This window comes from Gopherus evgoodei, chromosome 9, assembly GCF_007399415.2.
Source record: "Gopherus evgoodei ecotype Sinaloan lineage chromosome 9, rGopEvg1_v1.p, whole genome shotgun sequence".
NCBI lineage: Eukaryota > Metazoa > Chordata > Testudines > Testudinidae > Gopherus > Gopherus evgoodei.
The window spans coordinates 85,215,893-85,360,071 of NC_044330.1; the positions used below are offsets into that span (position 1 = coordinate 85,215,893).

At 43.8% G+C, this 144,179-nt stretch overlaps 1 protein-coding gene across 4 annotated transcripts; it reads right to left on the minus strand.

The window, feature by feature from the left end:
- Nucleotides 1-34,006: 34,006 nt before the first annotated feature.
- Nucleotides 34,007-79,671, minus strand: LOC115657182 (probable G-protein coupled receptor 83). 4 transcript variants are annotated; one of them, XM_030574613.1, is made up of 7 exons: nucleotides 79,588-79,671; nucleotides 72,153-72,310; nucleotides 70,254-71,262; nucleotides 68,874-68,999; nucleotides 67,995-68,191; nucleotides 60,046-60,654; nucleotides 34,007-34,253 (listed from the first exon to the last, which is right to left on the minus strand). In XM_030574613.1, the coding sequence occupies exons 3-6, from the start codon at nucleotides 70,641-70,643 to the stop codon at nucleotides 60,060-60,062; spliced, it is 1,308 nt and encodes a 435-aa protein (XP_030430473.1). In that variant the 5' UTR covers nucleotides 70,644-71,262; nucleotides 72,153-72,310; nucleotides 79,588-79,671; the 3' UTR covers nucleotides 34,007-34,253; nucleotides 60,046-60,059. The 4 variants fall into 4 exon arrangements, with proteins under 4 accessions (XP_030430473.1, XP_030430474.1, XP_030430471.1 ...); XM_030574614.1 differs by lacking the exon at nucleotides 34,007-34,253 and adding an exon at nucleotides 34,571-34,646 and having other exon boundaries at nucleotides 67,995-68,128; XM_030574611.1 differs by lacking the exon at nucleotides 34,007-34,253 and adding an exon at nucleotides 34,571-34,646.
- Between the last annotated feature and the right edge of the window lie 64,508 nt (nucleotides 79,672-144,179).

Genomic DNA, 144,179 nt, shown 5'->3' on the forward strand with positions numbered 1-144,179 from the left:
GGTTGGGGTGCAGGAGGGAGTCAGGGGTGCAGGCTCTGGGTTATCTCAAGCAACTCCCAGAAGCAATGGCATGTCCCATCCAGCTCCTACGCAGTTGCACGGCCAGGCACAGTTGGCTCTCAACCTGGTTGCTAGGAAACCCAGCAAGCTCAGCTGGGCCCAATGAGGCTTCTCCAAATGGTCATGATCATGACTTGGCAGGGGAACCAGCAGCCTGCTACTTGAGCCTTGTAGTGGCAGCTGCATAGTGACTTTTCAACGTGTACCACATCTGTAACTGTGCTTGTTCTGATGCTGTTTCTAGTCCTTGCTCTGGACTGCCTCTGGCCCTTCCTTTAGTCGTCATTCTAGCCTTGACTTCTGTCAAGTCCTTGCCCTTCTGCCCTACTCCTGATTCTAACTCCAGTTCTGACCTTTGGCTTGGCTCCTCAACCCTGACCCCAGCTTTACCTTAGGCTGGTACCTGACTCATGGATCTATGCTCCCTATTACTTCAAACTGCCTCTGCAACCTGGCCTACCCTCTATGTAGGCTGATGCCCACATCCCAGCAGCTTACAGTTTGAGCAGCCCTAGAGACCAGACATAGGGAGGGCGTGGGCCTAACAACATCGAGGTCCCTCCTGGGACGACCCCAGCGGGAGCCCAACTCATCCTTGCAATCTTAGTTGGGGCCTAACAGGAACAGGTTCAGGTTGCTGCACTATGAGTAAAATCCAACCCTTCTAGCTCAGATGGTGTCAATATGCCCCCATCATCTCCCACCAACTCTCACACCTGCTGTCTGTGAGCCCAAAGTCCCCTGACCAGACAAGTTCAATGGGGACCATGCCAAGTTCCAGGACTTCTTGAATCAATGTGGCCCACTGTTTGTTCCGTGACACCTATCGTACCCTATGGACCAGCGCTGAGTAGAGTTTGTGATTAGCCTGCTAACTGGAGAGGCACTGGTATGGGCTTCCCCTCTATTGGAGGGGTCTAGATCTCTTCTCAAATGTTAGACGAGTGTGACGTGGCATTGGCAGGCATTTTTGGTGACCCTAACACAGAGCACACTGCAGAAGCTGTGCTCCAAGTCCTCCAACAAGGGTCCTGATCCATTGCCAGATAGGCAGCTGTGTTTTGATGCCAGGCAGCCGATACCCACTGGAAAGAAGCTATGCAAGGACATCACTTCTGGCAAGGACTCCATGATCTTATTAAGGATAAGTTAGCTCGAGTAGAATCCTCGCCTATCCAAGAGGCTCTGATCAATCTGTGTATAACGATGGATGACCAGCTAATGAAACGAGGCTAGAAAGGAAGTGCATCACCTGAACCTTGTCAAACCACTTCCGTTCTCTGCAACTCCAGACAATCCATTGGACACTGAGCCAATGCAGATAGGCCAAGTTTGACTCCACTTCTCTGCCAAGGAAAAAAGCCAGAGCCAAGCTGTAGGAGTCTGCATGTACTGTGGGGAATCTGGGCATTTAGCAGTGGGTTGTCCAGCCAAGAAAAAACACCAGGACCCAGCCCCAGTAGCGGCGCCAGAGCTGGGTCAGTACTTCACACTGCCTTGCAGTGAGCTACTCTGCTGGAATCCTGACAGTCCCAACACACTAATCCACTAAATCTTTCCCTCTACCTCTGGGACAGAGTAGTGCCCCACCTCTGTGTGGAGGCATTGGTGGACTCACTGACCAGTGCCTCTGGAGGTCATCACCAGCAGCAACCACTGGAAAATCATGCAATTCAGGGTATGCTCCACATTCGCTGGTCATCCTTGGCACTCCTTGCTTGTCTCCCACGATCCCCGAATCAGCAGGTGTTCAAGGACAGTGCTGCCTTCTCCCTAGCATATCAATGAGATTGGCTTCCTAGCCCCTGTCCGCAGCCGACTATACTCTGTGAGGTGCTCCCCCCACACACGCCAGTATCCCAACTAGCAGGCCCAGCCACACTTATGATTACTGTCAAATACTTAGAGTTCACCAGAGTGTTCAATGAACAGGAGTGGACACTCTACCACACCACTGCAGTTATAACTCCCTTGTTGAACCCACCAGAGATGGAAGTTTTCTTCAGATGCATTTATGCTGTCTCTGAGCCACAGCTGCAGGCCTTCCAGGAGTTCCTAGAGGAAAACCTGCAGAAGGGATTTATTCATTCCTCTGTCTCCCCAGCTGGTGACCCTATATTCTTCGTAGCTAAGAAGGATGGCTCTTTTTGACATTGTGTTGATTACTAGGCACTACATCAAATCACGGTGCATAATTCATATCCCCTTCCTCTTATTAATAAGTTCCTGGAAAGACTCCAGTCATCCTGGATCTTCACAAAATTGTACATGCATGGAGTATATAACTTGGCCAGATGAGTAGAAGATGGCATTCCAATCCAGGTGTGGCCATTTTTAATGTTTGGTTATGTCTTTTGGCCTGTGTAATGCTCCTGCCGCTCCAGGAAAAGTTAGTTGTGGATCACAAGCAGAGATAGATGCTAAAGTCTGTGAGAGGGGTAGGGCTTAAGAAACACTCTTCTCTTCAGCATGTCCAATTGGCTAATTTAGGTGGCTCCCTGCCAAGTATGCTGGCTCTTGTGGATTGCATTTTTAGATGCCTATTTCTCCTCATTCACTATCTAGGGAACCTGGGCATCTAACTCAAGCTTTGTGCATTCCAGGGTTGTTTCATTGATGCCTAAAAGTTAAGCATTGCAACAGTAAGTATTGCAACACCTAAGTCCCTTTGTGGATCTGGGTCACTGCTTATGCCTCTTTTTCCCAAGAAACACCCCTGTACTGAAGGACAAGGAGATGCTGTTGCTGGTTATTCCCTGTATGTTAAGGGAATACCAGCTACCCACTTTAACCAGCTTTGCAGCTGCTTTGCAACTCTGGAGTTGCACAAAGCAGAAGGACTTGGAATCAGAATCTGCCTGTTTCTCATCTTGTCCATTGTTTATTCTGGGGAAAGAAGAATAGTAGGGAAAGTAGAGACGACAAGAGGGGGAATTCAAGGAAAGTCAATGCTTGACCTTAATGTTTTTTACTTGCCTTTGAAGATGAGGCCTGTATTGTTTGTTCTCCATTTCTGTTCATTATCTGGTAACCTGCAAAGACTCTCTGGTAGGAAGCAGTGTCAATAGTGTAATAAACCATTCTCTCAGCCTTCTTTGTTTCTGTTGCAGCTGCATGTGTTCAGAGTGGTCAAAGTAGCTAGCTGTGGTGCTAAAGCCCAAACTCTTACAAACCTGTACTCTCTACACACTGGAGACAGAATGTTTCTCCACTAAAACATGGCTGATGCAAGCAAAGACTCTGAATACACTAGACAGACTGTATTTAATTTGTCATTGAATTTTTCCCTCTTCCCTCTGTTGAATTTCCTCAGTCTGTTTTTTCATTCTGTCTGTCCTCTGCTCCATTTTCTACTTTATATTTTCCATGGATTCTTTCCTTCTGCTTGCTTCTTTCACAGTCTACACAGGGCACATATACAGTGCTTGAGTGAAAATCTAAATTTCAGATCCATACTATAGAGTGGGTTTGATGGGAGGTAAGATTTGTTCTCCTGGTAAATTCTCACTATATACTCTGAGGCAGAGTCGCAGGTGTCCTCCAGCTGCTTTGCATCACTCAAGTATTATAAAATAGCTGTAAATCTGGGCAGTTTATGAGTTAACTGGCTGGTTAGGCTGAGTTTTCAACTGTTTTATATCTCCGGAATGCTATAAAGCCACAAAAATTGAGATAGCCCCATAGTCACACTGTTCAAATGAATTTCTGCTCCCCCCAGCTCTGAGTATTATTCCCCTTGCTTAATTCCCTCCAAAACTGAAAATAAAAGGGGGAGACAAACACCTTCCTTTAGACAGTACTCTCTGTTGCTGTGGAAACAGCTTTAAAACCCCAAAGGGAAGAATATTTGCACAGGAAATTTTTGCAGGTGAAATTAATGAGAGGGAAATGTTCCCTAGCAGAACTAGACTCATGGCAAAAAGGAGATTAAATTCAGGGAGGTAGCTGTGTTTAACAGAGGCAGAAATTCATTTTTAAAAATTGCAGGCTTAATCATAAAACCTCACTCATTAAAAAGAAAACCCTTTTTTCCTGAGAGAGAACCAAATGCTGGCCATTATCACTATCCATCAAAAACATGCTGTTCTTGTCTCAGTGAAACTCCTGTGCTCCTTCCCCATCTCATTGTGGTCTTTCCCACTTGTGGTGCAACAACCCGTGTGTTAACAGGGTTAAGAAAATTGTATAATAAGGGTGGCACTGTATTCAATTATAGCTCTCCTGAGGAAGGCATTTTGTGAGGTGAATAATGCGCCATTGTGGCCCCTGTGATAAAGTGTCAAACACCAGGTGAAGCAGTCCAAAAGGAATTAACAGATTGCAAACAAACAAATGCCCAAACTGAACAGACTAACAGGCTTGATTTTTCAGAACTGCTGAGCACCCACAATCCCATATGAAGTCAATGGGAACATGAGGCTTTCAGAACCTTTGCAAATCAGGAGATATTACAAGAGAGAGACTTTCATGGCGACAAACATTCTTCTTCCTTTCCACCCAATCTTCCACCTCTACCGATCTAAAGGAAAACGTTGACCATTTCTTTTCTGAGAAAGATCGGCAGATCGGCTGAGGCTTGTCAGTTGTGGCAGGGGTGGCTGCTAACTGCTTTTACACAAACCAAGATCGGCCCCTGAAGACAGCTGGAGGAAAGTGGATAAATGGGTGGCTGAAGCTCGCAGAGCGGGGCAAGTGGAGGACCAAGGACACTCAGGGGAAGACATGATGAGAGATGTAAGCAGAGTCAGAATGAGCACTACCCTGACATCTGGTGGTGAGCTGTGGAAAAGGACTTCAGGGGCCGATCTCGTTTACATGGGCACACCCACCCTGCCTAACACGAGGGACTGCCTTCCCAAATGGTCACTTTGGCTGCTCTGGGATCCTCAGTCTCTTTGTTATTTTGGCAGGAGTAATAAAGAGTTGTTATCCTGGTTATGCGAATCAAGGACTGTAGAACTGTACTTGGCATTTTATGATGGAGGGATTTGCCCTCAACTAAGCAGCACTCACTAGGCAAGGGACATGGGTTCCAAAGCCCAGTGAACTGGGGGGTGGGGAAGAGACAGATATGTATACTGTGGGCCCCTGACACCACTCTTATGTAGCATCTCTCCAATGTGTAATAATGGAGTAAATTTTGACTCCATTAGGAGTCTTGTTGCATGCTGCAGAGCTGAAATCACTGATTCCTAGGTCTAAGCATTAGATCTACTTTGGGCTGTTAGTGCACCAGCACTGAGGCTCCCCTACTACCAGCTAAACTCACTGAGAGCTGATGTCACTAAAGAGCTGAAGTTACTAAGAACTGAGATCACTGAGAGCTGTGTTGAGTACGGGCTGGAGACTGAAGACAAGTTGGCAGAGTGGACAGCAAGACAGTGAGTGGAGCAGGTAGCTGGGTGGCTGGCGGAGAGAGGAGCGGAGGGGATAGCTGGGCAGCTGACGGAGAGAGGAGCGGAGCAGGTAGCCGTGCGGCTGGTGGAGAGAGGAGCGGAGTGGGTAGCCGGGTGGCTGGCGGAGAGTGGAGCACATAGCTGGGCGGCTGGTGGAGAGCAGAGCGGAGCGGCCAGCAGGACGGCTGGCGGAGATGTGCAGCTGGCGGTGAAGATTGCAGCAGAACCCCATGGAGAGGCGTGGCACTCAGCCATCAACCTGAGCAGCGGAGCATGTAAGATGCCCCCCCGTACCTCCCCTGCTTCCACCCAGGCTGGGAGGTAGAGTCTGCAGATGAACTTCTGAATTCTGGGGGCTGCAATGACCAAAGTCAGAAACTGTGGGTGGAGTGACTGTTGGGTTACTAGTCTTAAGACCCTGCCAAACTAACTTGGGGTGGGTCTTTTGCTCATGGTTTGTGTTATGAATGCTGTTTGTGGTGTTTCCCCAAGATAATGCTGCTTTGTTTCCCTCCTTTATTAAAAGGCTTTTGCTACACTCAGATTCTGTGCTTGTGAGAGGGGAAGTATTGCTTCTTAGAGGTGCCCGGGGGGTGGTATGTAATTGTCCCAGGTCACTGGATGGGGGCTCGAGCCAGTTTTGCATTGTGTTATTGAAATGGAACTCCTAGATACTGAACCCGACCCTTGTTGCTGCCAGCTCTGATGGGCAGAAGGGTTACAGAGACAAGAGGGCAAATGGAGAAGGGCAGCCAGATGTGTGAAGGGCTTGAAGGTGACAAAGACAAAAAGGTTGAACTTGAGATGATGGAAAAGTAGGAAGGTCTTCATAGAGGAGGGCTGTGGTCACAGGCCTGTACATAACATGATGGGTGTGTGAAGAGCTAAACTACTATTGAAATGCCATCTCCAGGCCATAGAGGATACAGGAACGAAAGGAATAATGGCATGTTTCTCGAACAAGCCTAACTCCGAGGAATCCAGGTCTGTAGCAGAGCCAGTCTCCGGGCAACTTAGTGAGCGAAGCTTCCTGATTGGTGGGAAGAGTCAGCAGAGCAGCTATTAAGCCCAGCAGCAGTAGCAGTTCAGTGGCTGCTCCAAGCATTTGCCCACGGCTGTGATAGCTTCTGTGCCTGCTTGGTCCCTACCTTGGATCCAGCCCTGCTCCTGCTTTGCCTCACTCCAGGCAACCCAGCTCTGATGCTTAGCTCTGGCATCTGGCCCCTGTCTCCCGCTCTGACCCTGGGGTCCTATTCCTGGCTACTGACCCTTGCCCCAACCACAATCACACACACAATCACCCGCTTTCCAGTTTCTGACACAAAGACTTAAGAGCTCTGAAATGAGATTTCATGAAGCAGGACTTTGTGCTTCCAAAGCCTACAGTGAGTGTCACACATTCATCCCCATGCTAATACATTTCCTCACTGGCAGAGATAGAGAGACTTCTTTTTCTTTGTTTCTGTTTTCTGTTTGTAATGTGTAATTGTTAAAGGATAATTCTAACACAACAATTAATTTAACAACTTCAGCACCCCTGGCATCTGAGCACCTGCTCTGTTAATGTGAAATCTTCTTGCATGCTGAAAACAATAAGAGAGAGCAGGATAATACCTGTGGGAGGGTTGTGTGCTGTATGCATTCGTGGTGATGCTTCATTGCTAGGGCCCTTCTAAATTCATGGGCCATTTTGGTCAATTTCACAGTTGAAGGATTTTTTTAAATTGCAAATTTCATGATTTCAGCTATTTAAATCTGAAATTTCACAATGTTGTAATTGTAGGGGTCCTGATAAAAAAAGGAGTTGTGGGGGGAAGGGTCAGATGGTTATTGTAGGGGGTGTGCTGTTGCTGGCGGGGTGCACTGCCCGCAGAGCTGGACAGATGGAGAGCAGCGGCTGCTGGCTGGGAGCCCAGCTCTGAAGGCAGAGCTGCCACCAGCAGCAGTGCAAAAGTAAAGATGGCAGGTATGGTATTGCCACCCTTACTTCTGCACTGCTGCCTGCAGGGCTGGGCCCTCAGTCAGCAGCCTCCACTGTCTGGCCACCCAGCTCTGAAGGCAGCGCAGAAGTAAGGGTGGCAGTACCTTAACCCCCCCTAAAATGACCTTGTAACCCCCCTGCAACTCCCTTTTGGGTCAGGACCCCCAATTTGAGAAACACTGGTCTTCTCCATGAAATCTGTATAGTGTAAGGTAAAAGCACACAAGACTAGGTTTCACAGTGGGAGGCCAGATTTCACTGTTCGTGATGCGTTTTTCCATGGCCGCGAATTTGGTAGGACCCTATTCACTGCATGCCATTGTTATAGGGAGTGAGGCCTGTAGTTAAGGTTGTCCACCACTTTCCTTTATAAGATCCTGTTTTCAGCTGCCTATAACTGTGCCAAACATAAACCATCCGGGCTGAAATTTTCCAGGCTGACTGTTTGCCCTGGGTTTTTTGTTTGTTTTGTTTTGTTTTAAGTTTTAGCTAAAGCAGTTCAGCTGTTTGAGAACAAGGCTAGGGAAAAATACATTGTTTTGCCCACATTACAAAATTCTTACAACCATTCAGCAGAGACGTGGTAATGCTTCAATGCTTTAAAGAAGGATGGTATCATAATGCATAGGTACAAGGGGAATGAGTTTAAGGTGACACAGGCAGCCTTAATTCTGATATTTCCTGACTTTTGAGGGCTTGACTTTTATAACCTTTGAACATAGTTATTTGGATGTAGTAAAACCACCGATTACAAAAACTTCTCTTCAAGCACTTTGCTTTTGCTTGGGCAGGTTTAAGATTCTTATATTCTTCACTGTTACTCCCACTGAATGAACTGACATGCAGGGGTGTGTGTGTGTGCAGGGGGGGAACCATTATACAGCTTGGTGGCACTGTTCCTATTTTTCCCCAACCCACCTCATTCTGTGGTGCTCTGTTTCCTCTAATGCATGGAAAGAGGACAATTTGAGAGATGAAATCTTTACAAGAGTCTGTCTCTCCACTCAGAGGAAGAGCTCCTAGAATGCCTTGCTGTCTTTCCAGTAGTAGGTGCTAGGCTGTGGCAGAGTGGTCAATAAAGTCCTCAACTTTCTCAGTTTCCTCTCACCAGAGATGAGGTTTGGCCTTCACCACTTTATATCCACCAAAGAGAAATGGTGAACAGAAGCTGATAATGTGCAACAGAGCCTTTCACTTCTGGATTCAAATCCAGTCAGAGAATTCTGGCTGTTCACATGAGAAATGAGTTCCTATTGAGTCTCCATCTGGGTCCGGTTGTAACTGGCATTTTGCTATGGGTCCATCTGTTCTCTCCTCCACTTTGTGCCTCTTCTCAGAGCTTCTACTGCAATCCTCTGGTTTTGTCCACAAGCCACATTTGACTCTTTTGTTGAGAATGTTGCACTGATTTGCTCTTATACTATTCTTCTTCCCTGTGCTTCTCTTGTACTCTTTCTGTCTTTGCTATTAGCAAGATAATAATAACCTGATCCCTGTACTTTTGCTGATCAAGAATTCCAGACATAAGGACATTTCTGGTAAATATTTCCATAGCTGCTTAAGTGGCTGCTATTCAAGGCATTGTCCATTGAGGATTAAAATCCTGCCCAACACCAGCTCAAATATCTAGTCTTAAAATATTCTGGGAGGCTGAAAGCACCACATGGAGTGGAATGAATAGAGGAATTAAAGATAAACTCCTCTGGAGACAGAGGGGAAAACAGCTTAAAAGTAAGGGAATTGATCCACTATTAACTGAAGCCTGAGCTGGAACAATCAACCCTGGAATGATAAGAATACAGTTTCCGTGTTCCATTCCAATACTTGGCCTTGCTAGTAAGACTGCTCACAAGGGAAGGCAGTTAGACTAAACTGTGGTGGTGGTTTTTTTGTTTGTTTGTTTTTGTTTTATCCCTGTGATGTGAGCACCTGTCCAGTGGGAACTGCATTGAGATCTGCCAAACTCAAATCACAATATTGTTTTTGCCAAGCAGTGGCTTACATTCTGGTTTCCAGTTGCAGCACACAGACAGAAGTGGTACAGCCATCCAGCAGGATATCTGCTCTTTACCTCTGAAGTACTTGGTTTCAGTATTTGAAGCTGAGGCATAAAGAGGGCACGTGACTCTCAATCATAGACTCAGACTTTAAGGCTAGAAGGGACTGTCATGATCATCTAGTCTGACCTCCTGCATATCACAGGCCACAGAACCTCACTCATCCACCTAATCTAATTTTCATTAGTGGTTCTCCACATCTGCCAAACTGATCTGATTGGCATCCTTTGCTCAGGAATGAATCATGGATTGGGATTCACCCAGGGTATGTGCTGGAGGTCAAGATCCCAGAGTATTGGCAGAACTGTTTGTGGGCCCAAGACTGGTCTAGCAAGAAGTGCTTCAAATCAGGAGCGAAATGCTAGGCAGGGATATAGAGGGACAGCCCATCAAAATGGAACATCAGATTGTGTGTCAGCCTGTCCAGATCCATGTACGGTGGCAGAATTTACCTGGGATATGCTCACTTCTCCCAGGTTTTAGCCAATTCCCTTTAGTCTTTCATGGCCATGAACATTCTTCTTCTATCCCCTACCCCCACTTACAAATGTAAAGACATATTTTATGAGTTTGGCTTCTGAGAAAAATAGGCAGATCAGATTGGTCTTGTCCACCCAAATGTGGGAGGTTACTAATAAGCTTTAACAAACAGAGACCAGCCCTAAAAGGAGTGCTGTGACCAGTCAGACCCTCATGTCTGGCCTTGGCAACAAGGCTATGACTCGGAGGCCACCCGAGCTGCTTAAAGGCAGAAGAGTAAATAAAATGGGAGATCTCTAACTTGGAGACTATTATTTAAAAAAAAACAACAACCCTCCTGAGGTTTAATTTCTCTGTCTTGGTGGGAACAAAAACAAACAGAAGGAAATGCAGTTTGTCTGAGCTTGAGGCCATTCCATTCACCCCTGGCTGTAATATAAACTATCTACTGGCAGTGAGACCAAGCAAAGCGCTGAAGTTGCCATGGTCTCCTACACCACACTATTGTTTAAGGTTTGCGTCCTTCATGTAATGCATTTTCTGGATAATTTCTGATTTGGAAGTGAATGCAAGTGCTTTTAGAACTAAACAGCCCAGGCTGTTTGTGCTAGAGCATTCGTATTCTCCAAATCAAAGATCGTAGCTGCTTTCCTATCACACTTTTTATCCACAGAGCTCAGAGTGCTTTGCAAAGGTTGTTTAGTGTCATTGCCCTCATTATGCAAGTGGAGAACCTCAGGCACAGGGAGGAAGTGACTTGCTCAAAGTCAAACAGCAGGTCAGAGAACCCAGACGAACTGATTTCCCTCCCCCCCTCCATCATAAATCCTGTCCCCTAAAAGGGAAAGTGACTATAGGAAGAAAACACTTTTCTTCAGGTTCATATGCTAAGTACATGAGTACAAACTCATAAAACACTAATAATTTCCAGGTATATTGAACCTTTAAGCTGATGAAGTTTATATGCTTTAAAATAGCTTTAAAAGTCCCTATAACATGGGGAGGAATTCATCACTATACGGAAACGCTAGCGCAAAGATGGTAGGTCAACATTTCATGAAGTGGCCACTGGTTTTGAGTACCCAGCTTGAGACATTTAGGGATGGATTTTTCAGAAGTGCTGAATAGCCACAACCCCAATTAAAGTTAACAGGAGCAGCTTTAACCTCAGTACCAACATTACCCTTATGCTATAGGCCTGTGCAGCTTAATACACTGAGCAGTGAATACAGCACACAGGAGCTCCTTCACCAGGAGGTATCTGCCACTTGCTGGGGAGGGGATTCCCCCTCCTTCTCATCCCCTGTCTTCTGACGGGGGGAGGAGTAGCTTGTGGAAGATTGTACTTGTAGCTTATTAGTGTCTTAAGTAGCAAATTTGAGAGACCTGATAGCCTACAAGACAATAGAACTTGTGACAGATGAAAGCAAAGTTAGTTCATTGACCGAACACCAACTGGAGCTTTCAAGCAAAGGTTTTGGTTCCACTCTGCTTTTTAAAACAATCTAACTTAGTGTGGAGTGTGACAGGGCCTCTCGTGAATGCCTTCTGTCAACCAGATGTGTCTGCACCTATACTCTCTCTGCGTTGCTTGCGGTGACCCCTGCTGGCAAATAATTTCTCAAGTGAACCTTCTGTGACTCAGTCCTTCAGCCAAGTCACAGACAGCCTGTAGATATACAACAATACACAACAGACCTCTTCTGGGATAGGCCCTGTTGGAGCACATATCTCAGGCCTGGTTTACACTACTATTTTAGGTTGAATTTGGCAGTGTTACCTCAATTTAAGCCTGGACCCATCCACACGACAAAGCCCTTTTTTTCAACTTAAAGGGCTCTTTAAATCGATTTCTTTACTCCCCTTCTGACGAGGGGATTAGCACTGAAATCGGCCTTGCTGACTTGAATTTGGGGTAGTGTGGATGCAATTCAACAGTATTGGCCTTCGGGAGCTATCCCAGAGTGCTCTGTTGTGACCGCTCTGGATAGCACTCTCAACTCAGATGCACTGGCCAGGTAGACAGGAAAAGGTCCATGAACTTTTGAATCTTATTTCCTGTTGGCCAGCATGGCAAGGTGCAGGTGAGTGCAGATCTCATCAGCAGAGGTGACCATGATGGAGTCCCTGGATCGCAAAAGAGCTCCAACATGGACCGAACGGGAGGTACGGGATCTGCTCGCCATATGGGGAGACAAATCCGTGCTAGCTGAACTCCGTTTCAGTAAACGAAATGCCAAAACATTAGAAAAAGTCTCAAAGGGCATGAAGGACAGAGGCCATAACAGGGATGTAAAGCAGTGCTGCGTGAAAATTAAGGAACAAGCCTAACAAAAAAACAGAGAGGCAAACGGCTGCTCCGGATCAGAGCCCCGAACATGCCGCTTCTGTGATGAGCTGCATGCCATGCTAGAGGGTGCAGTCACCACTACCCCAACCCTGTGTTTTGACTCCATCAATGGAGAATCACGCAATGTGGAAGCAGGTTTTGGGCATGAGGAAGATGATAGCTCGCAGCAAGGAAGCGGAGAAACCGGTTTCCCCAACAGCCAAGATATGTTTCTCACCCTGGACCCAGAACCAGTAACCCCTGAAACCACCCAAGGCGTGCTCCCAAACCCTGAAGGCAGAGAAGGGACCTCTGGTGAGTGTACCTTTGTAAATATTACACATTGTTTAAAAGCAAGCATGTTTAATGATTAATATGCCCTGGCATTCGCAGCCAGTACAGCTACTGGAAAAGTGTTAACGTATATGGGGATGGAGCGAAAATCATCCAGGGACATCTTCATAAATCTCTCCTGGATGTACTCCCAAAGCCTTTGCAAAAGGTTTCTGGTGCGGGGCGGCCTTATTTCATCCGCCATGGTAGGATACTTTACCACGCCAGGCCCGTAGCACGTAATCAGGAATCATTGCACAACAAAGCATGGCAGCATATGATCCCGGTGTTTGCTGGCATTCAAACAACGTCCATTCTTTATCTCGCTGTGTTATCCTCAGGAGAGTGATATCATTCATGGTCACCTGGTTGAAATAGGGTGCTTTTATTAAGAGGACATTCAGAGGTCCCCGTTCCTGCTCCTCTGTTTGACTGTGGCTGAATAGAAGTATTCCCCGCGGTTAGCCACGTGGTGAGGGGAGGGGTGAAGAGTGAGTGATCTCTCACACCAAACCAGCAGGCCCTCAATATAAGAGGCAAAATGCGACCTTGTAACTGTGAAAGTAGAATGAATTATATAGTAAGAATAGAAAGGATTAAAGAAATGCTGTCTGTACCTTTAAGCAAAACTGTTGGAATGCTGCAATCCAGGTGTCAGGAATACAGACATTAACATAGAACAATTGCACCATTTAAGGGCAATTGGTGAAGTATTAGCCTTAGATCGATAACAGTTAGTAAGAAAATAGGATATGCATGCTGTGCCCCAGGTGAATTTTCCTGTTTTGCTTTCTTTGTCCCTTTGTCTAATTCCCGCTCTTTTATCTGTATAAATAAGACTGTTTGGGCCTTGCATGGCCACTCACATATTCTGAATGTTATTGGCGGAGCGCTGCGCTAATAAACAGAGTGGTCTGACAAATTGTGAGTCCTGATTCTAACTTTGAGAATTTGGAGGTCCCACTGAGATGGCAACCGTCTTCACTGGGGCTGTGTGATTCCTGACTGTTTTTGTAGGATGACCGTGGCAGCCGGCACCTGGGCATTTGTCCCAAGCGGTCCTCCACTAGAGCGGAAAGGCGCACAGCCACAGTGAGGTCTACGCCATCGAACCTGTTGGTTCCCACTCTGTTCTGGTAGGGGTCCCGGGATCTGACATCAGGAATCTGGTCAGGTAATTATTTCTGTGTTTTGTCCGGACTGAGGACTGTCCTGTCTCTGTGTCTATCTGTCCTCTTGTGGAGTGTTTGAGTCTGGGTGCCATCTCTGTCTGGGGATTGGCTGACCAAGGGGTTCCTGTCCCCGCGGTCTGAGTGAGTGGAATCTGCACAATCGCAGCCGCACCGCACTTTGGGTAAAACCCCTGGTGTGAAAGCGAGGGCGATTGAGGCAGTAGTCTGTGGGCTCCTTTTGTGTGTTGCAGCGGGCATCGCTCTGATGAACCCGAATTTCCTTCTTGTGTGATTGGTGTGTGAAAGTCCTCCTGTACTGGTAACCAGACGTCTAAGTCGGGACAGTTCTCTAAATGAACGCCGGCTCATTTTGTGTATTTAGGATGGGTCCAGACTCCTGTAAAAAGGGTCCAGACTCCTGTAAATTTCTGGGAAAATGGTCTAGGCTAACTCAGGGGGATCCCAAAACTCAGTGGCCACTGTTAAAATCTTGGAACAAAGACTGAGTGGACGTCTTAAAGGACAAACTCGGCCAACCTAAAACTAAATTGGCTAAAGGAGAGGTTAATTGTTTCATGCAGTGGTGGGAAGAGGCAAATCATAGGTGGACAAAATCAAAACTGGCCTCTCTCAATTATTCAAATAATAAGTTAAAAGCTTTATTAAAAGCCTCCTCTCCCACCACTAGACCGAGCGCTCCTCTTTACCCCACTCTCCAAACCCCGGACTGATCCAACCCCCTTCATACTCCCATCTCATTGTAAAAATGACCAAAAAGCCCCTTGTTCTGTTCCCCTTTGTTGTCTGCCTCAAAAACTGATTCTTTAGTGTTCCACTACCAATTCAGCAAGGAGGGTGGGCTCCTCAACTAGCCCCCACCCTTCCTGGTCCCTTTCCTTGAACACTTCTTTCAAAATTGTGAAGTGACCACAATAGCACTCACAAACGGTTCATTGGAGGAAGAAAAAAAAAAAAAAAGCAGGATCGGGCCCAGAAAAACAGGCAAGCAACAGATAAAGAAACTGAAAAACAGGTTAAAAGCCCTAAGGGAATAGTGTTAAAAGTAAGAAAAGCAGTAAGTGCAGGCATGAACCCCTGGAACAATACCTAAAATGGTAAAATCGAAGGTGATAAAGGTGTCATTTTGGAACATAAACAAGTGATTTAAGTAAAGAGAGTGAAAAGTTAACTCTACAGAGGCTGAAGAGAATTAAGCAGTTAAACTTTGTAAAAATGTTAAAAAAGGACCATGTTAAAGAGAGAAAATTCTTGGTTTCTTTGCAGCCATTCTGAAGGGAAATGGGCCCTTTTCCAGAAAAGTGCCTGTAAATAATCCATATATATATACAGCTATGTAAAAACAAAACAGTGTAAAGAAATGTTAAGAAAAAGAAAATGTGTATGTATCTATGTCTGTGAAAATATGTAAAGTTCTAAGAATCTAAACCAGCACATCTGGTTTGTAAAACTCCTGTTTTGTAAATATGATAAATTGATTTTGTTTTTTTTGTTTTTAATGCCACTACAAATTCATTTGACTCTAATTCAAAGTTGCAAAACTGACAGACCTTTTTGCAAGACACAGGCAATTAGTGTTGTTTGGCTTTGGGATTTAGCATTTAAACCTTAAGGGGTAACTTCATTCTTTACAAAAATTAAAATGTTTTAAATAAAGACCAAGTCATGGCTGCAATAGGGCAGTCAAAATCAGGAGAATAGGTAGAGATTCTGGAGTCTTTTTGTTTGTTTGGTTTGTTTTTTTTGTAACAATAGCAGATAAGACCTGTAATAAAAGAATAAGAAATTAACAGTGACCCTCTGAAGCAACAGCAGAGGTGAGGTGCACCAAAAAAAAAAAAAAAAAAGAAGCAATGTTAAAAACACTGAGCTTTAAAATGGCTCTGTGTAATCAGACTGTCACTTTGATAAGGATACATGAAAACTCTGTAAAAACAAAAGAAACAGTTACACCTTATGTAAAAATTGATATGGCTAATGTTTTTGAAAAGTTATAGTATAAAAAGAATGTGCATTTTCCCTGGCACATCAAAAAAAAAATGACCCTCTGGGACTATAAGATTCTGTTTTCCCATATGCATTACAAATTGGGCCCTCTCTAACTCTTTGTTTTAAGATTTAGGTAGTAAGAGACAGGATTCCCTATTGTGTCTATGTTAAATAAATTAGAGAAACATTGAAGGCCTGGGTCTCAATGTAAATTTTCTTAGTTATCAATTGTAAAACTTAGCAAGGTTTAATTTGCAATGCTTTTTTTGTTCTATATAAAATACTACTGTTTGTATTCTCAATCTATTTGTGTAAATAAGAAATGTATGCATCAGAAAAAGATAAGGTGTAAAGGCCATTGTTACAGCCAGAGTCAAGGGACGGCTGTTAAACTGTCTGGCATCTCAGAGTGGATACATGCTTCGCAGTGTAAAAATGCACAAACCCCAGTGAACCAATCATCACCTCAGGACCACGCAGAGTCAATTTTTTGACTCCAGAAGAAGATGTACAGGAACAGCCTGCAATACCTTACAATCTACGCTCTCGTAAGGGTTGCCAGAAGCAGATGACTACATAAAGCAAGGCCCAAGAAGAAGCAGTAGTAAGCCTAGAGCCTGCTGCCTGGTGGACATAAAACTGTGACTGCAGTTCCCTCAGTTGAGGTTGTCAGAACCAGAAGGGCCCTGCCTCCAACATGCACCTCTGGTGGTGCCTGTTCTTCGGCTGCTGTGTCTTAAAGTCTGGGAAGTCCACAATGACAATTCTTTTATCCAGCAGCAAGTGTGGATAGCTCAGACCCTTATTATTTCTAAATGCTGGGTCTGCAGCCACATCCCAAACACTCTCAAACTGGTGTTCCTGTCCTGGCTATCCCACTCAATTCCCCAGACCTCACTGGAGGACCTTGTCTGTTTAACACAATATGGAACAGTAATAACACCTGGGAAGAGGCTATTGGCAGTTCCTTTACCCCACTTGGGGGAGCAATACACCAGGCAAAAAGGCTCCTAAGTAGTTAAATAATGGCAAATAAAACCAGAAAAAGTTTAAAAGCCCTGGCCAAAGAAACAGGGGCGATCGGACAGGTGGCCCTCCAGAACCGTCAGGCATTGGACATAGTGCTCGCGGCCAAAGGAGGGACCTGTGCTCTCACTGGAAAACAATGTTGTGTGTTTATACAATACCAATGAGGTAATAAATCGCTATAGCCACTTAGAACAAATCACATATCTTCCCCATGAAGAGTCGAGTTCTTTATGGAAGTGGCTAAGTAACCTGTTCAATTTCTCTGGCATAGGAAACTGGTTGTTTCAGGGAGCCCTAACTATCCTGTTTGGAATCTTAGTAATTTTTGTATGCTTTCAGTTAATCTCCTGTTGTATACAGAATTGTGTCACCCAGATGACTGCCCCAAAACAGAGTGCTAATATGATGATTTTAAATATCGCTAATGAACTAAAAGATAAGGAACGGTTAATTTGTGGAACTCAGTAAGGGTTGGTCATGGCGTACGCCTGACCAAAAGGAGGGATTGTGAAAGTAGAATGAATTATATAGTAAGAATAGAAAGGATTAAAGAAATGCTGTCTGTACCTTTAAGCAAAACTGTTGGAATGCTGCAATCCAGGTGTCAGGAATACAGATATTAACATAGAACAATTGCACCATTTAAGGGCAATTGGTGAAGTATTAGCCTTAGGTCGATAACAGTTAGTAAGAAAATAGGATATGCATGCTGTGCCCCAGGTGAATTTTCCTGTTTTGCTTTCTTTGTCCCTTTGTCTAATTCCCGCTCTTTTATCTGTATAAATAAGACTGTTTGGGCCTTGCATGGCCACTCACATATTCTGAATGTTATTGGCGGAGCGCTGCGCTAATAAACAGAGTGGTCTGACAAATTGTGAGTCCTGATTCTAACTTTGACATAACGAAAGAACATGCACTGTGTAATGTGAACAGCAAAGTTTAATGTGAAAGAGTGTACCCTTTGTTCTCTAAAATGTGTCTTTTTAACTACCACTCTCCCTTTTCCTCCACTAGCTACAAATGTTTCTCCTTCGCAGAGGCTAGCGAAGATTAGAAGGTGAAAAAAACACACCTGGGATTAAATGTTCTCTGAGCTCCTGCTGTCCTCCCCCACTGACAGAGCCCAGCAAAATGTGTGGAGGCAGACAATGTCAGAGTGCAGGAAAGCACAATATGAATGCAAGGAGAGGTGGCAGGCTGAAGAGAGTAAGTGGCAGGCTGAAGATGATAGGTGGCGTCAGCTTGCTGACAGAAGTTAGGAGTCAATGCTCAGGCTGCTGGAAGATCAAACTCATATGCTCCAGGGTATGGTCGAGCTGCAGGAAAGGCAGCAGGAACACAAACTGCCGCTGCAGCCCCAAGTTCCATAGCCTCCTCACCCAGACACCTAAGAATGCGGTGCGGGGGCCTCTGGCCACCCAGCCACTCCACCTCAGAGGACTGCCCAAGCAACAGAAGGCTGGCCTTCAATAAGTTTTAAAGTGCAGTGTCACCTTGTCCTTCCCTCTTCCCCCACCCCTCCTGTGCTACCTTGGCAGTTATCCCCCTATTTGTGTGATGAATTAATAAAGAATGCATGAATGTGAAGCAACAATGACTTTATTGTCTCTGCAAGCAGTGATCAAAGCGGGGAGGGGAGGGTGGCTAACTTACAGGGGAGTAGAGTGAACCAAGCAGGGAGGGTTCATCAAGGAGAAACAAACAGAACTTTCACACTGTAGCCTGGCCAGTCATGAAACTGGTTTTCAAAGCTTCTCTGATGCACACCACACCCTCCTGTACTCTTCTAACTTCCCTGGTATCTGGCTGCACATAATCAGCAGCCAGGCGATTTGCCTCAACCTTCCACCTTGCCATTAACATCTCCCCCTTACTTCCATAGATATTGTGGAGCGCACAGCACGCAGTAATAACAATGGGAATATTGGTTTCACTGAGGTCTGTCTTAGTCAGTAAACTGCACCAGTGCACTTTTAAACATCCAAACGCACATTCTACCACCGTTCTGCATTTCCTCAGCCTATAGTTGAACAGCTCCTGACTACTGTCCAGGCTGCCTGTGTATGGCTTCATGAGCCATGGCATTAAGGGGTAGGCTGGGCCCCCAAGGATAGCTATAGGCATTTCAACATCCCCAACAGTTGTTTTCTGGTCTGGGAAGAAAGTCCCTTCCTGCAGCTTTTGAACCAGATCAGAGTTCCTGAAGACATGAGCATCATGTACCTTTCCTGGCCATCCCACACTGATGTTGGTGAAATGTCCCTTGTGATCCACCAGTGCTTGCAGCACCATTGAAAAGTACCCCTTTTGGTTTATGTACTCGCTGGCTTGGTGCTCCAGTTCCAGATGGGATATGAGTTTGTTCTATCGCCCCACCGCAGTTAGGGAATCCCATTGCAGCAAAGCCATCCACTATGACTTGCACATTTCCCAGAGTCATTACCCTTGATATCAGTAGCTCTTTGATTGTGTTGGCTACTTGGATCATAGTAGATTTGCCCACTCCAAACTGATGCCCGACTGACGTTGCAAGCTTCTACAGGGCTATCACCACTCGCTTCTCAACTGTGAGGGCTGTTCTCATCTTGGTATTCTGGCATTTCAGGGCAGGGGAAAGCAAGTCACAAAGTTCCATGAAAGTGCCCTTACGCCTGCAGAACTTTCGCAGCCACAGGGGATCGTCCCAGACCTGGAACACTATGCAGTCCCACCAGTCTGTGTTTGTTTCCTGGGCCCAGAATTGGTGTTCCACGGCATGAATCTGCCCCATTAACACCAAGATGTGAACACTACTGGGGCCCTTACTTTGTGAGAAGTCTATGTCCATGTCTTTGTCCTCATCAGTCTCGTCACCGCGCTGCTGTTGCCTCCTCACCTCGTTTTGCTTTGGCAGGTTCTGGTTCTGCATCTGCACCAGGATTATGCGCGAGGTGTTTACAGTGCTCATAATTGCCACAGTGATCTGAGCGGGCTCCATGATCTCAGTGCTATGACATCTGAACTGAAAAGCGTGAAACAATTGTCTGCTCTGATGGACAGAGGAGCGACTGACGACATGGCTTACAGGGAATTAAAGTCCACAAAGGGGGTGGCTTTGCATCAAGGAGAAACACAAACAACTGTCACACAGAATGGCCCCCTCAAGGATTGAACTCAAAACCCTGGGTTTAGCAGGCTGTTGATTTCACGGAGAGATGAAGCAAATGAATACAAACCAAATCAGGTCTATTTCTTGTTTTGATCCACTCCATCTAACTTTTACACCTTTAGGCTAGCAGCAGATGGTGCAGTTTGACTGCTAGCCATCATCATCTCCTGGGTGCTCAGCAGAAGATGCTGCATTATGATTGCTAGCAATCATCATCGCCTGGCTGCTTACCAGAAGATGGTGAGGAAGGACTGCTAGCCATCATCATCTCCTGGCTGCTCGAAAGAAGATGGGAATCACCTGCCTAGATCACTCCCATGTCTGCCCACGCGCCATAACTGACCTCACCAAGGTCAGTTAAAAGAGCACCCAGGAGTATGAAGATGATGGCTATCAGTCATAACATACCATCCGCTGCCAAAAGGCAATGAGCTGTTGCTGTGTAGCAATGCAGTCCCACATCTGCCAGCTCCCAGGATACTTACTTATGGTGACAGACAGCTGTGCAGGCTCCATGCTTGCTGTGGTATGGCATCTGCTCAGGTAACCCAGGAAAAAAGGCGCGAAATGATTGTCTGCCCTTGCTTTCATGGGGGGCGGGGGGTGACGACATGTACACAGAATCATCCGCGACACTGTTTTTGCCCCATCAGGCATTGGGATCTCAAACCAGAATTCCAGTGGGTGGCGGAGACTGCAGGAACTGTGGGATAGCTACTCAGAGCTACCCACAGTGCAATGCTCTGGAAGTCGATGCTAGCCTCGGTACTGTGGACGCAGTCTGCCGACTTAATGTGCTTAGAGCATTTTTTGTAGGGACACAAACAATCGACTGTATAAAAATTTCTGAAAAATGGACTTCTATAAATTCAACCTAATTTCGTAGTGTAGACATGCCCTCAGAGCCCTCTGTAACGTCTCTTTATCTGCCCTATCTCTGGGCTCTATTCTCACTCAGTCCAACAGGGCCCCTACCACAATACCCTGGTTTGAACTGCCTCTCAGCCCATTCTGGGTTCTCTCTCATTGTCCTTGCTTTGGTATGAAGCAGGGCTCCCCAGGCTTCCTGCATGGAGACTGTTTGCCTATAGCGGCTTTGCTGATCCTAGCTTTCCAGGTGAGTTACTCTTCACAATTCAGTCCCTTTCTGCAGTGGTATCAAAAGTCGCACAAATACTGACCCTCTCACTGGGTCTTCAGCCCCTTCCCTGGACTACGCCTTTGCTCAGGACTTAAGCCACTTCCCTAGTGGCTGGCAGTGTTCCCTCTAATTTTTCCCACGCATGTGCAGAATGAATTTTGTTATGTGCACCAATATGGAGGTGATGTGTGAACAAAATTTGTGTGGCAGAGGTGGGTATGAGGGGTTCGGAGTGTGAGGGGGGGCTCAGGGCTGGGGCAGAGAGTTAGGGTGCAGGGGTTTTATAACCACTACTGATCTGTAGAAGAGGTTGCTATGACATCTATAGAAAATATATACTGAAATAAACATTATCTGCCATGGTATCTTCATGACAAAGGGGGATTTCCTCACTGCTGTAGATCAGAGAAGCTTGTTTGAGGCAACAATATAATCATGTTAAAATACAGACTTTTAAAAGGTCCTGAAGGGGTAGTCAGCTGGTGTAAATTATGGATAAAGGCAGAATGGCTTTCATTTAGCTTTTATGGGCTCCACACAGGTCTCAGCCTCAGAATCACTGAAGTCATTTTCAATTTTCTCTTTCTTAACTCCTACAAATCAAAGTATTTTATCTACTGCTCTGTGTCTCTGCAGGCGGTAGTGGTGGGGAACACCTTTAAAATGCCTGTTCTCCTTTCTCAGTGCAGCTATTAGCCATATACGTGAGATTCCCATCTTCAGAGCCTCCCAGCCACTTCATCTGTGTTCCATCAATAACAATCACTCCTTTGCTTCCATCCACTCAGGGGACCCCTTTCCTTCCCTTCATTAAATGGTAGTATGTGCTGCTCGCTAGGTCTGGCTGCCTGACCACACCTGTGGTGCTCTGCCTTTTTAAAAGACAAGCACCGAGGGGTGAGGGGAGGCTTTTGGAAGTAATGCTTTATGAAGAGTGAGGAGCTATGGGGGAAAGGTGTGTGTGTGTGTGTGTGTGTGTGTGTGTGTGTGTGTGTGTGTGTGGCTTTATTTAGGCATAAAAACAGAGGGCTCAGTAGCCTTCATGGAACTGCAAAAGCTAGCTAGGACACCTGAAAGGGGGGAGGGAAAGAGACAGACAGTGACAGGCTCTGTTCTTCTAAAAGTGAGACATTGATTTATTCATGATGTTGCTTGTTGGGGCAGCCTCATGTGACCTGCCTTGTGTTTTCAGGTATTCGCAGAGGGGCAGTAGTCACAAATACATTTCCATAAGGCAAGGTGCTTTAGTCAGCTCATCTTGATGTTGTTGCTTTCCTCTTGGGGGTGGGAAAGAGTGGATGCTTTCTTTTTTCTGAAGTTACCAGCCTCTGCTTCACTCAGCTGATGGAGCAAGCATGTTCCCAAGTCATGTGGTCTGATGAAAGTGTATTTATTTTACATCAGCATGAACATCCCTTCAGGGGTGTATATGTGTGTATGCACGCTCTGGCCAAGGATAATATCTTAGCTACTGAGTCCCTAGGTGGTGTCACTCAAGTCCTTTGACTGTCAGATACCTTGGACTATCCATCTGTGAAATTAAGCAAAGAGCAGACAGCTGCCTGATCAGCAGACTGTTTCTAAACTGCATCTCTTATTATTCATGTCAGCACTTCTAGTTTATACACAACCAAGCCCATGCCATACTTGTCAATGTACCCAGTGCTCTCAGGTCATATGTCTCTGCTTGCCCTGATTGAGAGAGGGTATAGCCTTTGATACTTCTTGGCGTTTCTCTGCTCTGTTAGAGAAATGCCACAAAGCTTGATCTGATTCATGAGCAGATCCCCAACCACCTTATGCACACAAGAGTTCTGCTCCACGGTGTGCAGTAAATCCTGAAGAGGGTTTAATTTGAATAGATGTGACCCTAAATACAGCAGAATATAAACCCACTGAAGCTAGCAATAGGCCAGACCTGCACAATGTGAGTCTGGATTTATGTTCCTCATAATACAGATACCAAACTGGGAGGGGTTGCAAGTGCTTTGGGGCATAGGATTATAATTCAAAATGATGTGGACAAACTGGAGAAATGGTCTGAAGTAAATAGGATGAAGTTCAATAAAGGACAAATGCAAAGTACTCCACTTAGGAAGGAACAATCAGTTGCACACATAAAATGGAAAATGACTGCCTAGGACGGAGCACTGCAGAAAGGGCTCTGGGGTCATAGTGGACCACAAGCAGAATATGAGCCAACGGTGTAACGCTATTGCAAAAAAAAAAAAAAAAAAAGGAGAACATCATTCTGGGATGTATTAGCAGTAGTGTTGTAAGCAAGATAAGAGAAGTAATTCTTCTGCTCTACTCTGTGCTGATTAGGCCTCAACTGGAGCATTGTGTCCAGTTCTGGGTGCCACATTTCAGGAAAGAAGTGGACAAATTGGAAAAAATCCAGAGAAGAGCAGCAAAAATGATTAAAGGTCTAGAAAATATGACCTCTGAGGGAAGATTGAAAAAACAGGGTTTGTTTAGTCTGGAAAAAAGAAGACTAAGAGGGGATGTGATACCAGTTTTTCAAGTACATAAAAGGTTGTTACAAAGAGGAGGATAAAAGTTGTTCTTAACCTCTGAGGATAGGATGAAAAGCAATGGCCTTAAATTGCAACAAGGGAGGTTTAGGTTGGACATTAGGAAAAACTTCCTAACTGTCAGTGTGGTTAATAGGGTGACCAGACAGTGAGTGTGAAAAATCTGGACAGGGCGGGGGGTAATAGGAGTCTATATAAAAAAAAGACCCCAAAATCAGGACTGTCCCTATGAAATTGGGACATCTGATCACCCTAGTGGTTAAGCACTAGAATAAATTGCCTAGGGAGGTTGTGGAATCTCCACCATTGGAGATTAAGAGCAGGTTAGACAAACACCTGCCAGGGATGGTCTATATACTACTGCCATGAGTGCAGGGGACTGGACTAGATGACCTCTCAAGGTCCCTTCCAGTCCTATGATTCTATGATCCCCTAAGCGTATGAGTGTTCAGATCTGGGATTTTGATTTGTCCTGGTCTTTAGATAGAGGCCAGATGTTAAATTCAGTATATGTTCAGATTCCAGCCTTCTCCCCCCTACCCACACACATTTGGAGATGTTGGGAGACTGCATTTGAACTGGCATCACAAGATCCTGAATTCTAATCCTGGCCTTGCCACTGACTTAATGGGTGGCCTTGGGTAAGTTACATGGTTTCTCTGTGCCTCAGTTTCCACATCTGTGAACTGAAGAATTGCACCATGTAAGTGAGATCAGAATCAGGCCCACAGAATACAATTTTAAATCTCAAAGATAACAGAAGAGGTGTCTGATACTGAGCCTTGTACCTCTCTGTTTATTCCCTACATCAATGCTGGGGATAGGTAATAGTCACAGAACCTTATCATTTCAGCTGCAGCCACATAAAGTGTTAATCTTAAACATATAATCCTCTGTCTTCACACACAAAATATTTTACAAGGGCATCAATTAGTTTCTAAATAACATAAACTGCTTGTGACAGGGATTGATGGATGAGGAACATGGTGACGTCTGGGGAATTCTAATGCATTGAGCCAAACAATTTGAATGTTTGTTTCAAGCCTGCTTCAGCTGAAAACTAAGGATTCAAAGCGCATTGCTAAATATTCATGGTCATTATTAACTGTGTTAATCATTGTGCTGTGCCCCTGGAGTATGAGAATAACATTTTTTGCATTATATGCTGCAAACTGTAGGGCACAGCATAGGTCTCCAGAGAATGCCAGTGTTTTCCATTAAATACAATGCATGAGCAATTAATATGTAGGGAAAAAATGAGGCATCATTGTAATCAGTTACTTTAACTGATAGAGCAGTTTAACTGTGCAGTGATATTCTGACACATACGGGAACTTGACTTCAGTGATCTTTTGTGCCCCATCTGTAAAATGGGCTGAATAATCCTTCCTTTATCTGTCATGTCTAGATTGTGAGCTCCTCGATGGAGGGATTGTTTCTGATTTGAGTCTTTGTGTATTGCCCAGCATAATGGGGCTCAGATCTCACTGGGGTACCTAGGTTTTAGCTGTGATATAAATATTGAAAGGGGTAAAGAATTCAGAGTCTTTTCGTTCACACTGTCTTTAGTGGCTCATAGACATAGGTGGTCTATTTAGGGGGAGTCATTCCTACCCACCTCTTAGATGGTCCATGTTTTTGTTTTTGTTTGTTTGTTTTTTCTGTATTTCTTCTCCCTTATTCTTCTGTAGCTAAGAGTATTTGCATGAAAAAAGGATCTGTTCTGTGAGAATTCTCCTGATCTGGATGCTTATTACTCCCCACCCACCGCCAGACAATCATAATATTCTTTTTAGGAAAATATGAATTAATTTACTTTATTTTTTTTTTTACTTGAAATAGCCTTCTGAGATCTGCACCTTGTTTTCATTAGCTACCCAAGAAGGAAGCAATTTTGCTTGATACTCAAGCATCTTCCAGTACAGCACAAGCAATATAAATGAAGATACTTCATCTAAGAGAGCAGACAACAGGACTGAAACAATTACAATTTCCATTTATTTTACACTGACAAGACTTCTCCGTAATAAAAGACATGCATTTCTTTTTCTTTTCTTTTTTCTTTTCTTTTCAAACCAGATGATGCAGGTGCCTGTTTCAATGAGACAGATACTTTATTCCAGTCATCTGGGGTTGTTAACCCCAAAGCCCCTCACATAGCCAGCCTCAGCTCTAGGCACCTTAAAATGAATAAGTAAATTGATTGAAGGGCATAGCTGCAGCCTGCTTTGGAGACATTTTGGATGTAAATAACATTTGTTCTGAGCAGTAACTAGTGCTGCCTTTGCTCAGAGAGACTAGCATTATTTACTGTTGTTCTTTACTGAAGCGCTAACAATGGTTTGGTGCAATACAGTTTACAAAATGAAGATAGTCTGCCCCCGAAAGACCTTACAAACCAAAAGACAGATATGGAGAAGAGGGGATGCACTGTTAAGGGAAACTTGGAAAAGGAATAGGTTGGAATTGGATCACTTCTTGTGAACATTTAGGAAGAAGTGAGTCCAAGGAGGCACTTTAGCTTATTAACTTGAATGCAAAAGGTCATAATCCCAAATCGGTGTTCATAAGAAAGCGCAGACTTCCAGAATAAGTTCATTCTCTCTACTATGCCTTCTGAGACACTTAAATGTACAGTTAGCCCATCATTCACTACGGGTAATACTGTAACTAGTGGTATTCCTCCACTCTGCTTTCTTGGGAGTTTATCATTACTGACATCCAAAAGAGGGCTAGGTGTGTCCCAAGACTGCTGAGAGACATAATCACTGCCCAGAGAGCTTATAAACTCAGGCCTGGATGCTGCAAAGTACTTACCTTTTATGTACACGAGTTATCCCAATTGAAATTTGCTGTGATTACCCATGTTTAAAGTTACACTCATGCTTAAGTGCTTTGCAGGCTCAGGGCCTTAATCATTATTGAGGAAGTTCTATAACCTGAGAAGTGAATCAAAGTCAATGATCTTCCTTTTTTTTTCCTTTAATTTTAAAAAGTACCCCATTGGAGAGAGCCATGCCCCCAGTTTGTTAAAATCTGACTGCTGGTGATAGCTCAGGGCAAGGATGAGGCACTGTAGTACTTTATGTCAATGTGTGTGTGTGTTATTTGTAAGATTCTTGGTTGTGTGTACGTGAGAGAGATCAAATTTCCTCCAGTGGCCAGGCCCACAGAGAGAATAGAGAATTTTATTACCACTATCAACCACTTTAAGGAAGACATTCTTCTTGTAGAGCAGGGGTTCTCAACCTATTTCTTTCTGTGGCCCACTCCAACATGCTATAAAAATGCCATTGTCCACCTGTGCCACAACAATTGTTTTTCTGTACATCCAGTAGCTTAAAAGCCAGAGCCAGCATTAGGGAGTAATAAGCAGGGCCCCCCTGCAGCTAAGTTGCTCAAACTTTGGCTTCAGCCCTGGTCAGTGGGACTCAGGCTTTGGCTTCAGCCCCAGGCAGCATGGCTCGGGCTTTGGCTATAGCAAGTCTAACACCATCCCTACTCTCTGGTTTATTTTGGCGGACCCCCTGAAACCTGCTTGCAGCACCTCTCCCCACCCATGCCCCTGCCCAGACACCTGGTTGAGAACCACTGTTGTAAAGGATCTAGGTTTTCCTTCTGATGGAACAGTGTTCTGTGGTTATAGTTGTGAATGTTTAGAGCTACTATTCATGATGGCCACTAGGGGCCATATAACAAGGAGGTAAGGATCTGCGTAGACCTTACCCAGCTCAGTGGAAATGTCTGTCTGTAGAGAGTGACATGTAGTCCTGTCGACTGAATGCATCCTTGGACAACTTAATGAAGCAAAAGTCTTCTCATAAGAACGGCCATACTGTGTCAGATCAAAGGTCCATCTAGCCCAGTATCCTATCGTCCGACAGTGGCCAATGCCAGTTGCCTGAGAGGGAATGAACAAAACAGGTAATTGTCAAGTGATCCACCCCCTGTTGCCCATTCCTAACTTCTGGTAAACAGAGACTAGGGACACCATCGCTGCCCATCCTGGCTGATAGCCATTGATGAACTTGTCCTCCATGAATTTATCTAGTTCTTTTTTGAGTCCTGTTATAGTCTTGGCCTTCACAACACCCTCTGGCAAGGAGTTCCACAGGTTGTCTGTGCAATGTTTGAATAAACACTTCCTTTTGTTTGTTTTAAATCTGCTGCCTATTAATTTCATTTGATGACCCCTAGTTCTTGTGTTTTATGAGGAGTAAAGAACACTTCCTTTTTACTTTCTCCCCACCAGTCATGATTTTATAGACCTCTATCACATCCTCCCTTAGTCATCTCTTTTCCAAACTGAAAAGTCCCAATCATATTAATCTCTCCTCAGACGAAAGCCATTCCATCTCCCTAATAATTTTTGTTGCCCTTTTCTCAATCTTTTCCAATTCCAATACATTTTTTTTTGAGATGGGGTAACCACATCTGCACACAATATTCAAGATGTGAGTGTACCATTGATTTGCATATAAGCAATATGACATTTTCTGTCTTATTATCGATCCTTTTCTTAATGATTCCCAACCTTCTGTAGGCTTTTTTGACTGCTGCTGCACATTGAGTAGATGTTTTCAGAAAACTATCCACAATGATGCCAAAATCTCTCTCTTGAGTGGTAACAGCTAATTTAGACCCCATCTTTTTATATGTATAGTTGGGATCTTTGCATTTATCAGCATAGAATTTCATCTGCCATTTTTTTGCCTAGTCCCCCAGTTTTGTGAGATCCCTTTGTAGCTCTTCGCAGTCTGCTTTGGACTTAACTATCTTGAGTAGTTTTGTAGCAGGGATCGGCAACCTTTGGCATGTGGCCCATCGGGGAAATCTGCTGGTAGGCCGCGACGGTTTGTTTACCTGCAGTGTCCACAAGTTTGGCCAATTGCAGCTCCCACTGGTTGTGGTTTGCTGTTCCAGGCCAATGGGGGTTGCAGGAGGCGGCGCGGGCTGAGGGATGTGCTGGCTGCTGCTTCCCTCAGCCCCCATTGGCCTGGAATGGCAAACCGTGGCTAGTGGGAGCTGCGATTGGCTGAACCTGTGGATACTGCAAGTAAGCAAACCTTCCCATCCCGCCAGTGGATTTCCCTGATGGGCCGTGTGCCAAAGGTTGCCAATCCCTGTTTTGTATCATCTGCAATTTTTGCCACTTCACTGTTTACCCCTTTTTCCACATCATTTCTGAATATGTTGACTAGTAAGCAGCTATTTACCTCTCTCCATTCTGAAAACTGACCATTTATTCCTACCCTTTGTTTCCTATCTTTTAACCAGTTACTGATCCATGAAAGGACCTTCCCTCTTATCCTATGAGAGCTTACTATGCTTAAGAGCCTTTGGTGAGGGACCTTGTCAAAGGCTTTCTGAAAATCTAAGTACACTATATCCACTGGATCCCCCATGTCCACGTTCTCAAAATTGGATGCCTAGCCTCAGTTTTGGAAGATAACACTTGCTTCAAAATTTGCACTACTAACGGACTTCATTGCACAGTTTAGAAAGTTCTTTTTCTATCGACTACCAATTTGTTCTATTCCTAGCTTCTACATATATAGATAGATATAGTTTATCTAGCAATTGTACCAGCTGTTTACTGTATATGACATAGACTCTGGGTCCTACAGAATTATTCAGAGACCAGAAATTCATCACAAACTTGTCTAGACTTGGTAGCTGTTAAACTTTATCTCTTTCTTTGAGAAGAAAGCTGGTCAGACCTTCCTTCATGAAAATAACTGTGGACTTGGGCATGGGAAAAAATATTGATTCTTTGCAGAGCAGAAACATGAATTGCCGAGTCAATGCTGTCTTATATTTGTAAAATAGCTTTCAACCAGAAAAATCTCAACCAAACTGATATATAGTGTTATAAAAAAACCATGGATAAGCACATGGAAATTACTTCGCTCACCATTTTAGTGTAACCATCCACCACTGAGGTGAAACACAAGTTTGCCAGCATGCAGCCACACAAGTTTAGAAGAGAGGAAAAATACTGTATCTGACTGAAACTACAGGGAACATTTCAGTAAGGTGGAATAAAATAGCCCATGTAAGAATTTGGGCACATGCTGGAATTTTTACTCCAATTCTTGTGGAAAGTGCTTAGGTAGTTTAATAACTGCAAATAGTTAACTGAAATATGGCAACCAGTTCTGATGTCAACATTTTAAAAAAGGATGTGAAATATTAGAGAAAAAGAGTGCAAGAAGAGCTACAAAAATGATCTGAGGGCCAGAAAAAATGCTTTTCTGTACAATTCCAGGAGTTCAATCTCTTTTGCTTAACAAAAAGAAGAAGAGATGAGCTGATCAGTGTATTTGTACCTTCAGGGGAAGAAACGTAGTAGGTATTAAGGCTCTCTAAAGAGAGGCAAAATAAGGCCAGTGTGTGTAAATTAAAGACAGCTGTACCCAAATTAAAAATAAGGCACAAAATATTTAACAGAGAGGGTGATTAATCATTGGAACAAACTACCAAGGGATGTGGAGATTCTCCATCTCTTGAGGTCTTCACATCAAGACTGGATGCCTTTCAGGAGCTCTGCTTCAGTCAAACTCAAGTTATTGATCTCAATAATGGATGAATTTCTATGGCCTGTGTTATGCAGAAGGTCACGCTATATGATCTAATGTTCCTTTTTGGCCTTCACGTCTATGAATCTATAATCAGCACCTGCAGTAGCATAGCACCCATTAATAATGTGCTGGAACACCCTTTCACTATTGACTTGGAGAGAAGAGTGCCACCTGTTAGAACAGCATGTCCTGCTGCATTTGGATTTTTTTGGGAGATCTCTTGTCCATATACTATCACGGTCCAGCCCCGCTTAGTGGAACTCGTCAGAAATGGGGGTGGGGGATGAGGAGGGAGCTTTTTTTGTGAAAATGTTTGCAACCAAAAAAAGAGTTTAAAAAAATTTCAGCCAGCTCTAGTGCTTTACAAAGTGACAAGGCCTCAACCCAAGGTGATATTGCTACAGGCATAGCTCTGCTAACAAGCCATGTAATTTAAATCAAGGTGCTAGCCAACAATCAGCATAATGATGGGCTGTGCATGCTTTAAACTGGATGAAACATTTGCTATTTTACCATTTTAGTCCTGCTTCCTGGAGCCAATCTGTCAGTGTGAATTCAAAAAAATGAATGATCAGTTTCCTTATGGAAATGTGCCATATACTCACAAGCAATGTCACTTAGCAGTCTAGCCTTCAGTATGTCTCTCCCTCCCACTTCTCCTACCCCCAAAACAGTTGGATGCATTTGCAGAGTGACGATCCATTAGTGACTTTTGTATTGAGGGGGAAATGATGCATATGTAATATGACAGCACCAAACACATAGTGCTACATTATTAGTTAATATATGGAGTTTTAGGACTGGAAAATGTACTAGTCAGGATGAACAAAAGCTATAGAAAAGCTGTTTAATTTGCATAAATTAAGCTGACTGGGTAGGTAAAAGCAGAAAAAGATATTTTAACAAGCAATCTATGCAATGGCATAATTCATAGCAGCTTCTCAATTCTGATCATCACCTTCAGGCTGCTATTGGATAATTTAGCTCATGAATCCTTAGAAATTCGAGGAGCCAGATGATAGTGACAGGGATCAGTTCAGTAGCATTTCTCCTATGGAGATGTTAGTTACCATATAAGAGCCTAATTCATTGTGGCCCTGTGACTTGTGACGTCATTTAAGCTAATATAAAAGGGGTGGGGGTTAAGCCTTGTGAAAACAGAATGGTAGCATTTTATATCCACTTCACATTCATTTTGCTGTGGTGCAAATGAGCAAACACTAGTGCAAGGCAATGGAGAATCAGGCCCTAAATGTGGTGAGCAAAACTACGTGAGGTGGGCCAAATTCAGAGCAGGTGAAAGTGTGTTCAACTCTGTTGACATCAGTGGTTTTGCATCTACTTATATTTATGATTTGTTGGCTATTATAGCAACAACTCCATGTACACACTTTACAGACATGTAGAAGAAAAAGTGCCTAGCCCCCAAAAGCTCATGATCTAAATAATATACCCATACTGAATCTGGTGCATTGTGCATCTAGATTTCAATAAGGAAGAGCACATTTACATTTTTCAGTTAGAATCAATTAGAATCTGACAGTTCACCACCTCCCCAATTGTGTTACCATTGACGGCTGTAAAATATAAAGACAGTGACTTCCAGGTGAGATTACAGCATAGCTCCTACCATCTCAGCCAATGGGAGAGCAGATCTTTTTAGACCAAGAGGGTCCCATATGGATTCTCTGCTAGGTTAAAGTACAAATAGTAGCTCCTGCCTTTGGGTGGGGACTGCGCTAAGTATGTCCAAGTGCCTGGTCAACAGATGTGTAGATGTAACAAACTCCAAAAAGAACTTAAGTTCAAGAACCTGCCCCTATTCTACAGTGATCTGTGGAGTTGCTCGAACTGGAGCTCCCTCAAAGCTGTGGAACTGTTATTTAAAATCCCAAACTATGGTATTTGTTTCTCTGCCACACTTGATCAGATTGATTCACTCACCTCCCAGTAAATACAAGTAAATGTTTGGGATTTTCCATCACATTTTATCCAACCCCTGGTGTTCTGATGGACATCTGAATCTGGATCAGATTGAAGATCTTTCCTCCTCCTGCTACTTTAGTCACTCAGTTTGTCATTTAACAAGGCAGTTGATAGAGACCGATTGCTCATCTTAACAGGAACCAAAGGTAACTCTCATTACCTAGAAACAAATGCTTTCACACTGTGACAGAATATACCCCTGGCTTCATACCCTATAGGCTATTGTATTAACATCTGTATAAAGTATGCCTTGTGAGGAATCATTTAAAAACCTCATAATTTGATGATCAGTAATAGCATGGCAAAATGCACATTGGTGTGTTACATGTGAAGTTATACACATGAGCTGAGATCATGACTAAACATATCTTTTTCCAGATAAATGTGGGCAGTGACCAAACACATTTCTCAGAGACAGAGGCTGATGGACCATTACCTGGCCACTGTTGGAAGTCAGGATACGGGACTAGATTGGACCTTTGGTCTGACCCAGTATGACTGTTCTTATAAAAAGAAGTGGTAGACACCCCAAGAAACCCCCCTCTCTCTCCCTGCCCATCACATTCTCTGCACCTGAAAAGACAAAGGAAGCAGCTGTTGGACTCTGGGTGAAGGGTCCTGACCAAAGAGTTTGGTCAGTAAGACAGCCGAAAGCATGTGGTGACAAAACTTTGCTTTGAAGGCTAGGAAGCTTTGAATCTAATAACTTAAAAATTACAAGTACCAAGAAGAGTTTTATCTTGTAACCATTTCTGACTTTTATGACTCATTACTTGTACTCACTTAAAATCTGTCTTTGTAGTTAATAAACTTGTTTCATTGTTTTAATCTAATTCAATGTGTTTAAATTGAAGTGTCTGGATAACTATTTAAAATAATAAACTGGCATGTTATTCCCTTAAAGGAATAACAGGCTTATTATATTTGTGCTGTCCAGGAGAGGGCTGGACAGTACAGGACAAACATTTCTGGAGGAAGATCCAGGACTGGGGGTGTATTGAGGTTGCCCTGCAGCATAACCAAAGCTGGTGAGAGCCAAGGTGTGGCTGGCTGGCTGTAGTACACACAGACATAGCTGGGAGTGACTTACATGCTGGAGGTTGTTTGTGAGCAGCCCAAGTTGGAGGCTACAACAGCAGAGCATTATGAAGGGCACCCCAGGTTACAGGGCGTGGGCGACACAGTCCCCCCCACCCACTAGTTTGGATTGTGCCCCAGAATGTCTCTCACACATAAAAGGAGATTGTAGAGTACTTTCAATCCAACATTTCACCTACCCTCCAACTGTTCTAATTGGAAAGGGTAATTTTACTTTAGATTCTAAGGCTGGGCTTTTCAAAGCAGAGAGCCACTCCACTTCCACTGAAAATCAATTAGGTATCTACTCCAATAGGATCCTTTAAAAACTTCTCATGACAGACATCATTAAAATGTATTGGAAAATGCCAGTGAAAATAAACATCCATATTAATTTCAGTCCCATTTTCAGAACACAAAACTGGGGAAAATGTTGGATTTTTAATGTCATACACTGGATATAAATTTATTCATTTGAAATCACCCATAATGCGCCATAATTTTGCTAGAAAATGTCCTGGATGGGGCAATCCAGACTTGCGCCTTGGAGCTGAACTGGGTGATCCCACAGTTGTTTTTTTTCCCTCTTCTCTCTGTAACTTTTAACATTCATAGACAGACTTAGGGATGTGACATCTTTTTATTCATTTCACATAATACACACAAACTTTCTATTTGTTGTAAGGCCCATTTTCTTTGCACAATTTGACCAATGAGGAACACAGTTTATTTATTTATTAACTAAAAATCCCAGACTAATGATGAGGAAAAATTTCCAGGAACTTTGAACATCAGCTGGGTTCTTCCTGTGCCAGAAGCTCCATGCCATTATGCCCCAGTGACTGAGAGGTAACTAGGAAACATCGCACAGTCATGACAGCAAGGAGATGCAGTAAATCCACAGAACAGATGAGATCCTGATGCTTTAATCTCCACCGCTGGCTTTTGAAAAAATAAAAAGTTACATCTAGACAGATCAATAACTCAGAGAAGCACAAGACCCTTACTGGAAATGTGAAGGTTGAAAGTCATAATAAAAGGGAGAAACATCTGCTTCCTGTCAAACATTTTTATAAAGTTCTAAACAGTTTCATTGTGATTTGTGAAAAGGTCCAAAAAATCAGGGGACAAAGTGAGGAGAACTTTTGAAGGGAATTCCTTGCTCTTTTTATTCCATTTATTTCTCCTCCTAATGGGTGTATCTTTTTAGATTCTCTTCCCTCCTCTCCAAACCCCATGATCAAAAATGTAATTCTGCTCTTTGATCTCTCCTGTGCTTCCATTGAGTGTTGCTTGACATGGCACTTCCCGCCAGAGTTGCAAAATTCATTCATCCTGAGTGAGCAGAAAATAAAAGCTGCAATTGTTAGTGACAAATATTTGTGGTTCCCTCCCTCTTCTTCCTCCTTTTCATAACAAGAAGACTATATACATAGATTCCAGAACAATACAGGCAGGTGAGTTGACAAGTGTTTAGGCTATTGATTAGTTATTGAAATTCTCTTGGAGGTGGAGGCCAAAGACCTGGAGGGTAGATATACTCTTCTCCCAGCCATCGCTTCTCAATGAAGCTGTGAGCCATTGCTGTGAACTGGAATAGCAGTCATATTGTGCCCACAGCTATCACTGAAGCCCAGAGGTTTATAGGACTATACATTTTATACATATAACAAGAGCCTCCAGAGATACACTAGATGGGATATAAAATTTAGAAGGGATATAAACCTTCAAGTTTCAGGGCATAAACCAATCACTAACTTAGAAAACTTAAGACAAAACTTCATTTATGGGCAGGTTATTCCATAATTGGCAATTATAGGGTTTTATGCACCTTCCCCTGAAGCATCTCATACTAGCCACAGGAAACCAGATTAGATAGACCACTGGTACAATGTCGTATGACAATACTGATGTTCCTATCTGCTATAGAGACTCAATGAAGCCTGTCCTAGAGATCAAGCAGTCTTTAAAAGAAACCAACAGTCTCTTAAATAGACAGATTTCCCTATCACAAAGCCAGACCCACATTTCCTAGCAGGTTCAACAAGAGGAACTTATTTGTGTGCACATATAATATTGGAAAGCTGCACTTGAGGGTCAGTTCTGTGTTCTATGATGACACCATGTTGTGCAAGTAGTTTGGTTCAGGTGAAATGGGAAGTAGAGGTCAGGCTTGGATAGTGGGAGGGCAAACTGCAAATATTTAGGTCAAATATTGTTTAAATGTATTAAACGCATCTTTTCTATATAAGAAAGTGCAAGGGGTGGTGAGGTAGATTTGTCTTTTTGTTTTAATTTGCAGAAAAATTGTGGTGTCAATTTAAAAAGGGGCTAACAGCAATGACTTGAGCCAGAAATAGATGCTATCCAAGCTTTAGACAGACAGATGATATGCAAATTTCCCTCACTCAGACCTCCCAGTAAGCCTCAGTTCTACTTAATCAAATTTAGCCCATGGCATTTCTATTGTGACAGTCAGCATGGTTTAGATGCCAGTTCTGGACCCCTTGTTATTCCAGTCCTGGTCACACACCATTAGCACTGTCTGTGAATCTCACTACAGTTAAGTTCTATTCCAATCTTCAGACCCCCTACACAGCTTTGCCAATGCATCTCAGTCATAAAATATCTCTGAAACAACTAAGCACAGGCTGCTAATCATGACAATCTGTGGTGGTTTTGTTATAGGGAAAGATGTCCACTGAGACTAGATTGATAACCAAACTTTCTGAAGTGCCCTAATAAATGTGTGCTGATGTCTGCTTCAATCAGAACTGGGGGTTTGGGTACGAGTTATTACTGAAAATGAACTAAACCCTCTTACAAGTTTCATAAGAATGGCCATACTGGGTCAGACCAAAGGTCCATCTAGCCCAGTATCCTGTCTTCCGACAGTGGCCAATGCCAGCTGCCCCAGAGGGAATCAACAGAACAGGTAATCATCAAGTGATCCATTCCCTCTCACCCATTCCCAGCTTCTGGCAAACAGAGAATAGGGTCACCATCCCTGCCCATCCTAGCTAATAGCCATTCATGGACCTATCCTCCATGAATTTATCTAGTTCTTTTTTGAATCCTGTTACAATCTTGGCCTTCACAACATCCTCTAGCAAAGACTTCCACAGACTGACTGTGTGTTGTGTGAAGAAGGAAAAAAAAAAAGCTCCGCTTATTACAACTTTGATAGCTAAGTGCTGAGCATGAGCACTGCAAGGTCAGATCAGGGTGGCACTGCTAAGCTCATGAGAACAAACAGTGTTCTGCTACAGGGCTGGGGACTGGGGCTGTCCAGCCATCCGTTATCTAGGTGGGAAAATAGAGTCTTGAACCATGGCAGAGGGACCTCCCAGTAGCTGGTACTAGTCAGCTGAGAGTGTAGTGTTGAATTCTCTCTCTCTGTCTTCCCCACAGCTTTCAGTGAGAGCAGGACTGCACCCAGATACTGCAGTCAATCCATCCATCCCTGTGTCATCAGATAGATTTTATTTTTCTCAAAGCCTTTTTTAGTTTATTTTAGTATCTCAGTGAGCCTGAAGGCCATGAGCCCTTTTCAGGGAATAGATGCTAAAGAATACAGCATCTACTGAGTGTGTAACAAAACACCACTTCATAAACAACCTGGACCGAATGTTCTGACCTGTAGCTGGGCAAGCTGTCAGAAGTGGGTCCAAGAAAACTCCCTCCCCTCCCCCAACAGACTCTATCTAAGTCCTTCACACACTAGTAGGAGATTAGGCACTGAGGCAACAATCAAGAAGACAGAAATATGCTTTATCTTCTGTCACAGCCCTGGACCGGGTGATGAAAGGTAAAATACTGGATTAATAAGCAAACCACTGGCAAAAATATCTGCTGTCAAAAGAAAAAGGAGAATGCCAAGGCCTGGAATGATGTGCAGCAGATTCAGGCAGGCAATGTGAGAGAAGAATGAAAAGGATGGAAGGATTTCAATGCGACAAATTCAGAAAGAAAATAACGACACTTTATTCAGAAAGCTGGGACTATATGCCATAGCAGTGAATGAGGGAACAGGCTTTGTATGGGTTCAGCTCATCTGACTTTCTGCTATATCTGAGCCTTCAAAGCTAGCAGACCATCCCTTAGAGCTTAACTTCTTTAAAGAGTGTCTGAAATAAATTACATTTGGTTTAATAAATCTGCCTTTGTGTCCTTCAGAGGTTTCCAACTGGGGTTTCATCTGAAGTGTAGGAAGTTCAGAAATGTAGCTTACCTGCTGAAATTACGCCTGTGTCGTTAAATATATGATGTGAGGGCAGGGCTGGCCCACAACATTTTGGCACCTGAGGCAGGGAGCTTAAATGATGTCCCCATGCCCCCTCGCTTGGGCCAAAACTTTGGCCATGGCTACACTTACAGTTCTGCAGCGCTGGTAGTTACAGCTGTGTTCGTACAGCTGTGTAGGGCCAGCGCTGCAGTGTGGCCACACTGACAGCTACCAGCGCTGCAGTGTGGCCACATTCGCAGCATTTGCAGCGCTGTTGGGAGTGGTGCATTGTGGGCAGCTATCCCAGCATTCAAGTGGCTGCAACGTGCTTTTCAAAAGAGGGGGGTGGGGTGGAATGTGACAGGGAGCATGGAGGAGACAGAGAGAGGGGATTTTTGGAGCTGACACTGTTCTCAGCTCCCTGCCTTGCAAGTTGTAAGGACTGGAAGATACACAGTGCCTACCTTCAATCATTGTAAAAGTTTTGACCTTTCCCCCACCTGTCTCTTATTCACTAAATGCTAATTATGCACTCTTAAATAGCCGTCAGACCACATAAACAGTTGCTCAACATTACCCCTCCCCCCTCTCTCCTCAAGCAAACAGCTTTGAACATTCCAAAGCAATTCTCCCGCCTTCGCTGGCTCGCTCGCTCGCTTGAGCACAGAGCAGCTGTGTTTGTTTTTTAGCAAGTAGCTACGGGGAGATCGGAGTTCAGCCATTCTTCTGGTTTGTTGTGGACAGGAATTCTGGGATACCTCCTTATACCCCGGAGGCCAATAAAAGCACTGATGGTGTCCACACTTGCTGACCAGCGCTGCATCACCAGCGCTGGAATCGCTACACCCGAGGCAGACCAGGTGTACAGCCAGCGCTGCAACCAGGGAGTTGCAGCACTGGCCGTGCTTTGCAAGTGTAGCCACATCCTGAGTTGCAGCGCTGTAACCCCCTCACCAGCGCTGCAACTCTCCAGTGTAGCCAAGCCCTTTGAAATGTTTCAATTCTGCCTTCTTCCTGTAATATTCCTCTCATGGTACTGCTCTGCTACCTACTCCAATAAAGGAGAACTAACAACTTAAAATGCCTTGTTCAAAAATTTTAAGTAACATTTAACTTTCAAATGCCTGAACAGCAAATGTAACTTTTCTTGTCTGCATAGTAAACACTGGCATTTTTATCTGTTTGAATAATCAAAGTGGTGCTTTCCGTGCCTTCTTGGTTGCAAAGATTTGAATTGCTTCCTGCTGAAGGTCCAGTCTTGTTGGTGTCACTAAGCATAACCGTACGTAACTCGGGAGGGTGGAAGGCCACAAGAGTATGGAGCCTTCCTGGTTTTAGGCCTCAGCAGACAAGAGTCCCTCCATGTTTGAACTTTAATCGACCTAAAAGGCCAGGTGTAACAGCCGTTATCAGTTGCAACAGTTCTAACTGGTCTAAAGCAGAAATAATGAAGCTTGTGCACCTTTAGCAGAAGGACAAGATAACTTGCAGAAGGAAAACTTACTAACGAGCTGCTGCGGCCAAGATTACTTAATGCACCTGCGCTTACGGAATTGCTACAGGGGGAGGAAGGAGGAGGAGGGGGGGAAACAGGGGATTGCTAGTCAGTGAGAAAAGTTCTCATGGATATAAAGGAACAGACTGCTTGTTTTAGGTGTGCTTGATTTGAGTCAATCTCCCTGCACCGCTTTGAGATCTCAAATAAACTTGGTTTGCTTCTCCACCCTGGTGTATTTTATTGGCGCGGCACACCAGGCGACGGACCCCCCCGCTGTTGCTTGGCCTCAGGCAGTTATCTGCCGGCAACAGTTCTTGGCGCCCAACGTGGGGCATTGAGGCTAAAATTAGCCTTGCCTGGATCCCTTCTGGTGGTCGACGGATTGCGGCAATGACCGACGCCCAGCGCGCACCGGTGACTTCACCGGGGGCCTCGGCGGAGACGCAGTTCGACTGACCCCAGAGGGCACAACGGTGCAACGCGCTCGAGTAGTGGAGAAGCAGTTGAGGGCGACGGTGAGGAACCGGTCCCTTGGATAAGGTAGGAACAGTCCAGTGGTCTGGATTTTTGCCTGTTATGACCTGGGGACGCCCAGTGTCACCCTAGGATATGGGGCAGGGACAGAGTACAGGCAGGGCATGGTGTACACCCTTAAAATGCATTCTAGCGAATTGGGAAGTGCTTGGATCAGATCCACTAACTAAAAGCAAACTAAAAAGTTCTGTATAGTAGACTGGCCTCAATATCAACTAGAGGACCAGAAAGGTGGCCACCGGAAGGATCACTTAATTATAACACGATACTCCAATTACTCCTGTTTTGTCAGCAAATGGGTAGCTTCTGAAGCTGTTTGTATGGAGAGCTCTTGTAAAAATACCCCACTGTAGCTCCAGTTCCTCCCTCTGTCTGGTAGAGTGCAAGGATCCAAAAGCAGGTTAGGGATAGTGCAGGGACAAAGGAGGGACCTGTCTAGAAAGGGGAGACCCTGTGTCCTAGTGCACTCTCTCCCTGTTGTAGCTAAAATCAAGATCAGATGCAGAATGGTACTGGGGGCCAGTGTGAATGACTGTTACCGGAAGACGCCCAGAGTACCCTGTGAAGCAAAAGCTCGTGACCAGGACTACTCTAACGCAAGCCCGGTAACTAGTGGATCTTTAGCAGGTCCGACCCATGGTGGGCTGACTTGGCCTGGCATCGTCCAGTGAGGAAGCTGCCTGGGTCTAGGAGTGTGTGTACCCATCTTCCCTTCCCCTTTCCTTTCCGTGTGGGCTACTGACAGTCTGATCATCTCACTGGATGCAATCAGAGTAAGCGGCGCCGTCTCCGAGAGACTAGCCGACGCTCTTTGCTGAAGGGAGGTGTAGGAGGGTCGTGGCCATCCTCGTTAGCCTCTCCTGTGTGAGTACCCTGTAGGGAAAAATCCTTAGTTTATGAGCCGCTAGCGCGGACAGGGCACCCTCCCTGTGTGTGTAAGTGGAAAATGGGTGGGGGGCAGTCTAAACATTCCATCTCACCCCCTAAGGGTACCCCAGCATATTACATGTACGTACATTATGGTTCAACAACCTGCAGGTATTTAGAGAAATGGAATATTTACACGCGTGAAAATCCATCCATCCATCTAAACAATGCCCAGTAGAAGGTACTTCAATCTAGATAAGATCATACATCTAAGAGGAGCGTTTAATCACCAAAAAGCCCTGACACAGGGTGAGCAAATTTGTCTATTGAGGAAAGGAACGGGTTAATTTAAAAATCATCTTGGCCTAGGGATGGAAGTGGGGGGGGTTGCTCTGCGTTCAGGGTCAGGAATCGGCGCGGACTGTGCTTGGTGCAGGGAGGGACTGCTTTCGGCCCCAGCTGGCTGTGAAGGAAAAAAATATAGACAGAGGCAAACCAAAGGCAATACAAGTTACAGAACTAAGATTACATTTGCAAAGCTTAACTGTCCAGTAAGATCCAACAGTGTGCCTTTGTGACCCCGGAGCCAGTGTGGCTTGGTGACACTGAAGAAGCCACAGGCAGCCGACCTGGACTGGAATCTCTGAAAGAGACGCTGCAGAAGATTCCAGGGTGCAAGAGAACAGCCCTCCAAAGAGCGGAAGCATGTTAGAAATTCTGGACAAGCTGTATACAGGATAATCTCCAGTCCACCTCTCCCCCCTTCTCTGAACATTATACACAGAAGTGGCCAGTCTGGATGTACGTGTGTGGGTATGAAAGGGGCTTGGGGCATTAATGTTTTCCTGAGTGATGAGGGAGCGTTCCCAACACTCTCCGTTGTTTTATTATTTTATTAATGGAGCTTTAAAATACAGTTATATGGTGTGTTTTCTTTATCTTCCCCCAACGATCCTGTAGTGTCAGCCTGATCACCTGACACGAGGGATAGATTGGTAACAGAAATTTGTCACAGTTTGGTGAGCAATTAAGAAGGGGGGGGAGCCCTGCAGAATTTACACCATCTATTTGTTTTACCCTTGTTATTTTGTGTTTGCTTTGCTTGGTACTGTTGGTGTTATATGTTGAGAACTGCATGAGTAAAAGTGAGTCCTAATAGGATAAGAAAACGCTATCTGGTTCTGGTTCTGTTCTGTTTAACCGGTTACTGTTGTTTTCCTGCTCTGTTCATTTGGGCGTTAGGAGTGTGGGCAGAACTGAACCTCTTGTTCGTAATTCCTCGGAGTGGAAGCCATGTGTGCAAGAAAGTTCTGAGGTTGAATGGAGATCCTTCTGTCCCGTCCCCTGTAGCGGTCAGTGTATAGAAGTGGGAAAGTCTGGCTTAGACTGTAATTCCCTCTGCGTAATTCTCTTTTCTGTTTAAGTGTCAAACAGATGAATGAGTCTCTGGGTAAACCCTCTAAGAATAGTCCTTTAAATTATATGTTAAGTAAATGGCCTTTGCCCAATGGGCCATGTGTTTTTGTCCAGGTGGCAAGCCTCATGAAGGAGGACTCGGGTAGTCTTGTGAGTAAGAATGTTTAAGGGAAGAGACCAGGAGGGGTGGGGGCTAGATGAGAAGCCCACCCTCCTAACTAAACTGGTAGTGGAACAAGTTGGTGCCCATGGAGGGGATGGTTCAGCAAGAAAAGCAGGATCGGGCCCAGGCAGGCAGGCAACAGAGAGAGAGAGAGAGAGAGAGAGAGAGAGAGAGAGAGATTGGAAAGCAGGTTGGAAAACTTTAAGGGTGTAGTGGAAGGAAGGAGTCAGTAAGTGTAAGCATGGAGATTTCAAATACCCAGGACTTACTTGGAATGATGATTTAAGTTGATAAAAGTGGCTGTTGGGAGACAAGCAAGTGATTTAAGGGAGAGTGAGAAGTTAACTCTAGTTGCTGAACGAAACAGCAGTTGAACTTTGTAAAAATGCTAAAGAAAAAAGTTTTTGGTGTCTGTGAAATGTTTGTAAATAAATTCAGGCAAAGAAGTTATTGGATTGCAATCATTTGGTTTGGCTATGAACAATTTAGTTGAATTAGCTGAAGAATGTATACAGTGTTATGTAATTGAAAACCTGGGCTGCCTATGAAACAAGTACAAGAAACTATGGGGTAATTCCTCTGTTTTGCCTGAAGCCAACAAGAGTATTTGTATATTTCAAGCGATGATTGTCTGCCTAGAAGGGTAGACCTCTGTTTTTTTTTTGTCTTTCAGATAATCAGAGAAAACTGATGCCAGCTGAACAGCATTCAATGTATCATGCATTTACTGGCACAACAGGAATTATGTTTTGTGTTCTATGTCCTGTCTTGTGGTGTTTGTCTCATGGCCAAAATTGTTGTGTTTAATATTTTCATAGGATAGTCTAGTTAAAATCAAATAGAAGGGTTAAATTAAAATGCAGATATTTGTTTTGTTCAACTTGGAATACAAAGTGTTTAGATAAATCAGGAGAATGTAATATACTAAAGTCTAATGCATTTCCTTAAGTAAGGAAAAGAAACTTTATTGGTCAAACTGTTAATTGCAAAATTGTTGTTAAAATTTGCATACCAACAGTCTTTGAAAGCAAAGACATGAAAAGTTAACCCACTCCCCATATTGTACATGGGATCTTTCTGGCTACCTCAGATTTCTAGCCAGAGGGCTGGGGATGGTGGAAGGCTATTGGACTAGAGGTTGTATTGAGTGAACTCCTCAAAGTGGGTGTGCTTGTCCTGGCTTGTTGCTCCAAAGCTCTGTAATAAGGTTATTTTAGTAAAAGGGTGTGTGTGGCATATATTAAATAATAAGACTAATGTACTGTATAATGACAATGTTTATGTCTTCATTGTTGGGAAGAAGGTGTATAAGTAAAAAGTGGAAGTTTCCTTTGCAGGTTAAAAGAAGACAAGAAAGGAAGAAGAACAAAGCACAGAATGAGTTAACGGGAAAAAAAAAATTAGCTAGCAAGCTCAGGCTATAGATAAGACACTGACTCCATTCAAGGACACTGCTCACAGTTAAGACTTGGCTAACAACTAGGAAAAGGAGGGCTTGAATTTGCCCACACAGCTATGAGATTTGCAAAACATTGCCAGGCACTAATAAAATGTGTTAAGTTTCTTTTCTCACAGGTAAAGAGGGGCTACCCAAAGACCCTAGCAGCCCTGCCACTCCTTGGAACCAGGAGACAGGATTGGTGTAAAGGTCCACCAATGAAAGACTGCTCTGGCTACACCCTGGAAAGGCCCTTATTAAGTCCTGCTACCTACCAACACCACTGTGAAGTGCCAAAGACTGACTGCTTGGACCCAAGATTCTCACTGCAAAAAGACCCCTCCACATCGGGAGAATTCTCCTACTGATGATTAGCCTATTTCACCTTCTAGCTCCACTGTGCCTTCTGGACAGTAGGGAAAAAGTACAAGGATGCTGCACCACGACTGTTTCGGGAAAGAAGAAGGAACACTCAGAAATTGGCAAAGTCCAGGAATTCCTGACTAGAAAGGACATTAAGAACTGACCCTGGTGAAGAAACAAAGAATTATACACTGGTGGGAGGACATTTGTGGGACCCATGTTTGGGAATGTGGTATTAATTGGATTTTGGGGTTTATTCTACAGGCTGCGCCCTGTGTTTTGGATAAATCCTTCAGCATATATATCTCTCTCTAATTGGATTTTAAATAACAAGTACCCAAAGAGTTTGTTCTGCTACTAGAAATTTTACCCGTATTGAAACCATTCCAGTGACTAATAATGTATGCTATTAATGGAAATGCCTTTTGACAGTACCTGAGAATAGTTAAATAACAGGTGTATTATAGTACTACACCAAGAAAAGATGGTATTAAATATAACTGAGGCTGGGAAGGCATTGCAGTGGGATCTAGTATGTTTAGGAATCCGCGATTTCCTAAATGACCAGCTGATGGCCATTCGGAGTGATCTTGAGTACCAGACTTGGCCCACTGCCCTTACAGACGCATCAGGAATACCATCTGATCTGTGATCATGGAGACATACTTGGACACTTCCTGGGTGGAAGTGTGGCTTCCCAGGGCTGGGTGTGCGCCCTTATAGGGGATGAATGCTGTACTTATGTCCCAGAAAGCGCACAGGATATTAACAAGCACATCCTGTCAGCCAAACAGGCTTTTGAACAGTGGAAGGCCCAGGAAAGGAAACCTACTCTTTCTGATTCCCTCTGGGGCTGGTTACTCAACCTGGGAGAACTAGGGGAAGGCATTGTTCACCTCCTGCTCGCTGGTGTGGTGTTGTGTATTGTTACTCTTCTTTTGCTTGCTTGCTGTAAAGCACTCCAGCTCCCTAGAGCTTAATCACATGTTATCCTTTAAATGTGAGAACACTCAGCCAAAAGTTTGTTGAGTATTCTCAAAGGAGGGAGTTGTTGGTGTCACTAAGCATAACCCTACGTAACTCGGGAGGGTGGAAGGCCACAAGAGTATGGAGCCTTCCTGGTTTTAGGCCTCAGCAGACAAGAGTCCCTCCATGTTTGAACTTTAATCGACCTAAAAGGCCAGGTGTAACAGCCGTTATCAGTTGCAACAGTTCTAACTGGTCTAAAGCAGAAATAATGAAGCTTGTGCACCTTTAGCAGAAGGACAAGATAACTTGCAGAAGGAAAACTTACTAACGAGCTGCTGCGGCCAAGATTACTTAATGCACCTGCGCTTACGGAATTGCTACAGGGGGAGGAAGGAGGAGGAGGGGGGGAAACGGGGGATTGCTAGTCAGTGAGAAAAGTTCTCATGGATATAAAGGAACAGACTGCTTGTTTTAGGTGTGCTTGATTTGAGTCAATCTCCCTGCACCGCTTTGAGATCTCAAATAAACTTGGTTTGCTTCTCCACCCTGGTGTGTTTTATTGGCGCGGCACACCAGGCGACGGACCCCCCCGCTGTTGCTTGGCCTCAGGCAGTTATCTGCCGGCAACAGTCTGGGCCAGCTCATGCTCTGTTGAGATGGTTGCAAGGCTGACCAGCCTCTCCTGGGTCCTTGTGGAGCATAGATGTGTTTTTATTAACTTCAGCTTGGAGAAGCTGCGTTCTCCATTGGCAACTGTTACAGGAAGTGTTAGAAGTATGCACAGAGCAACAAAAGCATTTGAAAAGAGGGTGGTCATCTTATTTGTGCACATATATTCCAGAATAGCCTTTGGAGTTGATCCTGCTGAAATGTATCTTGAAAGGGCTTTCAGTTCATCACCTAAATCACTCGCATCAATATTGCGCATGTCATCATATGTCAACACTGTCTCTAGTGCCCTGCATTGCTGGTGTAGGTCTTCTTCAGGTATAGTGAGGAGTTTTGGAATATCATGCAACATCCCAAATATACTGCTGTGTTCCTCGAGCTGCATGAAATGTTCTTGCAACTTTTGTATTCTTGAATGGGTGGGAAAATAGCTTCAGTGTGAAGTTCCTCTGCAACTTTTGTGCATTCTTCAGAATGTTTTGAAATCCCTCATCTGATCGGTAAGACTGTAGGTATGACTTCGCTTTGTCCAGTGGTTCCATTGCTCCAGATATATCAAGGTCAACACCTTGGAGTCCTTTGTTTACAACATTTATTTCAAACAGTATGTCATGCCACAACACTAAGCCACACAGGAATTTGAAGTTATGTATGTTTCTGGTGATTCCATTTTCCTCTGCCATTGTTCTCCCATGAACAGTTCCTGTCATAGCATTATCCTCTATAGTGGCAACTATGGCATCATCTATCTTTCCAGTTTGGTGTTTGATAGGCTTTATCTCCTCCACTTGACTTTCCCATTGTGTGGCACTCAGTGGTTTCAGTGTCAGAGAGCAAGTTCCCAGATGTTGCTTCAAAATTTGCCATTGATAAGTTGATGCAGAGAAAAATACATAGATGGTTTGACTTACATTTAAAAAATTCAGCAGCCTCACTAGAAGCTGATGCTGCATCACTGACCACCAAGTTCAATGAATGAGAACTGGCCAGAGTCCACAGAGTCGCCCCAGGTTGCAGGGCAATATGGCCTAGTGGCCAGAGGTTCTCCCACTCCATGAGGTCCCGACCTCCAGCCATAACCACAGCATGGGACCTTGCCCCTGGCTCAGCGGGGGATTCCCACTGAAACACGCTGAGTCTTGCCAGGGGCAAGGTACCAGTCCGTCACCCCCCTGGGTTGCTTCCTACTGGCTTGAGGGTTGAGGTCTCCCATGAGTCCCTAGGTTCCCTGTGGGCCTCTGGGTCAGTCACCTCCCTGGGTTCCCCCTGTAGGAGGGCTTTGAGCCAGCCTGGAGAGGCTTCAGTCCCCGGCACCTCCATGGCTGGTCACTGGTCCTCCACAGGAGCTTCCCGGTCAGGTCCTTCCCCTGCGACTGCCAACCCAGAATGAGCTGGACTCTCTCCTTTTATACTCCCAGAGCACTTGGAGCATGCCCAGTATGGACAGGGCAGGACTTCCGCCATCAGTACTACTGGCCCAACGCTGCTGGGGCTGGTGCAGGGCAGTGCTGCCCCATCACAGGAACAAATAACCAGGCTGGTAGCAGGGCCTGAGTGAGGGAAGATATCAGCATCTTAAGGGCCTAACTAGCCCTACCACTTCAGTTGACTGCCTGTTCTCCTCAGGTGGGTTCAGGGAAGCAGCAGGAAACAGGAAGCTCCCTGAGAAGCTGGTGTTAATCAGTCCAGGCTCCTGGCAGTGCTAGAGAGGTACATAAGAGGCTCCTCCTCCTGTCTCTCCCTGCAGCTCCTGCTGCTTTCTGTTATTCCCTCTCACCTTTTCTCCTGCCTGCCTGTTGTGTCTCTTGTGCCCTCCTTCCTCCAGCACAGCACTCCACCATCTCTGTGCATCTAAAGCACAGAGAATACACATGCAGCAGTCAGCAGACACAATTTTCTACACTCTGGGTCCTACTGGCGCCTTCCCACAGTCTGGCATCTGAGGCATCTGCCTCAGTTTGCCTCATGGTAAGGCCAGCCCTGTGTGTGGGAAGCAGACATGTTACCATTCAGCCAATGAGCTGTAGAGCAAGTTGTTCTGACTTGAGAGAAAAGCTTTTACTTCACTCTCTGCTGCAGCAGGCACCAGGACATATGCAGCTGCCTAGGGCACCATGAAATTTGGGGCACCAAATTGCCCCCAATTTCATGGTTCCCTAGGCAGCTGTTTGCTGCATACGTTCAGCACCAGCCCCGGCGACCAGCCCGATCCCTTGGCTGGCCCCCCCTGCAAGGGGCAGGACTGTCCCTAGGGGGTTGTGGGGCCGCGGACAACTCCATCCGCCCCGTCTTCTCCCCTTCCCCCCCTGCTCTGCCCCTGGCCCACTCCCATTCCACCTCTTCCCCCCAGTGACCCCGCACTCACCAGCAGTGGTGGGAAGAGGAGCAACCCGGCCTCAGCCCGCTCTACTCCACCAGCTCCCAGCCGTGGCGCTCCACTTCCCGCCGCCGGTGAGTGCAGGGAAAAGATAGCCCCCTACACTCACCAGCTTGTGGGAAGTGGAGAGATGCGGCCCCAGCCCACTCCGCTTCCCTTGCCCCGGCCCCAGCCATGTCGCTCAGGCTGGGGAAAGGACTGCCCCTGGCTCTCACCAGCGGCAGGAAGTGAAGCACCACCGCTGGGAGCTGGTGGAGTAGAGCGGGCTTGGGATGGGCTACTCCGCTTCCTGCCACTGCCGGTGAGTAGGGGATCCCTTCCCCCAAGCGCCCTCCCCCAAGCGAAATGGCTGGGGCTGGAGCGAGGGAAGTGGAACGGGCTGCCCCCGGCTAATCCCCCGGGCCACTCTGGGCATATGGGGCCCTCAAAAGTGGGCCCTCCACAGTTCCTGCCTTCCAGACTCTGGGTGGTGGGAGCTGCGAAGGGCACCCAAAAGGCTAGGAACGGCCTTGGCGGGGACCTATTTATTTGAAACAGTGATTTTGGCTCTTTGTAAACAATCTCTTTGCAGTTTGCTTCTGAGCTGCTTGTCTGTTTGCTTCCCCTCCTCTGATCTTGGTGGGAGCAAATCTAAGTATGGTTACATTTACACCTTCTTCTAGGTCATTAATGAAAAATTCAGTATAGTTTCCTATAGTGACCCCTGTGATATTTGCTACACTTGGGACTTGAATCAAAGTCCATTGAAATCAATGAAGATCTTTCCATTGACAGCAGTGGGCTTTGAATCAGGCCTTTGGTACTGTTTCACATTCGAAGGGCTACAAATGATGATTATATTGTTTCTTCTTCATCGGCTAATTTCTAATTCAGGGTGGGCTATCTTTATCTAGCTGGCATTTGTCCTGCATCTTTGTTCGCTATGTAGTGCGACCGTATAACATGTTTCTGAAATTCAAATATCCTCTGCAGCACATTCCCCATTATCTATTTCATCAGTAATTATGGTGAAGGCCATTAGATTCATTTGGCTTGAGCTAGTATTAATAAATCCATGTTGTTAATTGGTCATTAGACACATCTCTCCTGAATCCTCACATATTGACTCATCAGCCCGTGCTCCAAAATTTTCCCTGGAATAGACAGTTCACCAAACCTTCAATGTGACAGGCTTGCCTTCTAGTGAAACTGGAGTATAGGAGGGGAAGTTCTGGGGTTTGCTTGCCAATGACTACTTCACCAAATCACCCATTTGCCTAGATGATTTATCATTGAGAAGTGTCAAAGGTACAGAACTCTGAACTATATCTACAGAACGTTAAAAGGTCAGGATCACACAAACCTCCTTGAACACCTCTCCCCGCCATCCCAAAACTCCACTTTAAAAGCCTTTTTACTATGTTACAGAGCTGCCTGCTTCCCTCTACATCTATGCCCTACTCACTGTATCACCTAGAAAGAAGCCAAGAAGGGGCCACTTGTACTTGGGTGATCAGAGAAAGTTCTTGGATTTGTGTCTCTCCATCTTCCCAACCTTAAATAACTATCCAGGACTCTATCCTGAGAAGTCGTGACTGTGATATAGATTTGGGCATCATGGCGGATAATCAGCTGACCATGGGTTCCCAGGGTGACACTGTGGCTAAAAGGACTAATGCAATCCATGGATGCATAAACTGGGGAATCCTGTATTTGGCACTAGTGTGATGGCTGTTGGAATACAGTGTCCTGTTCTGGTGTCCACATGTAAAGAAGGATGTTGACAAATTAGAGCAAGTTCAAAGAAGAGCCACAAGAATGATTGAGGGATTAGAAAACTTTCCTTATAGCGATAGACTCAGAGACTCAACCAATTTAGCTTAACAAAAAGAAGGCTAATGGATGTCTTGATTAGTCTATGAGTTCCTATAAGGGGAACAGATATTTAATAAAGAGCTCATCAATCTAGCAGAGAGAGGTATAACATGATCCAATAGCTGGAAGTTGGAGCTAGACAAACTCAGACTGGAAATAAATTGTAACCTTTTAACAAAGAGGGTATTTAACCAGTCCAGTCTTGGAATCTCTGAGCATGGTGATAATGCCACAGCACCCCCATCTCAAGTCACTGGAAGTCTGAAAGAAAAGCCCCTCCCTTTGCCTGTTGGGAAAATATTCTTCCATTTTGTTTTCAGTATGACTTTGCATTGTCATCAGTGAGGTGATTACTTTGTGGTGTGATAGATTTTGTACACAACTGGGCAGTTGGAACATCCCGTGAACTTTTCTTCTGGGAGTTTAAAACAAACAAAACTGTCTTTGCTAATATAAAAACAGTATCTGCTTCACCCTCTATGTGCCATACTCTCCTTTTTTAATAACCCTTCCTAATGAAACTCTCATTCAGGATTTATAATTTAGCAGATTGCACTTGAAACCTGGGCACTTCACTGATACAATCTTGGAGGCTGTTTATTAAGAGTCTACAGCAGGCGGACTTACTAAGAGAGAGAACAAAGATGAACTGCCATTTAAAGAACATTGCACAAGAGATAGATGTTGAGCCCTGTCACTATCAGCTGAATTAAACAGCCTCAAGGCCTGTGATAAATTATATTCCCAACCAGAGGACTATGATATGGGGTCAGCTACTGGAAAAGGATTCCCTGGACAGTAGAAGGCATTTGCCCAGTTTGGGGGCCTTAGAAAAGCTTTAGGTCAAATGCTTAAGGCGGGGCGGGGATCAGTTTTCTAGTTCTGGCTCTACTCATCCACTCCATTACCTGAAGAATCCTCATCTACTTTCTCCATCTGCGGCTTTAAATCACCCATTACCATATCTTCTCTGTTGCTAGAGCAATTTCCTTTGCTGATTACATTGTCAAATTGGTCAAACGATATATGACCTCTGAAGGCTCCAAGCTAGTGGATTCAAACAATAGGTTTTGCAGGGTGCGATTTCAGAGCTAGAAAGATAACTTTTTTGTTCTACGGTTAGAAATTAAATAGATAAGAATCAAAAGGAGAAAAGTCCCCAAGTTTGGAGAATGAACTGATGTCAGGAAACCTGAGCCCTCTCTAGATATACTATGTATCTGTCTCTGGTTAGCACTGTCCTTCTTTTCTACCAGTATATTTCATTCTGTCCCTTACCCTTCCCCAATCTAAAGGGAGAGGCTTCTCCTTCCAAAATGAATTGCCTTTAAAAATATTTCTGATATACTCGTTGGATGCATGTGACTAGGGTGACCAGACAGCAAGTGTGAAAAATCGGGATGGGGTGGGGGGTAATAGGACCCTATATAAGAAAAAGACTCAAAAATCGGGACTGTCCCTATAAAATCGAGACATCTGGTCACCCTACATGTGACCTACCATACATTTTCAAGCCGTGAGCTCAACTCTGATACTACTAAAAATTGTTTATTAGAGGTTGTCATCTCTCTGGTTTATTGCAAGGGTTACTCTCGATCACATTCCAGTTCCAAAGTCAAGAAACAGGGCAATGGAAGAGCTTGGATTAAAACTCAGGTCATCTTACTTCCAGGGATGTACCCTGTCTATTCACTGGACCACACCACCTCCTCTGTGGTTACAAAACATTATTGGCTAAGGCTAGGTCCATGGAGGATGCTGTGGTTCAGATTGATCTGGACCTTTTGTCCTGGTACAATATAATTCCCCCATTATTGTCTTATTGATACTAGGTAAAATCAGATGTTTGCCAGAGAAAGTCTTCAGTTTAATGCACGTCTCTGCCCCCCTCCTTGAAAAAAAACTTCAAAAACCTATTCCCAGTAGTGAACAGAAGTGAATTGGTATTTGCCAGCCTAAGTTTCCTGCTGTGAGACACTTAGTTTACTGCAGCCTGTTTTCCTGCTCTGTTGTCTGCTAAATGAGTCCTTAATGTAGTTTTGAAATGTCTTAGTATTTCTTGGAATAATTCTTTTTTCACTGATGTTCACATAAGAAAAACATCTCTCTCTGAGAACAATGTATTCCTCTGAGCCTAGGGACTCAGGAACAGAGCTTAAATGCCTCGGGTGAGGTTTATCTGCATTGGGCAGTAAGTATTTGTATGCAGGACCAAATTTAAAAAAAAATATCTTTAATACCTGCCTACACTGAGAAAAATGTCTGTATTTATTATTGGTACTTAGATACACTATGGTAGTGCCTAGAGGTCCCAGTCAAGATCTGGGCCCCATTGACAAAGGCACTGAATAAATGAATAGCAAGGGACAGTCTCTGCTCAAAGAGCTTGGAGTCTAAATAGACAAGACAGATAGAGTCATAAAGAGGGTAAGTCCCTTGCCTGAGGCCAACTAGCAGAACTGGAAATAGAAACCAAGTCTCCTGAATAGGGTGCAGTGACCTGTCCGCTGTACCACGCTGCCTCTAGGTGTCAGGCAGGCAAAACTGTTTTCCTTCTTTTTGAATGCTCTTAAATCTTTTTCTTCTTTCCTGACTCTGTCACCCTGACTCTCCCTCTCCTTTCCTCTCTCTGCAGCTCCCTCTAGCTAATGGAGTTGCTTCAGCATAGTCAGATTAATCTTTCCAAGGAAAAAATGAAATCCTCACTGTTGCTGTGCTCCTGTAAACTCGGTTGTTTAACTGAGACTATGATGTAACAGGCAGTAACACTATAGAGTAATATAACTGTTAAGTTAATAAATGCTACAGTCCTGAGAAAACATCCATGGCCTTTAGCTTAGTGCCAATGTAAATCCATTCACTCAATGTTGTCATAAAAAATCCCAAACTATAACAAATCAAACTAGGACCTGATATTAAAGTGAAGTTCCACTTTGAAAAGTTGCTATGTAATAATGACCCACAGTCCATGGATGTGCTCACTGTGTGTGTGTGTTCTGTGTTATATCTGCTAATGTTGCTGCCAAAATCAGTTCTGTCTGCTTTTACTCTTGTTAGATATGCAGAGCCAACGTTGCACTGGGACAGCGAACTGGATTCATAGATGTGAAGGCCAGAAGGGGCCACTAGATCATCTAGTCTGACCTCCTGAATAACACAGGCCATAGAAATTCATCCATTATTGAGACCAGTAACTTGAGTTTGACTGAAGCATAACTTCCAGAAAGGCATCCAGTCTTGATGTGAAGGTTTCAAGAGACGGAGAATCTTCACTTTCCTGGGTTGTTTGTTCTAATGCAGTGGTTCCCAAAGTTTTGTACTGGTGATCCCTTTCATATAGTAAGCATCTGAGTGTGACCCCCCCCATTACAAATTAAAAACACTTTTTAATATAATTAACACCATTATAAATGCTAGAGGCAAAGTGTGGTTTGGGGTGGTGGTTGACAACTCGCAACCCCCGACCCCCAGTTTGAGAATCTCTGTTCTAATAGTTAATCACCGTCTCTATTAAATATTTGTTCCTTATTTCTAATTTGAGTAGGGGTGGCTTTAACTTCTAGCCATTGGCCTTGTTATGTCTTTCTCCACTAAATTAAAGAGCCTTTTAGTACCTGCTATGTTTCTCCCCCTGAAGGTACTCATACACTGATCAGCTTATCTCTTGTTCTTCTTTTTGTCAAACTAAAGAGATTGAACTCTTTGAATCACACAGAAAAGCATTTTTCCTGCTCTCAAATTATTTTCATGGCTCCTCTCTGCACTTTCTTCTTTCTATTATTTCAACATCTTGCTTAAAAGGTTGACACCAGAGCTTGTTGCTGGATTCCATTTAACTATTTGCAGTTACGAAAATACCTATGCACTTTCCGCAAGAGTTGGAGTGAAAATGCCAGCATCTGCCCAAATTCCTACATGGCTTGGATTCCATTCTGGTTCCTGCTTCATCAACAAATTTTTAAAGTCAATTCTAATTGCAGGCGTAAACTGTCCTCTTCAGTTATACCTATTGGAGATAATGCCTAAAGTCACACAGCAAGTCAGTGTCAGAGCTGCTCAGGGGTCCCTGATACCTTTGCGACCAGGGGCTGCTAACAGGGAGTTTCGCAAGGGAGTTTGGAAGGGAGCAGGGGTCCCTTGTCAGTCCTATATGTGACCCGTTAGTCCCTTGAAAATCTATAAACCAAACTACATCCAAAACTTTTCTCTTTAAAGCAGAGCAGAGCGGACAGGAAGCTGCAGACAGGGGAGTTTGAGAGGGAGTTTGACAGAGGGAGGCTTACGATGGTTAGGAAGACCCGCAACACATATGCCAGCACCATTTCTGTCTCCTCCACCTGTGCCTGTAGCCAGACAGAGCACCAGAGCATGGATGCTTCTACCCAGATTCTGGCGTGGTTTTGCAAAGACTGTAACTTGCAATTTCCACTTACTGATATCCAGGCTGTGGGGGGCATCCAATGTGAAAGGTGCCTATTGGTGGAATCTCTCAGGCAGCAGGTGGGAGAGCTACAGGAGGAGGTGGCTAGGTTGAGGAGCATCCGTATCCACGAGCAATTCCTGTACCGTGTCCATGTGGAGACAGCTGAGGCATCTGTCCCAGTTCACAGGACTGCTGACACACCACTGGTGGAGGAGGAGATGGCTCAGGGTGGACACTGGCAGCTGGTTACTTCTGGCAGCGGGCAGTGCTCCACTCCTGCTGCGAACCCTCCCGCCGTGGTAATAGGTAACCATTATGCTCTTCTTGATACAGGAGAGAAGGAATCATCCCCTACAGTAAAGGAGAAGCCTCGTACCCCTAAGGCTGGGAGATCTGCTGCCACCGCTGAAAATAGGAAACGTAGGGTAGTGATGGTCGGAGAGTCTCTGCTGAGGGGGACAGAGGCACCCATCTGTCGCCCTGACCGTTCATCCCGGGAGGTATGCTACCTGCCGGGGGCCCGTATCCGAAATGTTACAAAGGCATTGTCGAGGATTATCCAGCCTTCTGACTACTACGCCATGCTACTCATCCATGTGGGCACAAATGATACTGCGAGGTGTGACGCTGAGCAGATCAAGAGTGACTACAGGGCTCTGGGAGTACGGGTGAAGGAGTTTGGAGCGCAGGTGGTATTCTCTTCGATTCTTCCTGTTGAAGGTAGGGGCCCAGGCAGAGACAGATGCATCATGGAGGTGAATGCCTGGCTGCGAAGATGGTGTCGCCAGGAGGGCTTTGGCTTCCTCGACTACGAGATGCTATTTGAGGAAGGACTGCTGGGCAGAAACGGCGTTCACCTTTCGAGGAGGGGAAAGACCCTATTTGCACACAGACTGGCTAACCTAGTGAGGAGGGCTTTAAACTAGGTTCGACAGGGACAGGTGAGCAAAGCCCACAGGTAAGTGGGGAACATGAAGACCTGGGAGATGGGTCAGAAACAAGAGGGAGCATGGGCTACGATGGCAGAGAGAAATGAGGGCCAGGGCAAAACTGGGAGGCAAGATCAAACCAGTATCTTAGATGCCTATATACAAATGTGAGAAGTATGGGTAATAAGCAGGAAGAACTGGAAGTGCTAATAAATAAATACAACTATGACATTGTTGGCATCACTGAAACTTGGTGGGATAATACATATGATTGGAATGTTGGTGTGGATGAGTATAGTTTGCTCAGGAAGGATAGACAGGGGAAAAAGGGAGGAGGTGTTGCCTTATGTATTAAAAATGTACACACTTGGACTGAGGTGGAGATGGACATAGGAGACGGAAGTGTTGAGAGTCTCTGGGTTAGGATAAAAGGGGTAAAGAACAAGGGTGATGTCGTGCTAGGAGTCTACTACAGGCCACTTAACCAGGTGGAAGAGGTGGATGAGGCTTTTTTTAAACAACTAACAAAATCATCCAAAGCCCAAGATTTGGTGGTGATGGGGAACTTCAACTATCTGGATATATGTTGGGAAAATAACGCCGTGGGGCACAGACTATCCAATAAGTTCCTGGACTGCATTGCAGACAACTTTTTATTTCAGAAGGTTGAAAAAGCTACTGGGGGGAAGCTGTTCTAGACTTGATTTTAACAAATAGGGAGGAACTCGTTGAGAATTTGAAAGTAGAAGGAAGCTTGGGTGAAAGTGATCATGAAATCATAGAGTTTGCAAATCTAAGGAAGGGTGGAAGGGAGTACAGCAAAATAGAGACCATGGGTTTCAGGAAGGCGGATTTTGATAAGCTCAGAGAGCTGATAGGTAAGGTCCCATGGGAATCAAGACTGAGGGGGAAAACAACTGAGGAGAGTTGGCAGTTTTTCAAAGGGACACTATTAAGGGCCCAAAAGCAAGCTATTCCAATGGGTAGGAAAGATAGAAAGTGTGGCAAAAGACCACCTGGGCTTAACCACGAGATCTTGCATGACCTACAAAAGAAAAAGGAGTCATATAAAAAGTGGAAACTAGGTTAGATTACAAAGGATGAATATAGGCAAATAACACAGGAATGCAGGGGCAAGATGAGAAAGGCAAAGGCACAAAATGAGCTCAAACTAGCTATGGGAATAAAGGGAAACAAGAAGACTTTTTATCAGTACATTAGAAGCAAGAGGAAGACCAAGGACAGGGTAGGCCCACTGCTCAGTGAGGAGAGAGAAACAGTAACAGGAAACTTGGAAATGGCAGAGATGCTTAATGACTTCTTTGTTTCTGTCTTCACTGAGAAGTCTGAAGGAATGTTTAACATAGTGAATGCTTATGGGAAGGGAGTAGGTTTAGAAGATAAAATAAAAAAGAGCAAGTTAAAAATCACTTAGAAAAGTTAGATGCCTGCAAGTCACCAGGGCCTGATGAAATGCATCCTAGAATACTCAAGGAGTTAATAGAGGAGGTATCTGAGCCTCTAGCTACTATCTTTGGAAAGTCATAGGAGACGGGAGAGATTCCAGAAGACTGGAAAAGGGCAAATATAGTGCCCATCTATAAAAAGAGAAATAAAAACAACCCAGGAAACTACAGACCAGTTAATTCAACTTCTATGCCACGGAAGATAATGGAGCAAGTAATTAAAGAAATCATCTGCAAACACTTGGAAGGTGGTAAGGTGATAGGGAATAGCCAGCATGGATTTGTAAAGAACAAATCATGTCAAACCAATCTGATAGCTTTCTTTGACAGGATAACGAGTCTTGTGGATAAGGGAGAAGCGGTGGATGTGGTATACCTAGATTTTAGTAAGGCATTTGATACGGTCTCGCATGATATCCTTATCGATAAACTAGGCAAATACAATTTAGATGGGGCTACTGTAAGGTGTGTGCATAACTGGCTGGATAACCATACTCAGAGAGTAGTTATTAATGGCTCCCAATCCTGCTGGAAAGGTATAACAAGTGGGGTTCCGCAGGGGTCTGTTCTGGGACCAGCTCTGTTCAATATCTTCATCAACGACTTAGATGTTGGCATAGAAAGTATGCTTATTAAGTTTGCAGACGATACCAAACTGGGAGGGATTGCAACTGCTTTGGAGGACAGGGTCAAAATTCAAAATGATCTGGACAAATTGGAGAAATGGTCTGAGGTAAACCGGATGAAGTTCAATAAAGACAAATGCAAAGTGCTCCACTTAGGAAGGAACAATCAGTTTCACACATACAAAATGGGAAGAGACTGTCTAGGAAGGAGTATGGCAGAAAGAGATCTAGGGGTCATAGTGGACCACAAGCTAAATATGAGTCAACAGTATGATACTGTTGCAAAAAAAGTAAACGTGATTATGGGATGCATTAACAGGTGTGTTGTAAACAAGACACGAGAAGTCATTCTTCCACTCTACTCTGCGCTGGTTAGGCCTCAACTGGAGTATTGTGTCCAGTTCTGGGCACCACATTTCAAGAAAGATGTGGAGAAATTGGAGAGGGTCCAGAGAAGAGCAACAAGAATGATTAAAGGTCTTGAGAACATGACCAATGAAGGAAGGCTGAAAGAATTGGGTTTATTTAGTTTGGAAAAGAGAAGACTGAGAGGGGACATGATAGCAGTTTTCAGGTATCTAAAAGGGTGTCATCAGGAGGAGGGAGAAAACTTGTTCACCTTAGCCTCTAATGATAGAACAAGAAGCAATGGGCTTAAACTGCAGCAAGGGAGATTTAGGTTAGACATTAGGAAAAAGTTCCTAACTGTCAGGGCAGTTGAACACTGGAATAAATTGCCTAGCGAGGTTGTGGAATCTCCATCTCTGGAGATATTTAAGAGTAGGTTAGATAAATGTCTATCAAGGCTGGTCTAGACAGTATTTGGTCCTGCCATGAGGGCAGGGGACTGGACTCGATGACCTCTTGAGGTCCCTTCCAGTCCTAGAGTCTATGAATCTATACCTAGTCCTGTCTTCAATTCACTGTTGCATTGATGTCCTGGTGAAATTCTACCTCAGATAAATATATCCTGGTTACCTAAATTTCCCTGCAGTTTCAAATGGATCCTTCCTCACTTTCTGGTGTAACCTGTGGGCAGTGGTGTTATTAGCTGTTAAATGGCTGCCATGTTCCATTGCAAAGGTGGCTGGACCTCAATAGTGGGTGAAGTTATCCATATAATATGCACATTTCTGTTAGCTTTCAAGGTGCTTAGGGATCATTAGACATAAAAAACAGCATATAATGTTATTTTATTTGTCAGGATTGTAGCATGGATATCTGTGGCATTGTATGAATAATAAATGTATTCATGTCAATAGCAGATACATGACATAGCTTCCTATTTCCACAGGAATTTGGCTAGGCTCTGCTCTGTCACCATCATTGTTTAGTATTAGTATCAATTGGTTAATGGATAAGCTTGAGGTAGGGGTTCTGGAATCGGGGGGGGGGAGAGGGAAGGGGCCATGGCCCTTCCACTTTTTGCCACAGTCCCCTGCCCTGCCTCTTCCCTTTGAGGCCCTGCCCTCCCTGGCCAAGCTGGAAGCCAGAGCTAGGCCAGGGAGCCCGGCCCCTCCGCATGCCCAGGGTGGGTGGGGTCCGAGAGCAGCCCCTGGCCTGTGGCCCTGCCCCCTGGCCTCCCCACCCATGGCAGATGGAGGGTCTACCACTTCCCACAGCTGCCTGCATGGCTCTTATCATGGCCCAACTATGGCTATTCAGACCCCAAGTCCTCACCCCTAGGCCAGGCTGGAAGCCAGAGTCGGGTAAGAGCCATGCGTGCAGCTGAGAGGAGCCGCAGACCCTCCACCTGCCCTGGGTGGGAGGCCAAGTGAGTGGGAACATGGGCCAGGGGCTGCTTGTGGGCCCCTCTACCCCAGGCAGGTGGAGAGGCCTGGGCTCCCCAGCCTGGTTCTGGCTTACTGCTTGACCAGGGGTGGGACATCAGGGAAAGAGGAGGAGGCAGGGCCTTGCAGTCCCCCCACTTTTAGGGAGAATCCATTGCCCCTGGCTTGAGGAGGCATCTGTCAGCGGCAGTGAGCTGAACACCATTCTGCTTCAAACAGGAATGGAAAATAACTGGCTAAGCAGTGATACTGCTGCAAAAGACCTGGGGGTTATAATGGATCCAAATGGAATAGGAGTCAATGTGATATAGTTGTGAAAAAGGCTTAGGTAATAATTAGAGATATACCAATCTCCTAGAACTGAAAGGTCATTCAGTCCAGCCCCCTGACTTCACTAGCAGGACCAAGTACTGATTTTGCCCCAAATCCCTAAGTGGCCCCCTCAAGGATTGAACTCACAATCCTAGGTTTGAGTAGGCCAATGCTTAAACCACTGAGCTATCCCTCCCTCCAATAGCATTCTGGGCTGTGTAACCAGGAGTATTGTATTTAAGACACAGGAGGTAATTGTCCCACTCCACTCAGTCCTGGTGAAGGCCTCAGCTAGAGTACTGTGTCCAACTCTGGGAGCCACACTTTAAGAAAGATGTGAACATAATGAAGAGAGTTCAGAGGAGAGCAACAAAAATGATACAAGAGGAAAAACTGAAAAAACTGGGCATGTTTAGTCTTGAGTCAGACAAAGAAGCTCCTCTCTTATCCTCATTTCACCACATACTCTCCCCTAGACAAAGCAGGGAAGCCTTTGTAACTTATCTGGTGGCTCCTGATTGGCCATTGCCTGACCCTTCGAGCTGCTGGAGGATCAAGTCTTGTAAGACTCTGAGCTTGAGTGGCTTATCTAGACAGGGGGGTGCCAGGCCAGTGATACCCACAGCAGGGGACAGTGAAGGCCTGGCGTACCCCATCACATGTCCCTTTTCACGTTATGCCTCTGGATCAACAATATCCATGATCTCTCATTTCCTGGCATACTTAACTCCTCCACTAAAACTCCCCTCCCAACTTGTTGATGTGAATGACGCATCATAAATAAAGCCCTTTGCCACCAAACCTTTTGAACTCACCTTGACTCTCCAATTCACAAATCTGTGTTGACTGTCTGCACATTTGTGGTGGAGCGAATGCTCTGTGAGGAAGGCCTCTGCTTGTACCTGGCTTGCTCGATCCAGGCCTCTCGATAGGCCATGATCACAGCTGGCAACACATTGTCCTGTGTTTGCGGGACCTTCTGGCACATGCTGAGTAAGGACCTGATTTCTGAGCGGAAGCTCTCATTCAGCCAGCAGTAAATGAAGGGGTTATAACAAGTGCTGCTCATGGCAAACCAGTGCAGAGCAAAATAGAGGGAGTTTTTGGTCTTGATGCCAAGGCTGGAGATGAGCACTACATAACAGTTGAGTGGGAACCAGCAGACAGCAAAGACCACCACAACCAACACCAGCATCTTGATGCTTTTCTTCTTGTTCTTGTGGTGGGTGATGTACTGCTGCGTGGTGATGTCCCCAATGGCATTGCGCAGCCACAGCTTCTTGGCCAGGTGTGTGTAGGTGATGGTGATGATCAGAAGGGGCAAGAGGTAGAGGAGGAGGAAGGTGGAAAGGTCTAAGTATTTCCACACCAGTTCTGCAGGCTCAGGAAAATCAGGAAGACACAAACTCCGGACGGTAGCTTCCCTTTCAAAACAAAAAAGTATTTTTTTATAGTATGTGGCCACAAAAACATTCATGCAAATTCCTTCATTTCCCAAACCAGTGTGGAACTTTCAGGCCACAATATAAATGGCCTGTCTGCTGCACTTGTAGATATCACAGAGCTAGTATTACCACCACTGCTTCCATAGGACCCAAATCTGCTATTGTTGTGTACACTGAACCATACCTTAATATGCAAGCAGCCTCATTGCAATCAGTGTGACTACTCCCATAGTAAAATACTACCAAATGGAAGGAATGGCAGAACCTGGCTCATAGTAATTAATATCCTTCAAAGGGGAAGAAGTACCTTCCCACTTCTGTCTTTCATGTCACCCCACTTCCAACCCCCCTTCCCTCACTAGAAAAACAAATAAATTACAGATGTGACTACTTATAGATACTGTAACAGTGTAACTGCAAGATGTTTGTGTGCATTCTTTATTACCCCACGCCTTGTATTCGTGACACTTCTCCTTCTCCATATCCTCCTATTTGAGTGTATGTGCCCCCTGTGTCTTCTTTTGAGCTCCTTGGGACAGAAAACATGACTTTGTCTGTCTAGCATCTTGCATTTACGGGGGCTGTAAATAATAATGATAATTGGGGGGGAAGGCTAACTGTGCAGGACAGATTATGAAACTGAATATACAGTATGCAGAAGTGTAATAATAATGTGTGTGTGTGTATGCACACACACGTGGAAGGGAGTGCTGTACAATTTTGATTGTGGTATGTTTGGGCGGAGCTGCAGAAAAGTAACAAAATGCTACTTCTCTAAGGCTTTCCAGCCAATGATCTCCAAGCAGATATTAATCAAACCCTCGTCACCAGTGAATGAAGCAGGTGCTTAGGGCGACCAATGGGAAGGGATGGCACGTCCGATCTTCGATGGCAATTCGGTGGCGGGTCCCTCTGTCCCTCTCAGAGCGAAGGACCCGCTGCCGAATTGCTGCCGAAGAATGAGCTGCCGCCTAAGTGCCGCCGATCACGGCTTTTTTTTTTAATTTCCTTCGCAGCTTGGTGCAGCAAAAAAGCCTGAGGCCCTCTGTGTTAAATGAATATAACTATCCCTGTATTGTAATTCTGTTTATGAAAATTTTACCCTTCTGTAGGCCTCTTTCTCCATCGCTTTCAAAGTGCTTAGCAAAGCTGGGTAAACATGATTATCACTATTTTATAGAAAAGGTAACTGATACAGAGAAGCTAATGGGGCTACACCAAGAATTATATGGCCCATGCTGCTTAATTAAAATACAGGTCCATATATGTATCATACATGTGTAAATTAGTATTATTATGCATCATAACGGTATGAATATTATCTACTTTTACACTAAGATAAAGTGCTAATGGTGATCTATGGTGTAAACTGATTACTTGCTGGTGTCACAGCATAGTACTGCACACTAGGATGTTTATACTTTCCTCTGAAGCATCCACCATTGGCCATTGGTCTGGTGCATTATGATACAAAGGAAGGGCAGTTCCAGTACAATCCTTCCAGTGTTTGCACAAAGTGGAAGATGTTAGGTTCCCATCCTGACCAAGGAGAGCAGCGTTTCAGAAAAGTATTAGACTAAATCAGGTCCTTGTATCCTAAAGGGCTTTTTTGTCACCATGGTGCACTCTCCCTTGTATTGAGGTCCACATTCCTGTTGTCAAGAGTGAATGACATGCTTTGTGTGGTTTTGTTTTCTGAAGCGTTTCTTGTTTAGAATAATGCAAGGCCTATTAACGAAAACTGAAATCTTCTCTTGGAAGCTGTTGCTGAGAAACGGGCAGTTTTGTTTGTCATGGCATGAGATGGGTCCTCCTGTCCCCTCAATAAGGCAAAGAGAAACTCTTATGACCCATTTTTTATAAACAAGATACCAAAAGCTGTCTTAAAACAAGTAACCGCAAAGAAAAGGGAGTTCCCTGAAGGAAGGACAAAGCCCCCTCAAACCATTCTTAGGAACACTACACAACCCTCCTACTCATCTCCCCGTCACAGACCCCAAAGGGACAAACAGAAGGCAGGAGTGTGTCTCTGTAATATCCCAAGCTGTGGGCTCCATCCAATGACTCCCCACACTTCCCCAAGCTCACAAGCGTTGCCTGTTAACTTGACCCTATATGATAGGCAACTATCTATTAATATAAGTTAAACAATTTCTCAGTGACCCCCACCAGAAGAGACTGAATGTTCCATAGACCAAAAATAAGTTCATGTTGCTGGAATTGGTGAACTATTAAGGGAGGTGATGACACACACATTTATTTCCTGGAGGTGTTTTAAACCCATCTTTTTCTGTCTCTCTCCCCTCTGCTTTGTCTCTCCCTACCTGTCTTCTTCCTACCTCCGTCTGTACTCAGGTGCAGTCACTGAAGACTTCTTAATCCCTGTCAGACAACTTTATTCTCCATAGTTTGATTAATATCTTTAATATCCTGTTGTCAACCTCCTGCACTGACTATTATGCCATTAATAGAAGACCCTCCAGAACTGACTTCTGTGAATGTAGGATGACTGCAATCCTCAGGGGAGCTGACAAATGGCAGGTGTGTAACTAGAAAGATTTTGGATTTTTAGGACTTGGAAACTTTTGATAAAAAGGAAGCAGATGCAAATGGAGAAAGCAGACTTTGAGACAGAGAATTTAAGGCCAGAAAGGACTGTCACAGTTTAGGGCAACTGCACTCACAGGTGCCGACTTTCCAATGTGTGGGGGGTTCTCGACCCCCAGATCTGCTCCATGCCTTCCCCCACTCCATCTCTCCCTCCAAGGCCCCACCCCTGCCTTGTCCTGCCCTTTCCTACCCACCTCTTCCTGCCCCGTTCTGCCCCCTCCCCCAAGCATGCTGCATTCTCACTCCTCCCCACCCCAAAGCAGCTGATTTTGGTGAGCGGAAGGCACGGGGATGGAGCAGGAGGCGCTGAATGGTGCAGCCCACCAGCGGGCAGAAGGTGCCGGGGGGAGGGGGAGGTGCTGATGGAGGGCTGCTGGTGAGTGCTCAGCACCTACCATTTTTCCCCATGGGTGCTCCAGCGCCACAGCGCCCACAAAGTCAGTGCCTATGACTGCACTTGGATTCCCCCTCAGTGGTCCTGCCAGGGCATCCACTCTCTGCTTCCAGTTCCTCAGGCGTTGTTTCTCTTGAGTGGAAACAAGCATGTCTCTCCATTCTTACTGGGGTTTTCCCAGGCTGGACAGTTCCATTGCCTTCACTCTGTCATTCCCAGCATGGACAGGTTACCTTAGGACACCTGCTTGCTTTCTCTTCAGAGATGGATAATATTGTAATTGCTACAGACATGTTACCATACAGTTCTTTCTAAGCAAGCCTATTTTATTCTTACAGTACAAAGCATTATAGAGAAAACATATTAAAATAAATAAAAGGGCCTAATAATCTTACTAGAGTTCATCCTAACTTTTTCTTGGGCTCTGGCAAGCGCATCTTTTAATACGCCACCCTAGGGGCGTCCTTGTTGTTACAAGTTCAACAGAGCTTCAGCTCACAAGTCCACTCAGAACACATTCAGTTTCCTTTTTATACAGTTCAGAAGTTTTAGAACTTGAGTTTCCACAGGCAGCTAGTAAGTATACAAAGGATCTCTCCCTCCTCAGGGCATATCTTCAAAAGGTTGGCTTCGGAGGAGAAGAATTTGCATTCCTCTTACCTCAGTGTATTTCCTAAGGAGATCCATTTCCAACACATTGTTCCAAAAAGATCTTTGAGCTTTCTCATACTTTCCAGAGATTGCATTAATCTTGTTCTTCCGCTAAAGAAGTTCCATACAATCTCACAACAGCACATAAATATTTGCATTTGTAATACAACGAACTCCAGAGGTGCTAACTTTAATTCAGTAAGGTTTCACTTAATTCAGTAAAGTTTCTCAGTTCTGTAAGGCTTGTTCAGAATATCACAGGGCATTATCCATTAATATCATTAAAATGGGGTCGCGACCCACTTTGGGTCCCAACCCACCGTTTGAGAACCGCTGATCTAGTCTAACCTCCTGCATATCACCAATACCACCTAGCAGCCAAACATTAAACCTAACAAATGAAATTAGACTGAGGTATTACAGCCCTCAGGAGCCTAAATTATTATGTGCCACAGGCAGAGATGATCCTGGAAAGCAAACTGCATGTCACACTTCAGAGGAAGGCAACTTCCTCCCTGCCCCCTCAAGGTCACTGCCAATTTGATCCAGGGAAGAATTCCTTCACAGTCCCACATTTGGTGATCAGTTAGATCCTGATCATATGACCCGTATCTGTGCTCTGACCTACCTTTCTTACAGATACCACCAAATCCACTCACCAGCAGTTGGCACATACACAGTTATGCACATCCAGAATTAGCACTATAAATAGCCAGGCTTATCAGGCAGTCAGCGCATAGAGCAAGCACCCAACGTGATCTCTCCCCTGATAAATATCCGAATCTGCTAGTGAAAGCAAGGGTGGGGAACATTACCTGAAGGAATAGAGAGGTTCAAATTGTATTGTAAAGGAGTGTGAGGTGGGGTTATGCCATCACGAGAACTTTAAGATGGATGACTATCCTCATAGTTCACAGTTCTCTGGGCATTATCATTCAGGTACTTATCTCCAGGGCTTTCTAGAAGGATGCAAGAATGCATAGTAAAAGGTTGTAGACCCTTTGTGAAAGAACTGTTGTGAGAGCAAAACCAGGCATACCACAGTATTTTAATAAATCTATGGCCATCAAGGAACTCAGTGGTTCCCACAGTGCTGCACACTATGGCCACTTAGAACTTGCTGTTGACAGAACTTGTATCCTGCTCCAAAAACCTAGCCTACTACCACTTAAGAATCGCCAGAACTTGTTAGCAGTATATGTCAGCGGGGCACAGTGGTGCAGTTCTGATTCCATTCAATGCCATCCAGAGGGCGATGATGCACATACTCCCTAACCAGTTCTTTACACTATCAAAAACTCCAGTCCCAACCCAAGGCAATGTTTCCCCTCGCTGAGCTGTCTAATGTGTCAATGGATGAGCAGAGACAGGGGCAAATGTAACAGTCTGAGCAGCATTTGTTCATTCATAAACAACATGTTTATACATTAAACATAGCTGCAAAGCAGTGCAACCATTGAGGTAATCCAGCATTCTGTTTGCATGGTCTAACCAGTGAAGACATTGTATACATCAGTAAGATACTGCCCAAGCAAATAAAATGCAAGCTCAAGTAAGAAAGAGAATACAATATACTACACATTAATTTTATATATCATCTTAAATATGAATTCCTCCCTCCCCAAAAGGGAGTGAGAAATTAAGAGGTGAGGCAAGGGAAAACAAATGGGCACTTGTATTAAAGGTTTTGTAGACAACATTCTTAATATAATAGTTTTGATGTACTAGCACTGGGTCCTCTCTCTTTTGTTGTCCATTCATAGGAGGGAAGTAGCTGTGAGCCAAGGAAGAAAGCCAAGGCTATCTTGTGTGGTTTTTGAACAGACAAGTCAGAAGGATCTGTAAGCAAGATGAAAATCTTTCTAATGTTGATTATTATAGCCTACAAATTCTTCTCCTTGGGACTGAAATCTCAAGCAGACAATATTGTTCACTCTGATACTATCAATTCTCTCTTGCTCCAGTGGGATTCTCCTTGATATTTACTGACTAGCAGTATTGAACGAGAACATGGGAAAAAAATAAACCTGGTTTGTTTTGATGCATCGTATGTGGCTGCATCTATCCCAAAGAGACCTTCTTTCTTTACTGGTTAGGAAGAGAGTGTCATTAGCTGGTGCCACAAGCTTGCTGTCAATAGTGGACTAAGGCAGTACCTATGATCTTGGCCTGTCCCAGAGCACAATGATCCCTGGATCCATCACTCCATCCTGCCCCCATGATACAATGTTTTGATGTCAGGATCCTAAAGCCATAAGTCCTCAGTAGCTTCTGCCCATCTGTGTTGGCTATATTGCAGGTATCACCCTGAGTTTGATTTACATGTCTTTTGCTGGCAGTGATCCATGCTGCTTTGTGGGCACTGGGGTCAGAAGAAATCTCATATAAAGGGAGAAGAAGTAGTTTAAGGCTTAACTAAGAAGAGACAACTGCTGGATCTGGGCTTCCGCATGGTAGACTAGATAACTATCTTGAAATTGGATGCAAGATAGCTATCTTTGCACTCCTCCTTCCCTTCCCTCCCCTCCCCTCTCCAAATGGAGCATGAAGGGAAACATTTATGGATTTTGCTATGCCAAACTCCAGCTCAGAATCTTCACCTTCTTGTGGCACTCTGTGAATCTTCTCTGAATGTGAAGTTTCACTTGATCTCCTTCCGGTTTGCCAAGCAAACAGCACTCTTCACCTCCTCTTCACAGCAAAATAACCAAAGCAAAGTGGCATTAACAAGAAAGGTTTTATTTTCCTGCAGAATCACCAGACCACCTTAAAAAGCACCACCATGTGTTGTGGTGCTGCTGCTTCTGTTTTGATGTATTGTGTTTAAGTGTTTGTCAAAGGTGCCTAACGTGTTGAGAGAGGCTCCCCTTGTTTAGATTTATCAAACAAATAAAACCACAGATGCAGAAGTGAGATGATCTCGCTCATTGAGTAAATCAGCTCCTGTGGCTCAGTTTGCTGAGGTTTGCACTCCTGTTGATCAGCAAGGGAAGTCTTTGTTGTGTAATGTGGTGATCCTAGATAGCTCTATATGCGGCTTAGACACGTATAGCTTTGCCTCTGTAAGTATCAGACATGTGTGCTGTGATTTTGAAAGTTTGATTCCTGCCTCCTTCACCTTCCCTCACAAGAATATAGGGTTTGTTGGATGGCAGGGGGTATTCTGTTTATGAACAAAAAGGTGAATGGGGAAAAACAGTGGCATTCTAGCTAAAATAGCCTTCCAGGAGTGAATCTAGTGCTGAGAGAAACCACACAGAACCTTTAAGTCTTTTAGCGATGACAGAAGACAATGGCCCTGAGCACTTGTGCTCACTAAAGTTCCAAAGGCCCCAAGTTTCACAGTGGACCAGCTGTCTTCACCAAACTCCATTTTGTGTAATCACACTGGCCCAGATCCTCAAAGGTATTTAGGCACCTAACAAACATTAACATCCACGATAGGTGCCTAAACGCCTTTGAGAATCTGGGCCATTCTGTCTATATAAAACTCCCCGTGCATTGTCAATTGGACACAGTGATCGTCACTTCTTGGGCTAAACTATCCTGCTTTATGTCAGCTGCAGCTTTTCCCACCTGAAGAAGTAACTACATTTCAGTAGTGGGGGAAGCGATTCTTCTAAATGACTGTGTAACGTGCCATGGGGACAGAGGAGCAACTTACCGGTAGTTGTACTGGAAAAGCTTCTGATAGATTGCATGGGGCAGGGAGAAACAGGTTGCCATCAGCCAGATAACAGAAATGCTCAGCACTCCTCTTGTTAGTGACATCCTTTGCTTTAGTGGGTTCAGAATAACCTGCAGTAGAGACTTCACAGTGACCATCATCTCCCCGGGAAAGAAAAGTCCCTTCATTGTTACCTGGAACAGATATTTTTCTTCACACGTTCCAATGCTTTTAAGAAAATCACTGAATACTTAGAGAAATGCCTAACAAATTAGAGTGATTTGGAGAAAACTGAAAAGTAGAACTCTACAACTGGTACCAAAGTCAATTTTCTCTGGTTTGTCATGAAATTACATTAGACCTTAAACCATGACTGAGCAGTGACAATTGTGTAAGATTGAAAGGATGTTTATTCTAAATATATCAAATTAAGAAATGCCTCACACTGTAACTGAGGCAACAGAGCACACCTGGCTTGGGTATTTTGAATTTTCACACAAGGTGAACTGAGCTCTTTATTTTTTGACATTATTTGTGGAGAATTTCAGGGTCTGAAGATCACTAATTGCCTGATATCAATGGAAGTTTTCTACAGGGAAGGGACATTGTTTCTATGTTCCTATTTTTTTCTCTCTACATTTTGTAATGAATGCAGTGCTCACAAAAATGACAGGCTGATACCAATGGCTGTAGGCCAGAATAACACAGGCAGATGCTATGTAAACTCCCCTCTCAACTCTGACAATGCCCCCTCTTGTGACACCCCATTTTATTTCAGTTCTGGACTCCACTTTGCTTGCCCATGGTTAGACGGGGATACAATGGTTTGGAGCAACTGTGCCAAAGGAATCTTACACCAGTCTGGGGATTCTGTACCTGATGTCTGTCCAGAGCTATGGCTGTCAGGGTGAGTGTGGAGACATGAAGAGAGCAGTACTGCACGAAGCGGCTGATATGACACATGGCCTTTCCAAAAACCCACGTGCTGTTCACAAACCGAACCTGCAGGGAATGTAACAAATCAGCAAAACCATCAGCAGGGCACAGTGGTTCATGTACCTGAGCCAAACAAATAGAGGCGCTCTTGACACTGCATCTGGAGAGCTCATGAACATACATAGCCTTATGGTGCCCTCTGTCACTTGGGGCAGGTTTCCTCTGAAGCCCAAGAAAACTATTGTCAACTTTAGACATTGAAACTCCTTGGTAATTGTTTATAAATAAGGCTACGACTTAGACACAGAGGTTGTGGAAGTCATGGAATGCGTGACTTCCAGCGATCTCTGTGACTTCAGCCTGAGGTGATCGGGAGCTGCAGGGTCCCCCGCCACCCACAGGGGCCAGGAGTCAAAGGGGTACCCCCCCTGCCTCTGGTGGCCCCTGGAGCTCCAAGCCGCTGCAGGTGGTGGGGGTACGCCATTGTTTCTGGCTGCGGCAGGGGAACCCCTAGGCTCTTGGCTGCAGTGAGGGCCCCTGAGCATGCAGGTGGCGGGGGGACCTCTGGGCTCCTAGGCACTGTGGGCCCCCAGAGCTGTGGGTGGTGGGAGTACCCCACAGCCCCCAGCTGCTGTAGGCAGTGGGGGCCCCCAGAGCTCTCAGCCATTGGTGGTGGGGAACCCTAGTGCTCCAACACCCAACCTGTGGTGGGGGCCCCCAGAGCTCCAAGCAGCCCCATAGCTGCCCCACAGATCCCCATTTTGACACATACTTTTAGCAAAAGTCACAGACAGGCCACGGCTTCCATGAATTTTTCTTTATTGCTTGTGACCTGTCTGTGACTTTTACTAAAAATATCCCTGACAAAATCTTAGCCTTATTCATAAAGGTTAAGACTGAAATTCCAGACATTTTGCCAAATAGCAACTTCTAGGAGCTTCACATCTCATTTAGAGCCTTCTAAAGGGTTGAGCCTGTAAATCACACCCCACTTGTGAATACATCCAAAATAAGTCCAGTGACGGAGTCTATACAAGCACTCACTCCACATCGCATGGAAGCTCTACTGCACTCTAGTGGTTCAATGACAAGGACTAGGAGGTGATGATGTTGGAGCTAATTTTGGATTTGGAAAGACCCCTCTTTTGCTTACCTGGCAGAGCTGCTGTCTATGGGCCATGACTCTGCCCAATTCAAGTCTTAGCCCCAGAAGCATGCACCAAGTGAATGCAGCCACCAGATGAAGCACTCTGCTGGATGGCCAAACCCATGCCTAGCTCTGTTTTCAGCAGGAATAGCAGCGCGGCTTGTGGCACTTACCAAAGTGAAAGGAGTGTTGAGCAGAGTGATCATGATATCGGACACTGCCAGATTGACAATGAAGAGACTGGTGGCTGAGTGCATCCTCTTGGTCTTGATCACCACGTGGCAGACCAGCATGTTGCCAAACAGGGATATGATGATGATAACTGAGTATGCCACGATTAGAAGAGCTTTCACTGTGGGCTTCTGGGACTCTGGTTCATACTTGGCCAGCTCAGCAAACTTCTCCCACTCAACAATCCGGCTGTCTGTCCAGTTGAGGGCTGTCCTGTTGGCTGCCTGGTAGATTGACATGAGGTTAGCCAAGGAAGAGCTATGGTCAAATGTCTCCAGAACTCCTGTGACCTGGGAAAAGTAGGGAAGCGACTGATGTAGGGGGCGAGTCATTGTGGTTTCCAACTGGGTTAAGCTAAGAGCAGACACAGTTTAAGGTGCAGCTCCAGCAAGTGTGGTTAGTGATTGTTTGACTTTGGAGACGCTGCTTCTCTACAAGGCTAGAGGGCATGCAGTCAGCATTAGTAAAGCCAGCCTTTAAAATGTAAAGTTAGAGAGCGGCTACAGGGCACAATAAATTCTTCTGTGCAGTCAGAAAGGCAGTAGGGTCTTGTTTAACTCTGATGTGCAGCGTGGAAAGGAGTTGTGAGAAACTGCAGACTCTCATAACTCTTTCATGTGGTAAAAATTGCATTAGCCACTAAGACAGGGTGGAAAAAAATCCAAAACTACATGAAGTAAACCTGTAACAAACTCTCAGGTCAATGCTAATCTTGGATAGCATTTGGCACTGTCCTACCACCACTTCAGCTTCTCTCCTTGTTCTCAGCTGTACTTATTGTTCTTTCACCCTTCTGAGATTCTGTTGTGTTCATCCTCATTTCTTTATTTCTGACCATCTTACTCTTTTCTGTTGAAATGAAATGCACAGCCATTTCCAGGACTGTCCTTAAGTGCACAAATAGCTATTATCTTCATCTAACCACGATAATTGTCCAAGCGTATTCAGAACCTGTGAATTATATCAGAAGAACATTATAGGCCATTTTCTCTTCCACACAATAACTGTGAATTCTGCTTCCACTCTTTCATATTTGATGGTAAATGACCTTTTTAGGTAGAGGCCTGTTGATATCATATACAAATAAACTATTATGTAGATGCAGAAGGACTTGAACATTCCTCTAGGCTCGAAAGCTTAGCTCCCAATACCTTCTGAGCCCCCCTCTAAGAGCATATCCAGATATTTCTGGCAACTGACCTGCAATTAGCAGAAAGCAATACATTTTTTGTATGCTACTGATTAACAGGGTGGCATGGCAAAAAGATGTTGTTAGCGGGAATTACTTAACTATATCCCACTATCATGTATTATGCATATGCCATATATACACATTAGAGAGCAAAAAGTGTTCCATGCTGTGACGGGTTGGACCCCTTGGGAAGTCACCTGATGTGCTAAGATACCACTAAGTCTACCTGTTCTGCCAGCCTGGGCCCCTTTAACCAGTCTTGCTGAGCCAGGCTCTTAAAACCTCCTCTAACACACACACAGGCAGGGCTACGCTCAGCTGCAGATCAGCTCTGGGAAGACTCAGCTTAAGGGACTTGCTCCAGCACTCAGATGTCCACCTCCCTTGGAGTACAAACCCCAAATTATATGAAATTTGTCTCTTCTCTCAATGTGGAAGAGGGTGTACACAACTTCTTCCCCCCCCCAGTTAGAAATTACATAAACTGGGTTATATTATAAATCAGAAATAAATGTATTAACTATAACAGGTGTATTTTAAGTAGTTACAGAGGTAGCAGAAAGAACAAGGCAGATTACTAAGAAAATAAAACAGAGCTTGTAAACTAAGCTTAATACACTAAAGAAGCTGGTTACATATAAATTCTCACCCTAAATGTGGTTCTAATAATCTTCTTCACAGGCCAGACGCCCTTTCAGCCTGAGCCCAGTTCTTTCTCCCATTCAATCTTAGTTGTTTCCAGCAGTCATCTTGGGTAGGGTAGCAGGGGATAACTGATTGTCATAACATTTCTTCCCAGATCTGGACCTTAGTGTCCGAAATATGGGTGTTAGCATGAAAACCACCAAGCTTAATTACCAGCTTAGATCTGATAGCGCTGCCACCAATCAGGAATTTTAGGGCCTGATATCCTCTGGTCCCCCCAAACCTTCCCAGGGGACCCCAAGACCCAGATTCCTTGAGTTTCACCACAAGGGGAAATAACCCACTTCCCTTCTCCCTCTTCCCCTCCAGGTGTTCCCTCCCTGGGTTCCTGGAGAGATATACAGATTCAAGCTCCGTGAATCTAAACAAAGGGATTCCACCCTCCCTATCTCCTCCCAGATTTCCCCACCCTGGGGACCCTAGGATACTCCCTGCTTCAAGTCCTTGAAACACAAGTACCGAGAGATCTAATGTCTCTCCCCCCTCATCCAGAGGGCATGCAAAGTCAGGCTTAGTAAATCTAACACAAAGAGATTTTCCCCCCTCCCTTCATTTCTTAGCCTTAACCAGTGAAAAACACTCAAACAGGTCTTAAAAAGAAAGCTTTATATAAAAAGAATGAAAAAGGACATAAAAAGGTCTCTGTATCCAGGTGACAATATACAGGGTCAATTGCTTAAAAGAAAAATGAATAAACAGCCTTATCCAAAAAGAATACACTCCAGCAACTACACACATGTAAATACAAAAAAAAAAATATAAACCTATTGTCATACTATCCTTGTACTTACAACTTCGAAACAGAAGATTAGAAAGCCAGGAGATTCCTGTGGTCACTCTCAGAGCCGAGAAAGAGAATAGACCAAGAACAAAGGACTCACACCCAAAACTTCCATCCACCCAGATTTGAAAAAGTCTTGTTTCCTGATTGGTCCTCTGGTCAGGTATTGTTTGTTACCCCTTTCCAGGTGAAAGAGACATTAACCCTTAGCTATCTGTTTATGACACTGTTGACCTTGGATTACCTCACTCTCCACCCTTAAATAGGATTTGCATAAGGCGGGAGTACTTTGTTTCCTAGTTTGCCCCCACACTTCCCTTACAGTGGAAAGTGACAAGAAGTCCCAGGTAATGTTTTAGTATTAGGTAACAAGACTCTGTGGGGCCCTTGACTCTGTGGGGCCCTTGTAGCCATTCTCCACAGGTTGACCCACAGGTTCACAGAAAGACTACGCTCTTTTACAGTCCATTGTCCTGTCTGGCTTTCCCGTTGTTGTACCTGAAGTGTTAGCAGTGGGTATCACCCAAAGTAGCATAGTTGAAATATAACACAGAACTTGGGTATTGGGGTATCCTCCAGCACTGGCAGACAACAGTAGAAATACAAGACTGTGGGTTTGGACAGTTTGGTGAAAGGGTCACCCAAAGTAGCATAGTTGAAATACAGATTCATAGTCAATACTCTTAACTTCAGATACAGAAACGATACATGAATACCAATATGATAATCGCATACAGTAAATCACAGCCTTTCCAATGATATCTCACATGAGCCATCTTGCATGAAGTACATCTCAGTTATGTCATATTCATTAGCATAAGCATATTTTCATAAAGAATATGGAATGACACGTCACACATGCTACTTAAAAGTTGCATCAATGTTATTTTGCATATCCCTCTACCTGTGAAATCAGATGCCTTCACTATTGTAAGTGCAACTCAACAGGCCTCAGAGGGAAAGGAAATCTTTGAAAAATTCCTAAAATAGCTTTTAGTACATTTGAATAGCACACTTTCAAGAACTGTACACATCACAAGCTTCCGGGGTTAAGCCTTAAACCATTGGGCAAGGGAGGTTTCTGGCTTTCTAATGGTACAAAGACCAACTCATGTACTTTAATCGTGTCACCTAGTTATGGCCAGTGTTGTGTCAGGGTAACCTGCAAAGAAGGAAACACTTCTTTGGCAAGTTGATTTTTCTTTTTTCTTTTTTTTTTAAAGTGGAAGCTGTTTGGAGCTGCTGAAAGGTTTGTAGGTGGGGCAATATTCTCTCTCTCTCTCTCTCTCTCACACACACACACACACACACACACACACACACACACACACACACACACACACACACACACACACACACACACACACACACACACACTATAGCTCTATATTTTTTCGGGTTGTCTAGTAAGAGGCAGTAGGGTGAGCAATTTGTACACTCACGGAATGATCCACTGCCCCAGCCACAATATACGAAGTTAGACATGCCGGTATAATGGGTGGTGATTTGAGTGAATTCACATGGCCAGTCTCTATAGACAATTCTCCCTTCCAGGTGGTCCTTCCATTTCAACTATGAAGCAGAGTGTGAGAGCAGTTCATGGAGGAAGTTTATACTGTGCTATATCTGCTTGGAGGATAAGCAAGTGATTCCATCAGGCCTGCCAATCTGGCACCTTTCACCACCCACTGAACTCAGTGAAAAATGTTAAGGAGAAATATGCTCCCACACAGACTGTAAATCTCAAATACAATCAATAAACACCCATGGAAAGCAAGAATTCTAAAGCTTTTCATCCATTTTGTTGTTTCCAACAAATGTTGTCCTTAGCTAGGTTGAGAGAAGGTAATTTATTGCCCACTGTTTCTGACCCTTTCACCAAACTGACCAAACCCACAGTCTTGTATTTCTACTGTTGTCTGCCAGTGCCAATACCCAAGTTCTGTGTTGTTCCCAGAGGATGATATTTCTTGCTCGTTGTATACACTATCCTTTCAATGCAGCATAAGCACAGGGCACTGACTTACCCCCCTCCCCACCTCCCAAAACTGTTTTATCAGTAATAGAAATCACTGTAATAGCACCTTATATTTGCTTGGTGCTCTACAACTGTGGACCCAAATGCAGCAAGGATCTCTACAGTGGCTGACCCTATGCCTACTGTGATGTTGTGTACACCCCACACAGGACTGGAAGGGGTTAAGGTGGCCAGGGAGGCTAATTAACTCCACAGGTAGGGCCTATATAAAGCCAGTTAGCTGGCAACAGAAGGAGGCTGCTGGGAAGTAGGATGTAGTCATGCCCTGAGTAGAGGGAATCGGTAGGCTGGAAAACTCAGAGAGGGAGGAAGCCATTAAGGTAGATGAAGGCTCGGGGGAATAGCAGCAAGGAATAGGAGTGCAGACCTTGGCTGCTGACCAGAGGGCCCCTGAGCTGGAACCTGGAGTAGAGGACAGGCCTGGGTTTCCCTACCAGACACTGGGAACGTGGCACCAACCAGGCAGGGGACAGCAGATTGCCTGGGACAGTTTATCCTGGAAAGACTTTGTTATGTGTTTTCCTTCCAGGGGTAGTGTATGGTGACCCAGCTAGAGTCATGAAGAGGAGGTTGCGGTTCCTAGAGTGAGAGGCGTCCCTAGACTGAGGATATGATGGGAGAGACACCACCAGTGAAGGGTTCAATACCTGGCCAGAGCTCACCCCCAGGATAACCAGGAGGAGACACCATTAATGGTGAGTCACCTTATGGTACCTACACAGAACTCCATGCAGCACTGGGCTGGAGATAACAGGAGATGCTCCCTGCCCTGAAAAACAAATGCTTTAAGCTAGATAAGACACAGGATAACAGCAGAGGGAAGGTGGGTTGTGAGGCTTACTGATGAATGAAAGGATTGCTGGAAGAAGTGCATTAGAAGGAGGGATATGAAAGAAGAACATGAGGGTACATGGCAGATGAGAAGACGACGACCCTCTAGCATGTGAGGTAACATGATGGAAGACAGGAAGCCAAGACTGGGAGGAGAGAAAGAATACAACAAGGTAATATGTGGGATAGTATTAGCTGTCCCAGCTCCTAAAAGCTTAATCCTTGCAGGCTAGTTAAAGAGCCCTGAACTCCTTTTGGGTGTCATGGTAAAGCATTAGGACACGACTTGGGTGAATCATACACATTATCACAGCCAAGAAGAAAACCAGGACTCTGTCTTTTATTGGCAGCAGCTCTGCCAGGTGAGCCAAGAGACAGTCTAACGTAGACCAAGCTGGTAGGAGCTGTGCTTAATCTCATCCAGAACTTTCCCTTTGTATTGTTTTCAGAACCTGGTTGGACTGTGTTGTGGGGGGGGGTTGCTTGTGGGGCTCTGATGCACAGCTGCTTGGCCCCTCGGCCACTGTATGTAGTGGAGCTCTGTGCTGTCCTGTCCCACTCCTGGAATAACCCCCCCTTCTGTGTGGAGTGGGGAAGTAGCTGGTAGGGAAAGCAGTAACGGCGCAAATGCTAGCAGAAAGTTCCCCTATATGAGGGAAATTACCACTGTCCTTTCCCAGCCTCTTGGAGGCCATGGCACAAACAGGCCTCTGTGGACTGGAGAGTCTGGCCCCCAGTCTCTGCCAATGGTTTGACTCATGGATTTGTCAACAAGTGTGAGCTGTAACATTCCCATTAGGGCTTGTAATAATGGTGAGGTCTGAAAATCCCACCCATAAGCAAGAGGGAAATTCAAAGAAGCCAGCTAACATGAGGGGAAGAGAAGCTGGTACTGCTTAGAAAGGCACTGCCCAACCTCAGTCTTGTTCTCAGTGCCATTTATTATTTTAATAGGAAGGATGACTAGTCCAGTGGCTGAACCATGAAACTTACAAGGAGACCTCAGAGTGGGCCAGATTCACCAAAGGGCTACACTGGAACCTCCCCAGGGAAACAGGCTTCAGTAGTATAACTTATCTGCAACTTCAATACGTAGTGTAGGGGCTCTGTACGGGCCCACAATAGTGACAAAAGTGGGCAGTGCTGGCTGAAAAGGGGGCCTGGCTTTCTCTGCATGTCTGAAACATCTCCCTTCTCCCTCCTAATCCCTTGATATCTTCCCCCTTTCTCCTTCGTGTTTGCCTGAGTTTCTGGAAAGTGTTTTAGGACAGTGTTAAGGATGGTCTATAAAAACAAATGGATACAAATACGGGTCTTGGAAGAAAGTACCCAAGAGACTGAAGGAAGCATTAATCCTGAAAACAGCTCATTGAATGCACTTTCCCACCTGTTAAATTGTTCACAAGAGAGAAAGGTGGGCTATCAGGGAAATCCAAGAGCTTTTAGCTGCTAAGTACAGCAGGAGTAATCAAACAGAAAAAACATCTGATTTTCTGAACACCGAAATAATACTGGGGGTGTGATTAGCCTTTGACCATGGTAGTTATGCTTTTGCATGACACAAGAGCCAGGGCACATTCAATGAAACTGAAAGGCAGCAGATGTCAAACAAAAAAGGAGATTTTTTTTTTTTTACACAAAAAGTCACAATTAGCCCATGAAACTCGTGTAACAAGATATCTTTGAAGCCAAGAGCTTAGCAGGATTCTAAATGGAGTGGGTATCTATATGGATAATGAGAATACCCAGATATACATTAAGTAAGGATTTTACAAAGAGTGTGGAAGGATATAAATCCTGTAGTAACTTTAATTTAGTCAATTCCTTGTCATATTCAGCATCACTCTGCTCCTCTTTAGGCCACCACTATGTCTGACCTTTCCCTTCCTTCCCCATCCTCCTTTATCTCTTTCTTCCCCTCTTTGAGAGTCTCAGTTACTTCTTCCTTTGCATTTCCATTCCTGTAGCAATTCCCAGCTCTTCTATGGCATTAGTTCCTTCACCCCCTTTTTCCATTCTGTCTGCTAGAATGATCTGCCATGGAATAGTTAATGCTGATGTTGAAGTATCATCACTGGGCTTTATAGCTGATGTGTCAAATTAGATGAATGGGGAGTGGGTTGGTTCACACCCGTCAGAGCTATCTTATCAGGCTCTGTGCAGACTCAAGCAGACATCACTGTATCAGTTTACACTGGTTTAACATTTGGAAGGTTTTCGTTGCAACCATAAAAGATATATATATAATTTTTGTTTTTACATGAAAGCTGAGTTTCTGGAGAATGTGGCTAGGTCATGTGGTCCAGATCTGGTCTGCAGATCATATGTTTGACAGCCCTCCTGAAAGTGATGGGGATTAGGAGGAAACTTCCCCTGAGGACAGGTTATTCTATAAGAGTGGAATTTTTAAAAGCATCCAAGTGATTAGGCACGTGAGCCCTACTGAGTCAGTAGCACTCAGGTGTCTAAGTCATTTAGGTAGGTTGGAAAATCCCACCCTAACTGGCCATTAGAGAGTTTCTTCCATTTGAGGTAACCAGCCCTGGCTGCTGTTGGAGACAGGATATTGGATCAGATGTACTACAGATCTGATCTGTGATGGAAATTCCTATTTGTGTGTGTTTAAGCTAAATCTAGATTGTAATCTTGTCATAACTGAAACATTCTGTTTTTGTGTATGAAGGGAGCTTGCATAGTAGGCAGGTCGTTGTACATTAGCTCATAGTTCTATAGATTTATATATTAACTGGAGGAAAACTGAAGTAGACAACTTCAGACAAACTTTTACATCTTTCTTTTATGAGGCATCACTATCTCTTTGGAATATATGTCCAGCTGTTTAAAAAACATCTTTTCTGTTTAACAAGCATCTTCACAGTCACAAGCTGCCAGTTAAATCCCATTCTGAATGTATAAGCATTACTGAACCTGTTCCTCCATTGCTTTGTCAACTCAGGATAAAAGCAAATAAACTATTTAATAAAATCAGATATTAAAAGTACAAATTATGCACAGATTACAGGCAAAATCTAATTAACTAGGAGAACAAAGTACCTTGTCTTTAACTTATTTCTCATTCTGCCCTCCACTCACATTTGCTTAGTTTTGTACAGAAATCCCCAAGAATTACTGTCAGCTTTAAAAGGCAATTTCTTGAAGTACTGTCACAAAAGTGTCTCGAATTCAAAACATAAGGGCAGCAACAGAAATCCTCTAACAATCACAGCACTGTCTCCTGGATTTCTCTCTGTTTCCATTTAGGAATTTATTTAGGGATCTGCAAAGAAGTATATTCCAGCATCGCACCCCGATCTGAGCGATCAGTGATCTGTTTGTATAAAACGCTTTCCATTCAACGGGTCTCTTCAGAGAGCATAGAAAATTCACGCCCAGGAAAGTATTGCAATCTAGTGACATTCTCTCTCACCCACACAATCCCCTGGATAGCTTTTGCAGTCTAGTCACACACCCACTCACAAAATGTTACAATCGAATAAAATGCAGGCCAACACTCCCGTGTAAACAGTGCAATCGAGCCACACACAAACACAACCCCCTCAGAGATTGCAAGCTAGTGGCACACACACTCTACATTTTTACAGTGTGTGATTAAAATGCCGACTGACTACCCGAGAAGCTAAATTCACAGAGCTGCTGCACTGAACCAAGTGCAGCAATGTAACGTTCGTCCTCCCTTTGCTCCATATTTAACTTCGCTTCTTTACCCACCTGCTGCAGCGAGAGGTCACGCAGCCACCCCGCAGCTGCCTCAGAAACCAGCCGCCTGGCCAAGAGGGAGGCTCTCCGTTGGTCCCGCTACTTTGCAAGAGGCTCGCTGCATCCCAGGGATTTCCCTCTGTCCTCCCCGCCCGCAGCCTCCGCGCTCTCCTGCAGCAGCACGTTGGAGGGGACCAGCCTGTTGCACTCACACGTGGAGCCGACCGCCCGCTTGCCCTCAGCTGGCCACACGAGCGACGCCGCCCGGCCAATCAGAGGCAACTGCAGGCAACTAGGGTGGGGGGAGGACTGCTCTCATTCACAAAATGGGCTGGTCCCCCGCCCTGGGTGGCACTGCCGATCTGCAGCGCCCAGCTCAGCTGGCAGTGCGGATGTCACAGCAACAAACCCAGCAGAGCAGATTGCAGCCCCGGGGGCACGTTGAGTGCCTTGAGCAAGGACTGAGGGAGGCTATACCGATTGCCAAGCTGCCTGCCTCTCCCGCTTTCTCGCTGCCTTCTATAGAGCCCATCAATATGGCATCTCGCTGCTTAAATTACACTGACCTTTTCTGGGGGGATGGGTTATTTAGGCAGGTAGCTTTGCTTCTTCATGCCTCCGTTTCCCCATCTGTGCTGAAGATACTCACCTTCCTTGGTAAAGTGCTTTGAGAGCTGGGGATTACATGTTCTGCATACTGTTTGCAATATCAACCATACAATCAACCCTGTGGAGAAATCAGACCGTAACCAGGCCCTGCCTCCCCCCTAAAGTGAATAGCTCAATTCCAGTTTGCCTGGAGATGGGCATGCAGAAGTGACCTTCTCCAGCAGGGAAAGAGAGAATGTAGAGAAGCATCTGAATCACATCATTCTGAAGGAGGTGCTGGAATCAAGGCAGGAGGAAGAGCCTGCTGGTTGGACATCTTATTCTGAAGTCTTCAAACTAGTGATAAAGCAGTACCTCCAACCAAAGGGAATTGGATTCAAATGCAAGGCACCATATGTTCCCTTTTTTAAAAATTGAGATAAGAAAATCCAAAATGTAGCTCATTGTTCGTGCAATATACACTGGCTAGAGGTGATTTTAATACTGGTTGTATTAGCGTTCTTGCTTGTCATATTACATTACTTATGCATATCTACTCAGCCTATGGCTGTATTATTCAGCTAAACACCAAAGGAACCAATTTGTGTATTTAACTAAAAAAAACCACCATAGTTTAGTGATTCTTTTGTTTGTTTGTTTCAGCGCCAGATGTCTGCATAGTGCTTTATAGACTAATAAAGACACAGCCATGTGCCAAGGAATGTACAATAGGGGCTTGTCTTCCCTAGCAGTCTCACTAGAGTTATGGCCCAAGTGTTCCTGTTAATGTTTGCATAGCAATTTGCCAATGCAATGTGCTGGCTAAATGCTCATTATGGTTATTACTATGTCATCATAAAATGTAGGGATTAGAACATGAGAGATTAACTACACCGGCTAACACAGACAAACAAACTTGTACTGGAGTTCCTTTAGAATTTGAATTTTATTGGGGGGAGAGGGAGGGATGCTAAGCAGAGGAACAAGAACTGAGTGCTCATTTCAAACAAAAGACTTGATCTCTACCAAAATCAATGAAGCCACATGAAACAAGTAATATCTTGGTGCCTTTCTGCCAAGAGGTGCCAGATCAGATATCCCCTGATGCTGATGACAAAGGACTGATCTGTCCCACCGATCAATTTAAAAGCCACGGTTCTCCAAGCCCAGCTAATATGAAATGTAAGCAGCTGTGTTGCTTATTTGAAAGGAAATTCTCTAAAAGCCTGATTGAAAGCCCAGAGAACTCAATGGGAATCTTTCCATTGACTTCCCTAGGCTTTGAATTGAGTCCTAAAACAGGAAAGTTCAGAGTGATGTGAAAAATTTAGTTACCCAGCTAGGAGTCTGGGTTATAATCATTGTATTGAAAATCGCCAGCAGCAAAGATTTAGGCAACACACTTCAAGGTCAGATTGATTGGGCTGTTAGCTTAGTGTTTTGTGATGGTGTGAAGCACTTGTGTTATACAGAAAACTTGGAAACACAATAAGAAAAAAACCCCTCAAATCTGGCCTAAACATTTTGGTTTAAGATCTTTAGTGGATATTTTTTATTTTAGTTGCTGATTGTTCCTACTCCTAGGAACTCATTTTCCTGTTTTGAAGGCTCTTGTTAACTGATTTTGGTATCTGAATAAAATAAAGTCTAGACAAGGATTTCCAGAGGCAGTTTGAAAGTGGTGGTGCTTTTCACATTTTCCTTCCTACCATGTGCATTTTTCTTACCTTGATGTGTTGTTAAGTTTCAGTATTCTGTATGATAGTCCAGTTCATTATTTTTTACAAGGCTACTAGGATGGTATAAATTTATGGCTGGCATTAGTATTGCCTTTCCTTTCTTATTTAGTACCATATGATACTCCTGATTTCACTACAGACTTGATCCCCAAAGCTGTTCAGTGTCACAAGGGAATTGAAAGATGACAATCCCTTTCCCTCTACAGCACAAATAGCCAAAATATGGGAAGGTGCCATTAAAGCATTGACAAGCTACAAACATGGATTTGACTCCTGGCAGGATGGATAAGATGAGCTGTAATGCCTTAGCAAGTGACCTTCTGGGAAACCCCAAGTGAAAATGGTGATATTCTTCCATAAGACACTCTATAAAGCATTGCGGCCAGTCCATGCTTGACATTGTTGGCAAGGGATTTTTCATTGTACCTACAGTCTCATTTAGAAAATACAGAGTCCAGAGAAAGGATAAAACAGATTGTGTGTTCCAAAGTGTCCTAAGACTTCTTTTCCTTTGACAAATTCTGCACCATTCCAGCCAGCCAGCTGGATTCCTTAGGGCAACAGTGCTAGCTAAACAGATGCAACTCCAAGGTAGAAATTAGTCAATTGTCTTTATGGTTAGCAGCAGATAATAAACACTCCCAAACGGAGAAGTGTTAATATAACTCATTAAAGAATGAGGCTGAAAGGCCCTGAAGGGCTGCTAGATTTCTCTGAGGAGAATTAGGGCTACTGAGCTCAGATCAGAACTAGAGTGCAGGGCAGGCAGAGTGTTTTCCTTTAAAATTAGTATTCCATAAGTGACTTTAGTGTTGATGAAATGTGCTGGTCTGGTGTCCCTATAGATTGAAGTCCTTTGTAAATCTGTAGTGGAATATCATTAGTTTAAACTTCTCTTGCACTATCTCCAGCTAATATTCTTCATATTGACTCTGGAGAGTATCTCTATGAGTAGGCAGGTCTCCAGCAAGATTGGTTTCCAGCCTCATTCATGTTTTTTTGTATAGGAATTGAATTAATTCCGTACCTGACAGGTAAAAAGAAGGCAATTTGTGGGTTTATCAGCTCAATGATATTTTGGTTAGTCTTTTTTTTCCCCATCTGTTCTCTGATTGTGATATTCAAGGGCATCTGAGTATTCCATTTGTAATGATCCATTCATATTTTTCCTGCCTACTACATTTCGCTCTTAACATTCTGGTGCTTTATAACTATGCGTAAATTCAGGGGTGAAATCTGAAGGGTTCATAATAACCAAGTTATAACTTAATCCCAGGCTATCTATCTCTAGGAGAAATTATTTAATTACATGTGTGCTCTGGCACCTTCTGAAGCACACACAACACTATTTATAAATTAAAATCTCATCTATTAAAATCAGTGCATCTTACATTTCTTGATACCTTACTGGTTTATGATATTTATTTCCCCCCCAAACTGGGTACTCTTTCAAATATTGTCTTGCCCTGGCTTGCAGTTTGCGAAGGTAGCTACTTTCCAGATACCAAGGTCCCAATTCAGCAAAGCACTTAATCATGCTCTTAACTTTGGAGCGCTTGTTTATGTTCCATTCAAGTTAGAATTGAGGGTCTACAACTGTTTGCAATCTCAAATAAGGGAATAAAATCCATTTTAATCAAGGTAATAGTCAAAGCATGACCAGTTTGAGTTGTCATGCATCCTTTGAAATTATCTGATCTTAAATGAAACACTTTAAATTGTATTTATGCAGTGTTGTTGTAGCCACGTCGGTCCCAGGATATAGCTTGTCTCTGTAACCAACAGAAGTTGGTCCAAAAAAAGACATTACCTCACCCAACTTGTCTCTCTTAAACTGTATTTGGCTTTTAAAGTTCTATTGAAATTAAAGGGTGTGATGCTGTATGACTGAAATATGACCATTTATATCATTAAGATTGCCTCTGTTAGACAATTGCAACAAATCTTGTACAAAGTACACCATGCAAGGTGTCAATAGAAAAGTTAGGATTTTATAAGTATGATTATCCTGTTTATATGCATATATTATTTTTGTATCTGAAGTAATAAATATTGACCATGTACTGGCATCATTCATATGTGCTGTATTCCTTGGATAACAACCATCAGGTAAAATCTACATTGAAGCCAGACAACTATGTGATTCATGGCCTTTTAAAGACACTTAACTCTCATGATGGGCCGTAGAAGAAATTCATTCTTCCCAGTACTCTTCCTGTGGATGCCTTAATAGGGATATGGTGGACAATGGCAGCTCCTGTGAGTCAGCAAGCCATGTAAGGACATGTGATATGCTCATGTGACTCTGGACTCCCTATTGTGCCAGTAACTTTCCACAAACTGGGCTGTGAGCTTTATTTGAAACAGAAAATTTCCAGGCACATGCCAAGAGTATAAAAGACCCCTGGCATGACTCCTTTTTGCCTCTTTCGTGCTCTGATTCTCTGGGCTGTGGATTTACAACTAAAAGGAGCATATTGAACTATGGACTGAGGACCTTCCAATCTTTTGGAAGTTACCAGACACTTTACAAGCCAGCAGTCTGTAAGATCATTTCTGCAAACAGGATATAAGAATATTGCAGTTATTGTATGTATATGATCCATTAATCATTTAACTCTCCTTCTTTTCTTTTATTAATAAAACCTTTAGATTTTAGTTACTAAAGGATTGGAAGCAGCGTGGGTAGGATCTACATTGTATATTGACTGGGCTGTGTGGTTGATCTCTTGAGATCAGAACCCTTTCTTTGATAAAATTGGTTTTCAGTAATCACTCATCATAGTCCAGTGTTAGGGTGGTGAAACTAGGGTTGGAATGCCTAAGGAGACTGCATTTTTGACTTCTTGTTAACCAGTATGGTGACACAGAAGTTGTTACTGGCTTGGTGTAATCTTATGATAGAATAACCTTCAGTTTGGGTTGAATCTGCTCTATTTCTCATCAGTTTGTCCTGAATCTGGCATCCTCAGCTGCGACCCACCAAGGCCCGGTGACAATAGGGAACTATCCGTCGTTTAAATGGCAGCTGAATTTAATTTGCAGATTTAAACTGAATAATTTTTGCCTTGATGGATGCAAAATTCCTCCCTCCTCTTCTCTTTATGCACTCCATGGAATATTCTATTCATCGGTCTACTCCAGTGGTCCCCAACATTTTTGTGGCCAGTAACACATTCATGTTTTCAGAAGAGTGTGGCGGACACCAACAATTTTTCAAGGCTTATTTTGTATTTGTACATTAAATAATATGAAAAACATCATATTTAATATTACATAATATATGAATCCATAAGATAAAAAAGGTAATTTTACATGTAAAAGGTATTAATTAAATTATTTGGCAATTACTCTTTCACCTTACCATATGAATTTGCTCTTTTTTATCTACCTGTAAGAAAAAGTAAGGAGTTTTTACAAAATAAATATCATAAACAGTTTTTATCTTATTTATTTTAAAAAAGTAAAACATTGTTGAACTGCTGGTCCAAATATATTTATTCTTACTTTAACATAGATAGCCAGTTATGGTTAATTAAAAATATTCTTTGTATTGTTACTTGTATCTGGATTTCAATAAAGAAACAAACAAATATGAAAAAAAGTTATAAACACAAGTTAATCATATGTGCTCATCAGAACTTAATGGAAAATAGGTATAATTAATTCATGCGTCTTTTCTAATAAAGTCAGTGTGATTTTTGGCACTGCATTTCTTCAGCCAATTTTTCGTCGTTGGGAGAGTAGGATGATATTCCCATTCATAAGCCATCGTCAAGATGGACATCTGTAAGCCGAGATCTGTATTTTGATTTTATGATGTTCATTGTTGAAAACAGAACTTCTCACAGATAAGTGGAATCAAAATAAGATTTTATTTTGTATGCTACATTTTTAAGGCAGGAAACTTTTTTTGGTCAACCAGATTCCAAAAGTTTTCATCTGTTGTGCAGGATTTTAGAATAATATCATTTTGAAGGTCCAAAATCTCCAGTTCCATGTCTTCTGTTCTTACTAGAATGAGACTCGCAATTGATGTAGCCATTTCTGTTACCTCTATTTGGCAAGTAAAAGGATTCACAAGAAAGGCAACTACAGGCTCAGTGATGGTAAACTGTTGAAATCTCTTTTCAAATTGTTCCAGAAGTGTTTGAATGTGGATAACAAATGGTGATGGGTTAAAATCACTGTCACATACCATTTTCTTCATACTTGGGAAATGTATGAGAGACTCATCTTCATATGTGACATCCACAAGATCAGTTTTGCTTTGAATGATTTTACAGAACCTGTCATTTGAGCCACGTTTGTCTTTTCCTTGGAGCTCAAGATTTAAAATGTTCAATTTGTCAGTGATGTTGGCTGGAAAAGCCAAGTCCATTAACCAGCCGGAGTCTTCTAATTGCTCGAAGTTCTGATATGTGGACTTCAGAAATTCTTTGATCTCTTCAATTAGGCTTAAAAAACGTGTAAGAAATTTACCTTTGCTCAGCCATTGTACTGCTGTGTGCAAGATAAGATCAGATTGTTTATCATCAACATCTTCCAACAGGGCCTTAAAAAGTCGGTGTTGCAAAGGTTTCGCTTGAATAGAGTTAATTATTTTAATAATGCCATTCATGACGTGTTGAAAAGAAAGAACTTTGATGCATAAAGCTTCTTGGCGGATAATGCAATGATAAGACAAAGTTTAGAAAGGATTCATTCTTCTTACTGAGTGCAATGAATCCATTGGTACTGCCCCTCATTGCTGGTGCCCCATCAGTGGTGATCGCAGACAGCTTGTGTGGTGGCATACTTAATGATGTTGCATATGATTTGAATAAATTATAGATGTCCTCACCCTTTGTTCGCCCTTTCATAGGCAATACTTTTATTAACTCTTCTTTTATGGTGAAGTCACTAAATACCATCCTCACTATAACTGCCAACTGCGCTGTATCTGATATATCTGTTGACTCATCGAATTGCAGTGAAAACCAGTCACATATTTTCAAGTCATCCTTTAGCTGAGTTTGCATGTCACTTGAAATTGCATGTATCCTCCTTGTAACTGTGTTGTCTGATAACTGCAAGTCTTGTATTGCCAATAAAATCTCACCCTTGTTAGGAAATCCTTGAAACAGGCAATGAGCACTGGTCAAAAATGCTTCCTTCAACAATTCACCATCTTGAAAGGGTTTTTTTCTTCTTTGTGAGCAGATAAGCAATTTTAAAGGAAGCAATAGTAGCACTTTTAGACTTTATCACTTGTCTAGTGCAAACAGATTGCTGGGCAGATGGAAAAAAATTAATCAACTCAAATCAAACCTTTCTCAACTCAGATTTAAGTGGATGGCTAATGTCAAAAGAGCCGTGATTAGTTTGGAAATGGCATTTGACATTATGTTTTTTCGGCACTGCAACAGCTCCCCTGCACAATAAGCAAACACATTTCCCTTTATTTTCAATAAAACAATAGGATTCTTCCCACTCTGCGTTGAAATAATAAATACATTGTCTTTTATTTGAACCACTCATTTTGGGGCAAAATGTTAAAAAAATAATAAAGCACAAAGCACAAGAAAACTGCAGTATCAGTGCAGTGGAAGAATACTCACATACAGGGCTGGCTCCAGGCACCAGTGGAGCAAGCACATGCCTGGGGCAGCACATGCTACGGGATGGCATTCCGTTCATTCTTGGGACGGCAGAGTTGGAGTATTTTATTGTGTCTTTTTGGCGGCAGTTCTGGGCAGCATGGAGGGAAGCCACGAGGACAGAGAACACCGGCACCTGCAGCCTGCAGCCCCGGAGTACTCTGTCCCCAGCAGGCATGGGGTCCCAGCTTCTCTCCCCTTCTGGGCACTAGGCGGGCCCCACACCTGCAAGGGACAGAGAACACTGGAATCCACAGCCTGCACCCTGCAACCCCAGAGTTCTCTATCCCCAGCAGCCACGGGGTCATGTCTACTCTCCGGCTTAAGCCGTGGCCCCAAGCCTGCCAGGGACCAAGAACACCAGCGCCCGCATCCTGCAGTCCTGAAGTTCTCTGTCCCCAGCATGCACGGAGCCACAGCTTCTCTCCCCCGCTGGGCACTAGGTGGGCCCTGTGCCTGCTGGGAACAGAGAACACTGCGCCTGCAGCCTGAGTTCTTTGTCTCTGTCAGGCGCGGGGCTGTGGCTTCTCTCCCCTGCTGGGCACTAGGTGGACGCACATAAATGGGCACCACATTGGAGACCACTGGTCTACCCCATTTTTGCTTTCATTTTGACTGCCATTTGCTTATTTTATTACCTCTTTGAATTAAATACTCATTCTGGGGCTTCCAGTGTATCTTGTTACTGAGCAGGCTGGCCGGTTTTTTTCCCCCCAAGTAAAAAAAATTACTTGGTTGTCTTTTGTGCATATTTTGTGGGTGTTGCTCACAGTATCCACGTGCTTCTGTGGAGCCTTTGCAAACCATAGATATCAAAGTCACCTGGTAGTTATCTTCATTTGTTGTTTTAAACTGTCATGCTTATGGGTGTTAAGATACTATAGAGAGAGGTGCATTAGAAATACCACAAATACATAGATGTTATAGTTTGGTGTTTCAAGAGGTCTTTCTTTTGCACCATAACTTTGAACTTTAAAATATCAATATCATCATCAAACAGAATTCAAAGTGTGTAGCTAGCAAACTAAAAAGTGTCTAAATGTACACCTATACACTCTTACTGCATGCAGGGGACAAGTAGGGTGACCAGATGTCCCAATTTTGTAGGGACTGTCCTGATTTGGGGGGCTTTTTCTTATATAGGCACTTATTACCCCCATCGCTTCCGGATTTTTCACACTTGCCCTCTGGACACCCTAGGGACAAGTGATCTACCAGGGGATCATTATAATCCCCTTTGAGGTGCCCCAAGTTGGGCACTCAAAGACTGAGGCACTGAAAATCACTAGTGAAAATCGGACGAGTCCTAGTTGACACAGGAAATCAGTGGCAGAGCCACACGATGACTTCATATCTCCAGAACCCCAAGTCAGTGTCTTCTCCACAAGATGATTTTCCTTCTGGATCTTGTTTCACCTGAATTTAGGTCAGTGAGTTTAGATTAAAAGCACTTGTTACTCACTGAAAAATGATCAATGCAATCAAACCAGTTGTAGCCATGTATTTGAATGGGAACAGTGCCTTTCAACTTTCTGTTTCAGACTGAAGTCTGCCATCAGCATATATTTTTAACAGCCTTTATATTGCTCACTAGGAAGTAGGAGAAGGGATCAATTTCAATAGCCTTCAAACAAGAAAAGGCAAACAATAAAATAGCAATTAGGCTTGATTTTCTTTGGACAGTTTCAATATGTGGTTAGTATTCAGAACACAAGTGACAAATGTGATTGTTTGCTGCCAGTAATGAAACATCAGAGAGGATGGAAAAGAATAGCTTTGAAAATGGGCTAGAAGTCAGAGAACTGGTGTACTTTCAGATAGAGCCGCTGTAGATCTGCTCCTCATTCTGCGTTCTTTCATTCTTCTTTCATTGGATGCCTGATCCTGAGGACACTTCTGCATAGGCTTAACATGATGCACTGGAGCAGCTGTATTGAATCATATGGGACTACTCACATGTGTTGGTATTTGCAGAACGGGGGTGGAGGGTCCTAATTTTCTTTCCTCTATTGTTTAGATTCCTGGGGTGAAATCTTGGGAGTTTTGCAATGACTTCAATTCAGTTAGCATTTCGCCACTGAAACTTAACCTCAGTTCCAGAACTCTGTGCTTGGTCTGCATAGCTGGTCTGGGCAGATGCAGAGAGGAGTAGAAATTCGCCTTTCCTTCCTAGTCTGCTTTGTGGTTGTTATCAATAAAAATGTTGGTAAACATACACACAGACCCAGATACAATACCAGTGTGAAGAAAAGGACAAAAACAAGGAAAAATTACAATGCCTTTTTATTTTTTTAAATCAAACCACTAAATAAATAGATCAGGAAAAATAAGATTCTCTCCTCAATTCAGACTTTACATTTACTGTTCATTCAAGCCCTATTGATCACTGATATCTTTCATTTGTAAAGGTAGCTGATGAACTTTGACCATCATGAAGGAAATCATCATTTTGTCATTTATTTGGTATGAGATTCTCGTAAGAAGCTTCTCCTATGAGGCTTTAATAATCAGAATGTTGGCTGTTTCTATCATCTCCAAATGAATTGCTTTGCATGTGAAAGAGCAGTTGCAATCCCACAGTGTGGATTTAGCGCTGGCCTTAGGGAAAATGGTACCCTGAGTGTGAACTTGTGTGTGAACTTTTTGTGCTCTTTCTTTGAGTCCAGATGCACGGGGATTGGGTAAACAGAGGGACAGCTCCCCATATAGTGCCCCCTCTCCCGTGGCTGGGGAATGATGGGGCAGGAAACTGTGTGTGTGAATGTGTGTCTGTGCGTGTGTGTGTGTGTGTGTGTGCGCGCACAGAGCTTCCTGCAGCTGAAGGAGGTTCCTGGAGGTAAGTCTGACCTGGACCCGGGAGCAGCCCATGCAGGGGAAGAAGAAGAAGAAGAAGCCCCATCCCTCCACAGCCCAGCTAGGATTAGCAGCTGGAGCCCGACACAAGGTAGAAGCCCCCATCTGGGCCAGCCCCAGCCGTGCCCCTTTCTAGCTCTGGGCCTAGTGCTCCCTTTAGGGGCTGTGGGCTGGCTGGAAGGGGGGTGGGGTTGATCACAGCTCCCCCTTGACCACGGCACCCTGGGCAGTCACTCATGTCATCCACCCATAAGGCAGCCCTGTGTGGATTTCTGTCTTTGTACCTTGCAGTGTTGTAGGATGCCATTACAAGTGCAGAGTGGAGATTTATTTCCCTGTCTTTTATCTAAGATGCAACATGTTGCTGGCCAGAATTTGAGTTTTAGTAATTGCCCAAACATTCAGCCATGCACATCTACAATTGCCCATGTAAATATGAGTGGACCTTGGCCCTGAATCCTGCAAGTGCTTGTTCATGGGCTTCCGTTTAGTGCTTGTTCATGAGCTTCTCTTTACACCTGTGAGTTATCCCATTGAAATCAGCAGGTCTAGGTGTATGTGAAATACCAGCTGAACCTATTCTCACAAGGGTGCAAATCAGTAGTTCCATTGAAATTAATGGAGTTACACTGGCATAAAACTAGTGAGTCAGAAGAGAATCAGGCCCATTGGCTTTAACAGAAGTCAGAAAGATTGCCCCTTAGTGGTACATGTTGCTTCCTAATCTTAGCAAGACAAGGTGGGGGAGGTAATATATTTTATTGGACCAACGCCTGTTGGTGAAAGAGACAAGCTTTTGAGCTACACAGAGCTCTTCTAAATCAAAGATATTATCTTGCCCACCTCGTCTCTCTAGTATGCTGGGACCCATGCAGCTACAATAACACTGCTTCCCAATCTTATCTTGTGTATATTTTGTCTTCAGAGGTAGCTACTCTACCTGCCTTCCCCTGTTACATACATATCTGCTATTTCTGGGACAGCTCAGAAAGGCATTAATGAAAGAAGAGGGAGACTTCTTGTGGCAGAGTTCAGTTCTCCTGAGTGGAAGAAAAGAGAAAGTTTAGGCCAACAGAAAGCATCAGGAGAGCATCACTAATTGCCAACTCTGTGTCAATAACTCCTCAACCATTCCTCACTACCTGTCTCTTAAAGGGCATAAGAAAAACGATAGGTGAGATCTCGCCACTCCGGACCTGAAGGGCTCCTGTCCTCCGGGCTGCATTTTTAATTCCATTGGTGAACAGCAAGAAATAGCAGAAACTCAGGCAAATAGCTTCAACTTGCTGCATTAAGAGCATGAGAATCAGCGGCATCTGGGAAGCGGCTTTCATCTACCTCTCGTCATTTAGACTTGGTGAGGGGAAGAAGGTGTGTAATTACTTGGCGCATGGTGTATAGCATATTGCAAACACCTAATGAGGAGGCCTAACATAATACAGTAAATCTGACTTCTTTCACAGTGTTGTTTAGTGGTCACAGCAGAGGACTAGGAATGAGGATACTTGTTTTCTGCTTCTGACTCTTCCTCTAATTCTCCATACAACCTTAGGAAACTCACATGGCTCAGGAAGAGGTAAAGAATATGTGTAATTTGCACAAATTGCCAACCCACTTTACTCCCATTTATTCTCCTAACAACATACATTCTCCCATTCCTAGCATGCGTGGGTCCCATCAATGAGCTCCCCACACTATTTCTATCATGGCGTGACAACCAAGTAGGATACAAATGACAGAACAAAATCATGTTAATATCCCTTTGTTCCTGGCACAGCTCAATATACACGGAATCCTTGTATATAGAATAGTTGCTGTTTATGAGAAGAATGGGGGGGGGGAACCCCCACACCTTTCTTAAACAGTATAACTTCCTCTGTTCATGACTGTGTTTCTCAGACCTGGGTCATAGAGAAGCCACCATGGTTTTGTTGCTCATTAGCATGTATGATTGTTTTCCTGGGAGGTTGCTGCGGAGTTTGATTGCTCTTAATTTCCACTTTGTAGCTAACAGCACATAATGACAGAAGGGGGCAGGCTTCTTTCAGTAGTAAACATTTGGCTGCAGAAGCTGTGTAACTGTACTGATTGCCAATAACAAACAAAATAGTCAAATGAGTACATGATGGGCAGAAAGGGTGATGCTGAGTCATCTTATACCTCAGGACACCTTTCTATAGCTGTGTGTGTTTCCTTACCGCAGAACGAGCAGATCTGCAGCTGCCAAACTGTGTATTCTTTCAGCCTTCTTGTGGCTGTGAAACCACAGAAACAACAGAGAATGAAAACTCACAAATTCAACTGTAATCCAGGGCCAGGGCTCAGTCCTACAAGGTGCTGAGTACTATGGCCCTAAACCAGTAAAGAGTTTATAAGGACATCCTTAACTTTGTGTGCATGAGTAATCCCGTTGGTTTATGGGATTTCAACTGATTCCATGGAGCTACTCACATGGCAAAAGATAAGCATATCCTTCAGGGCTTTGTTGGACTCCTCTGCAAGGAAGACCGATGCAAAGAATTCATTTAGTTTCTTCACAATGGACTTGTCTTTCTTGAGTGCTCCTTTTGCATCTGAGTTGTCCAGTGACACCACGCGCTGGCAGGCTTCCTGCTTCTGAGATGCTTAAAAAACCTTTGCTGTTAATTTTTGTGTCTTCTGCTAGTTGCTCTTCAAATTCTTTTAGGCCTGCCTCATTATATTTGACTTGCCAGAGTTTATGCTCCTTTCTATTTTCCTCATCAGGATTTGACTTCCAATTTTTAGAGCATCTCTTTGTCTCTAACTGCCTCTTTTATTCTCTTGTTCAACCATGGTGCCCTTCTTTTGGTCCTCTTACTGTTTATTTTTTATTTATTTAAATATGGGGTATACTTTTAATTTGGCTGCTATTTATGGTGTTTTTAGAAAGTCATCATGAAGCTTGCAGGCATTTCATTTCTGTGGCTGTTTCTTTTAATTTCCATTTAACTAGCCTCCTCATTTTTGCATAGTTCCCTTTTTTAAAATGAAATGCTTTTGTGGTGGGTTTCTTTGGTATTTCCTCCTCATAAGGATGTTCAATTTAATTTATATAATGAGCAAAATATATAATATATAATTTATATAATTTATATAATGAGCAAAAAGCGACACAGTGTCCTGTGGCACCTTGTAGACTAACAGAAGTATTGGAGCATAAGCTTTCATGGGTGAATACCCACTTCGTCAGACGCGTGTCACATGAAAGCTTTTACTTCAATACTTCTGTTAGTCTATAAGGTGCCACAGGACTCTTTGTCTTTTTTTACAGATCCAGACTAACACAGCTACCCCTCTGATACTATTAGTGAGCAGTTCAGCTATATTGACCTCTTGGACCAGATCTAGGGTGACCAGTCAGCAAATGTGAAAAATCAGGACAGAGGGTGAAGGGTAATAGGAGCCTATATAAGAAAAAGACCCCAAAATCGGGACTGTCCCTATAAAATCGGGACATCTGGTCACCCTAACCAGATCCTTTGCGTCAATTAGGATTAAATCAAGAATTGCCTCTTCCCTTGGGGGTTCCAGGACAAGTTGCTCCAAGAAGTCGTCAGTAATAGTGTCTAGAAATTTCATCTCAATTATTGTTCAGTTTTCTGTTTTTGCTGCCTCTCTATTCTCCCTCCATATTTCATAATCACTATCACCATCCCAGCCTGGTCAGGTGCTCGGTAGTATATTTCTACTCCTATAATCATGCTAATAGATTTTACAATAAATGTTCAGCTCTAAATGAAATAAACTGTTACTGGAACTGTTCAAGGAAATGCTATGAAAAGGGGGAAAAAAGAATATGTACAAAAAATACCCTGAGTAATTTTTAAAACATAAATTCACTCCATTGTATATTCTCGTCGGTTGCTCTGGAAATGGGATCCCATACAGAGACCTCTTTCCAGCAAGACTGAGAAAAGGAATAGCGCTAAGGATAAAAATTACAGAAGTAATGCCTAACCTTCCTGTTGGACTGTGTGTTTTTAATAGAGCTCTCTGAAGCAGGAGAGGTACTATATAGAGATTCTTGTCCTACTGGAGTCCTCACTTTCCCATACCGGTGGTGATGTACTGCCTTAGGCAGATATTTTCTCTAGATGGCTCTTTCTTGCCTGATAGACTTGTTGACCTAGGACTGGCCCTGTAGCTATTGAAAGCACTTTCTTTATGTTTGTACAGAAGACGGCTTGGCTTTTGGCTAAGGCTCAAGATTGAGTGTGAGATCGGGATTCTGTTGCCAACTTGGCCACTGACTCACGATGGGGCTGATCCAAATCCCCTTGAAACCAACAGAGTGGGCTTTAATCAACTCCTCTCTGACCTTGGGAAGGTTACTTTACCTCTCCGTGCCGCCTCAGATTCCTCATCTGCAAAACAGGCTTTTAAATACGTCCCTACCTCTGTAAGGATTAGTGTGTGGAAGGCCATGAGCTCCTTAAAGGGAAGACAATACATGTGGGTGAAGAATTACTGCTTTGTATTACTTTTATCTCTTTATGCTCACCTGGCTTAGTCTTTTATTTCAGCTGCCCTCTTCTTTTTACTTTCTCCCTGCCTTTCTCAGGTGAACTTCACTGACTAGGTCGGAGAATGAAGTGGATTTGCTTGCATGTAAAAAGCAAAACAAACCAACCATCACCTCAATTCTGTGTAGAAAGATTCATCCGCTGAGTTTTGGGAACCGTTGTCATTTATACACCTAATAGCCTAAGAAAGACACTGTTCCTCTTGGACCGTCTCCACACTATCAACCCCACACATATCTGGGTTTATGGTTTTCCCTTCTTTTTTGTTTGTTTTTAGTACAAATCAAATCTTGAACCCTGAAGCAGGTGACAGTGATTTGGTGATAGAGAGTAATGATGATCATTTACTTTTAAATAGCACCTATCTTCTTGGCGGACTCTACAGTGCTTTTCGGGCTGTAATGAAAGGCTTATACACCTGCCATGTGTGGCCAATCAGATCCTGATGTTCTACACCAGAGATGGCCAACCTGTGGCTCTGGAGCCCCACGCGACTCTTCAGAGGTTAATATGCAGCTCCTTGCATAGGTGCTGACTCCGAGGCTGGAGCTACAGATGCTAACTTTCCAATGTGCTGAGGGGTACTCACTGCTCAACCCCCTGCTCTCGCCCAGGTCCTGCTACCATTCCACCCCTTCCCCCAAGGCCCTTGCCCCTTCCCCCAAGCCTGCCATGCCCTCGCTCCTCCCCCCTCCTCACCAGAGCCTCCTGCGCACTGCAAAACAGCTGATTGCTATGGGCAGGAGGCGTGGGGAGAGAGGAGGAGGTGCTGATTAATGTGGCTGCTGCTGGGCAGGAGGTGCTGGAGGCTGGAGGGGGATAGTGGATGGGGCGCTGCTAACATATTACTGTGGCTCTTTGGCAATGTTCGTTGGTAAATTCTGGCTCCTTCTCAGGCTCAGGTTGGCCACCCCTGCTCTACACAATAAGGTTAGGATGCTAAATGAAAACTAAGGGCCACAGTCTAAACCCCCTCCAGCCCAAACAGGACATGGTTCTGCCCTAATAGAGAAGCAGAGGATTCTCCTTGCACAGGAGAATCCCAGGGTGGTGGAAAGCCAGCATTGCCAGCTCTGTGCCACCCATGAAAGAACCCCCCTACCCTCTTGCAACTCTCCAACACCATCTACTATGAAGAACTCAAAGAAGACCCCAAACTACAATTTACCCAGGAATATAAGAGTATCATCAAATCCTTCCCCAAACGCCAAAAGAAACTCTACAACCTCATCCCCCATGAACCCACCCCAGGGACCTTCTACATGCTTCACAAGATACACAAAGAAAGGAACCCAGGCACACTTATATCAGGCCACAGCACTCTAACTGAAGGAATTTTGGGACTCATAGAAACTATCCTCAAGCCCGTCGCCACACAAAGGCCCAGTTTCCTCTAGAACACAAAATAATTCTTCCACAAACTCCATAACATTAACAAACCTCCCTCAGAACACTAATCTTGCCACCATGGATGTCATTTCCCTGTACATCTTTCACAGTGATGTCATAGTTGCCTGCCTCAAATATTTACAAGGCAATGGACAATCCTCAGGTATCCACCCTAAGCACGTTGCCAAACTCATCTATTTCATCCTTACCCATAATAATTTTACATTCAACAACAAACATTTTGCCCAAACCATAGAAACAACCATGGGTACTAGGATGGCTCCCCAATATCCTAACCTCTTCATGGGTTACATTGAAGAAGAATTTCTGGACAAATGCACCACAAAACCAATGATCTACCTGAGATACATGGATGATATTTTCATCCTTTGGAGATCCAATGTAAACTTCCTCAGATTTCCACCACAACTTCAACAACCACCACCCATCCAATAAACTCTCCCTGGAACACTTCCGTACTGGAATTGACTTCCTAGACACCACGATCAGCTTCAACAAAGGAACTCCACAGACAACTATATACAAGAAAACCACAGAGCACCACACCTATCTTCATGGATCCAGTAACCATCCCAAACACACTAAGAAATCTGTTATCTACAGCCAGGCATTCAGATATCACAGAATATGCTCTGAGGAGAAAGTCCGGGATATACACCTTAATGCACTTAAAACTGCCTTCACCAAACAAGGACACTCCCCCAGAGAAGTAGATCACATCAAGGAATGGGCCACCCACATACCCCAAGATAACCTGCTTCAATATAGAAATAAAAAAACCCTCCAACTGCACACCCTTAGTTGTCACCTACCTCCCTACACTGGAGCCCATACAGTATATCACCAAACAACTACATGGGGACCCCATCCTGAAAGAAATCTTTTCTGAACCCCCATTCAGGCCTTCGAACAACCCCCCAACCTCACAAAGCTCATCAGAAGCAAGCTCCCCACAGACCGGGACACACCAACTCAAAGCAGCACCACACCCTGCCAGAACAACAGATGCAAAACATGCAGACATATCTCCACTGCTACAATGATCAACACCCCCTACAACAAATCTTTCAAGATCCATGGATCCTACAAATGCCTATCACAACACATGATGTACCTCATCCAGTGCACTAAAAGCTCCACTAACAACTAGGTGGGTGAAACTAGACCATCACTAAGCTCTTGAATGAACTCACACAGAAAAATGCTAAAACACAAAAACCACTATATCATCTGTGAGTAAACACTTCACAAAGCAATCACTCTGTATCTGACCTCCCAGCCTTCCATTCTCAAAGAAAATCTGCACAACACTTTCAAAAGTTGAGCCTGGGAGTTTAAATTCATAACTTTGGTAGACACTAAAAATAATGGTGTTAATGAAGACACTGGATTTGTTGCTTATTACAATAATCTGGAGCCCACTATAACCTCTCTTTTTTTGTTCTACGACCACAAAGGTATTAATGGGCAACTTCACCTTGAATGGTCCCTCAGAATATGTGCTAACTACTTATGCTAAACTATCTATTTGATCTTGTATTTAGCTGTAACGCCCCTAGGACCTTTCCCAGAGGGAAGAAGCTCTGTGTGGCTTAAAAGCTTCTCTCTCACCAACAGAAGTTGGTCCAATAAAAGATACTACATTAGGCTGTCTACACTACCAATTGCGTTGGTATAACTTATGTCACTCAGGGTGTGAATAAGCCACCCCCTAAGTGACATAAGTTACACCACCCTAAGTGCCGGTGTGCACAGCACTATGTCAGCCACCAGTCATTGAGGATGGATTAATTATGTCAATGGGAGAGTTCTCTAGTGTGGCGATAGCCTCCCCCTTATCTCTCTGTTACCCTGGGACCACCATGGCTACAACAACATTGCACACACGGGGGTATGCCAGTGGGCACAAGTTACGGCCCCCTCAGCATTGAGAGGACAATAAGGTGGTAGAAAGCCAAACCTCCTATACTTCCTCCTCCAGAGCACTGACCGCTGCTCAGCCTCACCTAAGGATCTGGCTCTGAAACTCAAATAAAATAAATCAAAGAGCCCACTTTTCAGCCATAGGCACAGAAGTCAGAGTACCTAGTTCCTCATTTGGGTCCCTTGAGCAACAATTAGGGGACTAGAGCAGTGATTTGAATGTACAATTCATCCTGTCAAAATGCCAGAATTTGAAAATTAGATCAACAAAAAATTTGCAGAGGCTACATTTAATGAGCCAGGCTGGAATTTTGTTAGGAAGTCGGAGCTAACATGCACACCCAATGTAAAGGTTATCTTCATTAACCTCCAGTGGGCAAGACCTTGATTTTATGACTCATCTAAGAGCCGACAAAATTCAACAGTGATTCCACTAGTGTTCATCTGCCTGGTAAAATGGCAATGTTCCAAGAGATTTTTCGCAAGTTTGAAAAATGTTTCTTCAGTGGCTATAATAATAATAACCCATTGGAAACCTGAGTGAAATTATCTGTTGCCTTGGTTACCAGCTACTTTCCCCCTCCATCATATGTGAATACATACTTGTTCCTGTAGCTTTATTCATGAATGTAGTCTCCTCTCTCCTCCTCTCCTCTCACATTAAGACTTCAGACAAAGCTGAGGACAAAGTTGAATATCTTCACTTCAGAAAGTGAGATCATTGAGCTGCTTAATGGTTGGATCTGTCCCAAGCCATTTGAGATCACAATAATAAACTCAGATTTTCATGGTCAGCTTGATCTTTTGACTTTTTCCCCACAGAGAGCAGAGGAAAGAAATGTTCTAAATTCAGCTCGGAAAAGTTTGCTTTGGGCTTTATTTCACAGCTCACAGATCTGTCTGGGCACCATTAGGGAAAAGGAAGTCTAATAATTCATGTTAAAAACCTATGATAATAAATCAAGGTTTTACATGGATCACATTTCGCTAATAACTTTGGGGTGGGGGAGCCATTTTAGTTTTATTTGCTTATTGTACTTTTGATTTATACACTCAATTAAAAATGTGCATGTCATAAACAGATAGTTAAGGGTTAATGTCTCTTTTACCTGTAAAGGGTTAACAAGCTCAGTGAACCTGGCTGACGCCTGACCAAAGGACCAATCGGGGGACAAGATACTTTCAAATCTTGGTGGAGAGAAGTCTTTGTTTGTGCTGTTTGTGTTGTTCTTTGTTCTCTCTTGGGACTAAGAGGGGCCAGACGTGCAACCAGGTTTCTCCAATCTTTCTAAAACAGTCTCTCATGTTCAAAATAGTAAGTACTAGCTAGAAGGTGGATTTGTCTTTTGTTTGTTTTCTTTATTTGCAAATGTGTATTTTGCTGGAAGGATATTTTACCTCTGTTTGCTGTAACTTGTAACTTAGGCTAGGGGGGAGGGAGTCCCTCTAGTCTATGTATAGCTGAAGACCCTGTAAACATTTTCCATCCTGGTTTTACAGAGATAATTTTTACTTTTTCTTTCTTTAATTAAAAGCTTTCTTTTTAAGTACCTGATTGATTTTTTTCCTTGTTTAAAACCAAAGGGGACTGGGTCTGAACTCACCAGGGGATTGGTGTGGGGAAAGGAGGTGGGGGGAAGGTTAATTCCTCTCTGTTTAGGATCCAAGGAGTTTGGATCAGTGTATCTCTCAGGGTAACCCAGGGAGGGGAAGTCTGGGAGAAGGAAAGGAGGGGGAATGGTTTATTTCCCTTTGTTTTAAGACCCAAGGGATGCTAAAGTTCAAAGTGGGAATAATACCTTGACAGCTTTATTTCACAGCTCACAGATCTGTCTGGGCCCCATCAGGGAAAAGGAAGTCTAATAATTCATGTTAAAAACCTATGATAATAAATTAAGGGTTTACATGGGTCACATTTCGCTAATAACTTTGGGGTGGGGGAGCCATTTTAGTTTTATTTGCTTATTGTACTTTTGATTTATACACTCAATTAAAAATGTGCCAGTACCCTAAGCATGCCTCACAGCAAATAAAAATAAACCATATAACTAGCATATAGTTTATAACCTATCTTTATCATCAGAAAATCATAAATTGCAGTGCTGAAAGGGACCTTGAGAGGTCTTCTAATGCAGTGCCCTGCACTCATAGCAGGACTAAGTATAATCTAGACCATCCCTGACAGGTATTTGTCTAATCTGTTCCTAAAAACCTCCAATGACAGAGATTCCACTACCTCCATAGGCAATTTATTCCAGTGCTTAACCACCCTGACAGTTAGGAAGTTTTTCCCAATGTCCAAAATAATGGTTGTAGGTGCAAGACTTGGGGCAAATTTGAAATCACACAGAACACATTTATTTTTGTGTAAAGTATTCCTTTATCCAGACTACTGTGTACATACCACACCTGGAATAGAAATTAACAAACATTCCAGGTAGTGGAGCATTATTTTTAAAGACGAAAATCCTCTTTGTCTGGGAGCGGGAAAATAAAACCCCTACTCAGTTCAGCATTTTGCTGTAGATTCCTTGACTGTAGTACAAACGATCAGATGAGTACAAACAAATTCCCGTTGTGTGCACCAGATCTGTCATGTTTGATTCAAAGCTGAGGCGCTCTCAGAGACCTATTGGTGACAGGTTTAATTGCAGCCGCTAAAGGCGGCAGAGGAGAGCAAATTTAAAAAACATCAGGGGAGATCAAACATCTTTCAAAGAAATGAATAATGTCAAGATAACCACAAGTAAGGTACAAAATGGAATGGGCCAAATCCATCCCAGGTGTCACGCCATTTTTTTTTTCAGTGGAGTCACCAGGAATCGGTTCTCCAGGTTGTTCCTTCTGGTTTCTGGATGAGTTGTATGTGCATCTTTATTTTATCATGAATACTTTTCAGGGGCTGGTAGTACGTAAGGCTTCGGTCTAATGTTACACCAAGATATCTAAGGGTGGGATTGTCATGCACCCTGGAGTGGCTCACGACCGTGAGTGCCTACATCAGGGCAGACTGTTAAACTCGTGGTATGTTCTATAATTAGATTTCACCAACCCAGTAACAAATGTGAATACCTGGCTCACTATGACAATCTTACTGTTGGGTCTAAACTTTTGGTGAACTTTGGAGCCAAAACACACCCAGACTGGCCGTCTCTGCATAATCCTTTCTGAACCCTTTATCGAACAAAGCACTGACCTGCAAACTACTCATGACACCCCCTTTATTAAGTAGCCATTAGCCTTTATCTCTATGCATTTACTTGTTAAACTTGCTTTTCCTGTAAAATCTTGATTGATTATGCATGACCATTATCTTTTATTAATCACTTTGTTTACTTCTGTGTATAAATATTGATGCTCACCCCTAATAAAGGGGCCACACTTATTCTAAAGCTTTTGGGTTAGTGTGAGCCCGTTGATCAACGCATTGGTGTCTGGTCTCTGACAGAATTGTGTGCCCAAATACCAACTCCGCACGAACTTGGGTGTTGGAGAGGTGAGTGAGGACTTGCTTTATTACCTAACATTACCATAGAGTCACAGACAGTTCCCTTGGGCTCTCCAATCCATCTTGCCCCCCAGACACGCTGAACTTAGTGATAAATGGTCACTTACACCAAAAAAAAAAAAATCACATCATATGCAGGTTGCTTCTAGTCCTAAGGGCTTGGCTACACTCAAAACTCCAAAGTGCTGCTGTGGGAGCACTCCCGCGGCAGCGCTTTGAAGTGCGAGTGTGGTCGCGGCGCCAGCGCTGGGAGAGAGCTCTTCCAGCGCTGCACGTACTCCACTTCCTGATGGGGTTTAGCTTGCAGCACTGGGAGTCGCGCTCCCAGCGCTAGGGCACTGTTTACACTGGCGCTTTGCAGCACTGTAACTTGCTGTGCTCAGGGGTGTGTTTTTTCACACCCCTGAGCGAGAAAGTTGCAGCGCTGTAAAGCGCCAGTGTAGCCAAGGCCTAAGAGACCAGTGATACCCCAGATCAGTTGGTACCCTAGCTCTTACCAAAGACAAAGCCTGTAGCCAATTCTGTAATAAACTATCTACAGGTTTATTAACTAGGATAAAAAATGAGAGTTATTTACAGGTTAAAGCAAGCAAACATATGCTCACAAATGAGTTATTATCTAAATCCTCAGACTGGCAGAGTGGTAGTGATTTGCCAATTCAAAGTGTTTATCAGGGCAAACCGAGGCTGACTTGGGGATCTCTGCTTTAGTTTAATGTGTCTGGCCCTGTGAGAGTTCAAAGAGCAAAGAGAGGAAACATTCTCTTTTTTATCTGTTACATTTAATCTGCCAGTCTATGTGACTAGCTCCCTTGCACGTAGCATTTCCAAGGTGAAATAGGGCCATTCACCAATTCTTTGTGTTGCAATGTTCCTTAATGGCCTGTTTAATCTTGATCGGTTTCCTGAATGGGGGGCGGGGGAGATGATTCATATGCCCAGGTTCATAAGTTCAGAGCAAACATTTTCAAAGTTGTAAAGCAAAACTTACACATTTCTGTATAGCATGGAATACAAACATTAAAAGTGTGATTAATGCCTGCAGCAATTTACTGGCATTTCACAGAGTCCAAACACTAAATACAATCTTATAAGACTAATACCTACTTTGAACAAAACTAACATACAGGTGAGCTGGTTTGGTATCCAGTTATGAGTTTGTCAGTTCTTAGCTAATGCCTATGGGCTTGGCCAAAGCTGGCACTTGGTTTATCAGCATCACAGGGATCAATTCTTATCTGATGGCCACAGAGGTTCACATGGAGTTCTGCCTTAACCTTTCAATTAAAGTGCTAACACAAAACACTTGGTGTTGCATATTCCAAATATTTTTCCAGGGTTTTAAGGTTCTTGGTTAGGATTTGTTCTATGACAGGTAAAATCAGAGCCTGTGTAGTCACAGCATTGTCATCAGCATAGACAAGTTTCCATAATGATGTTCAGGGAAAACTATGGACACACAGCTCCCCCGCATGACTTGCCAACTCTCACCTTAACACTGCCATGCGGACCATTACAGGCACAGTAAAATAATGCCATTACTGTGGCTTCCCATACTGGTGCATATCCACCCACCCGAAATTTGCTGTGATTGTGACACTCCTTCAGGAAACCATTGTATTTGAGGGAACAAACATGCAAAGACCTAAATAACATACTAAGATTTTTGCTCAAATGCAGAAAACCTTGTTGGCTTGCAGTGTAAGAGCATGAAGACTCAGGGTATTCCCCTGAAGATCAATGATGAGCAAGGTGAAAGGATACCAATGTGCTGAACAAACACCTCATCAAGGACCCAGATTGAAAACCCAGTGACTTTTCTGTCCAGCAGAAACTGTGGTCCACCTTGAATCGCATCTGCACATCACATGGCAGGTGTGCCTACATGGCCAGTAAAAGGGGACTGAGACACAATCCTATTTATGACAGCAGAAACAAACTTCGAACTGTGGAATACCCCATCAGCCAATGCCCCAAATGATCATACCCTGGTGATGTTTCTGCCATCGACTCCATGGCACCTGAAGCAGTTAATTGGATGGCCAGCCTAGACTTGGACATCTAACATTGCTGCTTTTAAGCCACACGCACTAAGAATGAGCCCCGGTGTCAGGTGTAAGGCCCTGCAGCTGTGTCTGCTCAGTCTCCTAAGAGCGTAACAAGTCAGCTAAGCTGCCTGATGGACTGCCCTGCCTGATTGGCTGAGGAAGCTAGCAGGCTGGTTCTTAAGCCAAGCAGTAGATCACTGACTGCACAATGCGCATGCTCACAGATTCTCTGCCTCTCTCTGCTCACCTCACTCCAAACCCTGCTGCTGCCTTGCCCCTCACTGTGCCAGGCTAGACCCTGCCCTGCACCCAGCTTTGTTCCAGTCCTGTCCCAGCATTGCTCCTGCCTTGGAACTAGCTCTGCTCCTGCCTTCTGAGACTTCCAGTAATCCAGTTCTTCCCCTTGGTTCTGATTCCTGGCTCCAACTCAGTCTCGACTGTTGGCTCTGGCATTCAAACTCAGATTATGCTCTGATCACTAGGCATGACTGCCTATGAACACCAGGAAAGAGTTTGGCTTCTTGACTTTATGAATGGTCCAGATTACAAATTGGAGGGAGCATTCTTCTAATGGAGTCCAAGTAAATTCTACCTACACTGTCATCGCTCAGAGCTTATATAAGGCTCAGTGGCATAAGTAAGCTAGGCCCCCTGTTAAAATCCAGTCACACAAATGAAGGGGATCTGGAATGATTTCACTGCCTCTCTTGTAGTCATTCCCTCTTTCACACTGCATAGATGACAAACATAGCCCAGGGAGAGCAGATCCTGTGCTGGGAGCAGAGCTGCAGCCACAGAGCCAGAGACATGGCCCAGGGAGAGCAGATCCTGTTCTGGGAGCAGAGCTGCAGCCACAGAGCCAGAGACATGGCCCAGGGAGAGCAGATCCTGTGCTGGGAGCAGAGCTGCAGCCACAGAGCCAGAGACATGGCCCAGGGAGAGCAGATCCTGTGCTGGGAGCAGAGCTGCAGCCACAGAGCCAGAGACATGGCCCAGGGAGAGCAGATCCTGTGCTGGGAGCGGAGCTGCAGCCACAGAGCCAGAGACACGGCCCAGGGAGAGTAGATCATGTGCTGGAAGCAGAGCTGAAGACACAGAGCCAGGTGTGGTGAGCAGCTGGGGCCAGCCAAGGTAGACCTTGGGCAAAGGACCCAGCGCAGAAGGCACCCCCAGTCAAGGATCCTTGCAGGCCAGACTGGGAGGGGGATCTTAACCCGACAGGGCAAAGCCTAGAGGTTTGTGGCCACCACCATTCATAGATTCATAGATTCTAGGACTGGAAGGGACCTCGAGAGGTCATCGAGTTCAGTCCCCTGCCCTCATGGCAGGACCAAATACCGTCTATACCATCCCTGATAGACATTTATCTAATCTACTCTTAAATATCTCCAGAGATGGAGATTCCACAACCTCCCTAGGCAATTTATTTCAGTGTTTAACCACCCTGACAGGAACTTTCTCCTAATGTCCAGCCTAAACCTCCCTTGCTGCAGTTTAAGCCCATTGCTTCTTGTTCTATCCTTAAAGGCTAAGGTGAACAAGTTTTCTCCCTCCTCCTTATGACACCCTTTTAGATACCTGAAACTGCTATCATGTCCCCTCTCTGTCTTCTCTTTTCCGAACTAAACAAACCCAATTCTTTCAGCCTTCCTTCATAGGTCATGTTCTTAAGACCTTTAATCATTCTTGCAAGTGTCCAACCCACAGCATCCCTGCATCACTACCAGGGCCTGAGAAGGAGACCTGGGACCTACAAGGAACAGACTGCAAAGAACCTTGATATCCTGAGACACTGTTTTTAATGTTCCCTGCCACGGAGCAGGATGTTGTGTTTTCCTTTAACCTGTCCCATTTTTCCTTATTCTTTTCTTTAAATTAATTGTTAAGTAAACAACGTGTATTTGCTTTAAATTGTATGAAATGGTCAATGGGTCAGAGAGGTGCCCAGTGCAAAGAGAGTACCCTGGAGTGGGGACACCCTAGCCCCTGTCCCCTGTGACGACAGCAGGGTTGGGGGTTGAATCCCCCAGGAATCCTGGGCCCAGCCTTGTTGGGGTTACGAGGACTCTGCCAGACAGGAAAGTGGAAGGGGAGTCCTCAAGGGCAGGGAGGCCTCTGGGTAAAGGAAGTGGGAGTGAGGACTCAGATCCTTTCGTTAGCCCACTTCACTGGGGTAGTGCAGAAGCCAGGAAAGTTCCCCACAATAGCAGGACCATTCCCCCCATATGCTATCAGTGTGCTGTTTTTCAGGAAGAAAGGATAAATATTTAGGCAAAGTGCAGCTTCATCTATGGTAGATTATTTTTTCCAAAGGTGCTGCTTCCCTTCTTTGTTCCTTCCTGGTGTGGTAATAAGACATTTAATTTAAATTGGAAAGGATTCCACCATCCCTTTTCTCTCTTTTTGTGTGAGCTCACAGTCAATGTTTAATGCAGTGATCATACCTAACTAAGGAAACTTTTGCATATCCCATGCATGATACACTTACTCTGGCATAGTATTTCACACTGCTGCTACTATACGCTTCCAGCTTAAAATGTGTGGAAGTAGGACTGAGCAGTAAGCCAGGGAATCAGCACTTTCCCATCACTTTTGCTTTGTGTGACATTTACACCTCAGTTTCAATTTAAGTTTTCCTCTGAGCAAAGCTGGTAGGTCTTGTTTGGTTTTAAGTAAAAAACCAACAACACAAAACAAAAACCTCTTGCTGAGTTTCTCCTGATTTGGAGTGCAACCATATATCCATCTGACGTTAGAAATCCTGAATCATCTAACTTGAGATCCAGGAGAGCTTTATGTCAAAGAAAACAAAGCCAACATCATTTGTGCTTCACTAAATATACAGCTGATATCTGAACCCTAAAGTGGGAACCCCATGGGCACATATAAGATAGGATTTTCAAAAGCTTTTGGGAAAGGGATGTTATCCTTAATCTTGATGGGAGCAGACCGAAGGCTAATGCTGCATGTGTTTGAAAATCCCACCTATAATATGTAAACATCCAGCTTTAATGCATCAGAATGGGTTTCCAGGATGATTCGCTGCCCCCCAGAGCAGTAGCACAATTGGTGCACAGAGAATAGCTATCAATGGTTTGCTGTCAGACTGAGGGATGTATCTAGTAGGATTCTGCTGAGGCCTGTTCTGGCTCTGATACTAATCAATATTTTCATTATTGACTTGGATAATGGAGTGCAGAGCGTGCTTATAAAATGTGCACACAACATCAAGCTGGAAGGAGTTGCTAGAAATTTGGCGGACAGGATTAGAATTCAAAATGCCCTTGACAAACTGGAGAATTGGTCTGAAATCAACAAGATAAAATTCCATAAAGATAAGTGCAAAGTACTACAGCAAGAAAGAAAAAAAGTAAATGCACAACTACAAAAAGGGGAATAACTAGGTTGGTGATAGTACTGCTGAAAAAGAACTAGGAGTTCTTGTGGATCCCACACTGAATATGCGTCAACACTATGATGCAGCTGTGAAAAAGGCTAATAACATTCTGAGATGTATTAGCAGAAGTGTTGTATGTAAGACGTGGGAGGCAATTGTCTCACTCTGCTTAGTATCGGTGAGGCCTCAGCTGGAGCACTGTGTCCAGTCCTGGGCACCACACTTTAGAAAAGATGAGGACAAATTGGAGAGCGTCCAGAGAAGAGCAACAAAAATGATTAAAGGTTTAGAAAAACCTGGCTTTTGAGGAAAGGTTAAAAAACAAAACAAACAAACCAAAAAAACCCCAACCTTTTAGTCTTGAGAAAAGAAGACTGAGGGGAGGACCTGATAACTGTCTTCAAATATGTTAAGGGCCATTATAAAAAGGAGGGTGATCAATTGTTCTTCACACCCACTGAAGGTAGAACAACAAGCAATGGGCTTAATCTGCAGCAAGGGAGATATAAGTTAGATATTAGGGAAAACTTTCTAATTTCCAGTGGAGGTTGCAAACTCCCCATCATTGGAAGTTTTTAATAACAGGTCAGACAAATACCTGTCAGGGGCAGTCTAGATCCTGGCTCAGAGGAGAGAGCTGCACTAGATGACCTCTCAGGGTCCTTTCAAACCCTACATTTCTCTGATTCTATTGAAATGCTGCAAACCTTTGCTTTTCATAATCTCTTTATCAGTTAGATAAATAACACACTCAATAACACAGAAAAGACAGATATTTCCTTTTCCTATATAAAAATCATTGACACATGCTGGGATTAGAAAGCAGTTTCTCTCTTTCCAAGAACTCTAGTGAATTAGTTTCAATCAGAGTGCAGTTAAAGTGGACAGGTACAGACTAGGTCCTTACTCTGAGAATTGGTAAGTAAGGTTTTATTCAGACCAGAGCATGAGAGGTCATTTCAACTTTAACTGAATTCTGATTGAAACTAGTTTTGTTTTTAAAAACACTGAACTGAAATTAATTGAGAACAATTAACGATCAGGCTGAAATTTAAAAAAGAGGGAGGGGGAGATATCCAGCATGTAAAATTTTTGCCCAAATGCTTAATGTCTGGTAAACTGAAGTTTTTAGTAACTAAAAACAGGGTCATATAATGGGAATTGTCAAGCAACCTTAATAATAGGTGCCACTATAATAATCTATTTCCTGTCAAGAACAGAGTGCTGGGAAAGCTTTTCCTACAGGGCTGGATTAACTTTTTGTGGGCTCGGTGCCAAACATATTTGTGGGCCCTCCCTGGGGATTGAAGGGACCAGGAGCAAGAACACAGTGAGCAGGGTGGATTTGGTTTAAATCATGTTTTAAATCACTAGTCAGGAAGACTCGATTTAATCATGGTTTTCTACATAAAAGTGCACTCTTGTTGGTTGTTGTAACCTTAATACATATTCTTCACGACTCAGAGATAGATGTATGTTTCATTTTTAGAAGGTACACCTATACATTTTTAAACAGTGATTTATTCTGAAAACTTTTCAGATGAGTTTTACAACTATATCAGAAAATTAATGATTGTTTGATTATTTCATTTACCAAAGATAATTGAAGCAGATATTTATGAAGTCATTGGGAGGTGAACTATCTCCAGTTCAACAGGTTAATCATTAATATTTGGAGGATTTTTTTGCTAGGCTGTATTAGGAGGAGAACATCACCAGATAGACATTTTAAATTGTTTTATTTAACTAAAACAACAACGTTAAGTATTCTGGATTTTTTCTGCAACAGCAAACATCATATTTTTTTTAAAAAGCATATGTCCCTCACTTTTCACATTTATCTCCAGACTTCTTCTCCTTGTCCAGATCTATTTCGCCCCCCAACAATCTTCTATTCATTGAACTTCTTGAAACTTTTCACTTTTAAAGAGAGGTAAGGGATTGGTTCTGTGTACACAGATTTGCAGAGGGACAATAGAGTTGAGGTCTGTTATTTCTCACCTCTATATATTATTTATTTATTTAAAAACATTTTTGCTGTTAACAAGCATGTTACCTCTGAAGACGCAAATCCAGTCTGAGAACTGCAAAACTAAGAATCTCTGATGGTATCTTCTAAACTGAGCACTGAATCCCATTGAGTAGATAGAAAGATTAACCAAAATAATCTACACAGAAGCCCCTGGAACCGCATAAAATTGGGTCCCTAATCCATGAACTATTGGAACTCATTTATAAAACTTTTCTTAAACATCACATGAATATATTGTCTCATACTATAGAGTCAGAATTTATAATCCCTATTCCATGATGAGATATAATGTATCTTAATTAAAGCTATCTTTAGATTGTTTTTCCTCAAAAATCCAATTTAAATTTAAAAAATCTGATTTTTTTTCAAAAGTCATTGATTTTTATCCACCCTGACAGCGGGCCATTGGGGGAGGAGTAGAGGAAGAAGGATTGGTCCCCAGCTAGAGCGAGGCAGGGGCCAGGGGCAAGATGAGCACAGTGGGGCATGAGGGGAGGATTAGTCCCTGCTGACTAGAGCAAGCCAGGAGCCAGGGCAAAAGCACACTGGGGTGGGAGCTAGGGTTGGTCCCTGAGCAAGGGAGGGGCTGGGGGTAAACTGCAAGAGCAGCAGGGCGGGGGGTAAACAGGATCCCTCCTGGCCACATAGAGTGGGTACCTACCTTCTCCCTGGTTCTGGCCTTCCTCTCTTTGCACTGAGCTGAGGGTGGAGGTGCACTGAGCACAGGGCTGGGGGTGCAGGGTCTGGGGAGGAGTTCGGGTACAGGAGCAGGCTGGGGGTTGAGGTGCAGGGCCTGGCCAGGAGCTAGGGTGAGGGAGGGGGCTCATGGTTGGGGTGTGGGGCGCTTACCTGGGGCAGCTCCCGTTTGGTGCTCAGGGTGAGGGTGGGGATGGGGGGTGCATGAGTCAGGGCTGGGGTCGTCGGGGTGTGTGGGGATGCAGGAGTCAAGACAGGGGGCTGGGGTGTGTGAGGAGGTGCAGGAGTCAGGGCAAGGGGTGTGAGGGGACTGGGTATGTATGGGGAATGCAGGAGTCAGGACGGGGGCTGGGTGTGTGTGAGGGGGTGCAGGATTCAGGGCAAGGAGTATGGGGGCTGGGTATGGGTGTAGGGTGCAGGAGTCAGGGCTGGGGTTGTGGGGGGTGCAGGGGTCAGGGCAGGGGGCTGGGGGTGTAGGTTGGGGTCGTGAGGGAGTATGCCCCGAGGGAGTATGCTCCTCCCCCTCCCCCTCCCCCACAGCCCTACCCCCGCCTCTTCTTTGCCTCCTCTCCTGAGCAGCGAGCATGCTGAGGCTCCGCTCCTCCTCTCCCTCTCCTTTGCAAGAGCGATCAGCTGTTCATCAGCAGGGGGGGCAGGAATGTGGCACGCTGGGGGAAGATGTAGGGAAGGGGGGAGCTTGGCTGCCAGTGGAGCCCTGCGGTGCCAGAGATGCCATGGTAAATCCGGTACTGTTCCTACCTCTGAGATCTTCTTGTACTGGGGAATCCATAGAGACTAAGGCCCCCATTCAACAAAGCACTCACGCCCATGCTTAATTTTAAGCACTCTTTAATCCCATTGAAGTCAGTAGGATTTAAATGCTTTTTGGTTGAAGCGTAAAGGACTGATCCAGTGCCCACTGACTTCAGTGAGCATTGGTTTGGCCCCTGATTTCCAGTCAATGTGCTTGTTAACACAGAGAAGAACATTTTCTAACCAGCAAATGTCTAGGGAACCTCTTCAGCCATTCAAATCATGGATATGTACTGAAGGAGTCTGAACAACAACGATTGCTTTAAAAATGGAGCTGAATGAATAACCTGTGGCAGGTAATTGCTGTGGTAGATTTTGCCCTCTTTCTGTTTGTGAATTATTCAGCAATTTACAGTTATCTCAAATGTGTTCAAAATTAATTGCTGAATAATTTCTTGAATTCTTCTCAATCAGCTTTCCTGCCAATAAACTTGATTGTTTGAAAGGACAAATTTACAAGGTCTGTTTGGGTAAATCCCAAGACTTATATGTGACAGATTTGGTCACAGAAACTCCCTTTGGACTGTCACCTGATTACTGAAATTACCTCTGAGCCCGTTTTCCCTGCCAGCTTGGGATTCCAGAACCCTGCCTTGTTGAGCCAGACATGCTAGCCTGCTGCAACACAGACTCAGGGTCTGGTCCATGCCCCCAAAACTGCAGACTTAACTGAAAATGGTTCAGCAGGTTACCAGCACCCAGACACCTAGCTCCCAATGGGATCCAAACCCCAAATAAATCCATTTTACTCTGTAAAAAGCTTATGCAGGGTAAATTCATAAATTGTCCACCCTCTATAACACTGAGAGAGAGATATGCACAGCTGTTTGCTCCCCCGGGTATTAATCTCTTATTCTGGGTTTATTAATAAACAAAAGTGATTTTATTAAGTATAAAAAGTAGAATTTAAGTGGTTTTAACTAATAATAGACAGAACAAAGTAAGTCACCAAGCAAAATAAAGCAAAAACACACATGTCTAAGCCTAATGCATTAAGCTTCTTTCCCAGACTAGACGCCTTCCTAGTCTGGGCCCAATCCTTTCCCCAGTACAGTCCTTGTTAATTCAAGCAGACATCTCAGGTGGTAAGCAGGGGTTTTCTCAGGACCTGCCTCTCCTTTTGTCTTGCTCCACCCCCTTTTATAGCTTTGGCACAAGGCAGGAATCTTTTGTTTGTGCTTGTCCCCATCCCTGCCTCATCAATGGAAAAGTACAAGGGTTAAGATGGATTCCAGTATCATGTGACATAGTCACATGTCACTGTAAGACCCCTAGTCTCCAGTCTTCCTGGATTTGTCCACACAAACGCAGGAAGGTTTGCAGGTAAATAAACCATTTACAACCAATTGTCCTAGTCAATGTGAGCCATCACAATTCTAAACCACCATTAATGGCTCACACTTTGCATAATTACAATAGGACCTCAGAGTTATACTTCATATTTCTAGCTTAAGATACAAGATTGATACATGCAAACAAATAGGAGGAATACATTCAGTAGGTTATAACCTTTGTTATGATACCTTACAAAAGTCTTTTTGCATAAAGCATATTCCAGTTATATCATATTCACACTCATAAGCATATTTCCATAAAACATATGGAATGCAATGTCACACTATATAAAGAGGAGGTTACCGTTATTCACTGAGCTTTTTCAAAACATAGATATATCACAGGCATGTGGTGCTATTTTTTGATGCCATCTCTCATGAAAGTGATATCTTAGTATATGGCATTTTGCCATATTGGTTGCTGTTGTAGGCTGACGTGGCAGCGCCTGGAAGTTACAGTTTTTAGACTAGCAATATCATGCAGTTGGAAATATGGCAGTCAAGGGCATAGGGCCCTGAGCTGGGAGTGAGGAACACCCAGGCCATGGCCCAACCACTTTTAAGAAGGTATACAGAAAATAGGCTTGCCACCTGGCGGCCTGGCTGGTTTTTCTTCTCCCTTACCAGTTGCCAGCCAAGAGAAGTAATTTGACATTTTTTTGCTGTGAGCATATATGGCCCTGCATGTAGCAATCTTGCAACAAGCAGCTGCACACATCATAGCTGGAAGCACACCCCAGCTGGCACGTGAGTCCCACTCTGTGTGCACAGTGTGGTGTATGTTGAGCCCTCACCTGACAGCTGTTGAAACAGCAGTGGCTCCTCTCAGTTCTGGGGACCAGCTAGGAAACAGCACAGACCCATCACTGGATGGTGAGGCTTGCCAGCAGGGAGGGATAAGAAGCTGGAGGGATGATAGAGGGGCTTCTTCCGGGGCTGAGACTCCTGGAAGGAGGTGGATATAGGAGGAGCTTATGGACCACGGGAACTGTGCAGCTGGTTTTTGGGGGAAGAGAGGGGTGCCTGAATGGGAAAAAGGAGGGTCAGGTGGCGGGGGGGGGTAAATGTATGGCCTCCTGCTGCTCTTTAAGTGGCACTTTGCAGCTCCTGGTCCTGTGTTACCCCAGTGATTCAGCTATCCTGCAGCCCAGAAAGTCAGCAGCTGCATGCAGCCTGTGATGCCCAGGCCTCAACAATAGGAAAGGAGCAGGAAATCTGTGGGTTTGTGGGGATTTACTTCAATCCACAGCGCATACCCTGTTCTCAGGTGGCTGCCAGAAAACAGGACACTTCTTTAGAGTCTAATTGTGTTTAAAGGCTGCAGGCAGCAAGAGATAATACATTGTTAAATTGGATTGTCTGTTTGAAGGCACTTCTGCTGCTGAGGCTAGGTCACAACAGGAGCAAGAAAGGAATCATCAGTCTACGTTTGTTTCTCTTTAAAGTGAATGCAGAGCGTATGAAAGATGCTGGATTGACATCTCTAGTGTCATCTGTTTGTGCCTGTTCTGAGGATATTTACATTTAGATGGTTGTCTCTGTTTTGATGACATCTAGGTAGCCTTCCACTAATTCCCTATTGCCTTTTCCTTATTATTATATTATGAAGCAGCTTTGATCCAGAGGAAGAAGAAAGCAGAGTGTGAGATTTGTGACAAGCTGTGTCGCTCTCAAATTGGGTTTGTCAGCCATAAGCAGATGCATCAGGCACCTGGTTAGACCTCTTATGTGTGATCCAGTTTGGATCAACAATTGCCAGTCATCAATCAATTGTCATATTATGCTACTGTCCAGAGTCCCCAATTTAGGGAACAGGGACCCATTTTGTTAGGTGCTGTTCAGACAGATAAGAAGACATGATTTCTATATTGAAGGGAACACAATATCAGCTATCACCTCATTTTCCCTATGGCCTGCTATAAAGTGAAACTAGTATCCTGGTCTCTAGAGGGAAAAAGAACACATTAATAATAATTAATAATCATACTGATCCACCATGTTTTGTGTTCACACAGCTGCTCGGGCAAAGAGAAAACAGTGGAGCTGATACATTAAGAAGGGAGTTAGTGATTATTGCTCAGAGAAAACCTAATTTGCCCATTATGCCTACAGTCTGTTTTGCCTTAATTTCCTCCTGAGTATTGCCAAAGCATATCATGGTTTTATTAGGGCTGTCGATTAATCACAGTTAACTCACACGATTAACTCAAAAAATGTATTGCGAAAAATATATATAATTGCGATTAATCACACTGTTAAACAATAGAATACCGATTGAAATGTATTAAATATTTTTGGATGTTTTTCTACATTTTCAAATATATTGATTTTAGTTAAAACACAGAATTTTTTTTATTACAAGTATTTGCACTGTAAAAAAAGAAATAGTATTTTTCAATTCACTTCATACAAGTAGTGTAGTACAATCTCTTTATCATAAAAGTACAACTTACAAATGTAGGGTTTTTTTGTTATATAACTGCACTCAAAAACAAAACAATGTAAAACTTTAGAGTCTGAAAGTCCACTCAGTCCTACTTCTTGTGCAGCCAATTGCTAAGAGAAACAAGTTTGTTTACATTTATGGGAGATATGGCTGCTCACTTCTTAATTACAATGTCACCTGAAAGTGAGAACAGGTGTTCACATGGCACTGTTGTAGCTGGCATTGCAAGAATTTTATGTGCCAGATGCGCTAAAGATTCATATGCCTCTTCATGTTTGGGCTATTGTTCCAGAGGAGCAATTAGCTGAACAAGAAGTAGGACTGAGTGGACTTTTAGGCTCTAAAATTTTACATTGTTTTATTTTTGAATGCAGTTTTTTTTGTACATAATTGTACATTTGTAGGTTCAACTTTCACGATAAAGAGATTGCACTACAGTACTTCTATTAGGTGAATTGAAGAATACTATTTATTTTGTTTTTTTGCAGTGCAAATACCTCTAATCAAAAACAAAGTGAGCACTGTACACTTTGTATTCTGTGTTGTAACTGAAATCAATATATTTGACAATGTAGAAAACATCCAAAAATATTTAAATAAATGGTATTCTATTACTAACAGTGCGATTAACCCCAATTAATTTTTTTAATCGCTTGACAGCCCCAGTTTTTAATTTAGCCACTGCTGCTTATAGCTGTCAGCACTGACCAGATTCTGAGTGGGGTGATTATGAGAACAAGGCCCTAGAACATATGAAGCTTTTTTCCCATGACTGATAGTTCCAAGCAATGTGTGAAGGACTGAATTGTCATGTTGTCTGAAGCAGCAGTTTCATGCCTCACTGAATAGCAGTTTTTAGGCATTGCAAAACATTCAACAGAATCATCCAACAGATTCAGGGAAGGCTAGTAGGAGCCAAAAGGCCAGTTTAGGCTGCCACCAGGCAGTCTAATACAATTCCATTCTTACAGCATGTTCTTCAAGCACAAAATATGTCACTGCAAGAGAGTAAGGCAAATAAAAAGGACTTTTAGGAAAGATTCAAGGGTGGGGGGAATTACTAGGTGGCTCAGAAAATGGAGGATGGATACAAGATTGCATTTATTTTTTGGTAAAGATGAGTTTTAGTTGCAACATTGAGATCCAGATTGGGATTTTAAACACCCCAAAATTCCAGGAAGCTTGGATTTGAGTTTTGCTTTGGATCATCATGAAGACAGGGGCCATTTGCAAAACTTGGATAGATATTAAAGTAATGCAAAGCCATACAGTAATATCAAACAAACAGATCCATCTCCCAAATAATGTTCATGCTTACAATCATCCTTGACTCCAGGTCTGTGTGTATAATGGGGGAAAGGGAGAATCAGCTTTCTAGACTTTTCAATGATAGGAGCTCTATAAACTCCTAAAACAGAACAGAGGATTTACATGCCGTGGATGGTCTGATTAACTCCTCTGCTCCTCTGTAAACTATGGAATCTTGACTCAGGAACTCAGAGGTACCTCTCACCAGAAAGATCAGTCTATTCAGAAGTGGTTATCACCATAGAATCATAGACTTTAGGGATGGAGGGACTTGAGGGAAGACATCTAGCCTGACCTCCTACAGAGGTCATAACTATGCTACTGTGTCTATGGTACCTCTAAGCACAAGTACTTGCTGAGGTATTATGGATTCAGCGTGCTGGAGTACTGGATCAAGTACAATTACTGGATCTGAGGCATTGGTATCTATGGCACTATGTTTTCTTCTGAGTCAGCACAACCTGTATCCTCTGCTTGGTTTGTTTGTTGATTGATCTAGTCTGCTCTGAAATGACACTAGATCAAAGTGTATTAATGAATTGTTAATGCACATCAGCAGGGTGCACCCAGTGTGCACACTACATACGTTAGCAGGTGTACACAGGCCTCAGCAAGGTATGTATGTAGCTAGAAGGAGGGGGTATAGCAGAAGCAACCCAGAATGATCCCATAGCCTGGCCTAGCCCCCCGGCAGCTCCTCCTTGGATGAGCCCAAGGATGGGTGGCAACCAGGTAAATGGCATCATCTGCCCCATGTCCTATCCACGGTCTGCTTACTCAGCTGTCCCAGAGTCCCATTAAGAGGTGGTGACTGTTCAAATCTCAGCATTCAATTTCATTTTTAATTGAAACCCCCACTTTTCTATCTTGCCATGACACTCAATTGTGCAACTTGCATGTAAGCAAATGTCTCAAATAGGGTCCGATTATTCCCCCTCTTTGTGTTCTTGCTGGGAAGTCTCCCCATAGCGTCTATGTGCCAGTTAAAATGAGTATTTTCTGTGCATCTTACCCTTACCGTCCTTCTGCACTTGCATGCTGCCAGTGGGGACACTGGAGGGCAGCAAAGAATTATAAATGACACTAGTAAGACTCAGGAATGAAGCAGACTAAGCACTCTCTCTCCAACAGAAGTTGGTCCAATAAAAGATATTACCTCACCTACCTTAACTTTCTAATATCCTGGCACTGACACAGCTACAATAATCCTGCACGCTGCAAGGAAAGAGCTTTTGCATTCCAGAAAAAGCCGTCATTAGCTATCATGCATCTGAAGAAGTGGATTTTTTACCCACGAAAGCTTATGCCCAAATAAATCTGTTAGTCTTTAAGGTGCCACTGGACTCCTTGTTGTTTTTGTGGCTATAGACTAACACGGCTACTCCCTGATACTTGTCATTACTTGGTCACTTGTGGCAGCTTGAACCTGTTAAATTTAGAATTTCAATACCTGAAGGAAAATACTAATCCCCCCCCTCCCCCCGCCCATCATCCCCATGGCAAGAGGAACTCAATGTGTGCTGCCGCCTCTCACTGTAGCCAACTCTTGCAATTTAATTGAGAGTCTTGCGATATTCGGTGTTTTCCTTAAAGCTCCAGCTCATGGCGATATGTTTTCTTCTTTCTTTTTTTAAAGTACATTTCTAGCCTTCAGGGTTACAGAGAAAATGTGAACTGAGAGTAGCTTAAAGGTTAACAAAACAGAAGATAAATACAGTCTGGGTTCTTTTTATTTGGCTTGTAATTGTAGGATTTTTGGGGGGGGATCAAGGGGCTGATTCATGATCGTTGAGTGTTTGGGGTTGGCAGTACTGTCTTGTGTATATTTAAGGTCCACTGTTAAGGCTACCACTCTGAAACCTGTCACCATGCAAGGTACTGAATTTAACCATATGATTTGGAAATCCATCAACTCCATGAAAAAACTCATACAGCTACCACTCTTAAACTTTTCATTCTATGCAAACCCAGTAAGAATATAGATACATCCAAATATCCCCAAAGCATAGTAGCACTCCCCTCAGCTGGACAGGGGAATTCACTCTTCATCAACATTAGAGGTGACAGCACTAGCCAGAGCCAGAAAGTGCAGGTAGGCACCCTGTAGCTTTGCCTGTGCATTTCATTCTGACATACAGCACACACCCACTGCTATTCCAGCCCTGCAAACCTCACATAACTCTGCCAATGAACCTCGTTCTGATCACATCTGTGATATGTCCTGATGTTGGATGCAATCTTATCTCCTCCAGACTACCTTCAAAAACCTTCTGATTTCTGTCTCAGGGCTGCCTAAAAGCTGCAGTGAAGGTGGGCTGGCTGTATCCCTCCTAGTTTGAATGGTCTCCCAGCTTCTCTTCTCTGTATGAGTCTGCCAGGGGTGAAAAATACAGAAACTGAGGCTCAGAATCAGCAGCCAGCTCACTGAATCACCCTGTTTGGCTGAACAGAATCTCCAGGCCAGGAATGCTCCCCACCTTCGTGTTCTGGACTAGAAGCTAGATTCAGAGCCCATGTACACTGGGGTACATCTGGAGTAACCCCACTGACTTCACTGGAATTACTCTGGATTTACACTGGCTGCAGGAGTTTGGAACAACAGTGTATAAACAGCCCCTGGTTTTACCCAAGACCCCATGCATGCTGAAACTGAGAGTCATGAGTTATATATAGACACCTTAGTTCAAAGCTGCTAGTCACGCAGAAGGAAAAGCAGTGTGTATTGTATGTTCATAAATGGTGCACGATTTACATTGCCACTACCTGCTACTGCTCCAAAACCCTCTACATCTCACTGATATTGTAATGTCACATTTGAAGTTTCCTGCTGTCCTCTCAGCACTGACATTTCCTCCCTTTAAAGCATTCACCATGCTGAACCTATAGCACAATAGGACTCCTCTCCACCAGATGTCCCTTCATCTATCTCTACAGGATCCCACCTCCTTGTGCTTAGACTCTTTCTGGCTGGCCTATTACAAAACACCTGACTTGTATAATTACTTTCTAATGTCAGGGTGATCCTTTGGTGGTCCACCTTTTAATAGCCTTCCCCCAGCTCCATCATGCACCACATGCTAAAGCTTCTCTGTCTTCAAAGGACAGTAAATGCCAATTAATTAACAAGAGGCCATAATCTGTGCTGTTACCTGGAGATAAATCCACTGCTACCGGGGGCACTATTGTGGATTTACTGGTGTGGGTGAGAGCAGAATCAGATATGAGCACATGAATTCCTCCCTGATTCTTTGGTCCAAAGTTCTGCTATTATGCCAGAATGTCAGACCAAACTACTCCCAATTTCACCCAGTAGTCAGATAGTAGAAGGCTGGGGTGCTTACTTTTACTAGGTGGATGCTGCTATTGTGAATTCTTCCCTGATGTCACTGCCTGATTTATTAGTTTCTCAGTATGTCACAAAGCAGAGGAAAAAAGCATCCCAGGACCTGCAACTAATCTGGAGGAGTTCATATTTCCATTTCCAGCAGAAATCTTAACACACCTCTTTGTTTGGAATAAACCAGTTCCTTGCTATACCAGTCCTAGGCTCTCACACAGCTTTACCTATGCACCTCTCTCCTGACTTCCACAGCACAGCACCCAGTTCCATTCCAGTTCTGATCTGCAGCAACCCCTTGCTCGTCTAGTCCCCCAATCCATGTACTTCAATCCTCGTGCACAGTACCCAGCTGTTTCAATCCTCAACTCCCAACAGCTTTATCCTCTGCAGTAGTGATCCCTAAACTGTTTATAGATTATTTTGCAAACAATTCATCCTGGGAAGTAGAGAAATAACTATTATCCTCATTCCACAGAATAGGGAAATTAAGGCAGAGAGATTAAGTGACTTGCCCAAGGCAGTGAGAGAGAGTCAGTGTCAAGACAGGGATTAGACCACTGGACTGTCTGATTTCCTGTCCTCTGCTAAACCCTCTAGCATCCCAAGCTATTGCATCCATTCCTTGGCCAACATTTTTCTTTGAAGGAAAGAAAAAATGTGTCTTGACTTTTTCTTGTTTTTGAAAATTGAGAGGAAGCTGACGACAAATAAGAGTGATGAGCAGGTAATGAATCCATGGATTTCCCATTACAGTGATGGATTACAGAGGCCTCCAAAGTGTCCAGTTGAGTAACCACTACAAAACAGACATAGACACGTGTTGAAAAATACCATTGAACTCCCTCCACTTCATATAGTTCCTTTGGCTCTTATGTCTGTTTTTATTACTCAGTATTAACGCTGTGGCTGTCCAGGCACTACAACAGATGCAATCTATTAGCAGAGTCCTCCAGCAGGCAGCCTCACTGAGTAGGTGTGTCCTGCAAGCTGCTCCATTCACCACCTGCTCCTTATGCCTGAACAGATGGAACTCAGACCCCTTGTATTCCACAGGCAAATCTGCTGGGTGCCAACAGGAACCTTTCACTGGCTGAGCCAGTAGAAATTCTGCAGTGCTTCATCCAGAAGCCTCCTTGCTTTTGTGAAATTGTGTGTGTGTGTAAGGATGGCGAAGAGTCTGTGTGTGGGAGGGAGAGAGGGATCTAGGTGGGTGGGTCAGAGCCCAAGTCCTAGTGGGACTTGCTCCAAGTCCTGATGGATGCAGTTCAAGCCATAAACCCAACTCAGAAGGGTGGCGTAGTGCAGTACAGACGCATTAGCATGACTCTGAGACCCAGGTCCAGCAATTGTAAGCCCAGGTTAACAGTGCAGTGTGGATGCTCAAGTGCAGGCTTGGAGACACCAAGTCCACAAACCCAGGTTCCGCCCAGGTTTACAATCCAGTGTAGACATACCCTGTGCGTATAAATTTCATATCGCTAACCATCCCTGGGCTGAGCAACTAACCAGTTATTATTATTGTTGTTGTGTAACCCAGGATTAGTAAAGATTCTAGACCTTGCAGACAATTATACCTAAGTACTTTATCTAAGAAACATTAAGCCTTCACCCTCCGGTCAGCAGTTGGGTTGCTCTTTATTCCAATTAATTTAGGTTTGGTTTGTTTCGAAAATGGCATTCTGATACAAAGAGTCTAGAGAACAGAGCCCCACATGGGACTAGGAAATAAAAGGAAGAGTGTGACCCCTATGAGCAATCACATTGTGGATAGCTGCTGAATGACCAGAACTGAGTAGTCCAAGTCTGACAGGTTGGCTGATGAAGAGCTAGGTGGAACTCATTAGAAGGGAATTGTCCTGGTGCCTTGTAGAAATAATGAGAGTTTTCTTGCAGCATTTCCTCCTGTGTTTGACAAATTTTCTATTTCGTAGTTCAAAAAATGACATTTAAAGGGCATGGCAAGTATTGTACAACTTAAATTAATAATATGGCCTTTTTAGCCAAGGGTGACATTCCGTGCTTAAAGGGACACTGTCAAGTTAAAATTCAGATGTTGTTCTCCCATGGGGTATTGACTTAAACCTTCATTTATCTGTTGATGAGTGGGAGAGATCCAGACAGGAAACCATCTCACTGTTAAAAGCCACAGAGTTTGAACAACTGAAATTCAATGAGCTAATAGGCCTTCTTTCCATTTATGTTTAATTCTTAAAATTAATGTTGCAATAAGAGAAACATGCCATAAATGTAAGTATCCTAATCTCCTTTCATTCAATTTTTAAATGTTCTAAAATCCATCTCTTGAGAACAGAAGAATGGCCACACAAGGTCAGACCTATGGTTCATCTAGCCCAATATCCTGTCTTCTGACAGTGCCCACTGCTTCAGAGGGAATGAACAGAACAGGGCAATTAGCTAGGGTGATCAAATATCCCGATTTTATAGGGACAGTCCTGATATTTGGGGTTGTGTTTTATATAGGGGGCTATTTCACCCTACCTCCTGTCCTGATTTTTCACACTTGTTGTCTGGACACCCTACAATTAGCGAGCAATATAACCTCTGTCATCCAGTCCCAGCTTCTGGCAATCACAGGCCTAGGGACATCTAGAGCATGGGATTGCATCTCTGACCATCTTGGCTAATAGCCATTGACGAACCTCTCGTCCATTGATGAACTTTATCTAATTGTTTTTTTTAAAACCACTTATATTTTTGGCCTTCAAAACACTCCCTGGCAATGAGTTCCACAGGTTAACTGTGAGTTGTGTGAAAAAGTACTTTCTTATGTTTGTTTTAAGCCTGCCGCATGTTAATTTAATCAGGTGACCTCTAGTTCTTATGTTATGTGAATAAAACTTTCATATTCACTGTCTCCACAACATTCATGATTTTATAGACCTTTATCATATCCCCCCTTAGTCATCTCTATTCGAAGCTGAGCAGTCATATGGAAGCTGTTCCATACCCCTAATCAATTTGGTTGCCCTTCTCAGTACTTTTTCCAGTTCTAATGTATCTTTTTTAATAAGGAGCGACCAGAAGAGCACACAGTATTCTATGTGTGGGCATATCATGGATTTATAGAGAGGCATCATTATGATATTTTCTGTCTTATTATCTATCCCTTTCCTAGTGGGTCCTAACACTCTATTAGCTTTTTTGTCTGCTGCTGAACATAGAACAGATGGTTCCAGAGAAATATCCATAATGACTCTAAGATCTCCTTTTTGAATGGTAACAGCTAATTTAGACCCCATCATTATGTATGTGTAGTTGGGAATATTTTTTCCCCACTGTGCATTACTTTGCATTTATCAACATTGAATTTCATCTGCCATTTTGTTGCCCAGTCACCCACTTTTGTGAAATCCCTTTGGAATTCTTCGCAGTCAGCTTTGGACTTAACTATCTTGAGTAACTTTATATCGTCTGCAAACTTTGCCCTCACTGTTTACCACTTTTTTACAAATATTTGAACAGCGCTACACATTAGGGGACTCTGCTATCTACCTCTCTCCACTCTGAAAACTGACGATTTATTCCTACCCTTTGTTTCCTATCTTTTAACCAGTTACTGATCCATCAGAGCAGAGGCAGATTATGATTTTGTGGGGTCCTGGGCCAGAGCAAGTGAGGGCCCCCCCAGCACTCCTGCTGGGGTATGGGGTCAGGCCACGGGGGCTTGCCCCACTCTGCCTGCCCGGCGCTAATCCACCACTTCATGAGAGGAACTTCCCTCTTATTCCATGACTGCTTAGACTCCTTAAGAGTCTTTGTTGAGAAACCTTGTCAAAGAGTTTCTGAAAGTCCAAGTTCAGCGTACCAACTGGATCACCCTTGTTCACATGTTTGTTGACACCCTCAAAGAATTCTAATAGATTGGTGAGGGATTATTTCCCATTACAAAAACCATGTTGACTTTCCCCAACATACTGTGTTCATCTATGTGTCTGATAATTCTGTTCTTTACTATAGTTTCAACTAATTTGGTTGGCACTGAAGTTAGACTTACCAGCCTGTAATTGCCAGGATCACCTTTGGAGCCTTTTAAAAAAATCTGCATTGTATTAGCTATCCTCCAGTCATCTGGCAAGGAGGCTGATTTAAGCAATAGGTTACATAACACAGTTAGCAGTTCTGTGATTTCAAGTTTGAGTTCCTTCAGAACTCTTGGGTGAATACCATCTGGTTCTGTGACTTATTACTGTTTAATTGATCCGTTTGTTCCAAAACCTCCTTTATTGACACCTCAATCTGGGAGAGTTCCTCCTATTCATCACCTAAAAAGAATGGCTCAGGTTTGAGAATCTCCCTCACATCCTCTGCGCTCAAGACCAATACATAGAATTCATTTAGCTTCTCCACAACAGCCTTTTTCTCCTTGAGTGCTCCTTTAGCAACTCAATTGTCTCCACTGATTGTTTGGCAGGCTTCCTGCTTCTAGCACACTTAAAAAATGTCTTACTGTTAGTCTTGTGTCTTTTGCTAGTTACTCTTCTAATTCTTTTGTGGCCTGCCTTATTATATTTTTATACTCGACTTGCCAGAGTTCATGCTCCTTTTTATTTTACTCAGTAGGGTTTGACTCCAATTTTAAAGGATGTCATTTGGTCTCTAATTGTCTCTTTTACTCTGTTTAGCCATGGTGGCTTTTTTATTTATTTTCTGTCCTCTCACTGTTTTTTGTTGTTGTTTTTGTTTTTAGTTTGGGGTATACCATTTTCATTCGAGCCTCTGTTATGGAATTTTTAAAAAGGTTCCACGAAGCTTGCAGACATTTCACTCTTCTGACTTTTCCTTTTAACTTCCATTTAACTAGCCTCTTCATTTTTGTATAATTTCCCTTTTTGTAGTGAAATGCTGCTGTGGTGGGTTTCTTTGGTATTCCCCCCAGGATGTTAAATTTAATTACATTATAGTTGCCATTACCAAGTGGTCCAGCCATAGTCACCTTTTCACACCAGATCCTCTGTGCTACTTAGGACTAAATCAAGAATTGCCTCTTCCATTGTGGGTTCCAAGGCTAACTGCTCCAAAAAGCAGTCATGAATGGTGGCTAGACATTTTATGTCTATAACCTGACCTGAAGTGACATGTACCTAGCCAAAATGGGGATAATTGAAATCCCCCATTATTATTGTGTTTTCTATTTTTGTAGCCTCTCTAGTCTACTTGAGCATTTCACAGTCAGTCACCATCTTGGTCAGATAGCCAATTGTGTATTCCTATTGTTCTACTCTTATTATTCAAGCATGGAATTTCTATCATAGAAATTGAGTCATTTAAAATTTTTACTATGTTTGACTCTGTTCTTTCTTTCACATATAGTTTAACTCCACTACCAGCGTGACCTACTTACTCCATCATTCCATGTATTTTGTACCCAGATATTATTGTGTCCCACTGATTATCGTCATTCCCCCAAGTTTCTGTGATGTCTGTTATATTTATATCCTCATTTATTACCAGGCTCTCAAGTTCACATCTCTTAGGGTTTAGACTTCTAGCACTTGTATATAAGCACTTATAAAATTTGTCCATATTTAGTTACCTGCCTTCATGTGATGTAATTGAATGGAACTCTTTCTTGTTTCTCTTCAGTTTCTATCTGTACTTTATCAACTACTATCCTCTCCTCTTTACTAGGATATAGAGAATCTCCTGTAATAAATCCTCCCTAAACAGTGTATTCCTCCGCACTTGTCAGCTTTTCCTCAGCCCTTAGTTTACAAAATCCTCTCTGACCTATTTAATTTTATATGATGGCAACCTGGTTCCATACTGGTTTAGGGGAAGCCCATCCTTCATATATAGGATCCTCCTTCCCAAGTGGGTTCCTCAGTTCTTAATAAACCATAACCCTCCTTCCTACACTATTGTCTTACCCACGCATCCAAACCCTGCATTTCTTCCTGTTTTTCTGCAGAGGGTCCAGAGACAGGCAAAGGCAGCAGGTCCTAACCCCCTTGCCGTTGATGAGTGGTTTACAGGCTGCCGTCTGCCCCAGGGAGCGGGGGCTGGATAATGACTGGCAGTAGCTGCCAAGGCAAGGTTGGTATAGAGGGTTGGGGGTTCCCCTGGGACGGGAGACCTCGAGACAGTGGGTTGCTGCTGGGGGCAGAACCCTGAAGTAGAGGGGCACCAGGGTCTGGGAGGGACACAGGGGCCAGTGGCAGGCAAGACACCGGACTGCAGAGGGCACTCCGGGCTGGAAGAGCTAATTTCCAGAGGACCAGCAGGAGGCGCTGTGCCAGTGAGTTGTCACCCCACCACAAACTGTAAAATAACTTACCATCTCTTCACAACTAATCGTTTTCACAGTCCCCTATATCCCATGTTACACTCTAAGAGACAAACTTTGGAAAGAAGCAGCTTTCCTTTCACAGTTGCAAATTGCCAGTGCAAAAGAAATTTGTATCTGCAACTGAATGGAAAGCTAAAATAAGATTGTCAAGCACCCACAGTTCATTTTTCAAAGATCGGTGTGCAGTTATACATGCAACTGCTCACGGCCTGTCCCTTCCCCTTTTACAAATGTATCCCTGCTTGTTTATGGTGTGCCAAGTAACATTCCATCTCAGCAACAACCTGCAAGATTCTTTTAAATTTTACATTTGTTTCCCTCTCTCTCTCTCTCTCTCTCTATTTGTGCATTGTTAAAAGACCAATAGGTACAACTGCTTGGATGCCAATAATTCTGTATACGTGTGGAGAGACAGTTGCCCTGGGTTCTATTTCAAATGTCTTGAACAAATTATATTAAAGCAATTAAAGAAAAACATGACATTTGGAGACTCATCAGAAAAATCAGATTCTTAAAAAAGATTCTACTACATTGACAAAGGACAACTGAATTATTTGAAAATGCAATAAAATGCTGCAATGTTTTTATTCCAGAAGAGTTTGATGAGAAGATCTTCTTTAAATCCAGTTATGAAATTAACTTAATTTTATTTTATTAATCACTTTCATCTTCCACTTCAAGTCAGTGAAGTATTTCACAAATTAAATAAGAATACTTCATCTGTGACTTTTGCCAGGTAGTCTTACATTCTATTATTGTTGTCTTGGCATCATCTTTTAATCAGGAAAGGTTGACATGATGACTTATACTTAGAAATATAAAAACAACATTTTTATAAAGCTGACAGAGTGCAGGTTGTCCTGGATATTGCTAAAAAAAAACCCCACCTGTGCTCTTAGGAAAGAGTTTCTTTATTTGCATTTCAAATGTACAGATATAGTCTTTAAATGCCTCAATTCTTTTTCCTGCTGAGCACCCAGATCCCCAGCCAACTTCCCTGGAAGCTGCAGGTGCTCTACATCCATGAAATCAAGCTTAAGCTAGACAGCCAAAAATTGAGACACTCCATCAGTGGACCCTTCTGAAAAAGCAGATCCTAATGCTTTGTGTGTCTGAACTGTTCTCTATTATCTGTCTGATTAGACTGTAAAGTTAAGGCCAGGAGTGTCACTCCAGTCCAGCAAAAAGTACATAGAACTGTGTTTGACTTTAAACATGTGAGAAATCCCTATTAACTGGGCTTTACCCTCAACAATTAATTAATTAAGAGAAAATAAAAATAAACTGCAGAATCATTTTTTTTACAGACAGTCATATCTCATGCTATAATTGCCTGAGTTATAATTCTCTAATATAAGTCTGTGAGGAAACTTTCCAGACCGATACATTTCCAAGGAAAATAAACAGAGAGAAGCCGGACAAAAAAAAAAGTGTTATTTTAGAGAAATTAAAACCCCATTCAAGAAAGTGAAATGGAATCGGAGAAGAAAGAAAAATGACGTAAAATGGTTAGTCACTGGTACCAACCTGACATCCCTCTCAACTCTGAATGGCCTATGCCCTATTAATTACGGAAAACTTGCTAGCTCAAAGCATAAGAAAAACACTCAGCTCTTTGCCTGTTACTTGTAATTTTCAAAGAATGCAGCATCCCATCTACATGGAGGTTGGCCAACCTTTCACATGAACACTGTTAGATAATAATTGTATTGCCCTGCCTGAGCTATTCAAGTGCTGTAAAAATGGTTTTATTGATGTCTCTACCGTGTCAGAGAAAAGTGTTTGTTGCACATAGTGCTGCTGGTTTCTGGTATGCGTGACATTCCGAAATAAAACATCCATATAAATGATTGCTTACAAAAAGCACTTTTTTGCTCCCATCTATAGTGCTGTCAGCAAATTCAATTTCAGGCTAAATTGCCCAAATGCACCAAGACAGAAAACACTTTGTGGTGGGCTTTCCATCAGGCTCCATGACAGCTCGGGGCTCACTTAGCTGTCCCTATTGGTCAAACTTGTTGTTTCTTTCAAGTAATTAACTGAACAAGCCCTGCCTTCTAGGCAAATGACAAATTCAGTCTCCTCACTCGGGATGAGCACGTCATAGCCCATGGCTGTGCCAGCAATCAACCATCACCATTCTCATTCCTGCGTCACCTAGTGTGACTCTATCAGTGTAGCTACACTGGTACAAAGAAGCCAACTGTAGCTAGAACCTAGATAACAACACCTGCAAGAGATCGTGTGGAGCAATCCCACCTTTGCAGAGCAGTCAGACACTTGAAAAACTAAGGACTGAAAAGAAGAGGTGGAGATCAACGGTAGGTTCAGAGCACAGCAAAAGAAGAGACAAAGGAAACATCTAAGCAGGAGGATGTGATACACTGGAGCAGGGGTGCCCAACTTTAGGCCCACAGGCTGAATACCACCCCACTAGAGCATTTCATAAGGACCACAGCCGGCTTCAACACCATATACTAACGGCTGATTCATTACGGTTTTCTCATCATGGTTACACCAATTTAATTTACACAAGTGTGTAAATAGACAATACTGTACACAGGTTATTTCTATCTAACTACATACAAAATAAGCTGAACTTAAAATATACATCAATCTAGGCGACTTTAAATCTTATTAAAATATGTAGAATCTGATTGGCCCACACTAGGCTGAGCTTAGGTTTACGTGGCTCACCTGTGTAATAAGGTTGCGGACCACTGCCTTAAAGGGTCACAGGCTCCCTGCCAAACGATCTTTGTTGGGATAGATTAGATGCAAAGGCTGATAGTTGGATCTACACATTTAGCTGCTGGGTGTATTTTTTCTAAAAAGTGCTTCTGGGTTTAGTTTTACTCATCAGTCTATTTATCAGGTGCCCATCACTTTGGGTCATAGGAGTCTGGTCCTTAGTGCTTGCTGACCTGAGTGAGACTGATTTGTGTGTGGCCAGAAGAGGGATGTGAGCTCAAACCTGAGTTAGAGCCTGAGCTTAGAGTACAGTGTAGACATACCTTCAGTGGCCTCAAGCCTGCACCATACAGTACTGTAATGAATGGTCAGTGTTTGTGATCTCACATAAAATCATATCATACAAACTGTAATTAATGGTGTGTGTGTGCATGCCCCCAGCGCACACTGCTCTCTGTTGGGTGGAATCAGAATGGTTCAACTGGGTGTCATAGAACCTACTCTGTTAACGATCAAAGGAGTTCTTCTTTAGCTCCAATGGAAGAGGCCTGTGCTTTTGGAGAAGGAGGAGTGTGAGTTCTATTCCTTCCAAGAAGCCTTGGTGTGAAGCACAGGGACACCTGAGAAGTTCACAGGTGGTCATAGATATGTTCCAAAGTGAGCAGTGCTCCAATGGGAGGGAAAATGCTGGGTATATGTCAGATTTTTTTCCAATGTTGTAACTGGCGTAGTGGGAAGTGGGAGTACACATAAACCATCCCTTGTGCCCTTCACACCAATTCAAGGACTTAACATGGTAATTAATACCAGGTACAGGTAGTTGTAGGTTATTTTTGTGTCCTTTTATGAATAAACTGCTAGTTCTTTGCCAGTTACCATAAGACACATTCCTCCTCTGGAACCTGAGTATTGTATTCTCTTTACCCATTCATGGCGGCCACTGGCATGTTGTAACTCTGTAGAGTGAACTTTTCAAAGCAATGCTATATTTTTGTACAGATAACAGGAAAATTGAGAATTAGATGCAATTGTTTTCCGTTTAATTGTACTGCACAGATGTATGCAGGTTTGGCAGGATTTACCCACAGGCATACAAAAGAGCACTCATCCTCATCCTTAATTCAAAAGATGCTACTTTCCATGAACTTCCTTCCCTGGTGCAAGTAGTGTCTCTAAAAGCCCTGACAGAAATCTAAAGCCATGTCCTTCATTCCAGAGGTAGGATACAGTTCCTGCAGCAGCAGGCATGACATGGCATTTCACAGTGGCCTGCACACATTTACAATATAATCTAGATTGAAGCGTAATTTTAGATGCTCAAACTAATTAGAGCTGATCAAAATCAGCTGCCAGTAACGTGCCTGAACACTATCCAGCACCACTTATCCCCAGGCTGAAAATAACTCTTTCATACAGAGATATTGGTAGGACCAACAGGGGACTGCTTAACATTCATAAAGTGTCCCCATCCTCTTTCTCTGTCCGTGTTCCTCCCTCTAGCTGGTGTCTCTCCTATGGAATATTGATAAGAGATGACAGTCAAAACCATCTTGCAGAAATCAGGACACAAAGTCTGAATCCTGCAGGGTGCTGAGTGTCACAGTTCAGAGTAACTGCACCTGTATCTCCCTCTGTGGTCCACTGAGGGCTCCCAGTCAGGTTTCTGGCTCCCAGTTGTCACAACTCTCTCACTCTCCTGACTGGGGTTTTCCAGGTTGTACAGTTCCCTGCCTACACTGTGATATTCCTGGCAAACTGGTCTGTGTACAAGGCTAGCAACCATGCTTTGCCATCTCTCCAGAGGCTCTGAATAGTGTACTTGCCTGCCATTACAAGTTACCACACCGCTCCTTCTAAGCAAGGACATTTATTCCTAAGGTGAAAGTTTTACAAAGGGAGAATATTACAATCTATAAGAGAACTTACACTCCTGCTAAAAAGCTTACCAGAGATCTCCCCCATGCCAGCTTCAGTCCTTCCAAACCCACAACTGGATTTTCCCCATGGTTACAAGTTCACAACTGTTTCAGATTCAGAACTAGAACAATCACAAATAGTTCAGTCTTCCCTGGAGTCTTTGACGTTGGCCTCATGTGACAGATGATCAGCAGACAGTGGCCCACTCCTGAGGGCATAGCTTCAAAAGTCTGGATTTTTGCATAACCAAAGGTGGGGACTTTGCATTCACCTGACTCTAGATATTCCCCAGGAAAGCCACGTAACACTTTTTGTTCCCCAAATCCATTCTTGTCTGGCATATTGTTCAATGTAGTCCTTTGAACACTCAGGTCTCGCATGTCACATCTCCCCCCTCAGGAGGTTACATACAGTCCTGCCCCACAATAATACATAAACCATTTATTTAATACAATGGACCCCAAAGATACTTAAACTTAATTCAGTAAGGTCTCCCAAGGATACTGCAGGAAATTGCCATGGCTGTCACACTGAGCCTCTCCTGTGAGATGCTGAGTGCCCTCTGCTCCCACTGAAATAAACAGCAGAATCAAGTGTTGCGTACCTCTGAACATAGGGACACTTATGTTTAAAATTGCCTAATTTTAGACAGTCTGTTTTGAAAATTTTGCCCACAGCATATGGAGCACACATGGTTCCATGGTCATAAACATCTCAACACAAGTTTCCAACTTCTTAAACATCTTATTATAGTCTATAACAGCAGTCCTCAAACTGTGGGTCAGGATCACAAAGTGAGTCACGACCTAGGTTCCCTGTAAGCTGCGTGGCTACCAGGGCCGGCTCCAGGCCCCAGCGCGCCAAGCGCGTGCTTGGGGCGGCATGCTGCGGGGGGCACTCTGCTGGTTGCCGGGAGGGCAGCAGGTGGCTCCGTTGGACCTCCTGCAGGCATCCCTGTGGAGGGTCTGCCGGTCCCATGGATCCATGGACCTCCCTCAGGTGTCCCTGTGGAGGGTCCACCGGTCCCGCGGCTCCAGCGGAGCATCCACAGGCACGCCTGTGGGAGGTCCACAGGAGCCGCGGGACCGGCAAACCCTCCGCAGGGATGCCTGCGGGAGGTCCACCGGAGCTGCGGGACCGGTGAGCGGCAGAGCGCCCCGTGCAGCTTGCCGCCGTGCTTGGGGCAGCGTAATGGCTAGAGCTGGCCCTGGTGGCTATGCAGTAGGCTATTTAGGGCTGCACAGATCCCCAGGCCCAGCCCAGCCCCTCTGGAGCTGCTGGGAGAGTCGCCCCTCCCCTGGCCTGGCCCAGATCCACCAGAACTGCTGCAGCCTGCTGCCAGGGAGGCACCTCCATCTTGGTGCACATAAAAAAATTCATTCTGCACATGGAAGTGAAAAATTAGAGGGAACACTGGTCATGACCCCATTTTAATGGGGTCACTTGGGCTGGCATTAGACTTGCTGAAGCCCAGGGCTGAAGCCAAAGTCTGAGCCCCATCACCCAGGGCTGAAGTGGGTGGCAGAGCTCAGGTTTTGGCTTCAGACATGGGCAGCGGGGCTCAGGTAACAGCCCCCTTCCCCCTCCTCAGGGCTTAAGCCCTCAAACATCGGCTTTGGACCCGCTTCTGGGTAGCAGAGCTCAGGCTTTGTTTTTGCCCCCAGGCAACAGGGCTCGGGCTTCAGCTTTGGCCCTGCTGCCGTGCTTCAATCCCCCTTCCCGGCGTCGTGTAGTAATTTTTGTTGTCAGAAAGGGGTCGCAGTGCAATGAAGTTTGAGAAACCCTTTTACAGCACGTGGCTTTTCCAGGAACCCTGGGGAAACTAGGGTTGGTAGGAGCATCTGGAGAGAATAAACACAGCGGAACATTGTGGGTTTGCACTACTTATCCCACTGTTCCTTTTCAGGTGAGCTGTGGGGCATGAGTATGAGTGACATAAGGAAGGGGAAGGCCTTGAGTAAAGCTGGTGCTTGCAAGACTTCTGTACCTAAAATTTTAAACATCCAAGTCTATGTCAATCTTTGAGTTTTGCCTGTTACTAGTTACTGAATAGATCTGCGTGGTTGAGTGGAGAGGATACTGTTCTCAGATAAGAGCTTATATAGATAGGGCAGATTGTCACTGCATTATCTGGCACCATCTTGTTAATTGCTTTCCTCCACAACTCTCCCTTTAAATCCTTATGTGATCTGCCAGCTGCATGCACCCATGTATACTGACTAGCCAGTTTGTAACTTCCCCTGTCACTTACGTGACCTCTCAATCTGTCCATGACTCTATATCCATTATGTTCTCACCAGGTTGTGATTCACTGATATATGGAGCTGTAATAGCAGTTATTTAAAATGATGATGAATGTGGATGAAACTATGAGAATCAAACAGAAAAGCCTGGTTTAGATTTCACATCCCGGTTCCTGGAAATTGAGAGTCTGTAGTTATCCCTGTTGGGATCAGAGTTCCCTTAGTGATGATACCACTGAAAATTATTAGTGCCTGCTTAGAGTAGAAAGTTTCCTGAATGTATCAATTAAGTGGTTGATTATTTTAATTTGCATAACATCATGAGGAGACAACTGCAGCAGCTGCTGGAACATGGTCAAACCAGGTGTAAGATTTAGGACCACATTTTATTCATGGTCTAACTCCATTGAGCTCTGTGGATTTATACCAGGGATGACTTTAGCCCCTAAATAGTACCTTATGTAACTATAAGTGGGTGTGGATTTGGAGTCAGGAGTGTATATTAATGGCCCACATTTTTATGCATGGAAGGATTGGACTGGGGAGAAAGAGGTGAAGTGGATCCCAAACCTTGTGGAAATGAAGATTGTTGCTGCTTCATATTTGATCGAAAGTGTGAAAAAAATCGAAACATGGCTTGAACTGAATCATGAAGCACAATGAAATTTTGCCTTGAAAACATCTGCTCACCTGGTGCTGGCAGCTGCTATGATCTTTGTACACACTGTTTGGCCCAGATGCTTCGTTCCTATTATGATTTGGATATCTGTGTAATGCTGATAATAAGAGTTCATTGTTGAGTGTGCAGTCTCAACATAGGTCTTATTTCATTCTCTGAGGGCTTCATGCTAGCTTTAATTCTTCCATTTTCTAAAGCTCATAATACAGAAAGCATTCTTGACTGAATTCTTCCAAATGACATCAGTCCTGCTGGGAAATCTTGATATCTTCTCATGAGTCTCACACAAATGGCCCCTGACCACCTCCGGAACCCCTGCCCCTGACTGCCCCCTGCTGCTCCATCTACCCCACACCCAACTTCTCCCCCGGGACCCCTGCCTCCATTCAACCCCCTGTTCCCCACCCTCTGACTGCCCCACCCCTATCTGCACCCTCATCCCCTGACCACCACCATCCTGAAACCCCCTGCCCTCTATCCAACTCCCAACTGCTCCCTGCCCCCTTAGCGTGCTGCCTGGAGCACCAATGGCTGGTGGCGCTACAGCCGCACTGCTCAGAGCACCAGGACAGGCTGTGGCTCTGCAAGAGCAGAGCCTAGAGCAGTGCGCCAGCGGCACGGCAAGCTGAGGTTGTGGGTGAGGGGGAACAGCGGGAGAGGGGCCGGGGCTAGCCTCCCAGGCCAGGAGCTCAGGGGCCAGGCTGGAGGGTCCTGCAGGCCGGATGTGGCTCACAGGCCATAGTTTTCCCACCTCTGGTCTCGGCGGACCACTTAATGATCTTTCCAAATGTTCTTTGTACCGTTAGCTAACTATTGTAAAGCACTTTGGATAAAGCACTATATATAAAAAACAACCCTTAATGATAATTAGCATTTTTTTCTACAAATAAAAGCATACAACTCATATTTTAACATCAGTAGTCTTACCTTCTAATGCAATGGGTGTGCGCTCTCTCCCCCGCCACAGTAGCCCCTGAGCTAGGGCTGGGAAGAAGGGCCATCTCTCCCCGGCTGCCGCAGCCCTGGAGCTGGGGAAAGTCGCCTCTTTCTCTGGCCACCACAGCCCTGCACATCCCAAATTCCCCCCACCCGCTCTTCTCACCCCACTGCCCCCTCCCACCTACCTCTTATTCCCCCCAAGGCCACTACCTCACCTTACATATGCATCTTCTCCAGGGTCCAGGCACCTAATTAGTGAAGCCACGCCTGCAGGCTCCATTAATTAGGTGGGTGGTCCTTCATTCTCTTGCGTGCAGCCACCCAGACATGCACCTTAGAGGAAACTATCCATGGATCACCTGATGGAGCTCGCAGACCACTGGACCACAGTTTGAGAACCTCTGATCTATATCATGAACCATTCTTGTTGGAATTCTGAGACTCCTTAACATGCCTGGAACCTCGCTGGAGTTGGTTATTTAAGATACCTGACATTTCTTTTAGGCATTTATCACTGGTGCTAACCTCTAGGGCAGTGGTTCCCAACTTTAACAATCTGTGAATCCCTTTCAATAAAATGTCATCTCGCAAACCCCCTACTAAAAATGAATATTTCTAGGTATTTTCTCCTTTACCTGAGTATAAATTATAAAAGCAGTGATCTTGGAAATATAAATTTTGTTTTTTATGACATGCTTATTACACACTATTATTAATTATTATTTATCATTACAGTATTTTTACTACATTATGAAATGGCAACATTCTTCTCACTTTCGTAGCTTGTATCACTTAGAAAGCCCGTTTTAAGACAAAGCTCCTATTTTTCAACAAGGAGTATCAGATGTGAAGCAGCATGAAGATATTTAAGAAGCCAACTCAAAGAGTTCCTCCTACACAAGCATGCAGGGCTTGAGCAGTCCAGGCAAACAACACACATTACAACAAAGCTTAAACTTGTTCTTCATAATAATTTTAAAAACAATACTAGCTGCCTATTTAAGTTAAAACAGCAAAAAAATATCCACCTCCCTTTCCATTTCTTATAAGGAGTCTTGAAGTTTAAATCTCCTCAGTGTGATAGATATGCTTGCTTTGATCTGCTTAGCTGCTGCTTCCTTGCTGCCTGGGGTTCCTAGGGAAGCTCTGTCTGCCATTAGGGATTTTTCCTTGAGAACCTCCTGTAACATTTTGTGAACCCCCAGTTTGGGAACCACTGCTCTAGGGTCAGAATGCTCATGGGGGCCAGGATCTCAGAACACACTGCTCCTGAGACAGCCTTACTGGCAAACTGTGGCTTGTTCATATTATTATTTCTGATGCTTAGATATTAATTGTGGATGAAGCAGTTCAGATAAAATAAGAGCTTCAGCCAAACCAAGAGAAACATCAGAACTCTCTGTATATTTGTATCATTCCTCTGCGCTGTGTCTCTGAGAACTTCTACACCCTGCAGCATGATCCCATTTTTCTTTGCTGTAACTGCAAAGTAATCCAGTCTTGACTCCTTTACATATAACTACAGATTTTATACAAATTTAAATAAAGTCTTAGGGTGAAATCCTGGCCCTACTGAAGTCATTGATTTCAGTGGGGTCAGGATTTCACCCTTAATGTTTAAATAATTATTGACTTCAGTAGGACATCTTTCACAATGAAGGATCCCAAAGAACTTACAAAGAGGAATTGGCTTACTAGTCATTAAAATATTATCAGCATGGGGGTGCAAGGTGACCCCAATGGTACGCAGCAACCTTATCCAATAGTTTTCAGACAGAAAGGGAAGAATTCCACGTGGAACTTCAGTAGGGTTGCCAACTTCGTAATATTTAAGAAAACGGGAAACTCCAGAAGGAGTGCTGCTGGAACCTCCCCCAGCCCCATCTCTTCCCCCCAAGGCTCCATTCCCCCTTCACTCCTCTTTCCCCCTTCCCTCCATCACTCACTGCTTTTCCCCTCTCCTTCCCTCCATGTGTGGGTTTGGAGGTACTTGCCTGCAGAGCTGGGGCTGGGAGCTGCAGCCACCTGATGCCGGTAGGAAGTGTCCTGGGCTAAGTAAGCACTAGCGTGGATGATGACTCGGTTCCTCCCTGTCTCCCCTGCCTGCAGTAACTGGACTTTGGGTGTCTGGTCGGTAGATCAGACCAGACACCATCAGGTCCCCTTTTTGATCTGACTTTCTGGTCAAAAATTGGACATCTGGACACCTTATGCTTCAGGTGGGATTTAGGTGTGAAGAATGTCTTCCTCTGAAATAGAATATGGCCAGAAACTCCAGAGCTAAGTTTTCCTATTCTTGCAAAAAGTCCATGGGAACTATTAATGGCTAAGAATTTGATCGAAATCTCATTGAAATGGACTTCAATGGGCTTTGAATCAGGTTCTAATGGACAATGAGATTCCTTCCATTGACTTCAGAGGGCACTGAAAGATAACCTAATTAGTTTTGCATCTCATTGGAGAGACAAGCTCCCCCTTCCCACCATTTTTTTCTTTCCAGAACCTATTTTAATTCTAGCTTGCCTTAGTTTAACACAGTGCCTTATGAAGAAGCAAATGGAAAGGAGTGTGGAGAAGTGTAAAGTGACTGGCTGGTTAAACATCTAGTGGGTTGGCAGACTGTTCACAAAATAATGAAAATCATGTTTGTATTCATTAAAATTAAAAAGCCAATTTACCATGTATCCAAAGCAATTAGGTCTTCACAGGCTCTTTCTCTCTTCACTTTAGTAAATTAGAGCACTGTCATTAATTCCAGGGATTATTTTATTATTAATATTTTAGACTTCTTAGTTTTACACAAAAAGAACTGTAATTATTACATCTCAGCAATGAGCAACTGATAACGTCGCATATAAAATAACACCTTATCTCTCTTTGAAGGATGGAGCCCCAGTAATTGATTTCCAGTAAGATGTTGATGGGATCTGGACATTAGTGTAATGGGTTATTATCATGGCACATGCACTGTCAGGGACAGTGTTTCACAGTGGCAAACTGTGGAAGTCACCAACTAAGTAAACGGAAAATATTGTTAGGAGTGAACATAGGCCCGGATCCACAAAGGTACTTAGGGTCATAACTTCCCCTGAAGTCAATGGAAGATAGGAGCCTAAATAAATAAATAGAAAGATAGGAGCCTAAACAAGGATCTGGGCCTTATAGTTTTGAAGATTACAAGATTAATAACACACGCATTAGACAAGCAGTGCAGGTCCACTGATGCACTTTAATTCTCTGCTCTTCTTATCCTCTGCTTTGTAAGTGTGGGGGAGAGATTCCCATATAAACTGAACACATCTATGAAACAATAGTTTCCAGATGCTTTTTAAAAGTGCACAAAGATGAACCCTGGTGAATGCTCCCAGGGAATGATTTCCACACCGTTGCTGTTGCCACAGCAAATGTGCTATCCCTCACTGGCCCATGGTCTGATAGCAGATTTTCTAGAAGGCTAGTGGTATCAGAGCATAGATATTTATCAGGGAAAGTCTTTGTACGTATTTCCACAACATCTCCGAGATATTATTTACCTAAGAAGGCTCCACTTAGTTCAAAACTCTCCAAGTGCTCCTGTAGAGCTATTAAACTAGCTGGAACACTTTCTGAGAGCAATAATATAGTGGGGGGAACAGATTTAAACTGCTAATATACTAGGCCTGATACTCCTTTAGCTTTTAATGCTGCTTTAATCCCGATGCTGCTGCATTATGCTGGTGCCACCCCATTTACTTCTCCTTTTTGTTTTAGGTACTTATGTGGCTCTCATTACCATATTTATCCTCACAATACCCTTGTGAGTAAAGCAGTGCTATAATCCCCATTTTACAGATGGGGAGCTGAGATACAAAGAAGCTAAGGCTCAGATGCACAAAGGGTATATAGGCTCCATTTAAATCAATGAAAGTTAGGAGCCCACTGCCACACAGAAAGTCTGTGGTGAAACAGGGAATTGAATGCAACACTCAGTCTAATGCCTTAACCACGGGACCATCCTCCTTCTCCTAGTTTACACCAAACTGGGAGGGGAACCGGATAGTATTTTTTCTCCATACACCATGCATTGTATTTTCAAACCTGATATATCTAAAATTATAGACCACATCAGGTAAAAACAAACAAATAAAACCCCAAGACATATTTAACTAGAGTCTTGAAGCCTCGAATCCCCTGGTTCCACTGTAGGAAGGGAAGGTATTTATTACAAGAACTCAGTGTTATTCAGTAAAATTCATCTGGCGGGGGCAGTAGAAATTTTAAGGATCCAGGGGTCTGAGGCAAAGCTCACAGAAGTCAAAGGGAACCTTTCTATAACTTCAGTGGGATTTGGGATCTGTAGATGATAGTTAATTCCAGGTATAGGAAAATATGAAACTATAGGGATGATATGACATACCCATATGTTGCTTCTCTTGTGCTCCAGCCAACATATTGCTCTGACTGACAGCAGAGGGTAAGTTCAAAGGGATCTGCTCTATAACGCATGGGAGATGGGAAGTCTCCAGAATCAGTTCATTGTACCATGTTGCTTTTTATCTCTGCCAGTGTTTTTTTACTTTGATGGATCTGGAGCAGCAGGCTTCAGTACCAAGAAAGTGGGGAAATGAACTCAAATTGGCTTGGATGTGAGCATCGCTGCATGGATTGAAACTAGCTACAGGGGTGTAAATCAAGGGTGAATGATGAATGGTAACATACTGAGTTGGGCGGAGGTGTCACATGTGCTTTTACTGAATATCTTCATTAATAACCTGCAAGAAATTATGGGCCACACATTAAGTACAGCTGCAGATGATACCCCATTGGGAGGTACTGTGAACACCACTGAAATCTGGGCAATAATAATAATTTACTCACATATAGTTCTTAATGCAAAGGAACTTAGGAGGGAGGCAGAAAATAAGAGATTCAGTCTGAGATCATTTAAATGTTATACTGGGGTACATACAGAGGCACAGGGAGGAATCAACTCACTCAATATGAAACCAGTAAGACCACATTTAAGAGCCCCGAAGTGAAAGCTCTTTTCCAAGGATAGAAAGGAATTAATAAATTGAAGGGAATTCAGAGAGGAGCAAGAAAAAATTTCAAGAGGCTGAAGGGACAAAATTTCCTAAGACTGAGCTCTGTTCGGCTGGGGAAAATCTTCTAAGGGAAGTACTGAAGTTCCCATGACTGGAGTCTGTTAATCAAGGGCTAGATGGGCGAGGGGTGAATGTAATGATACTCTTCCAAGCGCCTCTTCATGAGACTCCACTCACAGTAGATCGGGCAGAGTTTCACAATATGCCCCTACGTGCTTCCTGGATTTCTTGAGCTTCACTGGGCCCACTGGCTCTGTGGGGCTTCCTTGAATTTAGCTCCTCCTTGGTTGGAGAGGGTGGGGAAAGTGGCAGTACCCTCTGATGCCCATTCACGGGAGGCACCAAAACGAACTGTCATTAGAGGAGAACATGAGATCTTCACAAAGTGAACCTCCCCCTCCTTTCTTATCTACTGTAAGAAGTGACATCGCTAATCCTTGATACGTCAACATTGTTATCATTGGGTATCTGGTTTAGTGCCCATTGAGATGAATGGGACAGGTCACCATCTCTGAACTATTGTTTCAGGTTCTACAAATGCAGGCACCAGTTAGCCTTGAAAACTCAACTGTACCTCCACATCAGAACAGTGAGAGACTTACTCTTTTTATTCAAAATGGAAGCTTAGATTCTGGTGAATGAGGAAGCTGAATGACTGAGGTGCCAGTACACACATATTGAATCCAAGTCCTGGTTAAAACTAGATAGACACAGTATGTCCATTGTATTGTAAGGGAACAATCCTGCATTGGTCTTTGTGTGACTGATCTCAGAGACCTTTTCCACCTCTGAGGCCTCTGATTATCTGCTCAAGGTGTCCCTTCATGGTAGCAATTCACAGTGAAAGATTCCAGTTAAAATCCATCTTTTGGTGCTTGCTGTGCACTGCAACAGTAACATATCCATGTGAGCTACTCACTCTAAGGCAGGCAGTTTTAGTCTCTGTTTTTCCCCATGTTACTGATTGACAAATACAGCAGAAACTTTTTCTTTTTTAATTCCACTTCTCTATTTCATTGGTAGTTTTATGCACTGCCAAAAAGGATGACTCTTTCAGCATTACCCTCTCAATCTTCAGTGCCTGCTCCCATCCCAGTAGTGTGAGGAGCAGGGAGGGGAACGCATGTTCAGCTCCTGGAGGGTAGCGCAGAGCAGGGAGCCCGATGCACTGCTACAGGCTGGGGACCGACTGGCTAAGCAGCAGTTCTGCAGAAAAGGACCTGGGGATTACAGTGGACAAGAAGCTAGATATGAGTCAACAGTGTGTCCTTATTGCCAAGAAAGCTAATGGCATATTGGGCTACATTAGTAGGAGCATTACCAGCAGATCGAGGGAAGTGATTATTCTCCTCTATTCAGCACTCGTGAGGCCACTTCTGGAGTATTGCACCAGTCTTGGGCTCCCTACTACAGAAAGGATGTGGACAAATTGGAGAGAGTCCAGCAGAGGGCAACAAAAATGATTACGGGGCTGGGACACATGACTTATGAGAAGAGGTTGAGGGAACTGGGCTTATTTAGTCTGCAAAAGAGAAGAGTGAGGGGGGATTTGATAGCAGCCTTCAGCTACCTGAAGGGGGGTTCTAAAGAGGATGGAGCTCGGCTGTTCTCAGTGGTGGCAGATGACAGAACAAGGAGCAATGGTCTCAAGTTGCAGTGGGTGAGGTCTAGGTTGGATATTAGGAAAAACTATTTCACTAGGAGGGTGGTGAAGCACTGGAATGGATTGCCTAAGGAGGTGGTGGAATCTTCATCCTTAGAGGTTTTTAAGGCCCAGCTTGACAAAGCCAAGGCTGGGATGATTTAGGTGGGGTTGGTCTTGCTTTGAGCAGGGGGTTGGACTAGATGACCTCCTGGGGTCTTTTCCAACCCTAATCTTGTATGATTCTATATGATTCTATGTAGTGATCCAGGCTGGATGACAAGAGAGTGGCATTGATGAACTCTGAATAGGAGTCCGCCTAATCAGATAGAAGATGGGTAATGAAGGCCTGTATGCAGGGAGAAGAGGGGAATAGGTATGGGAAGAGTTAGTGCATGTGAGGGAGACAAGGAGTAGGGAGCAATAAGACTTTCTAGAATGTTTCTTTTACAGTATTTATTTTTGAAGCTTTAAGTCTTGTAAGGTGACGCTAACCAGAGTGTAGGGGCATTGACTTGACAATGGCTGATTTCTACTGAAGCAAGAGTTAATGTGTTGTATCCAGCTTGTCTGCTGCTTCCTTGAATGTGTTAAATGCAAGCTGTGGTGAACAGATAGATAGGCTGTGTCTGGAGCCTCTTTTCTCACTCTCACCAATCCAGTCCTCCTGACAACAACTGTGTTTTGTGCTTTGACCTGAGGAATAAACAAATACACCCAGGTGAGACTTTGTAGGCTGAGAGACCATCTCTTGATGTTACATACTGCTTCAACTGACATCAGTGGGTGAGACTGAGCTACTAGGCCACCTAGTGAAAATGGACAGCTGCCAGCAGAGTTTTCTCCACGAGGGCCCCCTTTTCCCTCCCTGTCCAAAATTGACCTTCTCTCTCTACTATGACTAAGAAAGGCCCTTCAGATTCTTTTAGGGTTCTCTCCATTTCTGCACTTCTTCCTTCTTTCTTACTTTCTCCACCTTTCGGTATTTGCGTATACTTATACACACTCTCTAATTGATTCTCCAGTTAAACCCCATAATGCATCATCAAATAGAAGTCCAACCATTGCCAGGTGCCTTTGAAATGAAGAACAGGTTTTCAATTGATGCATCACTCATGGGCTCTTCCAAAAATCTTCCAGCTCTTTAGAACATTTTCATAGCTTTCTCTCTCTAGTTACTATTACAGCTCAAACTTTTTGGATATATAGTTATGTCCAACTGCCTCATGGCTCTACATACACATCATCATGTTCCATTCAAATAAAAGGCATTTTGTAGTAACCCAGGAGTCTCAGCAAACCACTGACACATTTGCATTGGCATCATCCTGCTCATCCGTTGGTACCTCAGGTAATAGCTCCCTCTGTTCTTTTGTTATGCAGCTGGAGGATGATGTTTTACAAAGCCAGTGACGTGCTTCATGCCTAGAGTTGATACATTGACATTAAAAATGCCTACAAATAGGCAGAAAGCTAGAACACGTCCAGTTCACACTCTCCTTATCAGTCTGTGTGGGTTGTGCAGTGATGGCCTCTGAGTGTGCCCTGTGCCTACAGGGTCAGTGGAACTGACAGCGTAGCAGAAATCATTGCTCCATCCATTAGCCTCTCTCTGACAATGGCCAATGTTTGATGCATCAGAGGAAGGTTTACCCCCACCTCCTACTCATTTATTGGACACAATTGGGCAGTATTATGTTATCTGCAGAGGGGGCTAATTTTCCTTACCAGAGGTGATTATCAGAATATGTCCAGGGAGTTATTAGGATTTACCAAGTGTTAACCTGTGTTAGGCAAATGGTTTAACTGATTTACGGTCTGATCCTATAAAAAGGTGTATACCTTTTGGGAGATGCTAAACACCCCCAATTTCCTCAGCTTTTCTTAATTCCTTCTCAGGAAGCACTCAGCACTTTGCAGGATCAAACCCTTAATGCTAGTGCCTGCTGTATGCATTTCCCAAAGCTAATAGCTGCACACAATTAATACAGGGAATGTCATGATTCGTAGCTAAGCTCTGCTGTAAATTTTCATGCTGCAGTCATGCAGTCAATGTGCTATTGTACTTGAAGAACCGATGCAAGGAACGAATTTTCTAAATGATCATTGACTCTTTTGCACACTCCTCGTAATGTTCATCTACCTCCCCCCGCCCTCCTTCCAGATCTACACTGTACCACACTGAGGCTGACTGACAGGTCTTAATTTTCAAATGTAGGTGCCTAAAGTTTGCAGTCCTCTGCTACTGCATGGCAACTTGTTTTGAGCATTCTTATGCACAGGCCCCTCACATGTAACAGGGGAGCATGTTGCCTCTGTTGCTCTTGAGACCCGCCACTACCTGCCAGTGCTCACTTCCTCTTCTGTCATACTGAGCCCTGGCTCATGCAGAACAAAGAACCACTGACAGGGAAATGATGGGCAAGGGTTGTTAATAATAGTATTTATCTGAATAATTCCCATAGATCAAGGCCCATATCTGTCCGAATCAAGGTTTCCTTCATAGCTATTTGTCCTTTTTCTAACATGCTCAGGCTGGCTAGGTGCTAGATCAGATGCACAGCCTATTTTTGCTCTTTTCAAATTGAGGTTATGTTTCTTCAGAATGAGTTTTCCCTGGCTTAGCTTTGCTGCCTATTTGGCTCCTATCTATTATATTTTGAGAGATTCTGAGTGCTGCTTCTGGCTTTATAATGGCTTGTGCTGACTGAAGTTTAAAAAGGCCATTTAGTTTTCATACTCCTGCATTTGTTTGCTAGGTTAGAGGCTAAGAGGAAGTTGTCCTATCAATCTTTCCATTTATTTGATCTGAAAACCACCTAACATTATGCAGGTCCCTTGCTGTTGCAACTAGATAGTGATGAACAATTAGGTGAATTTGAAATGTGACCCATCCATGAAAATATTATTGATGTAAATGGACTGCAAGTCACTGATTTTGTTCTTTATGACGATACCCAACAGTAATCAGAGGGGTGTGTGTGTGTGTGTGTGTGTGTGTGTGTGTGTGTGTGTGTGTGTGTGTGTGTGTGTGTGTGTGTGTGTGTGTGTGTGTGTTGGGAGGATGGGAAGGGGGCTGAGTCACCAAAACACCTAAGTATTCACAGTGTGCCACAAGTGGATCGCTCTCTACCATCTGAATCTCTGGCAGCTGTGGGGATTAAAAACAACACCTATTAAAGGCAATCTGCAAAGGACTATTATTTATTTACTTTGACCGGCGTTGTGCATTTTTTTCTATTTCTTTATAGGGGATGAAGAAGGCCTAGAAAGGTGTTTAGTTTTGTTCCCCTTTCCCCCAAAAATTTATTTTCCCACTTTTTCTAATCATAGTAATATCCAGAACAGACCTTATTTAAACAAAATTCTCTTCTTGAAATTTGTTGAGTAAACATTACCACTTTTTTCCACTAAACAAACAGAACCTGAAAAACTGAACAATGTTTGGATTCTTGCTCCCTTTTTTCCATTTTACTACTATTCC

Bases quoted from the DNA above. Each gene is read 5' to 3' on its own strand.
- LOC115657182 (XM_030574613.1), bottom strand. From the start codon at position 70,643: ATGACTCGCCCCCTACATCAGTCGCTTCCCTACTTTTCCCAGGTCACA. The intron at 69,000-70,253 runs GTAAGTGCCACA...CATTCCCTGCAG, and splicing joins TCAACACTCCTTTCACTTTG to GTTCGGTTTGTGAACAGCAC. The intron at 68,192-68,873 runs GTACAGAATCCC...TATCTGTTCCAG, and splicing joins TAGCTCTGGACAGACATCAG to GTAACAATGAAGGGACTTTT.